Below are 107,988 nucleotides of genomic sequence, written 5' to 3'. Positions count from 1 at the left end.
ATCATGGCTCCTAAAGGAAAACAACCCACCCCAAGAGGCAAGAAAGAGAACACTCCAAAACCACTTTGGAATCAAGGGAAGTTCTTAACTAAAGAACATTCAGACCATTACTACAAGATAATGAGTCACATATCAGTGATTCCGGAAGTCAAATTTGATCTGAAAGAAGATGAATATCTGGAGATCCAAGAGCAAATTTGAAACAGGAACTGGAAAATTCTGGCCAATCCTGAAACGAAAGTGGGAAGGAACATGGTTCAGGAGTTCTATGCTAATCTATGGCAGACAGACAGGCAAAGAATAATTGGAGCTGCTCTCTATGACCATCGGACCTTAGTCAGAGGAAAGATTGTTCATACCCATCCTGACAAGATCAGGGAGATATTTAAGCTTCCCCAACTGAAAGATGACCCAGACTCCTTTAATAGGAGAATGATGATGGTAAATAAAGGTCTAGACAAGATTCTAGAGGATATATGCATCCCTAAAGCCAGGTGGACCACCAGCACGACTGGCATCCCAAATCAACTCAAAAGAGAAGATCTAAAACCAGTAGCCAGAGGCTGGCTAGATTTCATAGGGCGTTCCATATTGCCCACCAGCAACCGTTCTGAAGTTACTGTTAAAAGAGCAGTAATGATTCACTGCATCATGTTGGGAAAAGAAGTAGAAGTCCATCAACTGATCTCATGTGAGCTATACAAAATAGCAAACAGGAATTCCAAGGACGCCAGATTGGCCTATCCAAGCTTAATTTCTATGCTCTGCAAAGATGCTGGAGTGAAGATGGGAATAACAGAGTATATCCCAGTTGAGAGGCCAATCACTGGAATATCAATGGTCAGACAACAGCAACAAGATGATTCAGCCAAGAGGAGAGCACAGGAAGCCCTCCCAGAACTGCCTCAATTCGAATATTGGGGACATCTTGAGGCTTCTATTTCCAAATTGCAAGAAGCTATGGACCAAATAAGGGAAGAACATAGCAATCAAAGTAGCATGCTTTGCAAACTGCTTAAGGAACAGGAAGAGCAAGGGCGTTATCTAAGGGAGCTGAAGCGCCAAAAATTAATCCTTGAAAAACACCCCACAGATTAGAGGAACATCTACTCTGCAAAACAACAGGTTGTTGAGTTCCAATTTTTTTGCTTTAACTCTGTGATAGTGTTATTATGGAAATTTACCTTAAGAGATATATAGTGGTAGTAGTAGTAGTAATTAGTATATCTATTTTGAATTTATTTCCAATTAAGCTATAATTTATTTTTCTCATCATCATCAGGCATGAATAAAGTAGTAGATTTTTTTTAGAATAAAGAAGTAATCTATATTTTTCGAGTTCTTAATGATAAAAATTATAATTAACTATGTGTGGTGGCAATATTTTTTGTTCTCAGAATGAATGCTTGAACAGTGCATAACTTGTACTTTGAATTTGATGAATATTGGCTCCTGAAAGAATGAGGAACACGAAAAATATTATTGATGATCTGAAAAATCATGAAATTGATTCTTGAAGCAAGAAAAAGTAGCAAAAAAAAATTTTTTTTTTGATAAAAAGGAATAAAAGCCAAACAGCCCTTAAAACCAAAAGGCAAGGGTGAAAAGGATCCAAGGCTTTGAGCATCAGTGGATAGGAGGGCCTAAGGAAATAGTTCCAGGCCTAAGCGGCTAAACCAAGCTGTCCCTAACCATGTGCTTGTGGCATGCAGGTCCAAGTTACAAACTTGAGACTGAGTGGTTAAAGTCGTGATCCAAGGCAAAAAGAGTGTGCTCAAGAGCTCTGGACACCTCTGACTGGGGACTCTAGCAAAGCTGAGTCACAATCTGAAAAGGTTCACCTAGTCATGTGTCTGTGGCATTTATGTATCTGGTGGTAATACTGGAAAACAAAGTGCTTAGGGCCATGGCCAAGACTCATAAAATAACTGTGTTCAAGAATCAACATACTACACTATGAGAATCAATAATACTATCTGAATTCTGAGTTCCTATGGATGCCAATCATTCTGAAATTCAAAGGATAAAGGGAGATGCCAAAACTGTTCAGAAACAAAAAGCTACAAGCCCCGCTCATCTAATAAGAATCTGAGCTTCATTTAAAACTCTAAAATATTATTACTTCTTAATTTCTGTTAAAACCTATTTTATTTATCTGGTTGCTTGAGGACAAGCAACAGTTTAAGTTTGGTGTTGTGATGAGCGGATATTTTATACGCTTTTTGGGGGTAATTTCATGTAGATTTTAGTATGTTTTAACTAGTTTTTAGTAGAATATTATTAGTTTTTAGGCAAAAATCATATTTCTGGACTTTACTATGAGTTTGTGTGTTTTTTTGTGATTTCAGGTATTTTTTTGCTGAAATTGAGGGAGCTGAGCAAAAATCTGAGTTAGGCTGAAAAAGGACTGCTGATGCTGTTGGATCCTGACCTCCCTGCACTCGGAATGGATATTTTGGAGCTACAGGAGTCCAATTGGCGCGCTCTCAATGGCGTTGGAAAGTAGACATCCAGGGCTTTCCAGCAATATATAATAGTCCATACTTTGCGCGAAGATAGACGATGTAACTTGGCGTTGAACGCCAAGTACATGCTGCTGTCTGGAGTTAAACGCCAGAAAAACGTCATGATCCGGAGTTGAACGCCCAAAACACGTTATAACTTGGAGTTCAACTCCAAGAAAGGCCTCAACTCGTGGATAGCTTTAGTCTCAGCCCCAGCACACACCAAGTGGGCCCCAGAAGTGGATTTCTGCACCAATTATCTTAGTTTACTCATATTCTGTAAACCTAGGTTACTAGTTTACTATTTAAACAACTTTTAGAGACTTATCTTGTACCTCATGACATTTTCAGATCTGAATTACATACTTTTTGACGGCATGAGTCTCTAAACTCCATTGTTGGGGGTGAGGAGCTCTGCAGCGTCTCGATGAATTAATACAATTACTTTTGTTTTCCATTCAAACACGCTTGTTCTTATCTAAGATGTTCATTCGCGCTTAATTATGAAGAAGGTGATGATCCGTGACACTCATCACCTTCCTCGATCCATGAACGTGTACCTGACAACCACCTCCGTTCTACATCAGATTAAATGAGTATCTCTTAGATTCCTTAATCAGAATCTTCGTGGTATAAGCTGGATTGATGGCGGCATTCATGAGAATCCGGAAAGTCTAAACCTTGTCTGTGGTATTCCGAGTAGGATTCTGGGATTGAATGACTGTGACGAGCTCCAAACTCCTGAAGGCTGGGCGTTAGTGACAGATGCAAAAGAATCAATGGATTCTATTCCAACCTGATTGAGAACCGACAGATGATTAGCCGTGCTGTGACAGAGCATAGGAACGTTTTCACTGAGAGGATGGAAAGTAGCCATTGACAACGGTGACACCCTACATAGAGCTTGCCATGGAAGGGACCTTGCGTGTGGGAAAAGGATTTCAAGGAAAAGTTGAGATTCAGAGGACAAAGCATCTCCAAAACTCCAACATATTCTCCATTAATAAAGTAACAATTCCTTATTCCAAATACTTTGACTTCTTATCATTAAATCCAATTAATCTTATTGGCATCCTGACTAGGATTAATAAAATAAACATAGATTGCTTCAAACCAATAATCTCCGTGGGATCGACCCTTACTCACGTAAGGTATTACTTGGACGACCCATTGCACTTGCTGGTTAGTTGTACGGATTACAAATTCGTGCACCATGTATCAAGCCACATGCTCGATAGTCAACTTATCACTTTTTCATGAGAACTTGATGAGGGATTTTGGGGGGGGGGGAGGGTTTATGCCCCTAACGAGTTCAGCTCATAAAACATAATCAGAAAAAGGCAAAATAAAATAAAGCTAGTTTGTGACCCCTATATTAAATCCTTCTTTATTTAAAATTTGCTCGACAACCTGGGTTATATTTTGGCCATAGGGTTGAGAAGCATTATTGGCCCTTGCCTTATTTAGTATTCTATTTGGATCATCTCCCCTATTTAAAATGACTGGTGCATTGTTTATATGTGCAACACCTATTGGAGTATAAGAGGATTAAATGGTCAATGAATTGCCCAAGCAATATCATCAACACATCGAGCCACTACTTGCTCTATCCTGACATTATTATTTCATATTCATGAAATTTAACACCATAGCCATCTACTGTGTAAGCATATTGACTAAGTCATGATGCCTATCTTTGATTTGTTGCCTCAATACAGCCAAGAACTTGATTGTATTTGGAGGCACAGTTCCAACAAGAATCTTCCTTGATATCTCTGGAAAAATATATCATCGACCAGCCATAGTCGACCTTCTTATATGGGTTGAACCCATGCCGTAAGTTGAAAAAATACTTGGCATTGTCATATTAGGTTGTATAGGCATGGATACTGATCCTAAATATGGAAGGTTAGTCATCAAGTGATGGTTATAAGCATTGTAGTTAAATATAATAGGGTTATAACCACTTTGTTTACCAGTGGATAGTATCTTAGAAGAGACAAAGGGTTATATAAATGGTTATTTCTTATTGTTGTCCCTCTTTACGACCTACAACATTTTGGTTTTTATAAGATGGGAAATAATTAGGCGGTAACCATACAGAGGCCAAGTAATAAGGGTAGTTGATGAAATTCTTTCTGTAACCACTAAGGAGTTATTATTCCACCCATACTGACTATCGGAGAGGTTGATTTAGCCTCTAGACCTCTCGTGACATTTTTCATATTGTCCAGCGTCACTATCCGACATGTCAGTCAAGGTGAAAGCTTTATCAAACATTCTTATTAGATTTCACTGCGCAATCACATACAAAAATTGACACTAGATCAGCCCAAGGTTTCGCTGAGCATGCCAATTTGTTTCGCTTGATTTTAGTTTGACGTCAACACAAGTGTTGATTCAAGCTTGTATCAATGATCTCTATTCGAGAGCAAATATGAAACCTCTAAAGGAAGTGAGCTCAACCCAGGACTTATCAATTGTAGCGTCGAAACTAACTTGTCAAGTAATATAATAATGGAATTCTTGAATCAACGACAATAAAATCGTACAAACAAAGATCAAACAAGAAAAATAACTAAAATGAGATCAAATAGATTTAACAAAATGCCACTAAAAGTCTGAGATAAGAAGAAATCGCTTGAACATGAATGAAATGGCAAACAAAAATGAATTTACAAATGTTGAAAATAAACTGAAAAAGAAATAGGCAAAAGAAATAATATTGATAGAAAAGAGTTAACTTTAGACACTTATTTGCACTGGTAATTCATGATCTTTTTTGTGTTAGTGCAATTAAAAATTTTGCTGAGATTTAGTTAAAGTCCCCTTGAATTTCTTTGAATCCCCTATTTATAGAAAAAAATCTACATTATACTGAGTAGTTATTAGTGTCCTACTCACATTCTTATTTTACTTATTCTCCAAGTTTAACTATCCACATTCTTACTGTACATCCTCACACCAGAATGTCACACTTTCGCGTGCGCCACTCTGATAACAAGGATATTACGATGACTTCTATATATAAAAATAATAAGTAGGAGCCTTTAATTTACCTACAATCCTCATTGACTTTCATTGGAAAAATCGGTAATATTTTTCTTTTATATGTACATACATACATACAAATCATCACAACAATTTTATATTTACAATAATAATATATACAAATAATATACAAATATATAATATAAAATCACAACTCTTATCCATCTTTATAAAATGTAAATAATGATAATAAATGCGAGAAAAAATATCTAAGATAATAAAACAAATAAAGCACAACCAAATGCTCAGTAAACTCTTCATAGGTTTCTTCGCCCGTTTTCTAAAAAATATAAGGCTATAGATGGGTGAGAACCTAGTCCAAAGGTCTCAGTAAAGAAGTTTTAGAATTGTCATAGAAAGATGAAAGAATGAATAAAAGTACACATAAATTTTCACACGGTGAACAGATGTACACTCTATTTTTTTAATGAGTCATGTGTACACATAATATTAAGTCTGTTGGTCATTTCTACTTTTTTCATTGTCTGAGTAACTTTTTTTTTCAGTACTACTAAGTGGCACCTTATTTTCCATGGTGGAAGTGTGTATTGTGTGGCCCTTTTCTCTCTCTCATCCTTTTTTTTTTAGCTTCTTCAATCTTGACTATTGAGCTTGACTTTGGCCTCAAGTTTTTATTTTGACTATTGATGTACTTCTGACCCAAGATGGCTTCACGTTCTCCATTGTTGCTTCTTCCATGCTTGAGACTTTGAAGCTTTTTTCTTCGTTCCCCTTTATAGCACAAAAGAGGAAATAAACTTTTGTTGCGCTTTGTCCAAGAGAGCCTAGCTACTTGATTGTAACCTTTTTCTTTGTTTTGATTTGGCAAAATTCCTTTTGCCTTTCTTCATTTCCTTCTCTCTATGCATTCCAGTTTTCTTCTTTCTTCTTCTTTGAATGAGTGATATGACCGAAGCAAGAGAGAGAAGAGAGAAAAAATTACAAACAAATACACTTGATGCATGTTTCTTCTACTGACCGTGAGCTTATATGTCGCTTATATTGCTAGACCCGACACTTTCGGTAGTTAACCCGGACATCAGCTCTCTGATGCGCATTCCCAAGAGAAAAATATCTCATGCATGTATAAATAAGTCTCGTAAGGAGAGTGCCTTGTCACCTTCTCATTGGGGGTATCATAATCACATGTATATATAAACAAGTCTCGTAGAAAAAGTTGCCTGTTGCCTTCAACCAGAGAGAGAATGTAGGGGAATAAAATATTATGCATATATAATCAAGTCTCGTAGAAAGAGTGCCCTGTCACAATTTCCACCTCCAACATAACACAATCACAATCACAATTATAATCATAATCAAACATAACCATAATCATATTCAAGCTGCGAACGGGATAAAACCACCGTCCTCATCGTGGACGGGACAAAACCACCATCCTCACGTCTACACCACAACACTGAATAAGCAGGACAAATCACCATCCTTGTCAGGTACAAGTGTCTCATTGCAACACTGTGCAAGCGGGATAAAACTACCATCATTGCCAGGTGCAGGTGTCTAATTAGTCGTGCAAGGGGGACAAAATCCACGTCCTTGCCAATCAATTATCATAATCACAATCTTAACCAATTTCATAAGTTATAATTTATCATAACCCCATTTGTTATTAAAATAATTAACATCATCAATCCGTGAGCGGGACAAAGACACCATCCTCACCATGGGCGGGACGAACCACCATTCTCACAACATTTATATCTTATTTAACAAGTTTTTATCGAAGAAAAATTCAATAAAACTCATTATATCCACCCTAACATATTCAAAGCCTTTAAAATGGTTATTAGACTCCATATGGAGGTTACAGAGGGTTATAAACTTGCTGAAAAGGCTTAACAATTCAACATCAACATTTCTGAAAAATATGCACATTGGTGCGTATGCACGGAACCTGACACGGTTTCTTAAGAATTTTTTAATGATGTGTACGCAGGCTTCATGTGTACGCACAGAACCTAGTTCTGCTACCCTTGCTGCAAAATCTGCAAAATTTAGTTTTAACCACAATTTTTCAAAAGATCATAACTTTTAGTACATAATTCGTTTTGACTCCGTTCTTCAAAGACAATAAAATAGATATCCCTAATTTTATTTCAAAATAAGTTTCATAAATTTTTAAGTTCCGAACACCAAATTATGGCTCTTCAAAGTTGGGCTAAAAATCTACCATAGTGCAGATTTTTCTGCATCATTTGAAAATCCCAAATTTTTTTTACCAAAATGACTCAAAATCATTTTATTTTTCCAATCATAATCTTAATTGAAACATTATCATTTAGTCTTGAACAATTATTTTAAATCCACTAAAACTTCCCAAAACATAATCCTTTCCATAGTTAATCAAAATCAAATAAGTTAATTCTTCAATTTACTTTTATTACTTTAGATTTTACTAAAATTCCGCAAAACATGTTTTTAATTTGAAGTAATCAAGTTAAACATCAAGACAATGTCTCTAGTCTTTATGAAAATAGTATCGGTTTTCATTATTTTTATTATTCAATTCATTCAAACTCATAAAAATTTCGACAAAACCTCCTCTAAAACTCAAACTTTTCCACCCTTCAAGTGTTCCATAAATTTCAACAATTCACCAATCCCTTCGTCAACAACTTTTCAAAATACAGGATTTTTGATACTCAATTTATCACGATTTCATTTAACAACTAGTACCACATCATTAATCAAGAGAAATCAGAATTTCCATCAAACTTTCATTAAACCACTACTACAACAACACCAACTCAAAGAAATCAACATAATCAAGAATTCCACCAACCAACCATTTTTAAAAAATAAGAAAATCAATCATAGTTCATAACCACAAACAATCAAACTTCGTCAATAAGCCTCACAAAGCAACCGTAACTTAATTACAACTACTCATTTAATTTTATTGCTTAAAAATCCGAAATCACTTAACTAGTTCCATTTATTCAAAACATTTCAATTTAATCCATAAGATTCACATAATCACAGAAATATATTTTCACATCGATTTATTACAATTTCTTGAAATAAAATGAGTTTAAGAAAAAGCATCTACCTCAATCGTGACCCAACTATGTGAATGAACTAACAGCAATAACATAAATGCGATAATAGCAGCAGCACTAGCAGTTTCGATGACTCCCCGCAGCAGCGACAGCCACAAACGCAGCATGCAATTATGGTAACTCAACCCTACGACATCAACACCTCAAGATCTTTAACAGAATATAACAAAACACTAACGGCGAGGGTTCCGGAACAAGAATAGTTACTGTAATCTAAAAGAAAAAAGGAATGGAGTAGCAGCAGTTCTGACAGTGGCATTTTCTGGCGACAAAAGTGGTGTTTCTCAACGACCAGAGGTGCGGTGAAAAGGCCACCCTCTCCTCTGCGAGTTTCTCCTCCCCCCTTCGCGTTCTGTTAATCTCGTCAATAGCAGTGACTTTCAATCGACGGCGACATGAGTTCGATGATGGCAGACAGCCTAGGAGAGATAGTAGTGCACAGCCGGACAACCTCATCCTTCTCCTCCTATAGTGACAACTTCCTACGGCCTCTCTCTACAACACGACGGTGATGCACCACTATTTCGTGATACATCTTGTGCTTAATTGAGTGGATTTTATCTACTATTCTCACACTTATTCATGTAAATTACATGTTTTATATTTTCCTTCCTGATTTTGTGCTATGATTGAAAACGTACTCCTTTGGCATTAAATTTGCTATGTTTAATCCTTTCTTATCACCATTCGATGCCGTGTTATGTTTGTTAAGTGCCTTCAGAGTTCATAGGGCAGGAATGGCTTAGAGGATGGAAAGAAAGCATGGAAAAGTGGAAGAAATACAAGAAATTGAAGGAATTGTTGAGTTGTCAGCCTTGACCTCTTTGCACTCAAACGGTCATAACTTGAGCTACAGAGGTCCAAATGAGGCGGTTTCAGTTGTGTTGGAAAGCTAACATCCGGGGCTTCGAAATGATATATAATTTGTCATAGTGGCCGTACAGAAAAGCAACGCACACGCGTGCATCACGCGCACGCGTGCATCTGCGAAATTTCAGCGTATCAGAATTCACCCCCAGCAATTTATGGGCTATTTTTAACCAAATTTTTGGCCCAGAAAACACATATTAGAGACTGCAGAGTGGAGGAATCATCATACACTTCTAATAATTCACAATATTAGGCTATCCTCTCTCTAGGTTTTAGGATTCTTAGTTTTATGTTTATTTCTTCATCAATTTCAGGTTCAATGTTCCTTTAATTTAGTTTCTCTTCTACTTTAATTGTTCTAGTACTTTGGTTTATTTATTTCTCTTGTTGAGTTGTTTATTTTTCCAATTTGGTTTACAAACTCCATGTTAGATTTGATTTTCTATTTAATGCAATTTGAGGTATTTTATATTTATGATTACTTTCTTCAATTTATGTTATTGATGCTACAATTGGTTGTTTGGATTTTATTGTCTCTTATTACTTTTCTATATTTTTAAGTTGTGCTTTCCAAGTATTTGATAAAATGCTTGGGAGGATTTTAAGTTAGATTTTTATATTCTTGACTTCAGTTGAGTAATTGGAGACTCTTGAATTATCAAACTCCTTTGTTGATTGTTAATTGAAGGTTGCTGGTTGATTTGGATCCCTCTAAATCTAGTCTTTCCTTAAGAGTTGACTAGGACTTGAGGAATCAAATTGATTAGACCACTTGACTTTTCTCCACAGTTAGAGGTTAACTAAGTGGGAGCAACGGACAATTCTCATCATAATTGATAAGGATAACTAGGATAGGACTTCTAGTTCTCATACCCTGCCAAGAGCTTTCTTAGCTATTAGTTTACTTTCTTGTCATTTACTTTCCTTGTTCCCTATTTCAAAAGCCCAAAAAGATACAACCTCATAACCAATAACAAGAACACTTCCATGCAATTCCTTGAGAGACGACCCGAGGTTTGAATACTTCGGTTATCAATTTTATTAGGGGTTTGTTACTTGTGACAACCAAAACTTTTGTATGAAATGATTCTTTGTGGTTTAGAAACTATACTTGCAACGAGAGTTTATTTGTGAATTCTAGACCACACAAAAATCCGTTCGTCAGACGGCGACAACGATGGTAGTGACATCTACCGGTGTCGTCTCCCTCTTTTCCTCTCCTTATTTCTTCTTCTTTTTCTTCTTCTTCTTTCTCGAGCTCTCCCTTTTTCTCTTTTCTTTTGTTCTGTCCGTGGGGTGTGTGAGTGTGAGGTAAGAGGGTGGCAACTGAGAAAAAGAGTGAGTAAGTGTGTGTTAGGATAAAATTAGGGTTAGTGTAGGTTTGATTTTGAGAATTAAGGTTAGGATTTGGTTAAAACGGTAAAGGTAGTGTAGTAATTAAAAACCAAATATAATTATTTTTGAGAATACTATTTATTTATAAACTCATCAATTAGTTTCAAGTAGTTACTCTAATTTAAAATTAAAGATAATCTAGTTAATTTTTTTAGTTCATAAAAATTAATTTAAATACCTTTAATAAAATAATTTCTATAATAAAAAATTCAATTTAATAAGATAAAATATATCTAATTTATAATTAAATTTTTTGAAAAAATAAAGGTGTTACACTTATCATGTCTTGATAATCAAGTAATAGTCCTCAATTCATCTCCATTTAATAGTCAATTTCACAAATTTAGAAAGAAATTAATTTTTTCATCATTTATTCTATCCTAAAAGAATTTTACATAATTTATTCTATTTTTCTTTAAGTAGTGATGCCCTAGATATACGCTAATTATTGTGTTTAATAGATTACTTTTAAATAGAATAATAAAAATATAATTATAAAAAATAGATAAAAATAATAAAAAAAAAGTTGGATTTTGACTTTGTGTTTTTTTATAATAATATAAAACATACTATTATTCTAATTTAATATAACAATACAATAATATTTATACTTATAAATATAATTAGTGTTAACTCTTAGCTCTCATATTATATGAGTGATCATGAAAAAGGAACTTATTATTAAGTTTTCATCGTACTTGTTTAAGGGGAATAAAAAAAAAACATATGAGGAGGAAAGGAGAGTTGTCAAAAGATAGGATTGGCATGAATAAGTGGATTTCCTCCAATTCAAATGACAGCAACTTTATAATATGCTAATCGAATGTATTAGATTCAACTTATTAAGAGAGAATTTTTGTATTTTTAATTTAAATATAGTTAATTGATTCGATTTAATTTAGTAAAAATAAATCGAACATCTCAATTCGATTTACGTATATTTAGTATAAATCGAATTTAATTGATTCGATTTATATAGAGTTATTTACAATAAAATGTGTAATTAATTTTAGTTTAGAACATCTAATTTGCATAATTTTTTTTATCCGATTAACATAAATTATCCTTCTAATAATAATTAATAAATATTAAATAAGATAAATTTAGACTATTTAAATTAATTTTTTATTATCTCTCAAATATGATTATTATTTCTATTAGTTGTCCTTCTTTGTAAACACTTGTAATTTCTCTTCTAATGAATGAAATTATATATTTTTGGTAAAAAAAAGATCTGCCAATAATTTAAAACAAAATTGAAACATTGAAATACTGTAAAATAAATGGGGAAACTAAAACTAAGAGAACATAAATTGGAATTAAGAATGAAGAAAAAGAAAGAAACACCAACTAAACATAGTGTACAACACTCACATGCAATCACATTCTGTCTCTTCTACTTCGTCACTGTGACATGGAAATTCTTTAGAATGTAAGCGTACTTGTGAGCTGTAGAATGAACTTCTAACAATGTTATATGACTAGTAAATATTATTATTTTTAGTCAATATTTAATCAATAATAATTTGTATCCATATTTACAGAAATTTTGTACATAAAATCATATGTAACTTGTATTTATATTTATTAAAGTTTGCACACATAAATCAATACAGCTTGTATTTATATTTTTTAAAATTTTTACATATGAATTAATAATAAAATTTAATTATTAAAAATAATTTAATATTTATGATGGTCAAATAATAGCCAAAAATACTAAAAATTACTAATTTCAAAAATTTTTTATAACCTTCTTATTTTATTTTTTAGGCCTTTTATTTATAGATGAGTTCCTTAGCTCAAAATAGTTTTTCTTAATAATCAAGCATGGTTATCCACAAACCACATTATAGAATTTCTAGAAGGCCAAGTAGTTCTTCCCACGTTCTAGGAAGCAGTTACTTCCGTGGATATTAAGCTCTTTCAACCCAAATTTTAGAAAAAAAAAAAAGTTATTTTTTGGATGTAAGTTTTTCATGTCACATTCTTATAAATTATAATTTTTTTTTAATCAAGCATGTCTAGATTATGATCCTTAGACTTAACCTCGTGATTTTTTGAAAATTTTGGCCAAGTCTCGCCCACTTTATTTTTCCTTTTTAATTGTGTTATTTTTATGTTTTTTGGCTTTTTTTATATATTAATTGATTTAATTCAAGACATACTTTTTTTTTAGGTAGCGATAGCAACATATATCTTATTTGTGGGTATCTAATCTAATCCAATCCAGTCGGGTAGGATTGATAATCTTATCCACAGCGAGAAAGGCAGGGTGCGGATAGAATTCTCGTACGGATTGGGTAGGGTGTCGGTCGAGTTTCAATTTTATCCAACCAACTCGTATCCTATATATGTATATGTTATATACTATATAAAAATATGCTTCAAGTAGATGTTGAACTAAAAATCTCTCACTAAATATAAAAAATTCTTAGCCACTAAAAAAAATCATTAATTGATAATTTGATATTTTTTTTACAAAATAAATTATATTTTTAATTATAATCAAGTTATATAATAATGTTGCATCTCCCGCAGATAGAATTGAGTATCCGCAGATTAAAAATAAATAGAATTAGAATTGAAATATTCTCGATTCACAAATAAAATAGAGTTGAATTTATATAAAAAATTCATCCTTTCTACCTATTGTCACCCTTTCTTCAAGGCATAGGAAAATGCTTACTTCGAATTATAAGGGGGGAGCCATGAGGCTTCCTTCTCCGAGTCCTCTCGAAAAGATTTGTCCATATAGTTTGTCGATTTCCTTCTTTAAGACTTTCTTTTATCCACTGTCATCCCTACTTTTTTACTCTGCCAAGTGCCAACAATATTCTTCGACTCTTATTTTCATTTAAGTTGAAAATATTTTTGCCCATCACTAAGATATTTTATGGTTATTCGTTTACCTCTTCAAATAGCTCTTTCTACGAGAGAATTAGTCATCACTTAGGTAGCTAGATAAATAAATAAATAGCATGGTGAATTCATTTGTAGGTATCAATATATCATCTATACTTATGAATTATGATCCCCCAATTTTTGGAGTTTTGGGCCTCCTCTAATCTTTTATTGGATGACAATGACTATGGTACCCTTTGGTTCACACGTTTCGAATCTTTGATGGTGATGTAGATTATTAGTGTAGAGATCTTCTAAACTGGTGGTGATGATAGCACAGAAACCTTAGATTGTTCACAATCGCTTTTCACCACTTCCTTTGATTTTTGCATTGTGTGTTAATACATAGAGCTGATGCCCATGAAGTATGATACTTTAAATTGTCTTGCTCGCTTGTTGAATATATTCTGGCCACTCATCCGACTCTAGTATGCATGTCATTTTGTATTTGTGTCTTAGTCTTAATATAATATAAAAAAAACCTTCTTACGAATATTCAATCTTTACTACTAAAAAATGTTAGATCAACAACAACAAACAACAAAAACAAAGTCTTGTCCCACTAGGTGGGATCGACTACATGAATCAAACGATGTCATTGTATTCTGTCATGTATCATGTCTACAAAAAGACCGTTTACATGTAAATATCGTTTGACCACCTTATGGATGGTCTTCTTAGATCTTCCTCTTCCTTTCACCCCTTATCCATCTTCCATCTCATCCACCCTCCTGATTGGGTGTTCTGTCGGTCTTCTTCTCACATGTCCAAACCACCTGAAACGTGATTTAACCATCTTTTCCACAATGGGTGCTACTTCAACGACTCTCTTCCTTATATCTTCGTTCCTTATTTTATCCAATCGCGTATGACTACTCATTCATCTCAACATCTTTATTTCTGTCACACTCAACTTACGTTCGTGCTCCTCTTTGGCCGCCTAACACTCCGTATCATAAAGCATAGCCGGTCTTATAGCAGTGCGATAGAATTTACCTTTAAGTTTTAAAGGCACTTTTTGTCGCATATAAAACCATATGCACTCCTCCATTTTGACCAACCTGCTTGGATCCTATTATTTACATCATGTTCAATCTCTCCATTATCTTGTATGATGCACCCAAGATACTTAAAACTTTTAACTTTTGGTAGAATATTTTCTCCAATCTTCACCTCTATATTAGTATTTTTCCTTCTCAGACTGAACTTACATTCCATATATTCTGTCTTGCTACGGCTTATGCGCAGACCATACACTTCTAGAGCTTCTCTTCATAAGTCCAACTTCTTATTTAGGTCTTCCCTTAACTCTCTCATAAGGACGATATCATCTGCAAAAAGCATGCACCATGGCACCGGCTTTTGGATGTGCTCTGTGAGTACTTCCAAGACTAATGTGAAAAGATATGGACTTAAAGATGATCTCTGGTGTAATCCTATACCAATAAAATTTTTTTTGTCACACCACTTTGAGTCTTCACACTAGTTGTGACCCCATCATACATCTCTTTAATTACACAAATATATACAATCCTTACTCTCCTATTTTTTAAAAAATGTTAGATCACAAATAGATTTATTAATGAATTTTGACTTTTTGTAGTCGAATCTCTTCTTACTAATAAATTTATTAATAGATTTTGTCCGTAGATAAAAATCTTATCAATAATAACTTGAAAAAGTTTAAATATATATTATTAATTATTAATATAAAAATTATCTAAAATATGTTATATAATTAAAAATATTAAAAATAAATTTATAATTTAATATCAATAAAAAATATATATATTAATTAAGTTAATATATGTGTATTTAGGAATGGCAAAACTTTTTGAGACGCAAAAATTCTTGTGGGACTATTTCGAATGGAGATTCGACTGTAGAAAATTTTTTTCACAGAATTAGAGACGAGACAAAATTTTTTCGAGACAGGCGCGGGGATCCTGTCCCGTCCCTATTAATCTCCAAAATTCATAAATTTACTTAATTGTCATTAACGGTTTATTTCTCATATGGAAAAGTATATAGAACCAAAAGGTTACCAGCCAAAAATTAAACAAAACCACATTAATTTATATTAATAATTAATTTTAAATTTTTTAAATTCAAAATTTAAAAAATTAAAAATTGATTAACTAAACCTAATTAAAATCTATAAAAACATTCATTTTCTCTCTCACATTAATCTACCCACTTCTAACAATCATACACACAGATCTCTCTCTCACCGTCAGGTCCTCTCCGCCTCCCCACCGCAACCCACTCCTTCGATCGCTTCCGCTTCTAGTCGGAACTGTCTTTACCAGATCGGGAGTTTGTGAACCTTATGTTCGGACTCGAGTTCGAGTCTCAGAATTTTCGCGCGTCAGCGCACGTGACTTCCCCCTCGAAGCCGGCGTCAACAGCGACAGGAACAGGCGCATCGAGACCGAGTAGCTCCGGCATAAGCCTGAAGCCGATTGTGCTATCTAAGGAGGCGACAGAGGCCATCAATGATGAGCCGTTTGTCCGAGGCCATTTAGTTTTGACTTTGAGCATCCAACATGCACTGAAGAGGATGTCAAAAAGCTCATATGGAGGGAATCTGTCAAGTTCAATCCAGATCCACCTTCTCACTAATTGATTTCTGTTACCACATAAATACCATCGTCATCCTATGTAGATGATTTGCTAGGGACAACAAACGTCTCTTCCTTTGTAATCTTAGACTTAAATATCACCAACCAGGTTATAAACAAAATTTCTCGTGGATGTTACAAGCATTTAAACAAAAATATAAAAAAAATATTCATTTAATATGAAAAAAAAAACATCCTAATACTTAACAAAAGAAATATCTAATTATATTTTAGCAAAAATAATTAAATATCTATAAAATTTAAAAAAAATATATAAAATTTTTAAAGAAATAGAGGCATTCACATTTGCAATACAAAAAAATTCGAAAAATATATAAAAGAACATCCATTTAATATGAAAAAGAAATATTCTGATACTTAGCAGAAAAAAATCCATATATATTAATTCGTAGAAATTTTGAATTCACCAAAAATATTTTGGCTGGTTTTTGGCTAATAGCCTTTTGGTTCCCTAGCATTGCTCTTCTCATATATGTTTTTTAATCATTTCACATATTCCATATATATATATATATATATATATATATATATATATATATATATATATATATATATATATATATATATATATATTCAAAATTTCTAATCCTCATTTGCGCGCATAACCCTTCTTCAATTTATAGATCCCTAGCATTGTCCATATTCCATCCAACCTCTCTGCAGATACCCTCTCGTCACTCTCCCATTTCACCGCATTGTTACTCCTCACCGTTCTATCACTCTTATTGCGTCGCTCTCTATATTCATGACGTTCCTTTTCATAATCCTATCGTCGTGTTCATTCTCTTTTCTACTGTCGCGTCTCCCACCTTATTCACTGCCTTGTGTTTTGGTTCACCATGGTATTTCTATTGTGTTATTTTAAAAGAACTTATTATCTTATTATTTAGTTTTTTTGTATAAAATTTTATTATTTTTATATAAAATTAATATTTTTAACTCTATTTCTATAAAAATTAATAATTAGTCAGACTATAAAAAAATGAAAAATAAAGTTTTTATAAAAAAATGAAACTTTATAAAAAATAGGGATAGAAAACAATATTTTCTAACGATAAAAAACGAGAACGAAAATAGAAAGTAAATCTGGGGCGGAGGTTATTTACTTGACATCTCTACTGTGTATCTTATATTATATTGTATCCTGTATCGTATAAATGTCTCTGCTTCATAGATGCTTATTTTGTCATTCATAGCTTAGACATATACCTTACGGCCATTAATGAAGATTGTCCTAAGTGCACTTATAGGACCGGACGTAGATAGATAACTATTTATCTATTTATTATTATTTTATATTAAATATATCAGATGATAGGATAACTATGGAATTTTGTGCTCTTTCCACCTCAAATTTTATCTGGAGGAGGAGGACTCATAAAATGCTAGGGAATAATTGATTATTGTGATGGACTATTGGCGTTTAAATGGAGAACTATTATTGTAGGTTGAGGATTTTGGGCCAAGCAAATGGAATGGGAAGATATATATTGATGTATTTTGAGTCAATTATTGTTTACATTTCAAGACAAATAGTTTTGTGTGGTATCGGATGTTTTATAACCAAGCTAAAAGATTTATATACAAATTTGAATATAATACAAGAATGAGCATTTTTAATGGCCATTATTAAAAGATAATTATTTTGATAGAATAATTTTCAGGATCATTAATATCTACTTAGAACATTTTTAAGTTTCCTTAAAAATTGTAAAAACAATGGGAGTTTAAATTATATATTCTTAGTGATCATTAATTTCAAAAAAGAATATATTCTTTAAAAATACTTTTTCTTGATACTTATTTTTTATTATCAATAATTACGAAATTTCAATAAAAGTGTTTTTATTAAATTATTTTTACAGTTATTTGGTCATACAAAATTGTTCAAATATTATTTATTAAATAATTAACGAGTATTAAAAATATATTTTACATATTTCTTAAAAAAATTAGTGACTTCAAAAGTATTGTACTACTAAAATATTTATATTTTAACAAATAATAATAGCCGTAAGATTTTTTTTTTTGTTGTAACATAAATTCGAGTAGATTTGTAGACTTTTTTTTATCCTTCAAATTTGAAAAATTTTATTGCATAAACGACATATTAGGATATAAGATAAGAGTTAATTTTAATATATTGACAGCGTAAAGTATTCTATATAATTATCTAATTATATTCTTTTAGTTGATTATTTATATTATTAGTATAAAATATAATTATTTTTACTAATATAATATTATATATTAAATATATATATATATAAAATTATTTTATACATAAAAAATCTTTTTTTATCGATTTAATAGTACGCAAACAAAAACTATATACATAAAATTATTTTATATTAACAGTATATTAAATTAAATTTATAAAATAATTTATATAGCTCTATCTAACACTAATTTTGTAAACAATTTATTTGTTAAAACTATTGATAATAATGTAGCATATATATATATGGACACGTGATATTATGAATTGGATGTTAACATTTTCCAATATGAGAATCAGCAACAAAATTTTTGGCTTTATCTTCCTTGTACGTGGAATCAATTATAAGAAGAGCAACACAACGAATAATAGGTGTGATATGCTAAAATCGGGTGCATGTATCTATAAGTATGGTACATTATTTGGTACAATATTAATATATGTACTGTATCTGTATTCTTATTCGTATTGGATATATCTTTGGAAACATTATTGCTTTTTTTAAAAAAAAAAAATAAGGATACTTAAAGTAAATTTGTGCATTATTTCGTCATTTTCTTATTCAAAATTTCCCCTTTTAACTACATGTGTCCTAAAACTAAACACATAGAGGCGGAATTAGAATAAAATTTTAATATAAAAAATTAAAATAAAATTTTAAAGAGAGATAAATCAAAGTTTATATATAATTTATAAAAAAAATTAAAATTTAGAGGGAAGAATTGCCCTTTAATCTATAAGAAGTTTTGTCCTTGTATATTAAAATTATTAATTAAAAAAGTTTGTATAAAAATATAAAATTAAAATTTTCATCAATTTATTTGTTATTTATTTATTAAAATAAATAATTTAAAAATTTATACTATTAATAACCTTGATATGTATTCTTAAAGTATATATTAGTTTAACTTTTCTTATCCCTTATAATTACATTCATAGAAAGCGAAACTTATGAAACTTCAAAATCAATAAAAGCCTACAACTATTGGATTATGGATAGAAACAGATTGGTTGTAAATTACTAAGCTGTAATACAAAAAATCACTTTGGTTGCGTTTGGTCATCAGAACATAGTAAAATAAGACGCCGATAATTAAACATATATAAAAATTAAAAAATTTTATATTTTATTTGATAATAAATTAAAATAAATTATAAAAATTTAATTAATTTTTATTTTTTATTTAAAATTTTAAAAATATAATAATAAAACATATAATTATAAAAATTAATAAAAATAACAAAAAATATAAAATATAAAAATAAATTATATTTTTTTGTTAGTATTTTTATTTTTAATCAAGATAAATATAAAATATATTAATTTAATATTTTTAAATATAATATTTTTATTTATATCTTATTTATTAAATATAATTTTATATTTTTATATTTTTGTCTTCCGTACCTATAAACAAATACAATCTTTAAGACGTTATTAATTAGTTTGGCTAAAATCAATTGGCATTTGATGTGCATAGAATAAAAAGTAATATTTGAGAGATAATAAAAAAATTAATTTAAATAATCAAATTTATCTTATTTAATATTCATTAATTATTATTAAAATAATTCTGTAATTTTAGATATAATAAATATGTAATTATTAATATTATATATATATAAAATTATAAATATTATATTATTAAAATAACTTTAGATATTGTCTTTCTAATATTCTCGATAAAATATATATTCTTGTGCCTTCTTATATAAAAAGATAGATCCAGTTTAATAATATTTCTCGACAAAATTCATATCAAAACAAATATTAGAAAAAATAGTTTCATCATAATTGTAATTAGTTCATGTATTTGATTCAAATTTTTATGTAAAAAATATTTGTATAATTATTTAGAATGTAGATAAAAAAATTGAAATAAAATTTGATTTTTGAATTATTTTTCTTTGTTTCTTAAAATTTTTTCTCATATCGTCATAAACAATCGCCAAAAAAAATTTACAAAGCTAAAAATATTTCATTTTTCCTAAATGTACTTGAAAAAAATCAAACCGAAATTTGATCTTCAAAACCTTTTATAATGTGTCTCTTGATATTTTGTGCATTCTATAAAATTAAAATAATCCTTAAAAGGTTAAGATATTATATCTTTATTTATTTATTTATTTATTTATTTATTTTTGTGAAGTATATGCTATCAAAGCTAAATCTTTAAGATCTAAAATAATAATTTACTCTAAAATAACAATAAAAACTCATATTCTTATAAAATTATATTAAGAATATGTCTAAAACGAGCTCAATAATTATATGTTTATTGAATGAGCCATATTTATATAAGCTATTAGATCTTATTAGATAAAAATCAAAGGTTAATATATATAAAAGAACAGCATTGATGAATTCTAATAAATATAAAATATCCTAATACATAAATAAATACATTAAATGGCAATACTTTAATACACAATATTTTAAACGGCAACAAAATTTTTTATTCTTAAATAATTAAATATAAAATATATAAATATAAAATATGAGTATTTTTTATTTAATAAAATTAATTATTATGCAAAACTTCTTTATAATATTAAAAAATTATATTAAAATAATATTTTAAACTATAACATAAAAATATAAAATTATTAAAATTTTATTTTATATTACTTGATAAATAATTAGATTATTATATTCAAAATTTATTAACTAACTACTTTTATTAAAGATATTATTATATAATATAATTTTTTATAAAAATATTTTTAAAAAATAATTTATTTAAAATATTGTTTATAATATATGAAAATATTAATTTTTCACTTTTTTAATTAAAAAAAAACAGAATAAAAAATATAATTTTAAATACATACCTAAATAAAAAAGTTAGTATTTTCATGTATTATATATAACGTTTTAAATAAATTTTATTTTACAAATATTTTGATAAACAATTATATTATATAATAATATATTTAATAAAGTAATTAGTTAATAAATTTTAAATATAATAAACTAATTATTTGTTAAATAATATAAAATAAATTTTATTTATTTTATATTTTTATGTTGTAGTTTAAAAAATCATTTTAATATTATTAAAAAAATTTGTATAATAATTAATTTTAATGAATAAAAAATTTATATTTTTTGTATTTATTTATTTTATATTTTTTAAAACAAAAATTTCTATATTTATAACATAAAATATGTGATAATCTTTTTGTACATATATATATATTAGAGGTGGTAAGACGGGTCGAATCTGTCGGGCCGATCCATCGAATCCGTTAAAAAAGGTGGGTCAGACTAGAATTTGAGACCTGTCAAATTAAAAAAATTCGCCAAATTATATATATATGTTTCAATTACGTGACTTTATTTATTTTATTTTACAGGTTCTTATATATGTTCAAATTAAGTGATTTATTTTTTAAAATAAAGATGGTTCTATTGAAAAATATTATTTCGAACAATTTTATTGAAGTTAAAAATTTTAAAAAAGATAGTAAAAAAATTATATTATAATTTAACTATTTTTTATTTTTATTTAATTGTTTAATTATTACTTTTTTGTTAATTTTAAATAATTTTATTTTAAAAAAAAAAAACAAAATCAAACGGCTAACATTTTGTACCCACTTTAGTTGGCGGGGCGAATCAGCCCGCATTGTCATCCCTAATATATACTATCTAGTGATCTTTTTATATATTAAATAATTATAATCATATAATAACATTAAAATCAGAAAACATATTAAATCTGTTATAGTATAACTATTTAAAATATCATTTTAATATAATTTTTTAATATTATAAAAAATTTGCATAAAAAATTTGTCAGTTTAGCTAATTTTTTTAATTTAACAGGTTTCAAATCCTAGTCCGATCCATCTTTTTTAGCGAATTCAGCGAGTCGGCACCACGAACTCGATCCATTTTGCCACCCATATATATATATATATATATATATATATATATATATATATATATATATATATAATAAGAAATTTTAAAAAATTAAATTTTTTATTTTTGAATTTTTAAATTATATGATTAAGTTTTTTTTATTTAAAATAGAAAAATAAAATAAAGTTTAGCAATATCTAGTAAATAATAGATCTGTAAATTTATTATTTTTTAATTTTTAAACTAAAAAAATAATTTTTTTCTAGTAGTAAAAAAATAAAAGAATTCCAACAATATCTAAAAAATAAAAAAATTGAAAAATTTCAAATTTTTTAAATTAATTTATTCTTAATTTGTGAACAAGTACAGCAAAAAAAAAGTCCACTGTTCGGGTATAGTATTATTCGGTGAATAAAAAATAAAAAAATATTTTTTAAAAAAAATTAAAAATTTTAAAAAACTAAATTTTTTATTTTTAAATTTTTAAATTATATGATTAATTTTTTATTTAAAATAGAAAAATAAAATAAAGTCCAGCAATATTTAGTAAACAACATAGTTGTAAATTTATTATTTTTTTTAATTTTTAATCTAAAAAATAAAATTTTTTCTAAAAGTAAAAAAAAAATTCCAATAATATCTAAAAAATAAAAAAACTGAAAAATTTTAAATTTTTAAATTAATTTATTCTTAATTTATGAACAAGTGTAACAAAAAAAGTTAACTATTTAGATATAGCATTATCTGGTGAATAAAAAAATAATATATATATATATATATATATATATATATATATATATATTAAGAAGATTATCACATATTTTACTATATAAAAATAGAAATTTTTTGTTCTAAAAAGTATAATTAAATTAAATAAATACAAAAAAATATAAATTTTTGTATTTATTAAGATTAATTATTATGCAAAATTTTTTTATAATATTAAAATAATATTTTAAACTAAAATATAAAAAAATAAAATAATTAAAATTTATTTTATATTATTTGATAAATAATTAGATTATTATATTTAAAATTTATTAATTAATTACTTTGTTAAATATATTATTATATTATATAATTTTTTATCAAAATACTTGTAAAAGTAAAATTTATTTTAAAAGTTATATATAATACATAAAAATATTAACTTTTTTATTTAAGTATGTATTTAAAATTATATTATTTATTTTGTTTTTCTAAAAAAATTGAAAAAAATAAAAAAGTTAATATTTTCATGTATTATATATAATATTTTAAATAAATTATATTTTTAAAATATTTTTATAAAAAATTATATCATATAATAAAATATTTAATAAATATAATTAAATAATAAATTTTAAATATAATAATTTAATTATTTGTCAACTAATATAAAATAAAATTTTAATTATTTTATATTTTTATGTTAGTTATAGTTTAAAATATTATTTTAATATAATTTTTTAATATAATTTTTTAATATTATAAAAAAATTTTACATAATAATTAATTTTAATAAATAAAAAATACTCATATATTTTATATTTAATTATTTAAGAATAAAAAATTATGTTGTCGTTTAAAGTATTATGTATTAAAGTATTGTCATTTAAAATATTTATTTATGTATTAGGATATTCTATATTTATTAGAGTCTATCAATTCTCTTCTTTTATATTAGCTTTTGATTTTTATCTAATAAGATCTAATGTCCATAATTGTTGAGTTCGTTTTAGACATACCCAAAATATAAGTTCACTCGTTTACTGGCCATCTTAACGTTCTTTCAATTCCATTATATATATTTATGAGGAGTGCTACACATACAAGTCATTTGGTTTACAAATTATACAAATTGGGAGAATTACTTAACAAAAAGCACGCTGGCCCATATACGATTTTCATGGCGTGTTTCGCGTTCCTCCTTCTCCTCCTCCTCTTCCTTCTTCTTCTCTTTCTTCTTCTCCTACTCTTATTCTTCTTCCTCCATAAAAACGAGTTTCTTGTCAAATTTGTTCTCTCTTTACCTTTTCATTCGTTGTTTTATCTGCGTTTATCATTGGTATTCTTGCTTCGTTTTTTTTCGATTTTCATGGTTTCTGAAATCAAGTTTTGAAATCGTTTTGAAGATAATAGAACTTCAGAAATACACCCAAACGATTACAGAAATACACCCAAACGGTTACAGAATTTCACGCAAACGATTATAGAAATGCACCCAAAGGATTATAGAAATACACCCAAAGGATTTAAAAAATACACCCAAAATTCGTTGAAGTACACCTTATGCATAATTCATAACACTTCCTCTTTCTCCTCCTCATCTTCTGCTGCTTCTTCTTCTTCTTCTTCATTTTCTTATTTCATATTCTCATCATTCTTTTTGGGAGGAAAAAAATTAAACAAAAAAAAATACATAATGTTGCAAAATTAAAAGAAGAACGAAGAGAAACACGACGATGAAGATGAAACACTTCAAAAACGAAGAAGAAGAAGAAAAAGAGGAGACACAAAAAAAAAAAAGAAAAAAAATAAATGACTTATATAACTTGTATAAAAAAATGCTTGAATGTAAAAAATTACTTTGTATTTATATGAATGCATTTTCACATGTATCATGTTTTGCATTTTAGATCTACCATGGTATTAAATGTTTAAATGTTTTTAGTCATTCATCTTAATCATATATATGAGCAACGTTATATGATCAATAATTATTATTATTTTGAGCTAATATTTAGCCAATAATAATTTATATCTATATTTAAAAGTATTTATATATTAAAAAATATATAATTTATATTTATATTTATCAAAAACTTATATACATAAATTAATATAATTTATATTTATATTTTTAAAAATTTATACTCATAAATTAATAAAATTATTTATTAAAAATAATTTATTAACATTTGTATTAATTAAATGATAGTTAAAATTACTAAAAAAAGCGGGCGACCCTCTAAAATTGTTGCATATATATATATATATATATATATATATATATATATATATATATATATATATATATATATATATATATATATATATTTATATTTATTGTAGCACAATATAATTTGCATTTGAACCCTTAAGCAATGTCATATTGTAACCATGCTTCCATTATCCGAACAATACAAATTAAAATTTTAGGTACTTACTATATATGAATTAATGTTGATGAGTTAATTAATGGAATAAAATTGCCCTCAAGTTGTCCTCTTTTTTGTTTGTATAGATGTTTAATTCTTTTCCTTGTTAATAAAGTGTAGATTAATACATAACGAGAGTCGTATAAAATATGCAAATTAAATCACTAGTACAAGATTGGAATAACCAAATCCAAGCCTAACAATACATACATCCTTATCCAAATGCTCAATCATTAACATAAAATATAACAAGCTTTTCCTTTCACGAAAATAGATAGATAAGCAATAAGCCATATCGTTGAAAATACACTCAATAAGGAATTAAACCAAACTCTTGCGTGCCAAGATGGAAAGGGGAAAAAAAGTAGGAAGATTAATTAGGAATGGTCACTATTACTAAAATTAATTAGTTGCGAATTTGTTACCACTTGCATTTGGGGATTTTGTTATGAATTTGGTATTTACGAAAAATTCACACCTAAATTTACAATAAAATTCAACGAAATTGTTTAATTATTTAGGAAATTATTTGCGAATTTCACAAAATTTTCGCCTCAAAATTCATAGGTAAATTACTTGCAAATTTAAAAATCCACAATAACAATTATTCATGAACTCATATGTTGCGGATTTAAATTCGAAGCAAAAATTACAAAAATAAAATTAGTTACAAATTTTGGTCAAAATTTACAGAAAAATCCACAACTAATCTGTTTTTTTTTAGTAGTGGGTGTTCTAATAATCGAGTTCAATGAATTAATTAGGAATGTATATATTGGTTACATTATTGCATATAAAATTATACCAATAATTTTTTTGTTTTTGCCCCTTTTATAATTAGAAGCTAGCTGGTGGGGAAAAACTGAGCCACCGACCTCCCCCTTTCAGGGAAGGTTTATATACTATAATACTACATTGTTTTTTATAGAGAAAAATAAAATTAAACAAATATTTTTGCTTGTGAAACAAGGACGTTTTTCCAAAACATGCATTAATATGTGGAAATTTTATATAATGGATAATCCAATGTCTGAATTATTTTTAGACAAATAATTAGTAGTTGGTGCTAAATATCTTAGCTTGTAGATAATAATGAAGTTTTTACTAAATATATGTATGCACACATTAAAGGAAACAAATTGTTTGTGATACAAGTGAAGATAACATTAGTATATCTTTAGAAAATGAAAATAGAAGTTAACCCTAATATAAGTTTTATTATTATGATTATTATTATAAAAATAGAAATTAACCATAATTAGCTAACATCTGCCTTGTGAGTATGTATGCGCGCTGAAGTTATCAATTAAATTTTTTATTAAAAAAATAAAATAATTATCCGAATCAATCTCTAAAAATTTTAAAAACCATAATTATAAGAACTGGATCGGATTGGTCAGTTCGACTGATAAATTAATAAACCAAATTTTCAATCGGTCCGGTCTAATTTTTAAACCATTTAAAAAATAGAATCAGTCAAAATCGATAAAATTGGTCAAAGTCGGTAAAAATTGTCTAAAACCGGTGAAAATCGATAAAACCGAATCATTCAAAAGAAAATTTTAAAATTGACGAATATGTAGTTTAAACATAGGTCTTTTTTATACTTGTATACTCTCCTTGCACTACAAAAAAAAAGGGACTTAACGGCTAAAAATTACCAATATTTTTTTAAACTGCTACAAATTAGTTGAATTGGTGCGGTTCTTATTGCGTAAATAAGCTCCACTCCAATTGAGTTGACTTGAGGCAATTTTGGACCCCAACAGCAGCAAATAACCTTGAGGGGAGCGGGTTTTGTTTCACTAAAATCCCCAAACAAAAATTAATAAGCGCCATTAACCTTCACCTTTTGTTGTTCTTTATTATTTTAAATGCTAATTATTAATTATATAGTAAAAACGTACATTATTTTTTTTAGATATTATTTTAATTTTATATTCACTTAATATTTAAATTAATTATATTTTTATTATTCATAATTTTTAATATAAATATAATTAAATATGTATAAATAAAAAATATCAAATATTTTTATTAATTACAATATAATTATTTTTTATGATTATATAATATTTATTAATATTATTTTTCAATATATACATATAGTATATAATAATATAATAAATATAAATTAATTAATTAGTTATTAAAATAAAAAATATTTACTTTAATAAAAAATAAAATTAAAAAATTTTATTATAAAAAAATACTAAAATTTTATATACTTATTTAATAATAACTAGATTATAATTTGTTGTTTATAATTTGTTGAAATTTGATTGTTTTTAAAATATTAGTATATATATATAATTTTAATTTTAAGTTTTAGACTATTTTATATTTATTATTTACATAGGACCGGTTCTACTGGTTTAATCAATAATTTATCGGTTGAACTAATAAATTAATAACTCAGTAGTTTGATTGGTTTGATTATCGGTTCGATTTTGACAACTATGTTAAAAACACATATTTTAGTTTCTAAAAAAATTAATACACAAATAATCAATCCCTAAAATTTTATTCCAACAGACAAATTAGTCCCTAATCTATTTTCCAACAGAATAATTACCCAAAACAATCCCTAAAGATTTTAAAACAGACATTTTAGTCCCAAAAAAAATACATAGATCAATCTCTAATATTTTTTCTGTCAGACATAACAGTCCTCCATCCATTTTATTTTTACTATATGTCAACCTTTATTATTATTAGCTTAACTTTGTGAATGTGGATGATGACACTAACACATTAATACACTATTTTTGTTAGAAACAAACAAGATGAATAATGATGCTTTGAAATCTAAATTAAAATATTTTCTATTAATACAAACATGTTTTATAAAATAGGATATTGTCGAATTCTTATTAACAATTTAACATTATACATATAAAATTAAGTTGCATATTTTTGATACACTTTTTTTTTGTTAACATGATTTTTGCACACATTATAAAATATTATAAAATGTATAAACAACAAAACATGAAACTAAACAAACCCAATAATATACTTTTAATTTAAGAGAATATGAGACTTACTATTTTTTTTTGTTGGATTTGGAATTTTGTATATAGTGAAGATGGTTCAATAATATTTTTTTTTTGAAAAAATACTATTATAAATCAAATAGGTTTAACTTAACCTTAAAAGTTAATTTAATTATAATATCTACTAATATTATTTTTTAATAAATACTTGAAGAATTTAGTGAGTCATGATAAAAAATAAACGGGAAATTGTTATGTTTAACAGAAAAAAATGTTAGAGATTTATCTGTATATTAATTTTTTGAAAACTAAAATATCTGCTTTTAAAATTTTTGGAGATTGATTTAGGTAATTACTCTACTAGAAAATAAACTAAGGACTAATTTGTCTGCCAGAATAAAATTTTAAGATATTTTTATATATTAATTTTTCTTGAGAACTAAAATGTCTGCTTTTAAAATTATTAGGAACTGATTTAGGTACTCAAAAAATACAAAATTTAATTTGCAATCCATTGTTGTGTATTTACATACCATACTAAAAATTTATTTTTAGTGGTCATTTATTTTATTTTTAGCAGTAGTAAAAATAACCGTTAATATATTTATCGACAACTAGATATTAGTTGTCTTATACTTTGTTGCTAAAAAATTTTAACAACAATTATATTTGCCAGTAAAAATTTTTTATTGGCGGCAAAAAATATATAATTGTCATTATAGTATATAGTAATAACAGAAAATATATAATTGCCACAAAAACATAAATTAAATAAAAATCATAGTGACTGTTAAGTTATTATTATTAAAAATGATTTTTATTGTAATGTTATTAAAAGAAAAATTGAAAATCCCTACTAATAAATAAATTGATTTATTCAATTTTAAAAGTGACCCATAATCTAAATTGTCTGTTAAAGTTACATTATTTTTAAAAGTAGAGAAGTAGCTTAAATACAATGGACAGAGAAGAACAAGGTAAAACTGTAAAAGGACATTATAATAGCCAGACACCATTTCCTCAATTAAAAAGTTTTTCAATTAATATTTTTTTATCAAAAAAAAATGTTTAATTATTGTTCAACACAATAATGCGATTTTTTTAGGTCATCAATGCTGTCATCTTATTCCATTTTGGTGCTTGACGTGATATGTCATTAATTTAAATATTCTCGAATGATATATATAATTATTATTACTTTGTAGCATCATTCAAGATTTCAGAATGAACACATATATACCATGACTTGTGTACTAATATTTCAATGAAGAATAAGTGGAATTAATTATAAATCGAAACATGTTTAATTTAAGAATGGCATGTTTAAGATAGAAACATAAACTCGTATAGTAGAGTTATAGAATTAGAGAGTTAATTTGTATAGAAAATGTAGAGAATCTTATAATTTGTTTGTTACGAAAATTATTTGTATTTGTTCTGTTTTTTATGTAGGAAAAAAATGAGTAGAACGATTATAATTATTAAAAAGTAATTACAAGTTGTATGATACTTATTTATATTATTTGATATAACGGAGAAATTTTAAAATTTGATAATTAGAATATCTTAATTATAAAGGTAATTCAGTGATTCTGCTGAAATTAAAGAAAAAATATGTGCAACATGAAGGATATCAAGCTCAAAGAAGAGAGAAAGTAAAAGAAAGTGAGAGTTCATGAACAAAGAGAGAAAGTTAGATTAGAAAAGAGAAGAAAAAAATTTTGAATTGTATTTTAGTAAAGTGAGTTCAAAAAATGACCCAATGATAATTCAACTCTAGCTACTTAGAGTAGAAGAATGTCAGTTGTCTTATTGAGTTCCACACAAACTAAACTAACTAATTGACATGTGTTTAATTACAAATTAACCACCAACTAACTAGCAAATTGATTATAGACCAACTAACTATCACAAACTGACTAACTGTAATGCTAATGCTAACTAATTGTATACCAATTTTATTTTACACTAATTTTGTTTTGCATCAACTAGTACTATCTATCATGACCCTTGCTACTTGGCTATTCTGTTTCTATTGCCACATTCTAAAGAGAATGCTTTAGTTCTTCATCATGACGGCTACTATTCACACTTCTGAGTTTTTTAAAATTCTCTGATTTTCTTCTGTGATCCTCTCTACTGAGCTTGCTTTTACTAATAAATTTTTTCAAGTCTTCAACTATTAGCTCTGACCTGAACTCAGGAAAGGTAACACTAGGTAATGATTTTGTCATCATATCATCCAGTTGCATAGCTCCAAGAACATGACTCACTTGAATAACTCTTTTTGTAATATAATCTTTTACAAAATAAAGATCAGTTTCAAAGCGTATTGATTTTGAATGCAAAATTGGATTGGCAGCAGCAACACAGCACTTAGGTTATCACAGTAAACTGATGGGGCTTTTAAGAGTTTAGCTCCTAATTCAACCATAAGGTTCTTAATCAAAATTAGTCTAGCAACCGAATCAGCCATAGCCCTATACTCTGCTTTAGTACTAGACCTGGCAACAACACCTTACTTCTTAGAACTCCATAATACCAAATTGCTTCCAAGAAAAATATAGAAATCTCTAGTAGACTTCCTATCATTTGGGTCCCCTACCCAATCAGAATCACTATAGGCTTTAACAATTTGAACACTTGTTTTCTGTAAGTGTAAACCAAAGTTGAGTGTTTCTTGCATATATCTCAAAACCCATTTTATTAACTTTCAGTGCTCATCCAAGAGATTTTGCATAAACCGTAAAATTTTGCCCACAAAGTATGCTAATTCTGGACGAGTGACTCTAAGGTACTGTAAACTGCCCACAACTGATCTATAGAGCTGAGAATTCTTGAACGCAAAGCCTCTAAAGGCAGAAAATCAAATTGAAGAAGGTAAAGGTGTATGGCAAGGCTTGCAATGTTCCATTTTTACTTTCTTGAGTAGATCTCTGACATATTTCTCTTTTGACAGTAGTAAACCTCCATTAGTAGTCTTAATGACCTAAATTCCAAGAAAATAGTGAAGTTTACCCATGTCTTTTAGCGCAAACTTGTCATTCAGCTGCCTAATGACTTGAAAGATTGCTTCATTTGAGTTTCCAATGATGATTATATCATCTACATATACCAGAACAAACAATGAGGAGCCAATTTTGAACTTGGTAAAGACAAAGATATCATATTTCATTGAATTGAAACTAAAATGTTGGAGAGTTGTGGACAACTTGTAGTACCAGGCTCTTGGTGCCTGCTTCATACCATAGAGGGCCTTGGTGAGCTTGCACACTAGATTGCCATCCCCAATTTCATAATCCTTTGACTGTTTCATGTATACATCTTCAGCCAAATCACCATGTAGTAAGGCGTTATTCACATCAAGTTGCCTAATCTTTCAATTTCTTGACAGTGCTAAGGTGAGAACAATGCAAATTGAGGTAGGTTTCACCACTGGGCTATATGTTCAGTGAAATCACATCCAGGCCTCTGAGAAAAACCTAAGCTACTAAGCGAGCCTTGTATTTTTTAAAGATTCCATCAGAGTCATATTTAACTCGAAAAATCCAGCGGCTGCCCACAGCTTCTCTGCCTTGAGGAAGAGGAACTTGTAAGACCCCAAAACCTTTGAAAAGTCTTATTATGATCAAGTCTCAAATCCTATAGTTATTTATAGCCTTAATTTCAGAAATTATTTTATTAAAGATAATTAAGGCAAGTTTTGATTTATTGAATTTGAGATGAGTTATGATTATTATCCAATTTTATAATTATTGGATTATTTTCTATATTTGAATTATAGAGTTGGTAGTTGTGAAATAATAAAGATTATATATGATTTAGACTAAATAATTAATATTTTAAATATTAATACTGCAATTTTGGAAAATAAAGAAATTAAGTATATTATTTCTAATTATATAATTTAGACATTTTATTGAAAATAATTTGTGAAAGTGGTGAACAAATAGTATTTTCTATATATAATTAGTGTTGGATTTAATTGAGTTTCAATTACTATATTATCCCTACTATTATTTGAAATTACCAATTACCCCTAATCCTAAGTTCCAAAAAGGAAACCCTAATCCTATACCCAGCAGCCGCCACCCTTCTTCTTCCCTCAGCAAACCTGCAACATGCATGTTTTCCCCCTTTCTCTTCCAAATCCATACGCTGTAAGAATAGAGAACAAGAGAGGCAGAGAGCTACAATAGAAGAGGAGATAAGCCATGCTGCGTCGCCACTGCCATCGTCCTCACCGCGCCTCACCGCGAGTCGCACTTCACAGTCGCCGCCATCGCTAACAGAGGGAGAGGGAGACTGAGTCACGGTGGAGGAGAGGAGGAGAGAGCGCGCCATCATTCACGCCTTGAGGGTTGTCACGTAAGGGAAGAGAGAAGAGAGCGTGCTGCCGCGCCGCTGATAAACCCCATTTTTAGGGTTTATCTTGTATTGAATTTAGAGTGTTTTGATAACCTTTTGTCACATTTAGCCTATAAATTATCATGGTTTTGTTATCTCTCCCATATTTATGCTTAAGTGTAAAAACATGCTTTTTAAGCCTTATTTTGATGAATTCTAATTTCCCTTTGATTCCATAAGATGCCTTGATGTGTTTGCTAGTAATTCCAGGATTGAAATAGGCTAGGCATGGATCAAAGGAAGCAAGGAAGGAAGCATACAAGTGGAGGGAAGCATAAAAAGTCAAAGAAGCAAAGTCAGCCAAGCACGCGCATGCGCACAAGGCGCTCGCACGCACATTGCAGAATTGGCCAGGGACGCGCAGTGCGCGCACGCGTCGATGACCGCACATGACTTCATTAATGCAACACGTGCCTGGCGATTTGAGAGGGTTTCTGAACCCATTTTTGGCGCCAATTGCTAGGAGAAAGGAATAAAAGGATGAAGGTTTAAGGGGAAGATATGAGAAGTTAGTTATCATTAGTCATAGTTTAGTTTAGAGTTAGTTTTAGAGAGAGAAGCTCTCACTTCTCTCTAGAATTAGGATTAGGTTTAGGTTAATCTCTCTTCTTGGATATAGGTTTAATTCATGCTTTGATTCATTTTTCATTTACCAATTCTTAATCTTCTCCTCCCCCTCTTTCTAGTTATGTGCTTTAATAATTGTAATTCTTCATTTTGTTTTGGATAGATTGTTGTTCCTTTGTTTTCTTTCAATAATGCAATTTGAGGTAATTCATGATAATTGTGATTTCCTTGATTGTTGTTGTTAATTCTTTGCAATAATTGTTGTTAGATTCTATTCTTGTTCTCAATTTACCATGCTTTTCTTTTGTACCTTCCAAGTGTTTGATGAAATGCTTGGTTGGATTTTAGTGTAGGTTTTGTTCCTCTTGGCCTAGGTAGAGTAATTAGTGACTCTTGAGTTATCTAATTCCTTTGTTGATTGATAATTAGAAGTTGCTAATTGATTTGAATGCCTCTAAAGCTAGTCTTTCCTTTAGGAGTTGATTAGGACTTGAGGAATCAAATTGATTCATCCACTTGACTCTCCTCCATGGTTAGAGGTTAACTAAGTGGGAGCAATGGACAATTTGTCATCACAATTGAGGAGGATAACTAGGATAGGACTTCTAGTTCTCATATCTTGCCAAGAGCTTTGCTAGTTGTTAGTTTATTTTCTTTGCCATTTATATTTCTTGTCTAAAATCTTAAAAAACCCCAATTATAACTCACAACCAATAACAAGACACTTTATTGTAAATCCTAGGGAGAACGACCCGAGGTCCAATACTTCGGTTTATAAATTTAGGGGTTTGTACTTGTAACAAACAACTTTTTGTATGAAAGGATTATTGCTTGGTTTAGAAACTATACTTCGACGAGATTTTATTTGTGAAATTCTAAACCGTCAAAAATCCAATCATCAAAATGGCGCCGTTGCCGGGAATTTGCAATGGTGTTGTGTTATTGGTTATTGTACATATGCGAATATTGTGAATAGGTTTATCTTTTGTTTGTTTCTTAATTTTTGTTAGTTTTATTTTGTTCTCTCACTATGAATTTTCACTTTGGCTTTGAGTTTGGTTCTAATTATGTTATAGGAAATGTGGACTTCAATGGTAACATGTACCAAGGATGGAACCAACAAAGATGGGAGGAGACTCAAGGAATTGATCACTCCTATTGGCAACAACCTCCGGATACTTATAGGTATACTCCTAATACATGTCAACTCAATGGCTATGGTGAATCTTTTTGTGATAATCAATCATCACCATATGCCTATGACTCCTATCCTCAACATGAACCTCAACCATCCTCACAAGCCTCTCATTACCAAACACCTTCCTATAATTCATATCCACCACATAACCAATCACCCATACCACATCCTTGTGATCATTATGAGCAAGAACCCTTAGAACCACCACAACCCTATCAAGATTACTCTCAAGAACCACCTCAATGCACACCATCTCCATACCCTTATCAAAAAGAACCACCTTCCTACCACGAATTCTCTCTCCAAAATAACAAACCTTCTTACTCACCCCAAACCCCAATAGACGATCCTCTCACTTTGTTACTTCAAGGACAAGAAGCCATGAAGCGGGATACATTTGAGTTTGTAACCAATTTGACCAAGGTGGTGCATACTTTAGCCCACCAATGTTTGAAGACTCAAGGTGCTTCCACGGCCACGTGTGAAAAACCTAAAGAAGAGCAAAGTATGAAGGAGAAATTGGAAAATCCGGTGGAAAAGGAGGAGTCAAATTTTGTGTTAGAACATTTGGAGGAGCCTATGATCATTGAAGAAAAGGAAGAAGTGGTTGAAGATTTAGGAGATGTTGAAAGTCCATGGGAATGTAGCATCATGGAGAACTCTTCCAAGAAGCTTGACATTGATGTTGAGGAGGGTGCGCAACCTCCAAAGCATATCATTGTTGGAGACTTGGAAGAGGCTTATCAAGAGATGGATTCAATCATGGATGAATTTCTCTATATAATGGAATCCTCTCCCATTGGACATGAAGTTGAAATTATAAAAGAATGTGCACAACCTCCCATATCCTTGGTGAACAATGAAGAAGAGAGTGAATCAAAAGAAAGCTACCATGAGGAAAAAGTTGGCATGGTGTATATCGAAATTGAAGAATATGAGGAGGTTGATCAAGAGATGGATTTGTCCATCAATGAATTCCTATCCAAAATTGAATCACCTCTCAGTGGGCAAGAAACCGAAGCCCTTGAAGACAACACCAAGCCAAGTAAAAGGGAAAAGGTTGAAATTGAAGAAGCTTGTGAAGAGGTGGAAATACACAAAGAAGAGCACAAGGAAGTAGACCTTGCATTGTCTAAGTGTGGGGAGGTCTCCCTTCCCAAGTCACCATCCATCACAACATTCAAGTGGGTAAAACTCTTATCCCTAAGCTTTACTTTCTCACTTGAATATGGTTTAATTGAAAATGATGGTCAACTTAGAGCTCTTTGTGGAGTTAAAAGCATAAGAGAGTTGTGTAGTGGTTGCAAGTTAGGAATTAGGCTCATTAAGGTCAAAGCTTCAAGGTATAGGAACGATGATTGGAAGAATACCACTTTGCATGGGTCTCGACGGAAGGCTTGGTATGCTAAAGAGAATTCCATATTTCAACCACCCGGAAAGAAAAAGTATGAAGATCAAATTGAAGACGGGTGCGAAGACAAGATATGGGATCCCGGTTTGCTATGTGAAGACCAACTATGGGGACTCATATCTTGGGTAGAACTCTGCCCAAGCTTGATGGAAATGGTTGGAAATTCTGTAAACCAATTGAGGAGCAAAGATCCTTGGAGATTCAAGGATGAGTACAAACATAAGCCACCATGACAATAAGCACCTCAAGATGTCCAACTTAAGGACTTAAACTAAAAGTGCTAGGTGGGAGACACCCCACCATGGTAAACTCTTTCCACTCTCTTTTAAATTTGCTCAATAAGTGATTTGAGTTACCATTGTAGGTAGATGTTTCACATAAATTTGTTTGTACAACTTAATTGTTAGCTTAGTCACATGTATGTTGTGTTTAGTAGTAGATGAATAATATCAAATTGCATTTTTTGTGAATTGTATGATGGTTGATTGAATAAAGAGTTGTGAACAGTATGGGGAGCATCCAGCAAAATTTTCCTGAAAAAAAAAGGAGGGGGTGGACGCGCGCGCACGATGTACGCGCACGCGTCCCTGAGCGGATGCATCATCACCCACATCACCGAGAGTTGGGCCTCTCTTGGGCAAACATTATGCCCTGAGCCCAACACAATCCACGCTGACGCGCACTACGTGCGTGCGCGCAGATTATGAAAACATGAAACTTCACGCGGACGCGCACCTGCCGCGTCCGCGTCGATCTGCTGCTGCAATTTTTTTGAGCCAAGCCCCAGAGAGTTGAGCCGGCTCTGGGCCAGCTTTAAACCTCTGGCCCAACTCGATGTACGCGGATGCGCACCTGCCGCGTGCGCGCCCACATGCCCAGGAAGGAACAGACGCGAGCACACGCATCGCGCTAGCGCGCCTTATCACAAATTACCAACGTACGCGGACGCGCACTTGCCGCGCGCGCGTCCCTTACATGCTGCCACCACTCTAGGCTTCTGACCCGAGAGTTGGGCGTGCGTCAAGCCCGCCCTAAGCCTCAGGCCCAACCACATGTACGCGTGCGCGCGCTGTACGCACACGCGCCCCTGCATAATCTGCCAACCCACGCTAGAGCGCACTGCACGCTCACGCGTGAATCTCCATTTTCCTCAATGTACACGGACGCGCATGGTGCGCGCTCGCGTCGATTCAAAAAAAGGGGTAACCCTAAAACGCGAAGAGCGTTGCGCCGCAGCGCACTCTCTTCTTCTCCCTCACCATTCCATTTTCTTCTTCTCCCCCATAACCACCTCTGCTCCGCCGGCAACCACCACCGCACGACCAGCCTCTCTTTTCTCTCTCTCCCTCTCTCTCTCATCACCACCTAACCCCTCTTCGCTCTCTCTCTCCTCCACTCACTCTCTCCTCCTCCCTTCAGTCAAGCACCCAACCACCGAAACCACCATCTTCGCTGCCACCCCATCATCACCGCCGGCGACTCTCTCTCCCCCCATCTCACACTCACCTATCACTCTCCTTCTATCACCACTGCCAGCTTCTTTTACTCAGACTCTCATCCTTCTGCAACACCACCAAACAGCCAAACCACCGCAGCCGGCTATCTTCACCGCCACCACCCACGGTGGCGTAAATCCCTGCTCCTGCTGCCCCTATCCCTATCCTATTCCCCTTTTCACTCCTCCCAGCTCCCAGGTTCCTGCTCATTTTCTGTTTTTAATTGTTCATTTCTGTTAGCTACTATAATTGTCTGATAGTTAGTTTGAGTTCAAATGTTGCATGTTAGGTTAGATAGAAATAATTGCGGTTAGGTAGCTAGGGCTGGATAGAGGATTCTAGGCCTGATAAGTGCTCTGTATGTGCATAGTTGCTGTTTGTTTCTTTGGGTGTGTATGCTGCTTTTTGGGGAACTATTTTGTGCAAATTGTGTTGCCTGCATGCTATACCACTACTGTTGTACTTGATTGATGTTGTGATCATACTGTTTGTGCTATGTTGCTATCCGGGAACGTCCAATTTTAAGCCGGAATGCTGCCCAATTTTCAGGAAAATTAGTTTCACTTTGGTCTTTATTTCAATTCTGGGCTAATCTCCGTTTGCTTTTAACTTCCCATATTTGCACTAATCATGGTGAACATGAACCAAAACTTCTCTTTTAATTGAGCCTAAATCTCATCATACCACTAACCCACTTTTCTAACTCACTAATTTCTTTTAACCAATTAACATTTACTCACATTTAACCCTCTTTAACCATTCTTTCAAAAGTATGATGATATTATTGCTTATTGAATAAGAGTTGTTGACCTTAGTGAACGTTGCATTCTTGGTTTACTTGTTCACTCATGCTTACTTGTTACCAATTCTTTTCAAATTCATTTCAACATCATGATTGTTATTAGCCAATTGTATCATGAACATGCCTTCTTTGTTACATGCTAAGTGTTTCATTGTTTATATTCTATCATATTTTTCAGGATGTCGGATAAAGGAAAGGCTATAGCCACTGCCACCTCCTCCAAGAAAAGAAAACACTCTACCCCATCCATTCCCTCCATTTACAAGCACTATGCTAAGAATCCCTTAAATGATGAAGAAAAAGAAAATCAGCAGTTACCTTCTACTGACCCAACCAAATTTCCCAATCTCTACTGTGAGCTTCGATTTTCCAAATATCGAACAACGAAGCTAAATACTGAGAAGAAATTGCTCCTACCCAATGATGTGAGACGGTCCATTACTAGTCGCATCCTAGAGTTGGGTATCGATTTTGTTGATAGAGATTTGGGAGATATCAACATTTCTTGGGTGAAGGAATTTTACTGTAACTTCTTCCGTCCTACTTTGGATTCGGTTCAGGTGAGGGGTAGAGAGATCATGATTATTGAGACCGCTATAGAGGAGGCATTACAGTGTCGGCACATTCCTGATGACATGTGTGCCCATCAGCAGGCCGAGTTGGCTATCCATACCATGACCTTTGATTATGAGGCGCTTAGGCGCGTGATCGGTTTACCGGATGCTACATGGGTTATGGATGCCAACAATACCAAGCCTAAGGGGATGCTATTCGCTCACTTGACTAGAGAGGCCAAGACTTGGCAGATGATCTTTGCCCACTATGTCCTGCCTACCACTCACTTCTCTGAGATCCCTATGGAGATGCTTCTGCGGATTAGGTGTGTTATGGAGGGGAAGGATGTCTCTTTTCCTCGACTTATCCGACAATGCATGTGGCGGGTGCATATTCGTGGCCTCCTTCCATTTCCTACTTTGGTCACGAGTATGGCGGCCCTAGCTGAGGTCCCTTGACTAGATGATGATGTGACACCACCACCCCCTGATGCAGACGACAGGGAGGTTACTATTCCTTGGGGTGGTTGGGTGCACGAGAAGCCCCCTGCTAGACGCCGTTCTAGGGCCAGAGCCATAGTGGGGACACCTTCGCCATCAGCCCCTGCAGCAGCCCCATCCTCTTTCGCAGCAGCTCCATCTTCATCTACAGCTCCACCTTCGGCACCTGAGCCCACCTACTTACTGGTCCAGCGTCTGTTTCGGTTTCTAGAGCGCGAGAGACTCCATGTCAGACGCCGACTGGACCGGATGGATCAGGCACTCATTTCTCTAGGCGCTGAGTTACCTCCGCTTCCCGACTCTCCGGCCTCCGATGAGCAGGATCATCAGGAGGAGGATGCGGAGGCACCGATTCAGCAGGATGTCCCTCTAGTTGCTCCGGACACCACAGAGACACCACAGACCCATATGGAGCCAGTTCCACAGCCTCAGACAGATTCAGCACCTACCGTTGTACCTTCCACTGATCCTCCAGTTTAGCATCGAGGACGATGCTTGATCTTAAGTGTGGGGAGGTCACCGGTAGCACTTTCCTAGTTATCTTATTTTGCATATCTTTTGTATATATTTTGATGCATTTTGAGTTTACTTTGGATACCTTTACTGTTTATTTTGGATTTTAGATATTTTGATGCTTTTGGATATCTTTAGATGTCTTAGAAGATAGATTTCACACTTTTAGTTGGATTTTTGCATATTTTTTCTTTTTTAGTTTGTGGTTGTGATTAGAAATCATACTTTGAATTGCAAACACTTAGTCACCCTTTTTGCATAAGAAATTGGTTTTAAGCGGAAAAGGAAAGGGTAAACTAAGGAAATTTTTTTTGCATTTTTCAATCACAACAATGCTTAGTCAAATATTGAGATTTTTCGAGAAATTTAATTATAGGGCATTAACCCAATTGATTGAAAGAAAATTTTTGGTGAAACTTGCTTGAATTCATACTTTGTGAAGCATGTATTGAATTAAGAACACAAGCTTGTGAGACTTGAGCCTATTGATGTAGTTACATTCTATAACCACTTATTTCCCATTCTTGTGTGAAATTGTTCTCTATCTATGATTATAATCCTTGATTTTCTTGATTCGATATGTCCATTTATTCCTTGTATTCATGCATTTGTATGATTGAGGCCATCATTTCATTAGCTCACTTACCCAAATAGCCAACCTCTTACTCTCCATTGTTAGCCAATTTTGAGCCTATGCTTAACCAACTTATTCTCATTTTAGCACATTACAAGCCCAAAGCGGAAAACCAATGAAAGTCCTTGTTTGGATCTTTGATTAGCCTAGGCTAGTAAGAGTGTTTATTATTCAAAGTTGGTGAGGCTTGGGAACATTGGATGGGATAAAAAGGGGTAGTACACCTTCATATTTTAGAATTGGGAACATATTTATGTATTGATTAAGTGTATAGACCTTATGCATTGATGCTCTTGTGTATAGTTTGAAAGAAAAAAAAAAGATAAATGAAAAGAAAAAAAGAAATAAAAGAGAAAAAAAACAAAAGAAAAGAAAAGAAAGAAAGAAAAAAGGAAGAAAAATAATAAAGAGGGTACAAAATGCCCCAAAGTGAAGTCAATAAAAAGGAATCAATGCACAAGTGTTATGAATCAAGAAATAAGATGCATGAGTATGTAAGAAAAAGTGAAGAATGGGTAGTTAGAGTAGTTTGAATTTGTATAGGTTAGGTGGAAAAGTCTATACTAATCAAAGATCTAAACTCTAGTCCACTCAACCATAAATGATCCTACCTTGACCCTAACCCCATTACAACCTAAATGAAAGACCTCATGATGAATGTATGCATGCATTGAATAAGTGTTGATTGTTAGAAGAAAATCAAATTTTGGAAAGCTTGAATAGAAGAGAATTGAGTGAATTAACCCTTAAACACTTGAGTGAATAGAGCGGATACACATCCGGTGAGGGTTCAAAAGTTCAATTACATTTATTCACCCATATTATCTATATTCTTGCAAGTTTGAACTCCTTTTGATAATTCAATACAATTGTGGTTTGGACTTAACTCCTATTGCCCTAACTATTGTGCTTACACATGTTCTCTTGGAAAGTGATATGTTTGAGCTAAGCATTTGCATTCAATTTAGGTAGTTGCATTTAGATAGGACTCATATAGTTTAGTTGCATTCAATAAATGTCCTACCCCTTAGTTCCTTCTTATTTTAGCATGAGGACATGCTAAGGTCTAAGTGTGGGGAGGTTGATAAACCCCATTTTTAGGGTTTATCTTGTATTAAATTTAGAGTGTTTTGATAACCTTTTGTCACATTTAGCCTATGAATTAGCATGGTTTTGTTATCTCTCCCATATTTATGCTTAAGTGTAAAAACATGCTTTTTAAGCCTTATTTTGATTAATTCTAATTTTCCTTTGATTCCATAAGATACCTTGATGTGTTTGCTAGTAATTCCAGGATTGAAATAGGCTAGGCATGGATCAAAGGAAGCAAGGAAGGAAGCATACAAGTGGAGGGAAGCATAAAAACTCAAAGAAGCAAAGTCAGCCAAGCACGCGCACGCGCACAAGGCGCTCGCACGCACATTGCAGAATCGGCCAGGGACGCGCACGCGTACCGTGCGCGCACGCGTCGATGACCGCACATGACTTCATTAATGCAACACGTGCCTAGCGATTTGAGAGGGTTTCTGAACCCATTTTTGGCGCCAATTGCTAGGAGAAAGGAATAAAAGGATGAAGGTTTAAGGGGAAGATATGAGAAGCTAGTTATCATTAGTCATAGTTTAGTTTAGAGCTAGTTTTAGAGAGAGAAGCTCTCACTTCTCTCTAGAATTAGGATTAGGTTTAGGTTAATCTCTCTTCTTGGATCTAGGTTTAATTCATGCTTTGATTCATTTTTCATTTACCAATTCTTAATCTTCTCCTCCCCCTCTTTCTAGTTATGTGCTTTAATAATTGTAATTCTTCATTTTGTTTTGGATAGATTGTTGTTCCTTTGTTTTCTTTCAATAATGCAATTTGAGGTAATTCATGATAATTGTGATTTCCTTGATTGTTGTTGTTAATTCTTTGCAATAATTGTTGTTAGATTCTATTCTTGTTCTCAATTTACCATGCTTTTCTTTTGTACCTTCCAAGTGTTTGATGAAATGCTTGGTTGGATTTTAGTGTAGGTTTTGTTCCTCTTGGCCTAGGTAGAGTAATTAGTGACTCTTGAGTTATCTAATTCCTTTGTTGATTGATAATTAGAAGTTGCTAATTGATTTGAATGCCTCTAAAGCTAGTCTTTCCTTTAGGAGTTGATTAGGACTTGAGGAATCAAATTGATTCATCCACTTGACTCTCCTCCATGGTTAGAGGTAACTAAGTGGGAGCAATGGACAATTTGTCATCACAATTGAGGAGGATAACTAGGATAGGACTTCTAGTTCTCATATCTTGCCAAGAGCTTTGCTAGTTGTTAGTTTATTTTCTTTGCCATTTATATTTCTTGTCTAAAATCTTAAAAAACCCCAATTATAACTCACAACCAATAACAAGACACTTTATTGTAAATCCTAGGGAGAATGACCCGAGGTCCAATACTTCGGTTTATAAATTTAGGGGTTTGTACTTGTGACAAACAACTTTTTGTATGAAAGGATTATTGCTTGGTTTAGAAACTATACTTCGACGAGATTTTATTTGTGAAATTCTAAACCGTCAAAAATCCAATCATCAGCCGCCGACCAACCCGCCGCGCCTTGCCAGCAGATTGCCACGCGTGAGGAGCTCTACTGTCGCCGCCATTGTCATCTCGTCCCTGGAGACATTGTCACGCCCCTGTCACCGCGAGGAAGAAGGGGAGGAGAGGGAAAGCATTGTTTCGGCATCGCGCCTCACCGCCGCGCCGAGGGTCCCTTTCCTGCTGGATCTGCCACCGTCAAATATGAAGGGAGAAGGAAATGGCGTCGCGAGTTGGGGCTGATCCTTTTGTTGTCGTTCACCGCCGCTGATGTCTGTCGTCGTTGCTGGTGATGGTAAGTTGAACCGCAGTCAGAGGAGGGTTCAGACCACCACATGTGTCACTGCTGGAGAAGAAAGCTGTGCCTCTGTGTTTCTGACCGCCGAGAGTAGTTCTTTGACTTCCGGGACCACCACCGGAACTTCGGGCCGAGCCTCTGTTGCCAGAGAACCTCGCTGCCGTCGCCAGAGAACTCTTTCGGTAAGGGTTTTAATTGAGGTTTCTGCCTTTTTGAATTTCGAGAAGGTTTTAATGCTGCATGGTTTTTATAGTTGCTCCACCAGAGCTTCTGGCCACCGCCGAAGCTGTTGTCGGGCCGGTTTGAAATTGCAGCTGCTTCATGTTGTTATTCCGATAAGAAATTATGTTTCGAAAGCCCTACGTTAGTGTCCCGTACGTATATTAAAGCCTTTATGGTATTAATGTTCCTAGAATTTAGTAAATGAGGTTGCTTGTTGTAATTTAGAGCTGTTTATGCTGCTGCGAAAATGTGTGGGCCTGTGCTTTGAAGCTGCCTTTGATTTCAAGTTGAGGCGAAAAGAACTTATGAGGTGTTTGGATTATGGAATTTTGCGGTTTGAGGTAGGGGCGCTTTCTGAAAACTATATTTTGTATATTGGAATTATTACATATGGATACTGATGTGAGAAAATATGCATTTGGTGATTGTATCGGCCTTATGTATGGTTTGAATTGTCTTGATTGATTATGAACGTTTGTTGGTTGGTTTGTTGTGTGGTTTTGTGAAACGAAATGCTTTTGAAGTTGATTCTTTTAAAGGTTTGAGAATGAGTTTAATCCGTTGGGAATTGATTTGAGTTGAGTTGATTTTCTTGAGAACATGAAAAATAGAATACACTCTTGAATTCAGCTTGGTTTGCTTTAAATGATCTGGTTTGATAAATGATTATTGCTGAACCATTTCTTAAAGCTTTAGAAATCATGATTTGATTTTGAAACGGTTTTCTTGAAATATAGAATTGAGATGACTGTTGGATTTTGGCTTGCCTTGGACTAATTTTTAAATTTGGACTGTTGAAAAGGATTGTGAAACGGTTTAGTTGGGACCCGAACCGGGTGGCAAAGTCCAAGTTTTAGGGAAAGTGCTGTCGAAATTTCTATAAAATCTGAGTCTTTATTGAATGTTTCTGGAAAAATGATGAGTTAGAGACTTCTACTATTTTATTTGAATTATCAAGAAAAGGATGATTCATACTTTTGAAATGAATTATTAAAGAGGAAATTGTGATTTAGTCTTGCTTCTTAAGAAAGACATTGTATCTCTTTCAGAAGAAAGTTGTTTAAATGAAACTTATGTTTTAAAGCTGTTTCACATGTGACAAGGGTAATGCCTTTGAATTTGACTTGAGGGTTTCAATTAGAGAAGTTTCAATGACTTTGAAAGAACTTGAATGTCTCTTGACATGTTTCATTTTGAAATGTTTTGAGAAAGGTTTTAAGTACTCTTTGAATTCTGAATTCTTGTAAGACTAAAACAATTTTGAACAGTTGAAACGCTCTAGAATTTATCATGGGGGGTTGAACTTGATTTTTCCTAACTAAAGGAAACGAATTTGAAAGAAGTGAATGATTACGTGACTCGGTTTGGCTTAGATCCTATTTTATTATTCAAATCCGAAAGACCAGGTTTTAATGATTTTAAATGAATTTGGCGAAATGAGTTATGTTATTCTCCCCTAAAGACTTGGGACTCTGCCGAGAATCTTTGTTATAAAATTCTATTGTTGGATGGATGATTTTGAATGTTTCAAAGTGAATCTTTAACTTTCCATGGTTATAGAAGTTTTGGAAAGAGGATTCCGAGAGTGGCATTGTTTTAAAAGGGGAATTTACCTTGAGCAAAAGTGGCTTATGAGCTTGAGATGATTTGAGAAATGAGATCTTTAAAGCAAAGGCTGAAAAGAGTTAAAACTTGATTTCAAAGTGAAATGAATTGAGAAAAAGTGATTTATGGCTTAAATGCCAATTTTATGAATTTGATGATGTTGAATGGTGGAAGTGTTGTTTTATTATGGGCCGGAATGGCTATGTATGATTATGAATATTGGCTAGTTCTGGATTGAACCGTGAGTCAGAATGGCTGTGTATGATATGAATATTGGCTTGTTCTGAATTGAACCGTGAGCTGAAATGGATGTGTATGATATGAATATTGGCTGGTTCTGGATTGAACCGTGAACCGGATGGCTGAGATGGATGTTGATCCATGGATGAGAATGAATGCATGTATATGCTGAATTATTGATAATTGTGATTTGCACTTCCACTATCAGAGGCACGAGTTCCGTGGGAGAAAGTAGTAGCTAGCCACCACTTGCTCCAGGTGGAGACTCGAGACTCTGCTGACCCTATGTCGTAAGTGTGGCCGGGAACTATGAAAGTCCCGGATGAGCTCGCCCCCATAAATATTCACCAGTGAGGGTGATGGATATAGATCATGATTATGATCAAGTTTATGATGAGTATAACTCGAGTTGGGGATACGCGATAGAGGGACAGTCCAATGGTTAGCTACCAAGACTTGTCCAGTTGGCTCTATAACCGACAGATGATATCATCAGCCACTAGGATAGGCATGCATCATATGCATCTATGTGACAATATTTGGGTGTGCATATTGTACGTGGTTTGCCTTTGTGATTAACTGCTAATTGTTCTACTTGTTGTAACTGTTTGTTTGTGCTTGAACTTCCTATCTGTGTTTGCATCTGGGACTCTGTTGGATTATGGTGCTTGGTTGATGGTTGGATTGTTTGGGCCTAGGGCCGTGGTTGAAATAAGATGGACTGATGATTGGTTTTGGTTTTGTGTTTTTGGTTTGGAAAAGTATGAAATGCTAATTTGGTTCAGCATGGTTAAACCTTTTTGAAAGGCTTTTGAGTTTTTGAGAATTGAACGGTTCCTCTTTCAGAAAAGATTTTCGACTTTACTTTTATTGTAAACCGTTGTTTTGAAAAGAGGCATAAGACGGTTATTTATCACTGGTACGGTTCATCCTCACGTATCCTATTACAATAATTCCTAAAAAATCCTCTATTGAGAACCCTTTCGAGGATGATGTTCTCACCCCTTACATTTTTCCCCTTTCAGGATATGGGCGCAGAAGTCACGAAGAGTTTATTTAGTTGTTGTTGAAATGCTCTGTATTGCTTTAGATTATTATTTATTGTACCCTCGCCTTTATCTTGAGATATTCTGTAAGAGGGATAGGAATTGTATTGGATACTGTTTGTAATATATATATATATATATATATATATATATATATATATATATATATATATATATATATATATATATATATATGGATGTACTCTTTATGAGTTTTGTGAGTTGTATGGTATGTATGGATGTACGTTGTATAGTAAAAATATTTTTGGGAGCGGTTTTGCGGTTTAAAATTTTAAACAGGCTCATATTTTAGTATTAAATAGTATAAGTGTCGTTGTAATGTCTGAGCTATCAGAGTCGCGCAGCCAGAAGCGTGAGCTTTGGTAGTTAGGGTGTTACAGAACCAGTTTCTAGGTTTCGTTTTGCATAAGAACAACGTATTCAACATCCATTGCTGCTTTCCACTCTGGTTTGGACAGCGCATCATTGATAGTTCTCGGCTCAATACTAGCTAGAAAGGATCTGGGCTTGAGGACTCCACTCTTGTTCCTTGGGATCATGGGGTGAATGTTGGAGCTGGATATTACTGGAAGTGATTGATCATCATCAAAGGGAAGGAAAATTTCCATATCTAAAATAGGGATTGGAATAGGTGTGGCTGATGTGGCTATAAATAATGGTGATGATATAGGGTATAAGGGGTGGCCATTATAGATAAGGGAGGTAAGGGGGATCTTGACTCTAGAGAGTTTGGTGAAGACTGTGGAGATCTTGACTTTATAGTGTTGCGCGAAGGTTGAGTTGTGTTTATATTTAGTAGTAGAATGGTTAGAGTTGAATAAGAATCAGAATCAAGAGATAAATCAGGTTTGGGTGTTGAAGATGTTACAAAACTTTTGAAAGGGAATTGTTGCTCATCGAAAACCACATTGCTGGATAACACTTTTTTACGTTGTGCAGTGAGGCACTTATAGCCTTTTTGCACTGCACTGTAGCCCAGAAAAATACATGGTGCTGACCTGAATTCTAGCTTGTACCTATTGTATGGCCGCAAATGTGAAAAGCACAAACAGCTAAAGACCCAGAGACTTGTATAGTCAAGTTTCTTTTCAAACAACTTATCAAACAGTGATTGACCTTGCAAACTGGTGTTGGTAACCTATTTATCAGATGAACTACTGTTACAAAAGTCTCTCCCAGTATTTAATTGGCATACTAACACCTGCCAGCATAACTAAACTTTTCTCCACTACATGCATGTGCTTCCTTTCAGCAGTGTCATTTTGCTGATGCTCATGTGGACAGGAGAACCTATGCAATACACTTTGCACCTGTAGATCCTTAGATAAGCTCAAACATTTAGCAGCATTATTAGATTGAAGCATTTTAATTTTAGTGTTCAATTGCAACTCAACCATTTGTTGAAAACAATTAAAAACTGATTTGATTTGAGAGTGAGTCTTAATAAGGTAAAACCAAGTGTATTTACTATAAGCATCAATAAATACAACAAAGTAAAAGTTTCCATTCAAGTTAGGAATGGAGGCAGGAGCCTAGATATCTGTGTATATTAGTTGCAAGAGAGCAGTGTATAAGGAATTTAAAGGAGGATAAGAAAGTGTATGGGACTTTCCAACATAGTAGGAAGCACAAGGATTTTTATTCAAAGAAGTAACAATATTACAAGATTTCAGAACACAGGAAATAATATTATTTGTAGGGTGACCTAATCTATTGTGCCACAAGAGAAACTGATCAACAGTGAACACAATTGAGACAAAAGCAACTGACATATTTGATAAAGTGAAAGATGGAGTGAAGTTTAGAAACTTGTACATTCCCTTCTCAACTTTATCATGTATGACAATTTCTTCAGTTCCCTGAGATTTCACATAGCAACCATTAGAGTAGAACTCAAAATAGACACATTATCATAGCAGAATTTATATACACTAAGTAGATTCTTTGTGATGTTAGGTACATGTAGTAATTTATGCAACAAGAATTCTCTATCACTCAAATCAATTTTAAAGAAAGACTTTCCAACAAGGTTGATATGCAAACCTGATCCGTTGCCTACGATTACTTGATCTGCACCTTCATACTTCTCTCCTTCAATTAAATTCTGCTAATCTGAGGTTATATGGTGTGTAGCACCCGAATCTGGATACCAACTCTAATCTTGCAGTGTTGCAGGTGTGGCCAGTACATTGCTCAAGTTTGCTTGTGATCTTTGCAGAACCTGTCAGTTTGTGCCTTCATATGAGTCCTGGAGTTCTATGGTGGGTCATACCTATACCAACAAGTCTCCACAGTGTGTCCAAGCCTATCACATACCTGACAAATAGGTCTATCACTATTGAACATTCTTGAGCCACTATAACCACTATAATGCTGCTGCCTATCATTATTGAACATTCTTGCCCTTTTAGCACCACTAAAACTCAAATTATTGTAAGCTTGAGTTCCAAATCTAGAATTGCTTTTACTAAATTGTTCATTATTATAGAAATTTCTGCCACCTCTCATCTGTCTGCCACCACCTCTGCTTCTATAGTCTCTTCTGAAACCACCTCTTGTGTTAAAGTTCTGAGAGTAACCTGATGCACTTTGTACCACATTTTTCTGTATGAATAATTCTGGTTTTCGTAACCTCTCCAACATACTTTTATGAGTCAATAACAAAGCTTTTAGTTCCCCGACCGAAATACTCACTGGCCTTGCCACTACTGAGGTGATCACTGAGCTATATTCTTTAGTTAACCCATTCAAAATTGCATTTACATGGTCACTTTCACACATTGGTTCCCTTAGTGAAGTTAAATCATCAATTGTTCCTTTCAAAGCTAACACGTACTCATTTACTGAACTTGCTATCTTAATACTACTCAATATGTGTTTCAACTGCATTATCTTTGCTCTAATTTGTGAAGAGGAGTGATCCTCTAACCTTTTCCAAACTTCATAGGAATAGATGTACCCTACCATTCGAGTGGTGAATGGCATGGTCATTGAAGAAAGAAGCCACGATTTAAGCAATGCATCTTGTCTCTTTCAAGCAGCAAACTCTAGTGTTACTTTTTCTGATCTATCAAGCCTTAACAGAATTTCTTCTCCAGTAATGTGATGAAGCAAATTGTGGCCTTCAATCATTGATTTGGCCTGATCTTTCCATGGCAAGAAGTTGTCATCATCGAGTTTTACAGAAACTGGGGATGAGGTGAAATTTGGAGCTGTGTTTAACTGATGCATTGAGCTTTCAGATTGTTGATTATTGTCTGCCATTGAATTGAACAAAAGTAAGCTCTGATATCATGAAGGATATTAGGCTCAAGCAAGAGAGGAAGTAGAGAGAGGAGAGAGTTCAAGAATGAAGAGAGAAAGTGAGAGTAGAAAAGAGAAGAAGAAGATTCTAAATTCTATTTTGGTAAAATAAGTTCAAAAAGCGACCCAATCGTAGCTCAGCTTTAGCTACTTATAGCTCTAGCTACTCATTGACATCCACACAAGCTAAACTAACTAATTTACATGTGCTTAATTACAAATTAACCACCAAATAACTAACAAACTGATCACATACTAACTAGCTATCACAAACTAACTAAATGTAATGCTAATGCTAACCAATTGTGCACCAATTTTATTTTACGCTAATTCTGTTTTACATCAACTAGTATTATCCATCACAATACAACAAAAATTAAATAGCAAAATTTTTTTCGAATGTTGGATAGGAGAAATTGTGGTGCACATAATTCAAAACCAATCTTAGATGAATAACAAAATGCATATAAATACGGTGTTTGAACTCATTGTTTTATAGATGGCATTAACAAATTTTTAATTACTTATAAAAGAATGGATGATTTTTTAAATGTAAAAAATGTTAGATGCCTAAATTTCAAGTGTAAATATAAAAAGTTTAATTAAGGCCATTTCATAATTAATATGTTTTTGTTTATTTATTGGGTTGCATTTGCAAATGGAGTTTAAAAATTGGGAATAATTCTGGAATAAAGATATTTGTACAGTGAATAGGTTAAACGTGCTATTTTTTAAAAGAATAATGTTGTTAGGTATGAATAGATGTTAGTAGACACCTTTTAACAACCTATTCTAATAAAGAAAATAGAAGAACCTAATTCTAATTCACAAAAAAGTTTATTTAATGTTAGAATTGGTGTATAAACTTTTATGAACCGAATCATCAATTGCCACAAGAGTCTTAGGTATTAAGTCTGAAAGTTAACCACTCGCAAGGCTCATTTGAGTAAACGGCGACATTAATAAAGAAAATTATAAAAATTCTAGTAACATCTTCAAAAATTATTATGAAAAGAAAATTATTTTTCAATTGGAGTTCAAGGATGTTAAGATAAGTTATTGCATAAATGGTTGCATGATTTATTATTTCAAGAATGATGAGAAATTGGGCGATTGCAGATTTTGCAATTCATTTATATTTCATCCTAATAAGTATACCAAGAATGTCCTCTTCAAAAGTGTTAAGTTTAGAAAACTTTTATCATTTATTGTGTCATGAATTATTATGCGATAAAGTTTTAGGATTAAGAATTGATATCAATTTGTGTCATGAATTATTGTGCGATAAAGTTTCAGGATTGTTATCTGGTTTAAATGTTGATTTGGTTATAATTAAAAAGAATTAACCATTTAGAGCAAGATGTGAGGACTATATGGAAGAGTTGTTGCTGCTAATAGAAAAAGATATTACCATTATAATTATGAGAAATGATTGACAGCAACGACTAATAAGAATGACAAGCTATGATTTTGCTATAAGAAGAAGATTAATTTTTGAGAAAAATCAAGGAGAAAATTCAGAATACATATCCAACATGTTTAAGTGTTATTCTTTTATGTTAGGTCTCAATTTGATATATTCATCTTTTATTTTTAAGTCTTTCTGTAAAAAAAAACTTATATTTCTGTGAGAGATTATTTTAAAAATAAAAATCTATGAGAGAAAAGACACGAGTTAAGAAGAAAAGCTAAAACAGTTTTCGATTTTAAGATTAAACTTGAGTCTTTGTCATTTATTTTGTTTTGTCTTGGTTTGTGAAGCTCGGAATTATAACTTTATTGGTCTTTGAATAGAATCGGTTTAGTTCATTTGCTATTATTCTTGGTCTTGGTTTCTGAATTGGTACTTGTAATCTTAGCAATCGATATAGTGAAGTTTTACCATTACTATGGTGGAGAATGGACGTAGATCTCATTGCATTTCGAAGTTGAACCAGAATACATGTTGGTGTCACTATCTCTACTTTTTTATCTTTAATCTTCTGCTGTGTAAGAGACTAAACAAAAAAAAATCTCATCCTAGATCAGTAATACATTTTTATTTAAAAAGAGTGTCTTGATTCAAACTCCCTCTTTCTCAAAGCGTATAAATCCTACAAAAAATTGCATTATTTACCTTTGATACATAGACTCCGAAGGTTGTAGGCATCAAAGAGTTCAAATACTTATATAAAGTGGCATTTTGTTAACCATCGTACTAATAATGTCATGACGCATCCATCTTACGAGAAAATATCTCTCATTTTGGTAAAAAAATAAATAAATAAATAAAAGGATTTGCAGGCAAAGTTAGAAATATCAAACTTAGAAAGATTTGTTCCTAGCATCTAATTTAATTTTTTACCTATAATTTGTATAAAAGATCCTTATCTAAGTTGTGTTATTCTCGACCCAAACAATTCAAAAACAAAAGTAAATATATACCTCCAATATATAATTAATGAGTTGAACAAGTTGTGATCTCCTAGACGTTTTAACTTGTGATGTATCGATTAAATCAAATTTTATATTAAGAATCACTATAATGTGGATAATTAATGATTTTTTTATCTATAAAATATTGTTCATTTATATGGCACAGAAAAACATTATCATGTCTTGCATATATGAAAAATATAGTTATATTCATAGTCACTTTTATTTTGATTTACCAAATATAATAACTATTAGGTTTAAAATACCAACTTTAAAAAAAGACCTTATAAATTAATTTTAAAAGCACAAATTTTATCCAATAAATCCTTATGCACCATACAATAAAAGAAAATTGGGGATGGATATGATTTATAAACAATAATATTGATAAGGTAGACTACTGATTCTATGCCACTGAAACCTGCCCAAAAATAAATGGATAAGACGAGTCTGCCAACGCAACATAAGTCTAAAATGCTAATGTGTCCCTTTTATAATAAGCCAGTGTAACTTTGTTAACAACAAAATTTATTAAAATAAATCTAATAAAAAATGACAAGTAAAAATTTAATCATAATTCAAGCATAAATATAAAATAGTCAAATTATAATACAACTTTTTTCATACAAATGTACAAATCATACAATTCGATAGGGTTATCCATCACAATATTTATTCTCAAATTACTACAAAAAATAAAAATATAAATTTTAACACAATTTAATTTTCAACTAATAAATAATTTTGCATCCAAAACAAAATTTACAAACAATACAACACAAAATTAGAAACAATATTTTGAGATTAAAAAAAAGAGCATAGTATATTTTTGTCTCTAATATTTTTTATTTTTTTAAAATTACTTCTAACATTTAATTTGATTTAATTTTCTCCTTATCATTTGAAATAAGTTTCAATTTTACCCTTATCATCATTAATTTTTTTATGGTTAAATATTAGTCAAATTTCTTTTAACAATTTTATCCATATCTAATACTAAACTATTAATCCAACGATGTCAGTAACTGGAATGCTGACTTGTCTTCAAGAAGAGGGAATGAGGGTTGGATCTTTTGAGTGTTCTTCTTGCCGCATATCTCATCGATGATTTCTAACAGAGGAAAAATGTCGGTAAAGATTTTTATAAAAATATCGCGTTGCAAATATAGTTCTAAACTGACAATTAAGTCTCAATCAATATTTAAATTGTTTGTTACTTAAGCAAACCTAATAAAATTAAACAAAGTATTTAAATATCGGGTCGTCTCTCAAGAAATTGCAGGGAAGTGTATTTATTATTGGTTATGAGATTGTATCTTTTTTGGTTTTGAGTTTAATAAGCAAGAAATGTGAATAACAAGAAAATAAAGTAATAACTAAGAAAATGTCCTAGCAAGGATTGGGAATTGGAATTCCTATCCTCATTATCATTATCAATTGTGATGGTAATTGCCTTTTACTTTCACTTAGTTAACCTCTAACAATGAAGGAAAGTCAAGTGAGCAAGATTAACTTAAGTTCACAAGTCCTAATCACAGACTAGATTTAGTGAAGTCTAACCCAACTAGCAATTTTTAATCACCAATCAACAAAAGAATTTTGATAACTCAAGAGTCTCTAATTGATCAATCCAAGTTAAGAATATAAAATCTAATTAAAAATCTAACCAAGCATTTTATCAAACACTTGGAAGGCACAAAGTAGAAACATAGAAATTTGACAAGACATAAGAAATTCTAAGACTAACCAAAGCAAAGAAATAATAATAACAAAGCAATTGAACAATAAGAAACATGAAACATGAATTGCATTAATGAAAATTGAGAGTAACACATGAACTCATAAACTAAAATAGAAAAACAAAGGAATCAACAAGGGAAGTCGATAACTAAAGTGTTAGAACAAATAAAAGTAGAAGAAACCTAAATTAAAGTAAGGTAGAAATCTGAAATTGGGAAGGAATAAGACTAAAAATCCTAAAACCAAGAGAGAGTCTCTAGAATTCTACATCTAAAACCTAATGTATGTATGAATGAAAGTTCAATGATTGATCCCCCTTCCAACTTCACTCTGCAGCCTCCAGTCTGTATTTTTGAGCTTAAAACTGGGTCAAAAGTAGCCCAAAAATCGCCCCCAGCATTTTCTGTAAATTGCAGCATGTGACGCTCGTCACGCATACACGTCAGTCACGTGTACGCGTCGCTAAACTATGCGTAAGGTCACGTATACGCGTCATCCACGCGTATACGTCGCTGAACGATGCTCCTGGTCATGCGCACGCGTCGGCCATGCATGCGCGTCGCTCCTCGCTTCTTAACTCTTTAGTTTCTTATGTTACTTTCACTTTAACATGCTTCATCTTCATCCTTTAAGCTATTCATGCCTTGTAAACCTGAAAACACTTAACAAACACATCACGGTATCGAATGGTAATAAAGGAGAATTAAAAATTAACAGTGTTAAGGCCTAGGAAGGAAGTTTTCAATCACAGCACAAAATTAGGAAGGAAAATGTAAAACATACAATTTATATGGATAAGTGTGAAAATAATTGATAAAATCCACTCAATTCAATACAAAATAAACCATAAAATAGTGGTTTATCAATTTTCCTATCAGCTTTTTCATTCATTCATGTTCCAATCCATGTTTCATTCCATTTGCCGTGCATACATTATTTATTTGTATCCATTTTTCTTTAAAATCGCGTGACTTTCTTCCTCATTTAAGATATATTTTAGTAATCATTGTTAACTCACATTTGCCACTTTTTGCTCCATATAACCTTCCCTTTCATGTCCAGACCAATTATGCACTACAAGAGAACCGGCAGATAGCAGCGGTTATTTAGCCGGTTAGCAGTGGTTTTTAACCGCTACTGAAGAGATAGCAGCGGTTGTAACTGCGCTAGAAGATAGCGTGCGGCTAAACGGTTAGCAGCGGTTAACAGTAACCGCTGGAATAACCGCTATAAGATGGTATTTTGCCGCGAAATGTTTTTGCGGCGGTTATAACCGCTACTAAACAGTAAACTAGGGTACTTGGAGATGGCAGCAGTTAGTAACCACTGCAAAATTCCATTTTCTGAAAATCAGTTATTCTAATATAACAGCGGACTTTTAACCGCTACTAAATGTATTATTATGGTTTTTTTGTTTCAAATCCGAATTACCATATATAATTGTTAATTTAATTCCTGTTACATTCTTCCACTTCGTAAGTTGCTTTAATTTATTAAAACAACAAGGAACTAATGAAATTAAAAAACACAAAATAGTTAAAAATATTTACACATGAAGAAAACATCATAAGAGAAATTTGTCTTCAGTAGATCAATGTCTGTAAACTAAAAATTAAAAACTCGTCATTAAACAACAAACAATAAAAAAGTTTGTAAACTAGAAAATTAAAAAGTCAAAGGTCATTACACAGCAAACAATAAATAAGTGTTCAGATTCAAAGTTTTTCTAGATCAATTGATTTGACTCCATGATATTTCATTTAGATCATTAGTGCCACAAGATCATGTTGCACGGGATACGGTCGGTGCACCTCCTAAAGCTTCCAGATTCGCAGCTACGTCAGGAGGCAAATTACCTCCTTGTTGCTGTATTAGGTATCTTAACAAATTTTCCATTGTTTGTGACTTTGCCTTGTCCTCTGCTCTCTCTGCCTTTAGTATTGCTGCCTCTGCCTTAAGTTCTGCAATCTCCTTTTGATAATCCTCAACTTGCACACTGGAGGCTGACTGTTGTGGAATATAACGAAAACACTGAGTGGGACACGGTCCGAAACCCATTCCACGAACTCGTCCTGGATGCTCCTTGCCAAGAACTTGTGAGAGGGAATCATTCTGTGAAAGCTCCTTGCTGGAGACGTCTTGGCTTTCAATATGCTCAATTGCTTCCTGCATACATGTGATATTTGGAGTTAAACTAATTTTAGGACTACAATTGTAAGTCCAACAAGAAAACTGGAAAATTAAACAAGATGACTTACACCAACAAGACGCGCATCTTCATTTATATACGTGCCATCCTGTTTTTTATGTGTCATGGTCCATATCTCTCCTCTACCAATAGGTCTTCCCTGTCGTTGCTCCTATAACAGTCATGTGGACACAATGATAGTTAAAAAAAACTTTATACTACAAAACACTAAGCCAAAATCTAAAACTGAATTACTGTTATTGATTACTTCTTCATGTCTTTTTCTGGCCAAAGTTTTAGAACCTCCAGTATGTATGTAACGTTGCTTTGCACGGTTTGCAGCATTTTTTCTGCACTTTTCCTACAAAGAAGAAAAAAAGAAGATAAAAGTGAATGGGATAATTTAATACGTTTAAGGTCTATCAAATAGCCATGAACACTTTCAGGAAAAAAACATAAGGTCAAGGTATTTTGGATAGAAGTTTTTCTACTATCACAACAGATACAGCATATCTAGCAATAATTCAGATAGTTTTAAAATGAATAGACTGAAAAATCGATTGAATATTTGTTACCTTTGTTGAATCCTTCAATCGATACTCAAGAAACCACTTCCAGTGATTTGCATCTATTCCTGATGGTTTATGGTTGACATTTTGCTCAAAAGTCCTTCTACTATCATAAAACTTATGGAACAAGTTATTTCTTGTGTTCTTCCAGTTTCTTCCTATCCTTTGTATGATTCTCAGCTTTATTCTTCCTCCTTCATCATCCTCATAGTGAAACACTCGCTGCAAACATTTCATATAATAAGTAAATCAAAATCAATTAATGTTACTAATCTTACACATGGTGTAGAATTCCAAAACGACCACATTAATCTAACTCTTATTGGTTTCTATTTTTTTATCCAATCTTTTTTACGTGGATGATGCAATCCCTTACAAATTTTTCACCATCGCTAAACTACTCTTGATGATCCCTTTAATTTGTAAATTCAAATTATAAAAAGAATATTCTTAAGAGCGTTATATGATAAGTATAATGTATTTGCTATCTTTTTAATCTATGTATTTCAATCTTACATATAACTATTCATCCTGAATTTCTTAGCTTATACATTCTAAGTAAGTAACAACATTTCTACATATAATTTGATTATACATAAATTACTTGTAAAGGTGTATTATTATTATTATTATTATTATTATTATTATTATTATTATTATTATTATTATTATCATTAGTTACATTACTAAATGTGAAGGGATGAACTAATAAATTAATGAGTCCTAAGTAAAAAAACTTATCATAAGATCACATATATTAAGATTCTGATGTGAAAGGATGAACTAATTAAATAGTCCAGTGATGGGGTAACTTACATCATTATTAATTTTAATTTTTTTACTACTTTTTATAATTAACAAAAAAAAGTGGGATCATGATTAATTACTTAAATTAACCAAATTTAAGTTAGATTAATTGTTAAAAATAATTATGATAAGTCAATCAGTTTTATTTCCGTTAATAATGTAAAGATACGTCACAAGGGGTAAGTTATCCTCTAATTTAGAGAGGGGTAAATGGAATTCCCAAACACATATTTATATATTTTCAATGATTTTTCAAGGTTGAAATTCATGTGTGTGCGTATTAATCTTCCCCTTGTTCTATCGATTTAAGAGAAACAAAATGAAAAATTTTACAGTTGAATTACAATTGATCGACGTAAATCCAATTTCAAGCAGTAGTAAAGCCTTGCTATTCAAAATTAACTCTAAAATTACCTTAAACTGGTCAAACACGTGCTCTTTGATAGCCTTATTCATTGTCCTCCAACTTTCTCCACAAATTGGTAACTGTTGAAAATCAGCACCCAAACTCCCCAAGAACCCGCTTAATAGGCCAGCTGATTGACCAACTTGTTGCATCTCCTTGTTAAGGTGGAGTACGATCTTCCTTCCAGGAGGAAGTGCTAATGCCTCCTTAATCGTGAGATCCATCCTTTTTATCACGCCATTTTCTAATGGAGGAAACAACATTGTAGTTACAGTGAGAATTATAATTCAATAAAAATTTTAAAACTGATCCTTAAAATACGAGAAAAAAATACCAATGACATCAACTTCCCAAAAATCGGTGTCCTTTTTTTTGCTGTTAGCATTGCCTCGATGTTCAGCTTCATGCGCCGCAAACACGTCGTCCACATGATCATCAAACGACTCGACCTCATCCACCTCTGGGTCATAGTCTTCATCTTCTGAATAGACATCTGCATCTTCATCGCGATCCCAACTCTCTGTGCGCATTGCAAGAGCTGGAGAGTGACCCATGTCACTCAATGGAGCCAACCGTCTTTCATTGCGTGGAGGTCGAAACGGCACAGCATTAGCACGAGATTGTCGACCACTGTTGCAGGAATGCAGAACTGGAGGCGCTCTAGCACGTCGTTTTGCACTTGAAGTGTTAGCTCCCGCATATGTGGTTCGATCCTTGTGTACAAAAACAAATTGGGTAGTACATCAACCAACCTTTTTAAGTATACCCACAAATTAAATTGAAAAAAAATCTATCCTAAAATGCAATTGAACTTTAGGATGCTCAGCTCAGGCCAGCATTGCTTAACTAACTAGAGTAGCTTGGGTTTGATTCTCAGGGGCAGCAACAGTACGAGCTGCACTACTAGCGGTGTAATGAGGTTTCCGAGGCATTTGATTAATCCTTTAAACTACATAAGGTCATTATACAATTAGTAAGAGATGGACAAAATAGAAAATCAAGAGTACAAAACAAAGAAACCTTCACCAACAGACAGCTGTTGCACACATATTTCTTAAAAAAATGCAAATTATAAGCTAAGTTTCAACTTTAGTAAGGAACCTATGCTTCGGTACCGTTATCTGATTGAAGAACTTTTTCGAAAGATATTTATTTGTCGTAACATTTTTTGAAGTAATCACATACTAAAAACAGAACCTGAAAATGGAGGTGGGTTGAGAAACACTGAGTAAATGTTTGGTTCTTGAAGTTAGCATCACAAACAATCGAAATTGCGTGTATGAGGCATCTGGTTATTTGTTTCGTAACACTGACAGTGTAACGGACAGCCCCAAAATTTTTATAATCCGTATGATAAAAGAACAACATTAAACAATTTACACCTAATCCTTCAAAGGTCGTGATTGGATCAACCCCATCCCTTTCACCCTTTACGCGAACTAACAAATCTGCAATTGAACACTATTAGCTTTCTGACGAAGGCTTTGAATATGAACACCCAATTCAATAAAGCTCAAATTAATTTATCTGACTATACTATAAAACTGAAACGACATTAGAAAAATATAAATGTTGACTAAGTTATTTAAAAATACATAATAAACTTAAAAGAATCAGTAATTTTACCTGGGAAACTAGTAGCTATAAAGATTGAAAATCAGAAATTTTATTTACACTCTTAAAATTTTTCAACTTACTAAAAAGGTTGCTCTCTGCAATATGTGCAATTTTGAAGAATTAAAAGAATCCGAAGCTACATCTTTTACTCGTACTTGCAATGAATTTAGTTCACTGAGTAGTGCTGAGTTTAGTCACATTGTAAGTAATCAGACATGGACCATGCATTGGTATAAATAAAGATTAGAAATACATGGCCCATATTAGCAACAAAGAGTAAAAAGTTTTCATTTTGATCACAATGGAACGGTGGATAAACAAAAATCAATAGAGACCCATGCCTATGGAAGGACAAGGCCCAATGAATATTACAGCAGAGAAAAATCCTTGAAGAACCATGTCCATATACATACATGTCAATATTCCTTAGACAAAACAGCTCACTAATTATTAAGAGCATTTGCAAGAACGTGTATATAGATCCTTTAGGGATTAATTGAGTTCAAAATGGTGGGTGTATACATACAAAACATTTCACTCATACACCTTTTTAATATATATATATATAGAGTTAAATGAGTTCAAAGCGGTGGGTGTGTATAGACAAAACAGTTCACTCATACACCTTATAATATATATATATATATATATATATATATATATATATATATATATATATATATATATATATTCTTCATTATGTATTACCATATGTAAGTAACAAGTAGAGCTTTTGAGATTGTTTATTCAAAGTTAGTTCCTTTTTTCCCCTGTTGGTAAAAATTAGGGGTTACTCAAAATAAGCTTGACCAAGCGCACTCAACTAAGAAAACGCTAACAAATGCATTAGTAAAAAGGAAAACCAAACCGCAAATAAAACCACATAAAAAATTAATAGAATACAACAAGTAGTGCCCAAATTTTAATATTCCAATAATAGCTACTGAAGAGATGCATAAGCAGAAATCTAAGCTAAACAATCAACTCTGGGTGTACATGTTATTATATTGGAAAAATAGATCGTGTTATACACAAAAATAAAAAACAAAACTTGGTCCAACATACACTTATTATTCGGTGACGTAAGTAGAAATAACTAAAGCTAGGGATGCAACATTGAAGCAGGAAGCTATGGGAAGAAATGCATGTACACGGTGAATGAGGGGTTTCATACACTTACTTTTGTTCTTCGATGAGTGACCTTAGATTGATGCCAATGGAAACTGCGTTGCCGATGAGTGACCTTAATGCGACGCCAACAGATACAGGAACACCAAGCGGCGATTAGGGGTAGATGAAACAATGTCTGAAGATCCCTGGGACGGGCGGCGACGACAAATGCTGGTGGTCAGGCGGCGAAAGTGGATTTGGATGACGAAAAGGGTCTGAGCTGTTATGTTAGGTTTAGCCGCTTAGGAGGTTTTGTTATCTTAGTTGAAGGTGGAATACGGTTTACGCATTTTTGGGGGAAGTAAGCTCTGTGGTCAAAGAGGTGGGTGAAACTAACCCCTAAAGTGTTGATAATATTTTTAATTAGTTTCTCCATCAAATAATTCACTGAGTAGGCCATTATTTGATTTTACCTTCCCGTTTTTTGAAATGAATTATTAAATCCTTTTTTAAAATTAATTCTAAAAATCCAGCACAACTTGGTGACCTTCAAAATCATATTGTGCAAACTCTGTGTCAGATGGAAATGATTTTTCCTCCATCCTTTTTCACTGTCATGGTCCACCTCACGGTGCATCTCGTTGATGAACTAAAACTTGGTGGCCCAGTACATTATCGGTGGATGTATCCAATAGAAAGGTTAGCTTGCTAATAAAGACCTATTATACATTCAATTTCCTTCATAATGTATATAATGAACATTACGTCTTATCTCTATAAAAGGTATCTAGGTCGATTGAAGCAATATGTGCGTAATAAGGCACAAGCTGAAGGCTCAATTGCGGAAGGGTATCTATCTGAAGAAATTTTGACATTCTGTTCTAGATACTTGGATAATGTTGAGACTAGAATCAACCGACCCAGGCGCGTTGATGATCAACCTAGTGATGTTACACACAATTCAGGGGAAACTATGTTCCCAGAAATTGGAAAGGCATCCGGAGCTGTTTCACATTTCGGAGTCACTCCTATGGAGAAAGATCAGGCACATCGTCATGTGCTAGTGAATTGCGAGGCCGTCGTTCCATTTCTTGAGTAAGTATGCTTATGTATTTTTTAACCACAAGCATAAATCATTCCACACCATCATGAATTGGACTAGTTTGCTGTTGTATCATAAAGTACATTTAGGTCAGAAACGAAGCGAAGATTACAGTCACAAACAAGGTCGCAATCTAAGATAGACCGTGTTGTGCATGCAGAATTTTCTCGTTGGTTCAAGGATAAGGTTCGTAGAAATTTAACCTGACTCATGTCTTTTTTAGTATAGGATTTGAACTTCATGAAATCCAATATTTTATGTCAACGGTGGATGTTATTTGGTCCCAGATTCGAATGGACAATACTATACATTCGAAAGAAATGAAGTTGCTGGCATGCAGACCCATGCTTCAAGCAAGACGTTTCGGGGCGTACAACGTCAATGGCTACAAGTTTAGAACTATCACAAACGAAGATGGACTGAAAACACAAAATAGTGGAGTTTATGTCTCATATAATACTATAAGTTATGCAAGCATGCGCGACAATAGGGTGGCGGTTGGTAGTGCCCCATATTATGAAAAAATTGTGGACATAATTGAATTAAACTACAGCTGCCATTTCACAGTGGTATTATTCAAATGTATCTGGGCTGACACAACTACGAGCAGAGGCATCAGAGAAGACCATATGGGCCTTACCAGTGTTAATTTCACCCGTCCGATACACACCGATGATCGAGAAGAAGATGAACCGTACATATTGGCATCAGAAGTGCATCTCGTATACTATGTAGATGACGTAGTAGATAAAGAATGGAGTATAGTGATTCATGTAAAACCACGAGACTTGTATGACATAGGAAGAGAGAATGATGAAGTTGAAGCTGCTTTTTCTCCACAACCAGGGTTATCCATATCAGCGGCAAGTGACATCGGCGATTTACAGTTGACACGGGATGATGATTTAGAAGACCCAATAGATGATGCTTCCGAGAATTTCGATGATGTGGCTTAGTGGAAAGATGGAAGACATGAACATCATTTATAGAGGATGTGTGTGTGTTTAATAAGTTTAATAGTGTTTATGATGAACGTATTTTGCTTGTTACATTACAATCTGTGTTTTCGTATTTGAAATAAGTTTTCATTTCTTGTTGGTTTTCATACATACCACTAGTTTCTCATTTCTTTCAACGTTTGTTGATAGCAAGACACACTTTTGAAGTAATTTTTGTGGTGATCATCATTGTTGTTGTTCTTAATATCGTTGAATTACCATATTGTTATCATTGACCCATATAGTCAACATTAAATGGTGGTGTAACAGGAGAAATGATTACGGAGGATTTCTCTTCATGTTGTGCGGCGACAACATTCGCTAACGAAATGGCTATGGCCTCTCCATTCTATTCACTTGAACATGCAATTACTGTTGCCAGAGACATCTGGTTCTATAAGTTGAATGTTAGGTCTTGGGTGAAAGCTATCTCAGGACGAACTTGTTCTAATGAATACCTGGAAACGGCGAACGAAGCTACTGTGCAGGTTTGTTCATTAGGCATGCCGTTAAACCATTGAGTTAAACTATTTTTGAATGATAAGTATTTTAAGTTGATATAAGCTTAAAACAAATAACCAGCAATAGTTGATACGTTCATATTAAATTATGTAGGAACTTCATGTATGGGGATCAAGGTATGAGGAGAAATTTGGGTATGTTTTTGTGACATTTGTGGCTGGTAGGATCTCCGAAGACATACTTGCTGAATTAAAGGTTAGTAAAAAGTTTCTAGCATAGCAAGTGAATCACAAAGACACGATGTGATTATAACAAAGACCATGAACTGATTAATTTTATTATGATGTAGACGCGCTTTCGAAACACGCATGTTGTTGAGTTGGATATTGCTTCAAAAGAGGAACTAAATTATATAGAACGTTCTATTACAGAACTTCTTTCCAAGAAATCCGTCCAAACTACCAACGAAGGAGATGGTAATCCTGAATTTTAGTTTTGTTTAGGTTTAAAGAGTGCGAACCATTTTAACGTATTTTTTTCTTAATTACTAGCTAATGACCTTGATGTTATCATTGTCTTTTAAGTAAATTTATCTTGTTGTTTGCATGTTCATATTTTCAGTGTCAGCTGAATATTCAGGCGAAATAGTTTATGACACTCTAGATGGGGCAGACACTGATTCAGAAGACGATTTAGATGTTATCTCCTCCGGTGTATATGACATCTCCAGGAATGTTGAGCTTGATAAGGTCACAGAAAAAGACAATCAAACTTTAAACACCCAGCATAGAGGAGATGACGTACATGCTGCAAAAAGGGGTTTCGATCTGAACAAGTTGACATGGTTTGGAGATGACTTATCAGATCTTTTATCACGTAGCTGCAGTAGATTTTTGACAGAATTTTTCTGGCCAGGTCAATACGATGTTGATGAGAAAATTTGAGTCAATATTTATTTGTCTACTTTAGTAATCTGATTTTTATACACTATTGAACTTTGTTTTGAATTTATGAATTCGGATGTTCACTTGATTTTTTTGTTACCATTTATGTTTGAATACAAACTCAAAATGCGCTGATAGTACAAGACAAAACCTGATTCGTAAATTTGTTTATTGTTATTGATTTATAATATTTTTTTAATTAATCAATTATTTTTTATGTAACACAATATTGAAAATTTTTTTACTGATTTAGGTTAAAGTGTTTGAAACATGTTTTTCAAAAATAAATATTAGCAGAAACTTGAATAGATATAAGAAGGCAATGTTTAAACAAGCAATTTCAACTTAAAAATATATTGCAGCGGTTGAGAGAGTACCGCTGCAAAAAGCACATCAAACACATTTGCCCAGCAACATTTAGCGGCGGTTAAAGTAAAACTGCTGCAAAATGTTACGCTTTTAGTAGCCACATCCACATCCGTCGTGCTAACCGCTACCAAATTCTATTAAGTAGCGATTTCCGGAAACCGCTGCTAAATGTCCGCCGCGAACTGCCGGATTTCTTGTAGTGATATTCTCTATCATAGGCATGATATCAATTAATCTTGTCATGTTTTTTTTATTTTTGTCTGCAATCTTGCATGATGTACCATTTTCTCTCCTTTCGATCACCGTAATCGCATGATATACGGTGCAATATCAGTTTTCACTTCTATAAAAAAAATTATTGCTCTGCCACTTTATAATTTAATGTCCTCATATGCCATTAATATAATAATAGTTTGTTATCTTTCATAAATTAGCCAATACATATGCATACATTCCTTAGAAATACCATTTTTACCATAGGCATATCATTTTTTCATCCTCTATTTGATTCATATCCTTTTTTACTATCCTCATTATGCCAAGGATGTATGACAACTATTTCGAATCACCTTCATTCTTCCTTAAAATTTATTCTAACACGGTAATATAACTCTCATTCAGTTCATATATTATAATTTTTTATTTTTAAATTTGGTTGTGTTAATTTTTTTTTTCTTTTATGTCTTCATGATGAACTTTTACATGTCATAGTTATCAATATTTCATTCAAAAATTTCAGTAGAAGAAATTTAACATGTCTTCAACAAGAGACCATAAGGGTTGCATATTTTTTATGTTCCTTAAGAGTACAGTACATTTGTGCTCCCTCATGATATTTCAATAACTCATTTCATGTTTCATTCCATTTTCTATCGTACATTACTTTGTTTGCAGTTGTATCTTCAGAGTAAAAGGAAGCCTAACTTTTTCAAGTTGCATTTAAAGACGCATGATAACTATCATTTATGATACACTTCATAATCATTACCTACACACTCTACCAGCCTCTGTTACTTGCAACCTACCTTTTTCATTCTAAACCAATCATGTACTCTGCAACATGCTTGATATCAATTAATATCCCCATTTATGCTATATATCCCTTCTACGTATATTCATACTATACCGTTTCTCCTCTTTGATATATCAATTTTTTTATGTCCTGTGCGATTTTATTTTTCGGCTATTAGCTATTGTCTCCTACAAAGGCCACTACTAGTCTACTACACTTTTTTTATTAAATGCAATCATATGTCATTAATACCACGCGATTTTATTTTTCAGCTATTGGCCATTGTCTCATACAAAGGCCATTATTAGTCTACTACACTTTTTTTATTAAATGCAATCATATGTCATTAATACCATAAATTATTGTTATCATGGTTTCATCCTTTAAAACATCTATTATCTACTAGAAGAGTATTATCTTTTATAATTCTTTTTTTTTATTCAAAAGTTCATTCACTCTCCCTGACTTTCTTATGATGTATATATGATAACTATTTTAAGGCTCTTTCTTTCTTTCTTGAGATCAATCTTGATATGGTAATATACTATTTCTTAGTCCATATCTTTAAATCTATAAATCTATAAATTATTTGTTCGTATTGAAGAGTGTTTAACTCTTTTAAAAATATTTCTGTCATCATCCTAAAGTTATAATATATATATATATAACTTTTATCATGTATATTCAGGAAATTGAAAAAATTCTTTTACTTTTTTGTAAGAGCTTTCAAGACATTATCTCCAACTCTTTGATTTTTGTTGACGCTAATGGTGATGATATAGACATAACTATTTAAAAGGGGAATCGTACTACCATAATCGTTCGAGGATATAAACAACTTTTGGAGAAATATCGTCTTGATCATTCTGAAAGTGAAATATATTGGTCGTGACAAATTTCTTATTGATCAAGCATTCGACCACAACATGCATGTAGTTTTCAACTACATAGTTCTTTTGAAGTCTTTATTGGACAAAAATAACTATAACTTTAATGATCTCAATATTCATGTAAGTGGACATGTGTTTCATTATGTGATACTGGTCTATACATTCCTTCATATAATCAACCTGTCTCCTGAAATCATTATGAAATCGTTTCTATTATGCCATCAACAGTGTGCAAGGAACTTCCTATCATTATTCAGAGTAATATGTCAGTCATGTAGTCTTTAAAATTTTTCATAGGTGATATGAATTATTTTTTAGGTGATTTCCACAAGCAGTAGGATGTAGCCAAAACTCAAGATAATGTAAACATTTCTCAATTTATTCTATCTGTAGAAGTAGTAGCCCAGAATAATGTTATATCTTTAGAAGGCATGTATGCTACATTGGATCAGTTGGAAGTAACGGTTGCAAACAATAATTCGAATCTTCACTCAGGTAACCTCTTTTCTTCAACTCCATCAAATCCAACTACTTTGGTTTATTCTATTGTTAAAATTGTAACACGCTACCAAGCTAATCGCTATACAATGGTATGTATTCTGACCAACATAACAAACTTAAAATTTGGTCCAATACAATTTTTTTCTCTATGAATGTTTTAAGTCTTACTTTTTCCTTTATATCTAATTTGTTGTTGCCAGTAAAGTTTGCAATGAAAACTTCTCCATCTAAGCTTAATAAGGTCAAGGTTAAACAACATTGTAATTTATTTTGCATGATGAAATTTATATGGCATTCTGAGAGGCATAATGGAGTATTTATTACTAAGGATTGGTCCAGATATTGCACGAAAAGTAAATTAAAAGGTAGCAGTATTTTTAGGTTTAGTGTATCTTCTAAGGATGGGACGGTAATGAGTATTGCTATACTCCGTCGTTAGTTTAAATATATTTCTATCTGGGCTATTATGAATTTGCAACATATAAATCTTATGTAAATTTTAGCCTTTACTTCAGCTCATCATCAAATTAAATGTTACGTTCTAGTATAATCTAAATATCATATTTATACTATAATATATTATTTTTTGTCACAAATGTTATACTTTTTTCTACCTCTCTGTTACAAAACCACATAGTTATTCTCTCAAAATAAAATTTTGTATGAATCACTAATTACATGGGATCTTTAATTTTGAGTGTTCGTTTTTTTTAGTATTATGTTTTTTTTAGTAGTTTTTGTTGGTACTCAATATTTATTGCCATTTTTAAGTGGAGATCATGGTTCATTTAATTTGTTGTCTATGTGTTAAATGTGCAATTGTATATAACATGTGTTAAAGAGAAATTCAGCAAAATTGTATATGTTTTTGTGATTAAAATGTGTTCTATACTATAGTAAATTAAAGCAGTGTTTTAGTTTAGCATTTTCTATGCTAAGCACGAGTCATGCGCTAGTTCTAATCCTAATATCACTTTTTCTTTCTCCAAATTTACCCAACGTCCCAACCTTTACTTTTACTTGACTACTTAGATTTTTTTAATTTACTCACTTTTACCATCTTCTTCTGTTTTTCCCTCTGCACTTCCTCTCTATTTCTTCTTCCTCACCATCATTTTCACCTCCTCTCTTATCCATAAATTTTTGCTCTACCTTATTCTTCTTTTGCTTTCATTTTCTTTGCCTTCTCTCCTCCATCACTTTTTTCTACGTATTTGTCCTCCTTTACTCTTACTCGTCTCTATCTTAAGTTCGGCGAGGGCAGTTGTTTTAAGACTTGCTTTAGTTATTGTTGCGCCTCTTTTCTCCATCGTTATCTCTGTCTATGTCTCTCTTTCTCTTTTTTTTCACAAATTTTGTTTGAATAATTTTTAAATTAAAAATTTAATAGTTGCTATTGTTGATTGAGAGAGATGATGTTAATAATAAAATGGTGGCATTGGGGCGGAGGTTGTTGTTATTAGTGGTGCTGATGATTAAAAAAAATGGTGATAGTGGTGTTATGGGGGTGGCAACGGTCTAATTTGAGTTGTGGGTTTGAAAAAGTGGTGTTGTTATTATTGTTGATGATGGTGGCAGCGATGTGGTTTGAGAGGAGTAGTGATTGCGAATGTTAAGAATGGTAATAGAGGTGGTGAAGAATAATAGCAGTATGTTTTACGAGAGATGGGAGAGGAGACAAAAAGTAGTAGTGGAGAGCGGTATGAATAAAATTAAAAAAAAAAAGAATTTGACTAACGTTTGATCGTTAAAAAAATTAATGATAAAAGTAAAATTGAAATTTATTTCAAAAGATAAAGGATAAAATTGAATCAAATTAAATATTAAGAATATTTTTATAAAATATTAAAAACATTACAAATAAAAAAAACATATTTTATTTAAAAAAATAAAACAAATAACTGTCATAAGAATAATAGACTCGTTACATAATTTTGAGCATATATATGAGTGAATAATATAAAATAAAAAAATAAAATAAATAAAAATAACAGAAAAAACAACGGAAAAAGAGTAAAAAGAAGTAAAAAGTAAAAAAAAAAATGTGTCTGAAAATCTTAATTTTTTTTAATTTTCGTATATATTCCTATAATTCGCACTTCACTTTGGTATAAAAAAATTTTCAAGTAGATCCGTGGCCAGTGGGCCAACCCGCTCGTCCTATCCTGCCAAAATATGCTGCTTGAGTAGTATACATTTGGCCAGATTTTTTAATTTAACAACTTAAAATCTTGGTCTATTCCACCTTTTTTTTGACAAATTTAATAAATTAATTTATAAATTGGCCCATTTTCCTATCTCTAATAAATAACTATATAGACTTTTTTTATCAACAAACCATATAGACTTTTTTCAAAATAACTAGTGAATAACATCAATGCACTTTACTTATGGACACTATATATAAAAGAAATCTTATAATATATTATTATTTTTATAATAACAATATATATAAATAAGATCCTAAATTGATATTATATTTATATAAAATTGTAAAGTGTCGCTTTTAGTTTGGCTTGGCAAGCAATGAGCACGGTTGAAAGTGCTCTCTACGTCAAGTAGTTATATTAATCTATATTCTATTTATGTTGATGCTGTTGAAAACTACTATTTACAGTGCAAAACAAATAAAAGTGCAACTTTATTTTGTTTTTTGTTTTGGTTTCTCTATAATTGTTCTTTACATTGTCTATACTTGCATGATACCTACTGCATTTGGATTTTGGTCGCGTTTGAATTCAAAAATTGTAAGCATTTAACATCGTTTTAAAGATTTTGTTCGTTTTTTATCTGTGCCATACATATTCAGTGATTTAATTTCCTATGAAACAGATTATTTCTTCTTTTTCTTGAAATTATTACAAGTATTTGTGTACTAAACATAATTAATGAAATTAAATTATCGCTTTTAAATGCTTATAGTTAAGAGGACCTACAACCTTTTTTTTTTTTTTGGGGTAAGAGTGGTTTTAAATTTGAAGCGTAAATAATATCAAGACTCATAATTTTTAGTGAAATTATATTTTTATTTAGAAGAACATAACATGAATGATATCAAATTCTAAACTTTTGTTTATTGTAAAGAGTTTAAATACCAGGTCAAAAATCAACTCTTCCAAAGGTTAAAATAGACATGAATGGTATAATAATAAAACAATTTTCTTCAAATATTAAAAATTTTCATTAAAGACATACCTCTTATTACCCTATTATTTAATACTAAAATTCTCGAAATCGATATCGCTGATTAAAAAAATAATAATGCTAAAAAATCAATACTATAGCAACCAATTTCAACTAACAATATAACAAGTTATTAAACAAATCAATATAAAATTCATTAAAGATGAGTTTTTTTTTTTAATTTAAATTTTAGATGTTTCTTCTAATCGAGTTTCAGATGTTCTTATTTTTGAAGGTTTTAAATTTTTTTTTCTTATATTGAATATTGGCTAGAATGTTGGTTGAGCAATTTTAACTTCAAAAACTTAAAAAAAAAAGAAAAAGAAAAACAATGAATGGGATTTTAGGTTGGCCTACTACAATTTGTATCAAAGAAACTAGTTCTTAATAAACTAAATTTTACAAGTTAGTCATTTATCTTTTAAAATATTAAATATAAATCAATTTATAAAAATAAATAAACAAATTACTTTTTTTTATCTTTTACAATAATGTTAAATAATCCAATCCTGAATTAAGAGGAGGAGTGGGGAGGTTTCTTAATTAGGCGGAACTCTGAAGAAGAAAGTGAAAACAAAAATGATCCACAGAATCAAATGCATTAGGTGTGATCTTTGAAATCCAAGAAGTTCCCAGATGCTGAAAGCCAAAGTAAAAGTAAAATATTGTTGTGTTATGGCATTTTCTGTGACTATATTATAATTGCTTTCCACATCACATGTTGTTGCTTTCTTAGTCAACCAAACTTCACCTACTTAGGACAAAGTGCCAAACCCCCTTTTCCCTCTTACCTTTCTTTCTACAACAAATCACATAATGGAGCCTCAACACACACTCCAATTATAACCATATTATATATATTATAAGGTGTATTCTATAGTACCTAGCTATAATTAGTCATATTTATGATGAAATTCTCAAAATTTTTTAATATTACGATTATAAATAAGTGGATCAATTTTATAAAATTTATATTAAATTTGACGATTTTATTATTTTGTGTTTTGTATGTTTAATTTATTTTTTTATTAAAAAAAATAAGATACCAATATATTATCTGTCAACTTATTGTCAATAATAATTAATTATTATATTTTAAACACATGTATAAAAAAATTACATCTAAAAAATATATCTATAAAGACACTTCCATTAGATAAAACTATAAAAAAAGATATTTTTATTAGACACATCTATAAAGACATTTTTATTAAATACAGTTATAAACAAAAGTTGACAGAAATACTGTTGGTAACATAACGGAATTATTTTTTATTTTACGCAAAATTTCAGCTATCTCTATTTTAATAATGATTATAAAATTTTGATAATATTTGAAACATAGTAAAAAATTAATATGATCTTTTTTATTTTTAAATAATACTTTTATTTTAAAATTTTTTTATCAAATTTAAAAGTATTGCTAAATAAAAAGTCACCTTTATTTTAGCTATATTTTTAAATATTATCAAAGTTTTATAACTAATATAGTCACTATAATCATGGCCGTCATAAAATCACTTATATATAATTGATTTTAAAATTAATATATTCATAATTATTGTATTTAATTAAAATTTTTTAAAACTGACAATATAAATAATAAATGAAAAAATAGTTATTTTTAAAAGATAATTATATATAAATTAAATAAGAATTTGTATAAAATATTTTATACCTATACAGACAGACGTAAAAGTTAAACCCTAATTATATTATTATTAGTGTAACAAAATAGAGAATCTATGGTCTAAACAGGAACATATGTCAACGTATTTACACTTGTATATATATAAATATCTAAAATAATATGAAGTATTTACACATAGGCTGAATTTGAGTGTAACAAAAATTTCTTATGAGTGACATCAATTGCACAATACAAAATTATTTTATCAAGTTCACATTCAATAATTATTTAAATAATTTATTAATATTTTAACAGTCAAGTAGCTAGGCTGCTAAAAAGTAGTAGTACTAATTAAAGCTAGCATGCAACAAATGAATATGTTGCACTTATACTTAGCATGATTAATAACGTACTTTATTAACAACAATAATGATTAAAAAAATTAAAAATAATGAAAAAGAAAAAATAAAAGAAATTGTCACAATCACAGCCAGCCCAGGTGGTTGGAATTATTGAAGGAAATGGAGCTTTCAAAAGACACACAACATAGCCCACAAAACCCACACAATTTGCTAAGGTTTTGACAAATACGTAACTATCCCCTCAATATTTTAAGGATTCAGTGACACAGAAAGAATCACTAAACAAGAGTAATTGTCTACCATCCTCTAATATTTTTTTATTATATTTTTTTTCCTTTCAATTTCTTCCCCTCTTTTACAGCTCTTTTCATCTCCTTGAGTTGTACTTTTCCCTGCCATGCAATCTTTGGTTCCAATTATTTGCTCCCAAAGAATTAAAAATAAAAAAATAAAATATTATTTTAATTTTTTATGTATGTTTGGATTAAATTTTAATTTTATTTTTTATATTTAAAATATTTTATTTTTATCTTAAGCATTTATTTTGTTTTGTTTTAATTTTTTTAGCAGAACTAATTTTTTTTTAAAAATATATTTTTTTAATAATAGTAGTGGTAGTGATTTAAAAGTTAAAAAGTAATAGAAAAATAATAATAATAATAATGATAATAATAATAATAATAATATATTAGAAAACAAATTTAATTTTGACTAGATCAAAAAAAATAAATTGAAACGTTTTAGAATGACGTTTCAAAATATTAATAATAAAATTAAGACTTAATTAAAACGTTAGGGATTAAAATAATTTTTTATAAAAAAATACAATAATATTGTTTCCATTGTACTTTGGTATGCACTCGTTTAATTTGTTATATTTGTAAGAGGTAAGATGTATTATCAATTAAAGATTAAAAATTATAAAAAATGTATCTACTTAGTATATATAATAATTTCTAAAAGAGAAAGTATAGGGAGCCAATGGCCTAAGCGTATAATGTGTACAATGGAGGTTTAAGAAGCATTAGAGATATGACTATTAGTGTTACATTATCTTGTCAGGTTATGCTTTTGGGATGAGTGGTTTCAGATATAGTATTAGAGTTCTAGATTCAAAAGGTCAAGAGTTCGATCTTTGGTAAACTCTAAAATCAGTTTAATTTTTTATTGAGATGTTTATTATCCTTGGTATCCGGATGGTTATCCTTGGTATCGGATGGTTATTTTCTTTATACATATTCAACTTGCAGGATAAACGTTTATTATTAAGACATAAAATTATAGTTATTAGTGGGAGCTTAACTTTATTTTATTTTATTTATTTAATTTTTATAGTTTAAACTATTTAATATGCCTGACTTAGCTTCTAGATAACCACGTATCATCATATATTAAGTCTGTTATCGTGATAATTATTCATGTTATTTTTTTTATCAGTTTAATTTTTTTTAAAAATTATATCATAATATAATATTAAAATTTTATATTCGGAAAGTTTTGAATTTGGTCTTAAAATTCGATTCTTGATTAATTAAAAAAAATTATATGACAAATAAAAAAAATTATACATAAAAATTTAAACAAATTAAAAAAAAAGCTCTTAATTAAGAAAAAATATTAGATATGTAACTATCGATATTATTTTCTCATATTATGTAAACAAAAAAAATCTTCTCGCATCCTTTTGAAAAAAAAGTATCATGACAAAGTCAAAAACGTTAGCTATGACAATATATTTATTTTTTACGGTATCTTCTAATTCAATAAGTAAAGATTAATTTATCGTGAATCAAAGTTTTATTTAAGGATTTGTCATTAGCCAATAAGTTGTTGTATGCACAAGGTGAGATTTGATTCTCTAAAATTTATTTAAGCGAATTAGTGAACTAATCACTAAACCAACCCAACTTAATTAGCTATGACAATATATAGTACTATAATAATATTTGAAAGACAATAAAAAATTAGTCTATATAATCTAAACTTAATTTATTTAATATTTATTAATTATCACTAAAATAAATTTAGATTATTTAAATTAATTTTTTATTATTTTCCTAAAATTACCGAGGCCAACAAAATTTAAAAATGACCTGATTCATAAAGAAAAAAAAAAACCAAACAAGTAGTATTTATGAATTGTGCCAAATTTTGTTGGTAATAATAATTAATAATAAGAGAAATGAATAAAATAGTAGGAAGCAGACGTGCCAAGATCTAAAATAGGGGATGGTCATTTTCACTTAATTATTGACGGCACAGCCTCTTTGTATTTATTTATGCAATAAACAAACACATGACCTGTCAAAGGGGTCCAAGTCTTCAACTACTCCAAAGCTTAGGCTTTGAATAATTAATTTTTATTATTTTCAAGGCAGTTTTGTTTGCACCATATATTCTATAGATGGAAGGAAATTAAAGCCATTCATGGACCTATTATTAATTTGTTTTGGAAACTGGGGATAGATATAACTATATATTGCTGCACTATTATTATAAGGTCAAGATGGCAGAGGTATTTCAAATGTTAAAGATCTCTCTCAATAATTGATTGATAACTATGTTATGCATGCCATCTATCTATCTAATCTAGCTTCTACAGATATACAAAATTATTTATATATCTACTATTGTAATTTAATTTGAAATCCCTCTCCTCAATCATAGAAGGATTAATCTAAAATTGTCAAAGATAATTATGCAATTCAAAGATACTGACATCAAATTATTATGCTTGATGGGGATTATATTGGATAATTGCTACAACTGTTAATGTTGTCATTATTATTATTGTTATTTTGGCTTTTCTTAAGGTATACGTGTGTGGACTACATTGTGGGACTTCTTGCACAGATAGATCAAGGTTGATCAGATTATTTATACAAATGATAGATATAAACCCTTTTCTTTTGGAACTTTGCAGTGTTTTTTTTTTAATTTATATACTATATGTATTTAATTAATGATATATAAATATTAATTAAATATATTCACTGAAAATTAATCTTTATTTTAATATTATTTTAAGACATAAAAAATATTTATCAATAATAAAACTTCGAAAAATATCGTCCTTTAATAAAGTTTAAATGCTAACAAAACACTCTTGAAAAATTGAACCAAAATGCCCTAAAAAATTTAAAATTATAACAAAAATATTTGATTTTTTAAAATAATTTTGTCAATACCAAAATCTTTTGAGAATATGTTTTATAATTTACAAATAGGTTATTTCATAAACATGCAATTTTTTCTATATGAAAATCCATAATTTGCACTACACTAAAAAATTTGAAAATATCGTGATTCCATTTTTCATTTTCTATTTTCCATTGTAATTGCAAAAATCTAGAAAGAGATATACACTGTCCTGAACAAAAATCTCAGCAAAGGTATTTTTCCGATAATGTTTTAGAATTTTTTTTAAATTATTTATGATGTTTAATTTAATTTAGTCTAATTTCATTTCTTAACCTTTGAAATTATTTAAAAGATTAGTTTAAACATTAAGGGTAAATTTTAAACATAAATATTAATTTTGAATCAAGTTATTTTAAAATTATCTATAATATTCAATTTCATTCAAAAGTTTTAAATTATATTGAAGTTATTTCAAATATCAATTATGCTGTGTATATATTAAAAATTAGTTATTAAATTAGTCACTCATATAAAATACATATTAAAATATAAAATATATAAGTTAAACACTATATATATTTATACACAAATACATAATAACTCATTTTTAATACACACATAGCATTTTTTTCAAATATTAAGAGTAAATTTCAAACATTAATACTAAATTTGAATCAAATTAAAAATTAAAAATAATTTTAAAAAACTTTAAAAATATTAGGAACAAAAAATGTAGAATAATAATTAGAAGTCCTAATTTATCCTTCTGATTATCTAATAAAAATTCAAATATATGTTAATTTTTGAAACACGAAAAAAATTAAAACTTTTTTATTTAAAAATTAAATAATACCCAAAAAGAAAGTTATGACTCCAGATTATTTTTCAAAAACATAATTTACCGAAAATATTGAAACTATGGATCACTTGATGAAATCTTGACCCTCATTCACAGTAAATTTTGTATCTGTGGGCGCAAATTCCCATGATTCCAATCTGAACTAATAAGACATCTTAATCATCTATGATCATAAATTACACTCTTTGTTAAAAATGGTTTACACTCGTCAAACTAAATAGAAGCAAATAATGTACAATAATAAGATGGAAGAAAGCAAAGCTGAATTCTCGTTTGAGAAATTTTAAGAGATTTAATTAATTTGAAACCGACATTCCAAAGGTTAACAGCCATAGAGAAATTATGCATGTATTTCTACTACAAGTCTACAACTACTCCATCTTTAAAAATGGGACCTTTCTCTTTCTCTTTCTCTTTCTCTTTTTTTTTTTCTTTCTATTTTTATATGTAATTGAGATGTGAGATCAAATGAAAAATACTATATGATTTGAGAAATAGGTTAGTTGAACGAGATGGATTCATCATTTTTAATCATAATGTTAAATATTTGATATCATATCTTTCGATTTTTTTTAATAAAAAATTTTTAAATTGAGTTTTTTTTTAGGATAAATAAGAGATTCAAAAATTCCAAAAAAACACAAAAAAAAATTAACAAAAACTTTTCGGTTTTTGAAAACCATAATTATCTAAAAGAAGAAAATTCTTAATGTCAAGAGCCGAAACATGAAAGAGATGAAAACAAAAAAAAAAAGATGTTGTCCTTTCTTAGTAAGAATGTCAGCTATGATATTAGCTTTTTTAGAATATGCTTTTATTCAACTTTACGAATGTGGCTACTTAATAATTTTATATCATCAAAGAGAGATTTATAAATATGAGAATTAGTACAATCATTTCTTATAAAATTAATAGTCGTAGCCGAATCAGACTCGATGAGAACATGAGAGAATTGATTTGTTATTGCAATTTATAGACTCTTCACAACGCTCTAAAGCTCAGCTTGTGTGATGGAACAGATACCTAAATTGCGAGAAGCCAATAACAAATCTGCCAAGGTAGTTGCGAAACATTATTTTCTCCATTGAAAAAGAATTCAATTTCATGCAATTCTTTACAGAGGAATATCATTTTATCATGCTTATAACTACAGTATGATTCCTCTTTAATTGGGAGCTTTTTCTCATGACACCCAACATCTCTTTTTCACGGAATTTTAATAATTTCAAAAACTGTTGTTGAGTACATCCTCTTACCTTCAAAAATATGTTTATCATGGAAGAACAAAAGAGATGAGCTTGCTACTCCAAAGATACAGGACTAATCGATTGTATTATATAATTGGCAAAGAGCCAATTTCTAATAGTCAGGTTGAAGAAATTCGTAATAATGTTGTGAGCCTTGAAGAAGTTTTAAAGTGCTTTGGCAAACGGACAATCTTAAAGAATGTGGAGAATGTCTTCATCCGCTGCATTGCAAACTGGGAATTGAGCATAATTAGATATATGTCTTCTTCTCCCACTAAAAGAAAAATGATGAATATCGTCAAATTTAATGTTGAATGTTAGCGGTGGGTTTATCGACGGATTTACCTGCGAATTTGACAATAAATTTGTCGGGTAAAAAATTTGCCATCAGATTTGGCTTTCCGACGATAAAGTCGCCGAAAATAATTGAAGAGAAAAAAAAATTTGGCACGGTCATTACCGTCGGATTTACCGGCAGATAAATCCGATGGTAATCTGAATTAGTGAAACGCTGTGTTTTGGTCATTCGCAAAGCATTACCATTGAATTTATCCGTTGGTAAATCCGACAGTAATCGTGTCCTAAATTCGAGAACCTTCTCCCCCTCATTATTTCTGAACTACTCCCTCTCTTTCTAACCTTCTCCTTTCTCTTTCTCTCCCTCCTTCTCTCTCCCCACAAACCACCTCCGGTAGTCTCTCCACCACTGTCGGTCACCATCAATAGTGTTCAAAAACTGCTTGGACTCCTTACATTGCGTTGGTCACTCTATCGTCGCCGTTTTTGTCGCTCCACCACTACCCGCTGCCATCATTGTTGCCGTTGGTCCTTGTGTCATTGGAGCTGCCTCTTTCTTTCCTCCAGGTATGTTGTCCTTCTTCTTGTTCATATTATTTTTTTAATTTATTTAAAAAAATTCTAAACCCTAATTTATCTAATTTTAAATTGCTATGTATTATAAAATTTGTAATTAGGATATTTGTATTAGAGATTTAACTGTTTTTTTTTAGATTTAGTTCATGTATTAGTTTAGATTTTGAATTTTTAATTCTATTTTGATTTAGAATTTTTTAAAATTCTATTTTTATTATTTTATATTTGAAATTTTGTTTATGATTTTGGTTTTGAATTTTATTTTGATGATTTTGTATTTATTATTCTGATTTTTATTTATTGTTCTACAAATGTAATATCTCTAACTGCATTGTTCTAATTTCTGTTCTTAATTAGTTCATTGTTGTTAATTGTCTGAGTTAATATTAACTTGCTTATTTTCTGAATTAATTATTGACTTATTATTATTATTGTTATTAATTTTTCAAGTTTATTATTATCTGAGTTAATTATTTTTTGAGTTAATTAATTGATTGTTGTTAATTATCAGAGTTAATTTTAACTTATTTATTATCCGAGTTAATTATTGATTTAAGTTATGTTTCTGATTTAAATCATACTTTTGGTTTAATGATGACTGAATGTCAATTAATGTTTGATATGACTGGTTGATTGATTTTGTATATAGTTGTATTTGGCTGATGTTTTGAATTTTAGATTTAGTCGATAAATCTGCAAAGTTTTTATGGTCCGGGTGCTTTTGGTGTTTGTTTAGTTTTGGTTCATGTATGATTTGTGAATTTATAACTGAATGTTAATGATGACAGTGTAAATTTTTTATTTTAAGTTCCATCAAACTTAATAGAAGAATCAGGACTGAGTCTTGGGCAACTAAAAAAATTATTTATTTGTTAACTTTTAGAAATTTCTCAGATGATTAATATTAATAATAGTTGATAATAAAATTTTTATTGGTTATAAATTAGTGTTTGATTTGGCTATTGTATTGACTTAATTTATGATAATGTATGGTTGATGTTGTGGACGATAAATTAGTTAATTTTTAATATCATAAATAGTTTGGTATGGTTGATTATTTATGTAATATAATAGTATTAGTATAGCCTAATCTCTAATACTCATCAATATTATTCTTTCGATTTCTAATTTAATATTGTTCAATTTTTGTAATTGAGGGTTTGGTGCATTTTAAATATGATTTTCCTACTTATTAATTGAATTATTTTTTTGTTTTAATAATAAACTTTGATATTTAAACTTATTTGTAGATTTTCAACTAAAAATTATTAAATTGTTAGTTTAGAAATTATTAGAGTTAAATATTTCAAATTATATATTGAATTTTTAAATAAATTTTTTTTAAAAATTAAAATTTAAGTTTACCACCGGATTTATTGTCGATTAAATTTATCGGTAACTATTTATTTAATTATTAAAATAAATAATATATTACCGTCGGATATACTGAAAAAAAAAATTGATAGTAATGAACTTTAGAATTTTGTAATTAAAGGTTTATATCCATCGTTAAATTAGCCGATAATTATTAGCGGACAAAAAAATTTAACAATAAATAGTTATCGACGAAATTTATACCGTCGAATTTATTTCGTTGTTAAATTCGATAATAAATAGACTATCGACAAAATTCGACAATTTTTAATATTTTTCTTATAATATCTGTTCTACATTTGTTAGAAGTATGTTGTGGGCCACTAACTAGAATTTAATTTTTTTAGTTAGTTATATCATTTTAAACTTTCAATATTCGTTTAAAGTAATGAGTGAGTTGATAATTAAGTCAATCCAAATTGATTTTGAATAGTTATATATTTAATAGATATCTTGGTCCGAATAATGAAACTAAAAAAACAAAAAAGAAACTACTCTACTAACACTTAATAATTAATTAAGTAATTGATAATTTTGCTCGCTTTTGACTAATTTTGTCATTTTGAATTAAAATTTGATGATAGGAAAAATACTTATATTTACTAATTAAAAGGAGTCATAATTTTTTTTAATCTAGATTAGTTATTGATAATAAATGTTAGATACTATATTAGTATGAAGAAAAAGTTGGACCAATTTTATTTGTTGCTTAATCTTTCAATCAATAATATTATATTCTACTTTTGAAAAAAAAAATGCTTTTAGAATGTAAATATTTACTTATTAGAATTTCGTTCTGGCTAACTAAGCAGTAAGCACATGCCTATGCCCTTTCAAGGAAACAAATTGAAGATTTTTCAAAATCTCTAGGATAACTAAAGGAGTAATATTTAATTTAAGAACATTTACACTTCCAATGTTAAAAAGATGAAATTAAAATAACCAAAATGAGGAAGCTTCCAATGGGGTAGTGGGGTGTCTAAGTGTGTTTCTCACAAGAATTAAAATAACATTCAACACATAAAAGCATATCATTATAGCCTGCCTCGTGAATCATGATCACATTACCATTATTCTTAATTGAAATAATGCATACGAAGAATTATTCTATTTTATCTTTTTTACTTACTAAGCTATATACTTTAGTATGGTCACAAAAGTTGAACAAAGACTAAAATAGTGAAAGATACAAAACATGTGGTTAATTAATTTCTCGTTTATTTTATACTACATATATAGTATATATTTTACTTCCTCCATGTACAAATATGCGCTACGTTATTTTTAACAGAAACATATATATATAGGTTTAAAAGAAATTCTAATTATTTTTCAATTTGTCTTTATTTTCCTCTAATTTGTGTGTGAGTAATGGCAATTTTAATTTTTGGTTTTTACTAAAAAAATTTAAATATGATGAGATTATTGTATACTAACCTATAAATTAAAAAAAAAAAACTGGTGGGTTGCAAAATTTAAAATAACAAATATAATAACTTAATTATAGAAAAATACATAAAATCTAATTATATATGATTAAATGAGTATCTGAAAGGTTAAGAGAATGTCATTAAAGTAACTTTCAACAGTGAAATATATGTAATAAAAGTAAAGAACATTAATAATTGTAAGAAGTATTAATTGTTAAACAAAGTTGTTTCAAGTTTTAACAGAAACCATAGATTAAAGAGTTATTCTCCACGTACAAGCGTTTTCTTATATAAGTCATACAAGTAATTTATATTCACGTATTTTTATGTTTTTTCTATATTTTTTTGTGCTTCTTCTTCTTTTTTTTCGTAATTTTTCTCTCCCGTTATCATCATCATCAACACCACCTCTTCCTCTTCCTTCTTTTTTTCATTAGAATTTCTTCTTTTCTTTTTTTTCTCTTTCTCCTCCATCATCAGTTATCTCGTTATTGAAGATAACAAATAATTTAGGTTCAGATTATCAATTGAACCAGAACAAAATTGATTATTGTTTTTAATCCAATCAAGTGGCTAAAGTGTGGTTCAATTCAGAAGAAAAAATTATAGCATTAGAGAAAATATTTTTCTGCAGTAAATTTGGGTGTAGCACGAAGATATTTAGGTGTAACACAAAGATATTTGGGTGTATTTTTATTCTGATAATTCTTTATAATTCAAAACTCTTCCTCTTCCTCCTCCTCATCTTCTACTCTTTTTTTATCATCATCACCATCTTCTTCTTTTTTTTATTCATCTTTTTCTTTTTTTATTTTACCTTCTCAAGTTTATTCTTGTTTTACTCTCTTAACAAGAATAAAAATAAAAAAATCAAACAAAAAAGAAGAAAAAATACATAATGCTGCAAAATTACTTAAAATAGGATGAACTTACATTCATTTAACTAAAAGAAAAAAAGAAATAAGGAAAAGAAGAAGAAGAAAAAAATACAGCATTAGAGAAAATATTTTTTTGTATTTGCAGCAAATTTGGGTGTAACGCGAAGATATTTAGGTATAACACAAAGATATTTGGGTGTATTTTAAGAATTTTTGGGTGTATTTTTATTCTGATAAATTCTGCATAATTCAAAACCCTTCCTCTTCCTCCTCTTCGTCTTCTACAGCTTCTTCTTCATCATCTTATTTTATTTTCTTATAATTCTTCTTAGGAAAAAAAAACCAAACAAAGAAAAAAAAATACACAATATTGCAAAATCAATAGAAAGAGGAGGAGGGAAAAAATGCAGCAACAATAACAATAATAAAAAAACTGATAAAGATGAAACACACGAAGAAAAAGTAGGAAAAACACAAAAAAAGAGAAGAAGAAGGAAAATGGGGAGGAGAAGGAAGAACGTGAAAAAGAAGAAGCGTTTTTCATAATAGTCAGTGAAAGCGCACTTTGTAAACGCTTAGTGATGCGCGTGTTATCACGCTGTGGTAGATAAATGTAATTTTTGTTAAATTTGTTCTAACTTGTAAGACTTATAAGTAAAAAAAAAAATTATTTATGTAATATAGCTCCAGATTAAAAACTCTTAATTTCGAAAGTGTTTAAAGTGATGTTTATACTAATTTAAAGGTATTACTAAATACTTAGTACATAACATAATCAAATATATTACAAGTAATGCATAGAAGTATTAAATGATAATGAATGAATATTAAATGAAGAAAATTATTACAGTAAAATGATAACATATGAGCAAATAAAAGAGAATAGGACATATATTGAGGCAGTAATATTTAGATGTTGAACATTAACCATTACAAAAAAAAATTACCCTTATCATTAATAAAAAATTTTCCTGTCTGAAACAAATTAGCATCTTATCTTATAAAAATCCAACACTTATTATTCATATTTAAGACTCGAACCCATATCTGTTACTAAAAAATCCAACAGCAATTAAAACTGGAACTCATATTGTCACTAAAAATCTGTCACTAATTATTCACATCTAAGACTCGAACTCATATTTGTCGCTACAACCGACCATATATTGGTACATGACCATACATACCCCATTTTGGCATCATATAACATTTAAAGTTATTAAAAGTGGAGCTGTTATTAGCTGTAAGCTGTTTGTTAGAAGTCCACTTACGTGCACCAAGAATCCAGAAGTGTCCAGATGAATGGTCACGGTTCATGTAACCAAGTACTACATACAATTAATATCTTTGTTTTCTTTTTCTTTTTTTTCTCCTTTTTTTTCTTTTTATATATATTGACCAAAATGCCCTAGTAAAATATCTGATGAATTGAAAGTTTGAAACCATGTACAATATAAAAGGAAATAAAGCCATTTTGAAACTCAGCATTATTGTAACAAAGTGCATTAATATTAATAAAGTTTTCCGAAATTAGTAAAAAGGGTATAGTTATGGGGTTCAATATTAGTAATATATTGAGCTGTATGCGACTTAGATAGTGTGTGCGTTTTTGTCGAATTGTAAGAGCACACTTTTTTTCATTCACAAACTCGTTCTATAGCCAAATAGGAGTCCTACACGCAAAAGGGTAATTATATGATTAAACAAATAAATTATTGCTATTATTCTTATTATTTGGTGATGATTGTTTTGTTTTTGTTCCACTTGTCAACACAGGTGGCCTCCAATTGTTTTCAAAGAAGTTACTTCTATTCAAGGGCAGTGCCGCAATATTGAAATATTCAAGAGCTTTGAATACCTGCACCATGACATGGCAATTTTATAGCATTACAAATTATTATTATTATTATTATTATTATTATTATTATTAGAGATCATATTTAAGGTTAAAAATAAGAGGAGCGTTCAAATTCAACTCGTTAATAGTTTAATAAGCAAATTTGTGAATTAGTGACTCGAATTTGATATTGAAATTGAGCTCATAAATTAAATGAGTCAAACTTAAATTTGGAAAAATTCAACTCATTAGTAATTTAATATATATATATATATATATAATAACAATATATAATTTTACATATATATTAATGTTCTTAAGGTAGCGTTTAGTAGAAAGATAGAGATTGAAAGATTGAGAAGTTGAGACTAAGAGACAAAGACTGAAATAAATCTTAATATTCTGTTTGATGCAAATTGGGAGACAGAAATTGAAATAAGAATGAAGCTCTAATTTAATTTGCACAAAGGATAAAATTAAAATTAATTAATTGAAATGATGATAGTTTAGGTATAAAATGTTATTAAAGTTTTAATCTCCGTCTCTATAAATTTCAGTCTCCTGTGTTTCTATTTTTTAAAGGTACTGAAATACTGAAATTTTAGAGACATAGACTAAAATTTTAATACCAGTCTCTGAGCCAACAAACATAATACTGAGTCTCAATCTCTCAGTTTCTGTCCCAATACCTCAAAACAAACGCTACTTAGGTATTTAAAATTTTATAATCATTTTTTATATGTAATTTTGATGTAGGATATAAAAGATCTATAATTAATAGATAAATAATGTATAAAATTAATCTTTTTTAATATTTTTTAATATATATAAGTTATAATTTATTGATATAAAATTATAGATTATGTTCCTATTATTTGAATCAGCTCATGAACTCGAGCCAGCTTGTGAACTCGAGCCAGTTCGTGAGATCTCGTTGAGTCGAACTTGAACTTACGAAATAAATTTAATTGTTAATAAATTGAATCGTGAACCAAACTTAATTTTTGTGAGTTGAGTTTAAATTTAGTTTAGTTCAGTTTAACTCGACTCACTTCTAACACTATTCGAATAGAATAAAACCATAGTTTTTTTCTTTCGAATTTTAACAGAATTTGTACTTAAAAACTGATAACCTGTCATGCAATACTCTCTATACAAAAGTTTTAGTTTTGAATAGACATTTTAGCTCTCAGATTTGCTTTTGTTGACACGCTTATTTACTTACTTATTAAGCTACGTATTCATTGATATTTTATAAAGTATTATTATCTATTTTAAACATTTTTATACTCGTTTAAATAAGTTTATATGATATATATTTAAAAATTACATCACAAGTTCAAAAATAAATGATTGTGAATATATATTCCTTAAAGATATTTAAAATATACTCTAAAATAAAAGAAAATAAAACATAATTCTCTATGAAAATATGTGGATTCAAGCTGATGAGAAGGTGCAACATTTATAAAGCATTCTCTTTTTGTTCCCCTTTCATTACTTCCTTTATTGCGTGTACTTGCTTCATATCAGCTAAACAAAGGTAAAAGGCTACAACCATTTGTGCCTAAAAAGAAAAAGAATGATTAAAGCATAAAAATAATAATGTCACTTGGTCCAATATATATATATATATATATTCATTATATTGTTGTCACGGTAAATATTTTCCTTTTTCATCTTAAAACCAATATATATGTAGTTAAGGTGAACTTTATGGCTACCAATTTTTAATACATTTTTAGTTTTGACAATTGATATCCAAACTCGATTATAAAAATTTTATTGATTGATTGCTTGAAAAGTTTTAATTGTTTTTCTTTAAATACGAGTTTTACTATTTTCAAGATTCAAATTAAAAAAAAAAACCTTACTTACTATACAGGCAAACATAATTTTTCATAACAAGTAGTATTAGGGACTAGCACATTTAATAATTTGTAGTCATTAATTAGTTCTTATTAATATTTTAATATTATAAAATTATATTTAATAGTATAAAATTATATATATTTTTTTTAATAATTAAATATATAAAAGTGCTGGATCTTGAGACTTTCTCTTTTATAATATATAGTTAGTAAAGAAAATCTTATAATTTACTTAAAGTCACATATCAATTACGTGTGATTTAGATATAAATTATTTATGCAAATCATATTGATAAATTGTATTAGATGCAAAGTTACTAGTATAATTAACGAGAAGAATTAGATCTTAGGAAAAAAGACTTGTCTCTAGAAACATAGCAAATAATAGCAATTTGAATCGCATTTAGAAATTCGAAGAGATATGCACATTTATTGTTCAAAAAAGAAAAAAAAAAGGTTGAGATTTATTTTCTTTATATATGTAAAACCAGCACTTAAAAACTTTCATCTAAAATGTCAGAAGTTACAAATGTGATTCCCATTAATTTTAGCAAAACTTTCGTCTTATAATTATTAGTGTAGTGGTAGTGAAAATAGTTAAATATTATTCTAACACTGTATAACTATACTACAAGAAATAAAGGATTTAGTCATAAAAAAAAAACCATGACTAAAATCCTTTAAAAATGTAACAACCATGCATTGGACACAAAACGACATTTGTGGATATGATAATTAAATGGTTGTATTTTCAATTTTTTACGATTTTAAAATTAGTAGTCACAGTTTTAAACACTATAAAGATCAAATTTTTAAAGAGTTACTGTTTATATATCATTATTCATACTTGATGTTGTGGTTAAATAAAAATAATTAAATAAAAAAATATAATTTTATTACAATTTATCCATAACTAATTTATGCAAGTTAAATTTTTCAGCCACACCTTTCTTTGTGACTAATGTCGGGTTATTTAGCCACACTCCTATGACTAATTTGCGCTATTTTTCCACATATTATTGACTAATTTGTACTAATTTACTAGAATTTTTTTATAGCTAACATGGATAGTTTTTCTTTAGAATTTATAAGTAGCTTTTATTATTTGGTCGGTTGTGACTGAACAGTTTTAATAAATTAAAATTATATTTATAAATATAATACTAATAGCAAAAATTTAATTTTAAATATACAAATTGAACATTTTTGCAAAATCATAAAAAAGTATCCACAACCATTATTGTATCATAAGGTGCCATTTAACTGGCCACGCCAGTCTGAAACTATTGGATGTGAGATGAAACTTTGGCTCCAGATTATTGAGTCAGGGTTCTAAGTGAGAGACTTAATTAGTTATTTTAAAAAGTTAGAAATTAGATAAATAATTCATCTTACATACTAATTTCATGGACTAAAATAAACATTATCTCCATTTCATATATATATATAGACAATATAAATACAACTCATCTCATCATTTATTAAGAAAATGGCTCTTAAATAGCAACTATAAATGCAAAATTAAAGATAATTAATAAATGTCTGAATAATATATTAAATAAATTCCTAAAAAATTTTCAATCAGACACACTCATTCCTAGCAAAATTTATTAGATTTGATGTCAAATAACGACTTATTCTCATCGGCTGAATACTCCTGAGTTGTTATAGACATTTCAGTTACTTAACAATGATGTCAAATCATTTTATTAGTTTTTAACGGATTAAAATGACAAAGAAAAACTTATTTATTTTACAGTGTAAAAACTAAAAAACATAAAATCTACTAAAATTTTTCAAAAACGAAAATGTTTCATTGAAAATTTTTTAAAATCATATTTAGAGGATTACTCTAATTTTATTTTTACAAAACCAACAAAAAGTTTCTACTTTCTATATCTCTACGTACGACTTATATAAGAGTAATTTATTTATAAATATCATTAAGTGGTTAAAGAAGCTGAAAAAACGATTGAAACTAAAGATTTTGTACTAAAACGACGTGTGCAGTTTGGGATCACATGAAATATGTGGAACGAAAAGAAAGACGAGAAAGGGTAAAGTTACTATAGAGATTTTGATAAGTTGGTTTTTTATTTGTTTCCAAATTTTGATCATGTTGAAAATGTGTGTGTCACATGATGTAGTTAGGAAGTGCAATCAAGTAGCCAATTTTCTTAGCCAAGAAGATGGGAAACAAGAGTTGTGCTCCTTTTTGTACGGTGGCTATAACCCCCAACTTACTCTAATAATCTAATTTGCCTCCATATTCTGCTCATTGCAGCTGGCATATTCCCTCCCTTTTATTATTATTATTATTATTGTTTCCTAGTTCTTATAAAATATATTCATAATTTGAATAATGTCCCATCCTAATCATCAATTATAAGGTGCTAACTAGTAACTTATCTGGCTTTTAACTATGGGCTTGAGTTTTTTTATTTTTATTGATGTGAATAAAATTTTGTTTATAAAAAATATTCGATAAACACAAAAAATTAATTTTTATAATTTTATATATTTATATAATTTTTTATTTATTTTTTAATAAAATAATCAATCATTAAAATAGTTAAAGTTATTATAATAAAATAATTTATAGCAGTATAATTAATTTTTTTAAAACATACGTACTAAATATATATTGTTCTAGATCCGATCTTCGGGTTCTTTTTCGGAACGATTACCGAACTTGACAATTCTAAGGTTGTCTTCACGGTCTAAAAACAGATCAATAACTTTTAATATTTTCACCCGATATTTGAATTTAAATATCTCCTTTATCTTAGTCACATAAGATAAGATGAGATAACTACCACAATATATATAAAGGAGAGTCAAAGACTCCCTCCGCTACTTACTTATTCCACACACTTTATACATCTCAAATTCATTCTGACTTAAGTTTTAAAATGTCTTTACAAATACTATCCCGCCACTCCAAAAAAATAATAACTGATTAATAACTAAATTTTAGTATCAATATAGTATGATTAATATTTTATAGTCAGTAACTTTTCTCTTTCAAAACTATCGAAACAAAAATATAACTCACCATGAGTATCGATTAACTTTATGTTTATCAAGTTTAGTTCTAACTATAATGGATAGTATTAAATTTGAGATGTATTTGTATTTTTCACTATCTAATTATAAATATATTTTTTAAAACTCTATTTAACATACAATTAAGAATTTTAATAATATAATCCTATATTTTCTCTTGAAAAATTTTTAGAAGTCAATCATTTTTAATATTTTTGGTTATTATTTGACTAATATAAATATTAAATTGTTTTTAATAAATAAATTTTATTAATTTTATATGTATAAATTTAAAAAAATTATAAATATAAATTGTATTAATTTATATGTATAAAATTTTAATAAATATAAATGTAAACTATATATATTTTTATATATAAAATTTTTATAAATATAAATATAAATTATTATTAGTTAAATAGTAATAAAAAATAATAATATTGCATGTAGCATTTTTCTTTTACCTCCCCCCTCCCTTGTTATTTTACAACTATTTTACTATTTATTCCTTCTATAATCTATAGCAGCAACATGTAAAGAAGAAATCAAACTTTGATTCCTATTAAAAAAAATTAGAAAACAATTAACGAAATTGAATTAGCTGTCACTTTCTTGGAGAAGTGAATCATATAATAATCATTGTACTAGTTTCATTGGTTATTGTATTCCACAATTAAACGTAATTGAATAAAAATAAAAATAAAATTGTAATGCAAAAAAAATTGTATATTATTCAATGACTCCTTCCATAGATAGAAGCAACCTCCTTTGCCTATATAAACCCCCTCTTGCTTCTATTGTTCTTCCCCCCTCCTCTTCTTCCTCTTGCTTCTTTCAATTCAATTACCCTTCTCTCTCTAAAAGCTTTTTGCTTCTTCATACCCTCTTCTTTTGTCCTTAAAATCCATCACTTGTTGTTCTTATTTCCCTTTTTGGGTAAGCTTAAAACCTTCATTATATATGTTCTTCAATGCTCTAGCATTTTTTTTTTGTTTCCCTTCATAATTCTCTTTTGTCATTGCCACCAATAATCCTTTACCCTTTGGCTTCATGAACCTTGATCATTGAATATAATTTATTATTGAAATCCATGACTATTACCAAGATTATGGAACCTAATGTTTTGAATATAGAAACCATATATACCATGATATGATGAGACTTTATATAAAATATGCATTACCTTAAAGTGTTCTTTTTTCTTTTTTTCCCCACCTTTTTCCCCATTAAAGAATCTGTTTCAGTTCAATCATGAACAGTTTGTGTCAAATGAGCAAAAATTTATAACAAAAGTTGGTGCACTTTGGGAAGTAAAAATTTGCTCTGTTCTCAGGAAAACTCTGTTCAGAATATTATAATAACTTTGGATATCCTTTTCTTGTGGCTGCAAAATTTTCACAATTGAAAGAAACTCTCTTTTTTTTAATTCATAACTTTTTAATGACTATAAACCTATTCCACTTGTTGTGGATTGTCCACTCAGAAAATTAACAAAGCCTTATCCCAAATGGATTGAAGTGGCCCCCTTTGTTGTATTTTTTGGTGCTAATCTGAGTCAATTGAAGCAATCATTTAAAGACATGAAGTTCTATAGATTTGAAGAATCTATAAATTCTTTGCAAGTTCATGAACTTATCATGCTAACATTGTTTTCTTATGTTGTGTGTTTAAGGTTTCCGAATCGATCGACATGGAGTATGAGAATCGCTTCAGACAACAAGCCGAGAGGCCGAAATATGATTGCCTTCTTTTTGGTAATCCTTTGCAATGATACCATTTTGTTTCATCAAGTTCTAAATTTTGAAAAATTAAGATTTTGGGGTATGTTGTGACTAACTATTGAACTTTTTTATGCAGATTTAGATGATACTTTGTATCCTCTAAGTTCTGGTCTTGCAAAATCATGCCTCCAAAATATTAAAGGTATGATTTAGAGTAATCTCATTAATAATGTTTCTCCATTATTGATGCTTTTTTGCTGATATTGACATGAGGGGCATAATTGTAATTTTAGATTACATGGTTGAGAAGCTTGGCATAGACCCAAGCAAAATTGATGACTTGTCCAACCTTCTTTACAAGAACTACGGCACAACTATGGCTGGTCTAAGGGTATGCATGACTTTTTGCTTATTTTTCCTTGTCATTTCTTTGGTTCTTCCATTGTTGGATTCTCACAACTTAATTGATTTCTAACTTTTATTCAGGCTATTGGATATGACTTTGACTATGATGAATATCATAGGTATCTTCCTCCCCTTATTTTTTTTCTCTAATTTTACTATTTTAGTATATTCTAATATTCGAGACGGTTACTAAACAGGTTGAATCTGACTTTGAAATTTGACATTGACTTTTGAATTGTGCATTATACAGTTTTGTCCATGGAAGATTGCCTTATGAGAATCTAAAACCGGACCCGGTTCTAAGGAACCTTTTACTCAGCCTTCCCTACAGGAAACTTGTAAGTAGTGTTCATGGAAGCAATGAGACATTATACAAACCTTTGTTTACAAACGTTAATCCAAACACACACTATATAATTAGTGTTCATGATGATCTAAATTTTGGTGTCTAATTTTCTTCTTTAGATCTTCACAAACGCGGACAAGGTCCACGCGGCGAAGGCGCTAAGCCGGCTTGGATTAGAGGACTGCTTTGAAGGAATTATATGCTTTGAGACTCTTAATCCAATCCACAAGACCAGTGTCTCTGATGATGAAGATGACATTCTGTTTCTTGGATCATCAAAGAACAATGCTTCAAGAACCTCACAAATCTTTGATATCATTGATCACTTTTCTAAACCAAATCCCACTCATGTGTTGCCAAAGACACCAATAATTTGCAAGCCATCAGAGAATGCCATTGAATTGGCTCTTAAGATTGCCAATCTTGACCCACAAAGAACTGTAAGAAAATAAAATACGTAATTTGAATTTTTAATTTTAAATAAAAATTTAAAAAGATAGAAAATAGAAAATGTTTTCTCAAACAAAACATACCCATATCTTCTTGAGCAGTCAAATTATCATCATGAGATTTTGTTACATCTTAACCTTTTTAGGTGTTTGCTTACATATTCTTTGGTTCAATGTGTCACTTTCAGTTGTTCTTTGAGGATAGTGTCCGCAATATACAGGCTGGAAAACGTGTGGGACTTCACACTGTCTTGGTAAGTCACTGGAATTTTTTTTTGCTGTGTACCACTACAATTTCCTCTTTGAAATTTCATTACCTAACAACTTTTTATTTTATATCACAATAAAAATTAACCCATAAAATCTGACTCCATGAATTTAACTAAACTAGTCCTCAAGAAGCTAATCACCTAGTAGGGCAAGTTTAGCCGACCTGACTCGGCCAAAGTCTATCCTAACCGATTTTGTAACCAATCGAGATCGAGTTTTTTATGACAAAAAAAAAAAAAAATCGGTCGTTAAAAAAAATTGCGACTACCAACAAAATCATACTAGTTGGTCACTAATTCATCGCTGAGTAAGAAATTAGCGATCGATTTAATGACTATCATAAAAACTATTCCAGTTGGTTGCTAAATTGATGGCTAATTTTCGATTTAGCAACCAAAATGAAAATTTAGCATGTACTTGGTAGAGTAATAATTTTATTTATAAATTGGGATGTATTTTTATTAATCATGAGACCTTATGTATTGATTGTTACAAAAAATCCAGGTTGGTACATCTCAGAGAGTTAAAGGTGCAGATTATGCATTGGAAAGCATTCACAACCTTAGGGAAGCAGTGCCAGAACTATGGGAGGCTGATATGAAATCTGAAGTTGCATACTCTGGGAAGCTTGCTGTTGAGACATCAGTCACTGCTTAATCAAAGAAATATTTGAAGAAATTAAAAAAAAAAAAAGAAGAAGAAAAGAAATGGAAGAAGACCCCCTAATCATTGTTCAGTTGATGATGAAACTGAAAATCCAAATCACCAAAAAGGAAAAAAAGGAAACAAAATGACAGATGGTCCAATTGGGTTATTGGGGGATTCCCCAACTTTCAGCTGTAGTTGATGTAGATGCTTTGTTCAGAATCACTTCAAATTTAAAATAATAAAATTATCAGTATATTCAAATAAAATTATCTCTTTTTTTTCTTTTTTTTAATAAATAAATAAATAAATAAGTAAACGTAGAATGTTTAAAACTAATTACGAAATTAACAAATTCTAAAAATCAAATCAATTATTGGATCGGTAAAATTAAAAATTTAGAAGTTCAAAGATTTTATTGAGAATTAACTATAATATAATATAATATAATATATATTTTATAATTCAAAAAAATTGATTTTTTTATTTATTATTTTAAATTGATTAACTTCTAAAAAATCATACTGATTTAATTGATAAATCTATTTTTTGAAAATTTTTTATTTTTAACGGATTCTTATCAATTAATTGTTACTTTGAATCTGATTAGTCTTACTCTTATGGGTGAGAATTCTGATTAATCAGATCGAACTAGTTGATTGGGTTCTTAGAACCATGGGAATTACCTTTCTCTTCTACCAAAACTCGTTTGAAGCTTGTTGTATTATTAAATTATAATTATTGATGAAGTGAATTAACCAATGTGAACACAACATCTAATAAATTTAGTGTCTTGGAGGTGGAAAATTGAATTGAAAACATAACTAAATTGAGTCGCAATTTCTTGTTGTGAATTGCTCACGCAAACATTTGTAATTTGGAAGCTGAAATGGTCACCCTGCTTGTCATTCGCTATTATTTTATTTTATATAAAACTACTAAGTCAAGCAAGTTTCATGATTTATAATCACTTAATGACATGTTTAACATGCGTAAGATTAAGTGGTTAAATAAAATTTAAAGAAAGAACAGAGGTATTTGAGTGGTATATACATGCAATTTGTTTATTTTATTATTCTAAACTTGAACTAAAGCTCCATCGTCGTCATGATTCATGAAGCATGATAAATTGATAACTTAGGGTTATAAGAAACGAACCAAATAATAATAATAATTTTTTTTATATGCCAACGAACTATAATTCAAATGGCATAATTTTCTTACCTCACTTATAGGTCTCGGATTTAAGTTTTACTCTTAATTTAAAAAAAATCTTTTTATATTCTTAACAAAGAGGACACTATTCTAAAAAGGCTCTTATTTGACAAAGGCAATTATATGTGTTTTTTTTTTCAAAAAAAATCTCTAATTTTGATAATAATTTAATTAACTCAATAATATTTACAATTGTATACAATAACATAGAAATTCACAAATTATATAATATATTTTTTCATGAAAATAAAATAGCTAGGCAGGAAAATTTATTGAGTAATACCTTAAATAGTTAAAATAAATTAAAAAATATGATATAAAAATATATTACTTTTTTTAATTTTAAAAAACAGTACAATATTTTTTCGTGAACTTCATCATCAATTCATGCATAAACGTACACATTACATAAACATGCATGCTTATCTCTTCAAACTGATAAAGAAAAACAAAAAATAGAAAGAGAGAGCATAATTATAACATGCTTACGTGGTTGCGCCAATTATTAGATTACTTGAAAGATATAAACAGCTGACGTCAACTCATCAAGTATTTTAAAATGATGACAAGTTATATATGGTATGAACAAATTAATTAAATCTCATGAGTCATGGTACCAATCATTGATACTACAGTTGTACATAAACAAGGTACACTTATATTAATATAAATTAATTATTAATATAAAATATATATTAAAAATAAATTAAATAATATATATTCATATATACAAATATATAATAATTAATTTTTTTATAAACATAATAATTTTATATATCATAATAATGATTATAAGAAAATTTATAATGTCTTGAAAAAGATAAGCACGGAGATCAATTATAAATTGTAAAAATACTCAAATTTTAATCTCTTAACCAAATTAAATAATTATGTAACATAAAGAAGAAAAAAAACAATTTATTACCTTTTTATGCTCATTATTTTTTGAAAAAAAATTAGAAATGAAATATTGTTCATAATCAATCAATATTTTCTTAAAATTTTTTGTTTCTTTCTATTTAAATAAGTTATTCGTTCCTACTTGTTTTTAGTTTTGATCTTTCTAACTTTATTTTGATTTTTGTCTAATAAATTCAAAAAATTTTAGACTGGAAACAAAGAAGATGGAAATACCCATGATTAGAGAGAATTTAGACTGGCTACAAAGGAGTTTAGTAGGCGAGACGACGAAAGTTATTGATTATAATTCTTTGAAGGTTAAGATTGGGAAGAAATTACCTCAAGTTGTGCAAGTACAAGAAATAAGAGCGTACAAAGCACTCTAACTTTTGTTAGTGTACTGCATATAGAAGAAGTCTTCACGTTCAAAATGAATAATTTTTTTGCAATTTTTCTATAGTGTATGGAGATGGAAAGATGAGGAACGAAATAAAACTCGAAGGGTGTGGTTAGAGTGTTTTGGTATTCCTTTGCATACGTGGTCAGCGGAGACGTTCAAGATAATACGAGGCCAGTGGAGAGAAATAATTGGGTGTGACAAAGCCATAAAATCATGCATCTCATTTAGTGTGGGCGTATGCAATTGATACTTTTATTATGGACATAATCAACGAGTGGATTCACATCACAATAGGTACTAGTGAATTCGATGTTCTAGTAAAAGAAGTTGGCCATAAGAGCTACGGATTGGATTGCAAACTAGAAGAGTTAGGTGAATTTTGTTCTACAAGAACATGCGAAAATTTGGTTGCTAGAGGTACAAGTTTCATAGCTCCGGTGGAGAGCAAAGATCCTGTGGTAGATTTGGTGATGGCGGTGCCAAGGGAGGAAGAAGTAGAAAAAGGTAGATTAGTAATTTTAGAATCTATTTTAAAGGAATGGATTAATTGCAATTCAAATCGGGATCACGTTTAAAGGGTAACGTATCATGCCCATTTAAAGGGAAGTGCAGATTTTGTGGGATATAAAGATATGATTAATGATGTGGAATCTGAAAAAATGGTAAGTTGGAATTATGTGAGAATGTGAGATAGAATAATGGACTGAATAAAAGATTCATGTGGTCAAAAAACACAAACCTAAATAGACTCTTTCCTTGGTCCAGTGACATGGAATGTGCCAATTTTACTAAGGGAGATAATTTGGGCCTTATCCCACTTATCAGAAGCCCATATCATTCAATAGTGGATAGAGGCTGCGGGTTGGGATTGGAGAATTCGGGTTTGGTTGATTTCACTCCAAAAAACGGGTTCTGCATTACTCACCATGGGCAGAACAAAGGGGACATTAGAAGAAGTGACGGTGTGCACTATTTCTGTAGCAAAGGAGACAGATGTGCTGGCAATCAATGATGGAAGATTGGTGGCGACGTCGGTGTAGGGCCTTTTGCCGTGAACGCTGAACACCAGTCACGTCTGATGAAATGCATTTCTATTGAGACCGAGACTAAAACTAGTCACCTGGTTTTGTCAGTGATGGAGGGGTTCAGGTGATGGAGGGGTTCAGTTCTTCTAGGGATGATGGGTTCGATGGGGATACGAAGGTGAGTTGCTCAGAGACCAGGAAAAAGAACTCAGCCTACCAGGTTGGGTTCGTCGAAGATGGAGAAGAAGCATTTAATGAAGATTGTATGGCCTCGGATGATGAGGGACTTGATGATGGTAATGTTGAAATTGTTTCTGGGGTTGGCATGGATATTGAGGGTAGAAAACAGGAACCAGAGATGAGAAGGTTTTGGAACGGGAGGAGTAGATGCTTGAAAATATGAGAACGTGAAAATTGACAATTGAGTCAAGAGCGGTGTAGTACAACAAGAAGACGAAATTATGGTAATTTTTCAAGCATTGAATGAAGAAATTGCTCAAAAAAGGAGGTTGACAGAGCAGAAAGAAAAGCACGAAGATGTAAACTCCAAAATCCATAAAAAGGTGTGTAGTAAAGTTTTAAAAAAATTTCTAGTTCTTGGAATGTTAGGAGGTTACGGTGTTGGAAAATTGAGTATGGTGAAGGACCTAAAAAGAAGCAGAAATTGAATATGTTAGGATTGATTGAATCTAAGATGCAAGTTGTGACTAAGTTTGATGTAGTACATATTTGTGAAGTGATGCTGTGGAATAGGAGTATGTAGGATCAAAAAGTGCATCCAAGGGTCTGTTATTAATGTGGGATGATAAGCTGTTTAGAATGAATAATTGCTATAAAAGGAAGAGATTGTTATGTGTTGAAGGAGTTCTATTAAAAAATGAGTTCAATTATGCTTTTTGTTTGGTATATAGTGCTCATACTAGAGTGGAGGAACTTTCTGTATGGAAGGAACTGAGTTATATAGCTAGCTTATGTTAGGTTAAGTTTGTTACATGAGTTACTTTAATGAGGTAGTACAGGTGAAAGAGAGGAAAGGACAGGACATGTTAACAACATCGGTAGAAGATTTTAAGACTTGGATTTAAGATATGTAGTTAGTGGACTTGTCGTTGAATGATAAAAAATTTACATAGTTCAAAATCCGATCTTGCAATCGTATTGATAGAGTTCTGTTCAGTGTGGAATGGATTGAGGAATTTCTGGAGATTCGGCTAAAAGGTAGACTGAGAGATTTGTCAGATTATTGCCCAGTAATAATTGAGGATTCTAAGTTCAGAGGTGGACCACGATCTTTTCGGAACTTAGATTTTTGATTTACACATGAAGGTTTTCTAAGAATGGTTAGAGGAATGGAAGAATCTTGGTGATGTGTAGTTTACAAATAAACTGAAGGCTCTAACAGTTCCTTTGAAGAAATGGCATAAGGACAATTTTGGTGACTTGAACAAGAGAATTCAACGCTTTGAAGATGTGAATAAGAAGATAGATGATATGGCTAGCAATGGGGTTTATAATGGTATAGTGGAGGCTAGAAAGAAGGCGTTAGTAAGCTATTGTGAGAAATAGTATGTGAGAAAGAAGTGCATTAGAAACGGATAACGCAATCTAGGCATGTGAAGGATATGGACAAAAATATTAGATACTTCCATAATTTGGCATCGATAAGGAGGAACAATAGAATTAATGCACTGGTAATTAATGAAAACTTTATAAGAAATCAAGTTAGAATCAAGATTGTTATTAGAGAGTTTTATAAGGATCTGTATCATCATGAGAGATCTCTAATTGTGGGGTAAGAGACGGGTTAGTGAATCGAATAGATGAAGAAGATTCTGTAGCATTGGAGAGAATGTCAACGGTAGAGGAGCCTAAAGATGAGATTTTGGACTGTGAATCATCTAAGGCTAAAAAAAGTGATGGATATAACATGAATTTCTTTAAAAAGTGTTGGGATGAGATTGGTTCAGAGTTCACGGCAACTATACTGGATTTTTTTCGGCCAGCCAAGATACCTTCTAGTTCAAATATTTTGTGGGTGTCCCTAGCACCTAAGTTCATTAAAACCAAGGAAATTAAGGACCTTTGACCGATTAACATGGTGGGTTGCGTCTACAAGGTAATCTCTAAGGTATTGGTAAGAAAGATGGGATCAGTGATGTCAGGTCTAGTAGGGGAGACACAGAGCGCATTTGTTAAAGGTTAGAAAATACATGATGGGACATTTATTACATGTGGAACAGTGCAATAGCTTAAGCTGAGAAAAAAGAAAGTGTCGATTATTAAATTAGACTTCAGAAGGCTTATGATAGAGTAAAGTTAAATTTTGTGGACATTGTGTTACAGAAGATGGGCTTTGGTTGGAGGTGGAGGGAGTGAGTGAGGGAGTGTGTTGGTACAGCTGCTATGTCGATTTCGATAAATGGCTCGTCATCAAAATCTTTTAAGATGGAGAGGGGTTTGAGACAAGGTGATCCACTGTCTCCATTTTTATTTGTTCTTGTTGTTAATATTCTGCATAGGATGGTGGGTGAGACATTTAGAAACAGACGTATTTCACCTTTGTTGGTTGACAGGGATAATATAGAGTTATCACATCTCCAGTTTGTGGATGACACTATATTATTTGTCCACCGGAGCAGGAGACTGATAAATCCCAATTTTGTGGTTTATCTTGTGCTTAATTTAGGGAATTTTATCAACTTATGCCATATTTATTCAATGAAATAGCATGATTTTGTAATTCTCCCTAAATTTGTGCTTAAGTATGAAAATATGCTTTTTAGTCCTTAAAATAGCTAAATTTAATTCACTTTAATTTCATTCGATGCCTTGATATGTTTGTTGAGTGATTTTAGATTCATAAGGCAAGTATTGGATGGAAGAGGTGAGGAGAAAAGCATGCAAAGCAGAGAATTCATAAAGAAATGAGCATTTGGAGAATTCAGGCCACACGCACGTGTCACCCACGCTTACACGTGAAGAGGACATTCAAGTCACGTGCATGCGTCACCCACGCGTACGCGTGAGGAAGAATTTGCCAGCGACGCGCACGCGTCGACCACGCACACGCGTGACGCTGATCACGTGACCTCGTTAAAGTGAAAATGCTGGGGGCAATTTCTGAGCTTTCTATGCCCAAATTTAACTCATTTCTGATGCTATTTTATGCAGAATTCAAGATGGGTCAAAGGGGGGAGCAATTAGATTAGATTAGGACCATGCTTTAGGTAGTTTCTAGAGAGAGAAGCTCCCTCTTCTCTCTAGAATTAGGGTTGATCTAGGGTAATTTCTCTTAGAATTAGGTTTTAATTCTTGTTTTCATCTTGTTTTCTTTACAATTTCTTGTTCTATTGTCTTGATTTTCTTATTTCTTCTTGTTAATTTCTCATTTTGGTAACTTTTATGTTTATGCACTCTTGTTAATTTTCATTCTCTTTAATGCAATTTTGAGGTATTTCATGTTTAATGTGCTTTCTTTAGTTGTTATTGTCAGTTTCTTGCATTGGGTAGTAGTAGATTTTATTATTCTTGCAATTTTTCTATGTTTTTCCTTTATGCCTTCCAAGTGTTTGACAAAATACTTGGCTTAGGTTTAGAGTAGCTTTTTGAGCAATCTTGGCTTAGAAAGAGAAATTAGGCAATTTTGAGTCATCAATATCCAATTTAGATTGGTAACCTAGAGTGGTTAGTTAATATTATTTCCATTGACTCTAATATGTTGCTAATTCAATTAGTGAATTGATTAGGACTTTTGGATTGAGATTAACTAGTCTTATTTGACTTTCTCTCATATGAAGATAACATTGCACCTTCTTCCAATATTGGAGATGACTAAATAGGATTAGCTCTTGTTAATCATTGTATGATAATTGATGACTAGGATAGAAAGCCTATATTTTCAATCCTTGTTATGAATGTCTCTCTTTATTAATTGCTTTCTTTAATTGTTTGCTTTACTTTTGTTGCCTTTTTAATTTCTTATTTTATCAACCCAACCCGTGAAACTCATAGCTAATAATTGGGCATTTGATTGCAATTCCTAAGGAGAACGACCGGGACTAATACTCTCGGTTATCTTTATTGGGTTGGACTTGTGACAACCAAAAATCAAACTTTGATTTGAGGATCGATTGTCGGTTTGGGCTATACTCACAATGAAATTATTTTGTTAAATTCTGAACCGGTATAAATTCTCATATCAGAAACCATAAGAAATTATGCATGGATACTAAGGTGCTTTGAGAAGATGTCGGGGTTAAGTATCAACTTCAATAAATCTAGTTTGATCCCAATCAATTGTGAGCAATAATGGGTTTACAACATGTGAAACTTTTTGGGATGTAAGGAGGATATCCTTCCAGTCAGATATCTTGGCATATCCCTAGGAGCGAATGCAAGGTTGGTCAAGACTTGGAAGCTGATAATTGATAAAGTAGAGGAAAAGCTTAGGTTGTGGAAAGCAAAGGTGCTTAATAAAGATGGTAAGTTGGTCCTTATTGAATCTGTGCTAAATAGCTTGCCGGTGTGTTATTTGAGCCTGTATAAGATATTGAAGGCAGTGGCAGAAAGTTGATTTTGTTGCAGAGAAATTTCCTATGGAGTGAGGAGGAAGGCAGGAGTGGTATGACGCTGGTTAAGTGGGATGTAGTTCAAGCTCCAAAAAAGTTGGGTAGGTTGAGGGTGGGTAATGCCATGGTTAGGAACGTAGCACTACTATTCAAGTGATGGTGGAGTTTTCCAAAAGAAGATTGTCCATTACCGAAGAAGGTCATATGCTCTTGTAATAGCTTGAACCCTAATGTGATATTATCAGATCAGACATTACCTGTTAAAGGGGGTCTGTGAAAGAATATTTGTCAGTTACAATTCAAGGATCAAAATGTGATACATAAGGTGATTGCTGGGTTGTCTATGGAGGTAGGTGATGGAAGAATGACACGCTTTTGGGAAGATATTTGGCTACAAAGTGGTTTGTTAAAGAATAGTTTTCTGAGGCTCTTATCTGTTTCAAAGCAAAGAGGATCTGTCATAGAGAATTGTAGGTTTTGAGATGGGTTAGAGTGGATTTGGAACTTCAAGTGGAGGCGAGATTTATACCAATGAGAGTTGGAATTAGTGGATCAGTTGCATGATACTTTAAAGCTTATAAAGCTAATAAACGATAGACAAGATAGAGTTGTGTGGAAGTTTGACAAAGAAGGAGTTTTTTCTACTAACTCTTTTGTGCAGATGCTGTAGTAAAAAATGCTTATGGAGGATGTCATGAGTTATAACTTCACCAGAACTATATGAAAAGGATTGATTCCGCCAAGAGTGAAGTTATTTATTTGGTTTGTTTTGATAGGAAGAGTGAATACTAAAGAAAGATTGTATAAGCTGAGAATCATTCGTCAGGGTAATAACATATGCGTATTGTGTAAAAAAGATGTTGAATATATTCAACATTTATTTCTTGGTTGTGATTTTACTTGGCAAGTGTGGTGTGCATGACTATCTTATTTTGGGAGGTTGTGGTCTGTTTCGAATTCGCTCATGGAACATTTTGAGAGTTGAACATGTGCCTTTAATAGAAAAGAGGAGCGTAACAAGTGGCTCATATATTTTTTTTAGTTATTTGAAATATCTGGTTAGAAAGAAATTGGCAAATCTTTTATAACAAGAAAACAGATGTAGAAGAAATTTTTTACAGATCATTGACCAGTTATAAACCGTGGAATAATGTGGATCCCTTTTGTTTTTTCTTTTTACGATTATGATTCAAAAATATCTCCGCCTCCCCATTCCTTTATCAAAGTATAGTACTTATGGGCGCAAGTCAGTCTCTTCAAGTGGAAGCAATCATAGGAGGTTCTGGTTGGTCAGCAATCCCTTGCTCCATCAAAGGAAATCAGGACTAACGAGGACGCGGAAAAGCATCTTTCTATATAATTGCCATCTCCGGTCTCACCTGCGGTGCTAATGACAATGCTAGAGATGACATTAGGATAACTCTTAATTTATTTTACATTGAGTGTTGATTTCGTGATTTTATTCTTCTTTCACTCCATTTTATTGTGTTGAGCTCGTTTGTTGAAAAAAAAAATACCGATGTGATGCAAACAAACAAAAGTGACTAATATTAAAGCCTTTTAAATTTTACTACATCATAACTGAAAATTAAATATTTTTTAAGGACAAAAGATTATTTAAGCCTTTGCTTTCTTTAGTTTTTAAACTTTTACTATTTTAATGACTATTGTTGGTTAAAAATATTTTTTTTTATGAAAATCATTTTTAGGTGGTTGGATGTTGGACGTTCTTCAATGTTTACTATTAAATAAAGTAATTTTTTATGGGCCTCAAATTAAACTGGGTGGACCCAGGTTTATGGTGCATTAAACGGCTTTTAAAGATTTTGAATTAAGTTGGGCTTCCACCTCATTTTGATAAAAGAACATAAATTTCGAATTAGGTGATTTGGGAATGTTAATGGGGATATCTAAAACTGAAATAGAGATACTGACAAAAAAAAAAAAAAAAGATGAAACAGAGATGGGGCAAAAATATCTGTGTTTTGGTGGGGACGAGGATAAAATTTTGCTGTTAGAAATTTTAGAATGAAAATGAGGCGAGAAGAATATATGTTCAAAATACCATAAAAAATATTTTAGTAAAATATTATTAAAAACAAATTTGTTACATTTTTAATATATAAAATATATCAAAAACTAAAAAAATTATTATATTTTTTTAAATGTATTTTTGGAATATAAAAAACTCATTTTTTATTATTATTGTCTTTTTTCCCTTATAATTAGTATATTTCTATACTTATTTTCTCTTTAATTAGTAATAAAACATTAAATAATATTATCTAATATTTTAAAAACACAAACTTATTTAATTTGAAAAAGAAGTTTAAAAAAAATAACAGTATTCAAGTACTTAAAATTTTATAAATACCTAAAAATAAAAATCAAAGAAAAAAAACTACTCTGAGTCTTTAACCAGATTCCCCTCCTCCTTAACGAAAACGAAGTCCCCTCCCATTTTGATATTCTCTAGAAATCTCGCTTTATTTCTAAGAACTTCTGATATTTTTGCACGTCATTAGAGTAAGATAACAATAATGATCCTTTCGCTCTTAATTAAATAAATGCTTATTTTTTTATTTTTCACTCAAATTAAAAAATAAAATAAAATATATTAGAGTTATAAAAATTAAAAATTATTTTATAATTTTTAATAGTACTAATAAAATTAATAATGATAGAACAAAAAATAATCATACTAACTATATATTAAAATTAGTCATTATTATAAAATATATATTAAAAATAAATTAATCAATATATATTTATATATAAATACATAATAATAATTTTAATTTATGAATAATATTTTTAAATAAATAATTACTTTATTTAATTCTATAAATTTATATATCTAATATATATAATTATATATTTATTATATCTAGAATTATTCATTTATTTTCACAATAATAAAAAAATAAATACATTAAAAAAAAGTTGTTATAATTCCGGACTCCCAAACATTTTTCAATAAGATAATAATTCTGTAGTTACCATACTAATTAGGTGATTGTTAAGATATTTAAAAAATAATATTTAATTTATTAAAAAATAAAAATATTAATATTTAATATAAGCATATAAAAATAATTAATTTTAAATATTAAAAATTTATCACAAAAAATAAACAAAATAAAAATTAGACACAACAAAATTCACCAACTAATTAAATGCTCTGACAAAACTTCTTGAACCAACTACGAAGCCAGCGGCAAAGGAGCAAAGCAGAAAAGCAGAACATAAAAAGAGTGGCATCTGCATTGCACACTGTAATAATAACGAAACATGGCTGCTTCTTCCCCAATTACTGTGCTTGTTACTGGAGCTGGCGGTCGCACAGGTTCTCTCTCTCGTCCCTTCCCTTTCTTTGATCAATGTCAATTTGATTGGAGTTGATAAAATTCATGCTGGGTTTGGAGTTGAAACTCTAGAATGTGGTAGAGCTACATGAAAAGTGTGTTATTTGTTTTTGATAGTGTCCATTAGAACCATGGAGTTGAAGGCTTAATGTTTAACTATTATATTGTATTGGACCAAAATAATTGTTATATTGTAACACGATTGAATCGCCATATGTTTAATTTTTCAGGCCAAATTGTGTATAGGAAATTAAAAGAAAAACCAAACCAATTTGTTGCCAGAGGTTTGGTTAGAACTGAAGAAAGCAAACAGAAAATTGGTGGTGCTGATGACGTTTTTGTAGGGGATATAAGAGATGCTGCAAGTATTGTTCCTGCAATTCAAGGTATAGATTCTCTTATAATCCTCACAAGCGCCGTGCCACTCATGAAGCCCGGGTTTGATCCAACCAAAGGTCAAAGGCCTGAGTTCTATTTCGATGATGGCGCATATCCTGAACAGGTGCCCACACTTTCTATTGGAGTAGAGACATCAAAATAGTCCGAGACTTTTGGAAATGACCAATTTGGCCTCTGAATTTACAAGTCCTGAATCTCCTTTGTCCCTAATTCAATTGCTGTTAACACCATTCTCACATGGAGCCTTAAAGTGTTAGGTGCCATCCCAACAAAAGGTGACATGGCTAAGACTTCAATGTGATTAAATAGGTGTTCCAAATTACGTAATTGACTCGTTTTAGTCTCTCCACAATTAACAAAATGAGTCCAATTAACTAGTTTAGGACATGTAATACTGGGATGCCAAGCTGACATTTTAATGCTCCATATCAGCAATGTGTTAATATGACAATTGAATTAGGGACGAAAGAGATTCACAATTTGTAAATTTTGGGACCGATTTGGTAATTTTAGAAGTCACTACTATTTTGATGAGTGCCGGAAATTTCAGAGGCCAAATTAGGAATTAACTTCTTCCTTTTGCGTGTGTGGTTAAATACATTGTTTAGGTTGATCTCATTCTTGCTAACATTGTGGTGTACTCTTTCATGTATTAGGTTGATTGGATTGGGCAGAAAAATCAAATAGATGCTGGTGACATTTCATACCCTTCTTTCTATTAGTCATAAATCATAGTTCTAAATTTCGATTGCGTTCTTGATTATGGTGTTAACTTTGTGTTATCTTTTTGCAACAGCTAAGGAGGCAGGAGTGAAGCATATTGTGTTGGTGGGATCTATGGGCGGTACGAACCCTAACCATCCTTTGAACAGCTTGGGCAATGGGAATATATTGGTTAGTCATATTTTCACTACTCATCTTAGAGTTCTTCATTTTGAAGCAGAATGCAAGTTTGGTTAAAGTTAGAGCATTTTTGTTCTTTGATTTCCCCCCTTCGATTTAAAGAATAGAGATTTTGATGTTGATCACAGGTATGGAAAAGAAAGGCCGAACAATATTTGGCTGATTCCGGTGTTCCATACACAATCATAAGGTATACCCAATTTCTTGTTAAAAGAACTTCTCTAACACAGATTTTCATGAAAAAGAAAGCAAATATTGATATGGGATTATGAGTAATGTTAGGGAATCATGTCTAGTATGAAGTCCACTAAAGATGAAGTCAACATTATAGTAGGTTGCCAAAACAAGTCTAGTATGAAGTCCACCAAAGACGAGCTTTAGTTGAGTTTGGATTTAGAGATGTTTTTCCTAGTTGAGTTTGGATGTTCTTGTTTTTAAGAGTTTCAAATATTTTTTTCTTTATTTTAAATGTCGGTTGCAGTTGGCTCCCAAGACTTTCTCTATTGATATTTCTAGTTGTTTAAACAATTATTATAACCTTCTAATGTTGTGTGAATTTTTATATTTTTTGTGTGCTGCTATGTTTTCAATATTAAAGCATTTTGTGTTTTATACAGCAACAATTCATAGAAGTGTGCCATTTCTAAAAATAATCAAATATGATTTTATAGATAGTACACTATATTTTCCCAGCTTCTTGTTCTCTACATACTATTTTTAGTAAATGAGTGAGGATTAAATGGCACCTGTATCAATTTAAGCAAAATTATGCAGCCCATATCTCTTTTTATGTACATATTTTGAGCATGCTTGTCTTGAAATATCAGCATACTTGATGCCAATGCATATGCAGTGGCTATCTTATGAGTTTGATGTGAGATTGTGCTTCCTTTCTTAATTTCTTAACACCCTATTCTTAACTGTGCTGAGTCAGGGCTGGTGGCTTGCTCGATAAGGATGGAGGTCTTCGGGAGCTCATTGTTGGGAAAGACGATGAGCTCCTTCAGACTGAAACCAAAACCATACCTAGAGCTGATGTTGCAGAAGTCTGTATTCAGGTAAATGTTTTCACTAACTATTTACAACAGCCAACAAATGATAGTTGGTTCAAATGGCTATCATTTGTTTTTCTGAAGCATTGTTTTGGATTTAAATTCATGAATATGATGAACCAAACTTAATAATATTCACTTCAAGCCAAACTAATCAAAGGTTAATTCCGTTTTATCCTATTAAATCAACCCTCTTAATCCTAGTTCTGTTGAAAAGTTGTAAATTGACTCCGAAGTTTCCCAAATGTGCAAATGGTCATCTTAGCAACTTTCCATCAATTGTTAAAAAAGTTAAGGTTTCAAAGTTATCTATTTAAAAATGTTCAAGAGGGTGTTTATATGCACCTAACCCAAGTTAAAAATGCATATTCTGTAAAGTTTAATTATATAATACAATAGACTTAGAATCCTGGTAATTTGGATAGCAGTTCTTGATTCAGTTGGTTTAACAGGCAGTAAATTATGAGGAGGCTAAGTTCAAGGCGTTTGACTTGGCATCAAAGCCTGAGGGAGTAGCTGCACCAACCAAGGACTTCAAGGCTTTGTTTTCTCGGATCACTACTCGTTTTTAAACTTTGAATGATGTGATGATAAATGCATTTAACTTTTATCTTGCTTACATGTTAGGAGGATAATTAGTAGGGTAATTGAGTGGGTATATCTTTGCTCGTACTTATTATACCTAATGTCATTAGGGTTATGCTCTCTGAAGCAAATTACTATATGATCTTCAAAGGTGAGTAATTCATAGGCTCTATCAATTCCATCGAGAATAATTTGTGTTTTTAAGTCCCTGTTTTGTTGAAACAAATTCTTTTAATTGCATTTATATTGTCTCAACTGGACCATAGCCGAACTACAGCTGAACCTCTGCTGACCGCCGCTGGCAATCCAGTGTGGGTCCAGAGCCAGTCAGGGGGTTACCTTGTCTTGTAGATCACTACCAAACTAATGTCTCTGTATTTCTTCATCTTTACATTGTCTAGTGTTTTTGTGTTTGTTCCAAGATGTTTACTAGATTAGTAGATTCTACCTCCTATTGTTTTTGTTGAAAAATTTTATTTAAAACTAGTGTTTTTATCCGTAATAACATTGTGGGAATATAAATAATATTTTGAAATTATGTTGATTTTGTCTTGACATTATAAATTATAGCAAAAAAATTTATAGAATCAAATTATTTTTACAAAAAGATCGTAGGAAACAAAAGTCCTCATCAGCTAAGAAGACCAGAGTCTACATAGATAAAAAAATAAATTAAATAATAAATTTTTTAGTTATTAATTTTATGGGAAGGAATTTAATTTTTTATTAATAATTAATTGTAATATTTTATTATCTAAAATTTGAAAGAATTTAATGTGGATAGTTTGACATTTAATTTGATTAGGTGTTAAGTTTATTGTATAAATAAAAATA

The 107,988-nt window shown here is 30.7% G+C and overlaps 2 protein-coding genes across 5 annotated transcripts; both read left to right on the top strand.

The window, feature by feature from the left end:
- The first annotated feature begins 27,530 nt into the window (after positions 1–27,530).
- LOC112748028 (suppressor of disruption of TFIIS) lies at positions 27,531–93,011 on the top strand. 4 transcript variants are annotated; one of them, XM_072218904.1, is made up of 10 exons: positions 27,531–27,564; positions 89,663–89,842; positions 90,579–90,660; positions 90,764–90,829; positions 90,921–91,018; positions 91,114–91,151; positions 91,283–91,370; positions 91,498–91,818; positions 92,016–92,081; positions 92,602–93,011. In XM_072218904.1, the coding sequence occupies exons 3-10, from the start codon at positions 90,597–90,599 to the stop codon at positions 92,752–92,754; spliced, it is 894 nt and encodes a 297-aa protein (XP_072075005.1). In that variant the 5' UTR covers positions 27,531–27,564; positions 89,663–89,842; positions 90,579–90,596; the 3' UTR covers positions 92,755–93,011. The 4 variants fall into 4 exon arrangements, with proteins under 4 accessions (XP_072075005.1, XP_072074997.1, XP_072075000.1 ...); XM_072218896.1 differs by lacking the exon at positions 27,531–27,564 and adding an exon at positions 65,398–65,430 and having other exon boundaries at positions 89,659–89,842; XM_072218899.1 differs by lacking the exon at positions 27,531–27,564 and adding an exon at positions 82,050–82,100.
- Positions 93,012–103,969: 10,958 nt separating this feature from the next.
- On the top strand, positions 103,970–107,409 carry LOC112748018 (uncharacterized protein At2g37660, chloroplastic). Its single transcript, XM_025796227.3, has 7 exons — positions 103,970–104,196; positions 104,446–104,717; positions 105,271–105,307; positions 105,411–105,508; positions 105,646–105,707; positions 106,452–106,575; positions 107,022–107,409. Exons 1-7 carry the CDS (start codon positions 104,142–104,144, stop codon positions 107,139–107,141), a joined length of 768 nt encoding a protein of 255 aa, XP_025652012.1. The 5' UTR covers positions 103,970–104,141; the 3' UTR covers positions 107,142–107,409.
- Positions 107,410–107,988: the final 579 nt, after the last annotated feature.

This window comes from Arachis hypogaea, chromosome 2 (genome assembly GCF_003086295.3).
Source record: "Arachis hypogaea cultivar Tifrunner chromosome 2, arahy.Tifrunner.gnm2.J5K5, whole genome shotgun sequence".
NCBI classification, from domain to species: domain Eukaryota; kingdom Viridiplantae; phylum Streptophyta; class Magnoliopsida; order Fabales; family Fabaceae; genus Arachis; species Arachis hypogaea.
Note: the sequence above shows the minus strand (reverse complement) of the source record. Positions and strands in the feature narration are given on the sequence as shown.

What these genes read in the sequence shown, in the direction of transcription:
- LOC112748018 (XM_025796227.3), top strand. Translation starts at nt 104,142, where the DNA reads ATGGCTGCTTCTTCCCCAATTACTGTGCTTGTTACTGGAGCTGGCGGT. An exon ending in GAAAAATCAAATAGATGCTG is followed by an intron (nt 105,308 to 105,410) that starts GTGACATTTCAT and finishes TTTTTGCAACAG; the next exon opens with CTAAGGAGGCAGGAGTGAAG. An exon ending in TTGCAGAAGTCTGTATTCAG is followed by an intron (nt 106,576 to 107,021) that starts GTAAATGTTTTC and finishes TTGGTTTAACAG; the next exon opens with GCAGTAAATTATGAGGAGGC.
- LOC112748028 (XM_072218904.1), top strand. Translation starts at nt 90,597, where the DNA reads ATGGAGTATGAGAATCGCTTCAGACAACAAGCCGAGAGGCCGAAATAT. An exon ending in GCCTTCCCTACAGGAAACTT is followed by an intron (nt 91,371 to 91,497) that starts GTAAGTAGTGTT and finishes TTTCTTCTTTAG; the next exon opens with ATCTTCACAAACGCGGACAA. An exon ending in ATCTTGACCCACAAAGAACT is followed by an intron (nt 91,819 to 92,015) that starts GTAAGAAAATAA and finishes TGTCACTTTCAG; the next exon opens with TTGTTCTTTGAGGATAGTGT.